General features: G+C 43.9%; 8 protein-coding genes across 12 annotated transcripts in view; 7 read left to right on the forward strand and 1 right to left on the reverse strand.

Moving 5' to 3' along the window:
* Positions 1–351: 351 nt before the first annotated feature.
* LOC129816784 (E3 ubiquitin-protein ligase RNF167-like) lies at positions 352–6141 on the forward strand. Its single transcript, XM_055871676.1, has 10 exons — positions 352–460; positions 1583–1742; positions 1897–1977; positions 2065–2208; positions 2359–2446; positions 2667–2757; positions 3191–3296; positions 3939–4032; positions 4254–4334; positions 4433–6141. The coding sequence occupies exons 2-10, from the start codon at positions 1644–1646 to the stop codon at positions 4858–4860; spliced, it is 1212 nt and encodes a 403-aa protein (XP_055727651.1). The 5' UTR covers positions 352–460; positions 1583–1643; the 3' UTR covers positions 4861–6141.
* Positions 6142–12398: 6257 nt separating this feature from the next.
* On the forward strand, positions 12399–24369 carry LOC129816793 (serrate RNA effector molecule homolog). 3 transcript variants are annotated; one of them, XM_055871697.1, is made up of 20 exons: positions 12399–12506; positions 14106–14247; positions 14383–14527; positions 14604–14750; positions 17600–17800; positions 19340–19509; positions 19698–19882; positions 20000–20140; positions 20376–20571; positions 20675–20835; positions 21015–21076; positions 21215–21293; positions 21432–21626; positions 21713–21883; positions 22049–22202; positions 22294–22487; positions 22641–22797; positions 23039–23125; positions 23860–23973; positions 24114–24369. In XM_055871697.1, the coding sequence occupies exons 1-19, from the start codon at positions 12414–12416 to the stop codon at positions 23964–23966; spliced, it is 2787 nt and encodes a 928-aa protein (XP_055727672.1). In that variant the 5' UTR covers positions 12399–12413; the 3' UTR covers positions 23967–23973; positions 24114–24369. The 3 variants fall into 3 exon arrangements, with proteins under 3 accessions (XP_055727672.1, XP_055727664.1, XP_055727681.1); XM_055871689.1 differs by having other exon boundaries at positions 23860–23962; XM_055871706.1 differs by having other exon boundaries at positions 12417–12506; positions 14123–14247; positions 23860–23962.
* A 17-nt stretch (positions 24370–24386) lies between these two features.
* LOC129816807 (asialoglycoprotein receptor 1-like) lies at positions 24387–27442 on the reverse strand. Of its 2 annotated transcripts, XM_055871719.1 has the most exons (7): positions 27323–27432; positions 27058–27177; positions 26263–26358; positions 25536–25631; positions 25132–25271; positions 24809–24918; positions 24393–24710 (listed from the first exon to the last, which is right to left on the reverse strand). In XM_055871719.1, the coding sequence occupies exons 1-7, from the start codon at positions 27357–27359 to the stop codon at positions 24557–24559; spliced, it is 753 nt and encodes a 250-aa protein (XP_055727694.1). In that variant the 5' UTR covers positions 27360–27432; the 3' UTR covers positions 24393–24556. The 2 variants fall into 2 exon arrangements, with proteins under 2 accessions (XP_055727700.1, XP_055727694.1); XM_055871725.1 differs by lacking the exon at positions 25536–25631 and having other exon boundaries at positions 24387–24710; positions 27323–27442.
* Positions 27443–35455: 8013 nt separating this feature from the next.
* Positions 35456–38089, forward strand: znhit1 (zinc finger, HIT-type containing 1). Its single transcript, XM_055871748.1, has 5 exons — positions 35456–35516; positions 35879–36049; positions 36155–36234; positions 36354–36523; positions 36665–38089. The coding sequence occupies exons 1-5, from the start codon at positions 35495–35497 to the stop codon at positions 36684–36686; spliced, it is 465 nt and encodes a 154-aa protein (XP_055727723.1). The 5' UTR covers positions 35456–35494; the 3' UTR covers positions 36687–38089.
* A 10727-nt stretch (positions 38090–48816) lies between these two features.
* On the forward strand, positions 48817–77468 carry LOC129816821 (neuronal tyrosine-phosphorylated phosphoinositide-3-kinase adapter 1-like). The gene is made up of 7 exons (XM_055871739.1): positions 48817–48898; positions 69261–69508; positions 72280–72659; positions 72786–74501; positions 74699–74944; positions 75352–75458; positions 77031–77468. The coding sequence occupies exons 2-7, from the start codon at positions 69321–69323 to the stop codon at positions 77454–77456; spliced, it is 3063 nt and encodes a 1020-aa protein (XP_055727714.1). The 5' UTR covers positions 48817–48898; positions 69261–69320; the 3' UTR covers positions 77457–77468.
* Positions 77469–82131: 4663 nt separating this feature from the next.
* Positions 82132–92953, forward strand: LOC129816835 (sodium/potassium-transporting ATPase subunit beta-2-like). Its single transcript, XM_055871762.1, has 7 exons — positions 82132–82551; positions 86814–86942; positions 87152–87256; positions 87369–87574; positions 87860–87919; positions 88495–88590; positions 88811–92953. Exons 1-7 carry the CDS (start codon positions 82461–82463, stop codon positions 88976–88978), a joined length of 855 nt encoding a protein of 284 aa, XP_055727737.1. The 5' UTR covers positions 82132–82460; the 3' UTR covers positions 88979–92953.
* A 35469-nt stretch (positions 92954–128422) lies between these two features.
* LOC129816842 (acetylcholine receptor subunit gamma-like) lies at positions 128423–138183 on the forward strand. Of its 2 annotated transcripts, XM_055871781.1 has the most exons (11): positions 128423–129003; positions 129487–129620; positions 132371–132415; positions 132624–132733; positions 132930–133189; positions 133455–133655; positions 134117–134231; positions 134352–134466; positions 134687–134894; positions 136378–136511; positions 136765–138183. In XM_055871781.1, the coding sequence occupies exons 1-11, from the start codon at positions 128922–128924 to the stop codon at positions 136930–136932; spliced, it is 1572 nt and encodes a 523-aa protein (XP_055727756.1). In that variant the 5' UTR covers positions 128423–128921; the 3' UTR covers positions 136933–138183. The 2 variants fall into 2 exon arrangements, with proteins under 2 accessions (XP_055727756.1, XP_055727748.1); XM_055871773.1 differs by having other exon boundaries at positions 128917–129620.
* A 2232-nt stretch (positions 138184–140415) lies between these two features.
* Positions 140416–143326, forward strand: part of LOC129816856 (phospholipase D2-like) — a 31532-nt gene continuing 28621 nt past the window's right edge. The window contains exons 1-3 of the mRNA XM_055871793.1: positions 140416–140598; positions 142493–142646; positions 142810–142940. Of these exons, the coding sequence (XP_055727768.1) occupies positions 142505–142646; positions 142810–142940 (273 nt within the window). The 5' untranslated portion in view covers positions 140416–140598; positions 142493–142504. The remainder of the gene's footprint in view (positions 140599–142492; positions 142647–142809; positions 142941–143326) is intronic.

The following is a 143326-nucleotide window of genomic DNA, read 5'->3' on the forward strand; positions in this document are numbered from 1 at the left end:
AGTCCCCCTGCTGTCCGTCAATCAATGGAATACCTGGAATGTTTCAGTGCCAGGCGTATTTGTGGTTGGTGGACAGCGACTCAAGAATTGTTGTGGACATTCGCTCATTTATGGTTTATTCTCAGTCATTATAATACATGTGTATTTTTAGTTTAAGTGTATTTCTTTAAACATAGCCTACACAATACATTTCAACATACACAGTATCTGTGTAAATTTTAAAATACATGTTGGCATAAATAAAATGTAAAATTCTGTGAAAAACTTGTACTGCAATTTAGTGCAATTTTTGTTGTTGTTGATATTCCCAACATGTAGTATGTCTTTGCTGGGGACTCTTATTTTGAAAAAATAAAATCCGCGATCGTATCCTGCTGCTAGGAGAACGGTAATAACTTTACCGTCGTGGCTAAGAACTGTTCTTCGCGGTGAAGAATTGGACAAAACAAGACACTGACTGGTATAAGGATCACACCACTTTTCCCCAGATAGCTAGCTAGATAGATATGTTTACATTTCCATAATTGAGACTGTTCTGGTTATCAGTATTGAGGAGCAGCCTGACATAAAATACTGTAACTTTCAGATCGCTAGCTACAATCTTAGAACATTAGCTAACGTTAGTTATCCGTGCCGTGGTAAATCAAATTCGTCTTTGTTGTTATTAGCAGCACACCTAATGTTACCTAGCTAACGTCAGATTGTTCAGCCAAACTAGCTAGCTAACTGAGTTATTAAGGAAAATAATAGTTTTGTCCACCGGACCGAGTGTGTTATTTTTGTCCCCAAGCATTGATTCCAAATTGTTTAACGTGTTTTAGCTGTGTGTTAATTTAACGTTAGCTAGCTACGTATAAACTAACGTTAGTTAGCTACTGTAGTTATTACTGACGAGTAACGTTAGCTAGCTACTGTATTTGTGTTTTGTATACAGGCACCACCATATCTAAACGTTGATCATAGAAACTATTAACGTAATACTGTGAATTTTCTTACGTTTATTTGGACTGGTATTGGAATAATTTATTATAATGCAATTAATCCCTTACGAAAAAAGATTGCAGTTAGAGTGCAGTATAATTAAGCAATACGGCCTGAGGGGGTGTGGTATATGGCTAATATACCACGGCTAAGAGCTGTTCTTAGCCACGACGTAACGCGGAGTGCCTGGACACAGCCCTTAGCCGTGTTATATATGCCATATATCACAAACCCATGAGGTGCCTTATTGCTTTTATAAACTGGTTACTAACGTAATTAGAGCAGTAAAAGTGAATGTTTTGTCATACCCATGGTATACTGTCTGATATACTATGGCTGTCGGCCAATCAGCATTCAGGGCTCGAACCATCCAGTTTATAACTGCAGTTAGAGTGCAGTACAACTGCTGCAAAATAACAACTGCTCCAAAATAACATTTTTTTTACTGCAGTAATTTTGCAGTATAACAGCAGTACACTGCAATTACTGCATTCAAAATACCACAGTTGACTGCAGTTACTGCACATTTACTGCAGTTTCAAAAGTACAATATTTTTTTGTAAGGGATTACTATAATCGAGGGATTATTTTCACTCCTCAGGCTGAACTTCCCTGCTACCTTGCCGTACTCATCCCATTCTCCAGACAGACAGTGGGGCAGGATGCTGGGTCTGTGGTGCATGAGTGCCCAACTGGGCCTTCTCACTCTGGTGCTGTGCTGCACACTGGCTCCCTTACCTGCACATGCATACATCTATGCTGTGAGTCCTCATAATTGTAGAACTGTATGATCAAGTTTGTTGTGGATTTACAAGTGATCTTAGATGTTTGCCATTGCATTTGTCATAAAAAATGCAGTTTACAGTCCCTGTGCGCTGGCATTGATTTTAAAACTTGTGTCTCTCTGTCTGGTAGCATTACAGCAATATGACTAACATGTTGTTTGAGGACCTGTCTGCCTTGTTTGGATCATCACTACCCAAAGAGGGACTTATGGTGAGAGGAGGGGAGGGGATAACATGCCCTTTCATCCAATGGATAAATTGGCTAAAATACCTCATTTTCTTTCTCTTTGTCTTTAAGGGTGTGTTAGTAGAGTCCCATCCACTCAACGGCTGCACTCCGATAAAACCTCCACCACCACGGCCCACATCTAGTGATTTCAACACTACCACTACTAAGTACATAGTCCTCATCCAACGCTATGACTGCAATTTTGATATCAAGGTTAGTGTGTGTCGCTATGCTGTTGGGTTGCTTAGGACATATGGTGTTATTCAATTTGAATTCAACCTATTTATTGCAACATATTCAGTGTAAAACCGTGGTAAATGTACAATTATTATAGTGTGAATTATGATTTTGTATTTAATGCAGGTACTGCATGCACAGCAAGCGGGATTCAGTGCAGCCATCGTTCACAACATGTACTCAGAGACTCTACTCAACATGAACTACAGCAATGGTGAGGATCCTGAAATCGTCTTCAACTTCCCTAAGCTGCCTGTTTCCATTTCTTACAGAATCAATTCCGTTAGTTTACTTCCCCTTAACCAGGTTGACTGATTTGTGTTCTCACTTCTCAAAAACCCAAGTAGTCTTTAACCAGTATGATCCTCCCAGGAAGTAAATACTTTGGTAATGCTGAGTGGCAGTGTTCCCTTTTTGTTTGTTTGTGTGTGTAGAAACCATTGCAGAGGAGATTGAGATCCCCTCAGTATTCACCAGCTACTACGCCTCCCAAATTCTCAGGACCTTCATCATTCCTGAACAAGGGTGATTTCCATTGATGTTCTATTATTTTTGTCAAGTGCAACTTCCATGACAACCTGTTCATTAGTGACATCACAGAGGTTCTTTCTAGCGCTATTCACAATGTTAGATGGGGGTACGACTTAACAATCTGCTGATGAGTTATTGTTGCTAATGTAACCATTCAACATGGGTTTGTATTGGCTTTTTGGTAATGGTCTTGCACCGTAATGAAGATGGGACCTTTATTGATTAGAGTTGCACCGAAATTCTGTCATATTCTTCACAACATCTTTGCACTCATCATGATGTCAGCCCCGCTGAGTGTCGGGTCCTATGTGGACGTCATCACCATGTTAGAGATGGTATTGTCTGGCAGTGTTGTCCCTCTTAGTCATAGTCGCTTTTCTGAAAAATGCCCCCATACAAAGCTGATGGTGCTGTATTTGGTATGCAGGGCCTATGTGATCCTCAAGCCGGAATTTGCCTTTCCACTCTCGTATTATCTCATCCCCTTCACCGGAGTGGTGGGCATGATCGTCCTTGTGACGGTTGTCTTCCTGGTAAGTGCCATTGGGGAACAGCCTCATTTTGTAATGAATGTGGAATTCATTTCACAATTGAATAGTTATTGGTTTCATTGCTACTTCGTAAATCATTTCCACCCCAGATATTAAAAGCCTTATGACTGTCATCCTTAGGTGTTGGTGTGGTCACTGGCTATGTCTGAAATCTGTCTTGCCTACTACTTACTAAAACAGCATGCTGTGTACTAATCGTACTACAAACTATTTGGAATGTATTGTTTAGTTAAATCAAAATCAGTAAGCAACACATATCAACATACTAGGCTCATCAATACTGAGAGTGCTTCATCTAGTGTGCAATTACATTTATTCCCACCATTTGTTCATTTTGGTACAGGGTGTGACTAACTGATAATGTTGTCAAACATACGTGGCTCTTGAAAAGAATGCTTTTTGTCAATAGGGTGCAGCGAATTCTACTAGATGAAAAGCCAGGATGTTGAAAAGCCAAAATGTGTAATGACATCCTGGCTTTTAAAGCATACTCATTTTTATTTTACATTTCACATACTATAAAGCTTTATTTTAGCATCCCCAGATTGCCTGCTGTTTAGAACTTAAGTATGGGTATCTGGACACAGCCTCTGTCTCTTCATTCCCTGTCTTGTCTTGGTTTAGATTGTGCGCTGTGTGCAGTACAGGAAAAGGATGAGGAAAAATAGGCTGACCAGGGAACAACTAAAGAGGATCCCCATTCACAAGTTTACTAAAGGTAACTAGGGGGAGTGTCCCACCACATATTAAAATGAGAATCAGTCACCAGTATAACTGGTCAAACACATTCTGGAACAGCAGTACTCTATTTCTTCGCTAGAATGTTGAGAAACCCGAATAACAAAAATACCAATCTGATTGTCTGCTCCTGTTAGCATTACATTACAGTTAGCATTACAATGCATTTACACATACATGTGAATCTTATTATTTTTCTAGGTGATGAATATGATGTTTGTGCTATTTGTCTGGATGAGTATGAAGAGGGAGACAAACTGCGAGTTTTGCCTTGCTCACACGGTAATTATAATGTTTGTCCCTGTTTAACTCGCATATGTTTATCTCACAGTTCCAAGGTCATGGTTGCAGTAACTGTTTTTTTTCTGTCATCTCTTCAGCGTACCACAGCAAGTGTGTGGACCCCTGGCTTACAGGGACTAAGAAAACTTGCCCCGTGTGCAAACAACGTGTAACCCGGCCCAATCCGGAGTACTCTGAGTCCGAGTCTGAGAATGAGAGAGCACGTGGTGGAGACGAAGAGGGGGGGGAGGGCGAAGCTGACACCGAGCGCACCCCTCTCCTCCGCCCCTCCAACCCAGGCTTCCCCTCTGGCAATCCAGGGGCCTATTCTGCCACTATCACCACAGTAACCACAGCGCAGTGCCTAGCCTCTCCCACTCACTGCGACTCGCCCATCCTGGAGTATAAGGGCTACTACTCCCCTCAGGAGGTGTCAGACTCTGATACTGAGGAGGGAGGGGTAGACTCCCACCCCTCAGAGGATGACACTGCCCAGCTCATTGGTAGGGGCACAGTGGGTGTCTGAGAGCCTGGAGGTAGATGAGATGAAATTACTTTCTGCCAGCTGAAAAGGGTCAGTCTTGTCCCCCAGTGTGGTTTTATCACACGAAAAAGATTAACTGGTTTATGGAGCTTTGGCTATGAAGTTGTCTCAGTCATAGACTTTCTAGAACACTATTGTCACTCAATGTTGCTAGCTCTAAGATGGTAATATAAAGCCAAGATTCTGCTAGATTTTAGCAGTCCTTTTTAAACCTGTCTTAAACATGAGGCACACATTAAGTACAGTGAATCAGTTAAACATTTTGCTTTAAGTCTTAAGCCAGTGCACTCTAACCCCCCACCCCCCTCCTAAACTTTATATTTTCACAAAATTATGTGACTGCCAGGTAGTCTCAAACTTAAAAGGTAATTTCTATATTTTTCAACTTCATATTCTTAATCTCAAGCACCACCCCAACATCAACATATGTGAAAATAGTGCGTTTCTATGTTTTGTAGTAAAAAAAAAAAAAATCAATGACATCATCGGTGTTTATTGTGTGATTTTAACCAATTATGAGTAAGCATTGCCTACTAATTGTCTACTAATTGGTTGATGATGTCATTGGAAACGCTTATCTTCCTATATCTTTTTTACTACAAAACATAGAAACGTGCCATTTTCACATACTGCATGTTGATGTTGGGGTGGTGCCGGAGATTATAAATATAACGTTGAAACATTTCGACATTTCTCTTTAACTAGGTATTTGGTTGAAGAAATCCTGTCAATGCACTACTTGACAATTGACATACCCTAAATTATTATTTTCAATTAACATACCAGGAGATAACCCACCTGAGATGACTGTGTAAAATCAACGTAGCATGATTTTTTTTGGTAGTGATTGAATAGAGACACAACTCATTCACCAGAAAGGAAACTACAGTGCTGCTGTCTCACAAATAACATATCTTCCCCATGCTAGTAGTATACTGTAACCTGTATGCATCTCTGTAACTGGTTTCTTTAATGATATTGTCGGTAAGTGGGAGTATAATTTACTCTATGGTGAGTTTCATTCACTGTATTCTGGAGTTTTTTTTCTCTCTGATGGATCTGTTGGACAGTTCATTTGCCCTGGACCAGTAATCATGGCATGTCAAAGGAGAATATATATATTGTAAACTTCACTGTGATACGTTTTTATTGTCCAGCATCGTTTCTTTTAACTACTTTTACTCATTTTAAAAGGTCTGAATTTGTGCAGTGTAATTTTATTTCAACTTCTTCTATAAAAAAAAGCTTAATGATGTTGTAATATTTTTTGGGTTTTCTCTCTGTTTATTTTTGGTACAGCTGGTCCTGTGAAAAAAAAAAATATATATATATATATATATGTGTGTGTGTATATATATATATATATATATATATATATATATGTGTACCAGTCAAAAGTTTGGACACCTACTCATTCAAGGGTTTTTCTTTATTTTTACTTTTTTCTACATTGTAGAATAGTGGTGCAGACATAAACTATGAAATAACACATATGGAATCATGTAGTAACCAAGTGTTAAACAAATCTAAATATATTTGAGATTCTTCAAAGTTGCTACCCTTTGCCTTGATGATAGCTTTGAAACACTCTTGACAGTATCTCAACCAGCTTCACCTGGAATGCTTGTCCAACAGTCTTGAAGAAGTTCCCATATATGCTGAGCACTTGTTGGATACTTTTCCTTCACTCTCCTGTCCAACTCATCCCAAACAATCTCAATTGGGTTGAGGTCGGTTGATTGTGGAGGCCAGGTCATCTGATGCAGCATTCCATCACTCTCCTTGGTCAAATAGCCCTTACACAGTCTTGAGGTGTGTTGGGTCAATGTCCTGTTGAAAAACGAATGATAGTCCCAGTAAGAGCAAAACAGATGGAATGGTGTATCGCTGCAGAAGGCTGAGGTAGCCATGCTGGTTAAGTGTGCCTTGAATTCTAAAGAAATCATTGACAATGTCACCAGCAAAGCACCATCACACCACCTCCTCCATGCTTCACGGTGGGAACCACACATCTGTTCACCTACTCTGCGTCTCACAAAGACACGGCGATTAGAATCAAAAATCTCAAATTTGGACTCATCAGACAAAAGGACAGATTTCCACCGGACTAATGTCCTTTACTCTTGTTTCTTGGCCCAAGCAAGTCTCTTATTTTTATTGGTGTCCTTTAGTTGTTTCTTTGCAGCAATTTTATCATGAAGGCCTGATTCATGCAGTCTCCTATGAACAGTTGATGTTGAGATGTGTCTTTTGCTTGAACTCTGAAGCATTTATTTGGGCTGCACTTTCTGAGGCTGGTAACTAATGAACTAATTCTCTGCAGCAGAGGTAACTCTGGGTCTTGCATTCCTGTGGCGGTCCTCATGAGAGCCAGTTTCATTATAGCGCTTGATGGGTTTTGCGACTGCTCTTGAAGAAACTTGAAAAGTTCTTGAAATTTTCCGTATTGACTGACATTCATTCATGTCTTAAATTAATTATGGTCTGTCATTTCTCTTTGCTTATTTGAGCTGTTCTTGCCAAAATATGGACTTGGTCTTTTACCAAATATGGCTATATTCTGTATACCCAGCCTCACCTTGTCACAACAGAACTGACTGGCTCAAACGCATTAAGAAGGAAAGAAATTCTACAAATTAACTTTTAAGAAGGCACACCTGTTAATTAAAATGCATTCTAGGTGACTACCTCATGAAGCTGGTTGAGAGAAAGCCAAGAGTGCAAAGCTGTCATCAAGGTAAATATAAAATATATTTTGATTTGTTTAACACTTTTTTGGTTACTACATGATTCCATATGTGTTATTTCATAGTTTTGATGTCTTCACTACTATTCTACAATGTAGAAAATTGTAAAAAATAAAGAAAAACCCTTGAATGAGTAGGTGTTCTAAAACTTTGGACCGGTAGTGTGTGTGTGTGTATATATATATATATATATATATATATATATATATATATATATATACTAATATATATATATATATACTACTATATATATGTATATACCACTATATACAGTGTATATATATGTATGTATGTATGTCGTTACACTTATATGTATATATAATATGGTCTCTTTAAAATAGATTCCTTCTGCTTTCTGAAGAAGTTGAACAAACTCAGGAATAGGAACACATTCACTCCTTATGGAATTGACATATCAGAATTCTTGGTAAAACTCTCCTTACATCATCCTTTGTCTACCTGTAGAAGTATAGATTATTGTTCGGAGGATAGTGCGTATCTTAAGGGACTATTACCATGCATTGTATATAAAATTATAGGATCATATGCACATGCATCAAACTACACTCCCTGAAAGGAGCAGGAGAAGAGGGATACCAGTACTTAAAGTAGTTTACATATTTACGGGTTGTCTCCATCACAGCTATGAATCTATTGCTTTCTGTATGCCATTTATTGATTGTCTCTATACATTGCCTTCCTAGGAATACCAGAATACGCAACTATTTGTTGACAAAAATTACATTGTGAACTGTCCTCCCATATGACATGATGTATATATTTGAAATCACTTGTGTTGGATGAAGGTATTTTGTCAAAATGTACTTTTAAGCACATAATCATAACAATATTCACAGTAGTAATCATGGCTAAAAGCTTCTGTGGTGCTCATGCCAAGTATATGGACCAAGTTTGAAGTTATATTTAACTGTATGTCTTCTTCATTAATTTATTATGCCATTGTTGGTTAATCTTTGACTTCTGCTTTTCCATAACCACCTTCTTCACTTTGCTGAACATTTCTGGTGTCTTGTGACATTTGAAGTTGGTGCCATAAAACTAAATTTACACACACAATCTGTTTTAGGTCTTGAGTTTTTATCAGCAAAGAATCAACTGCCTATCGACATTACAGTTAGAAAACCATAGATACCCCTCTCCCTCCAGCAAACTACCATGAGTAGCAGGAAGGGTGTATTGACTGTCTGAGTTGGAAAGTGAAGAGTAACGGTCATATGATTCACAATGGTCTTTGAAATCAGAATAATAGTAGAAAAGTTCATTACCAACTAACTGCAGAACTAGTGACTCATACTGTACCATAAGCATGAATTTGCAGGTATTACCCACTAGTTTACCAGCCCTGCAGTTCCATTTCAGCCATGAATGGTTATGGGCAATGGATTGAAACAGTCACAATGCCTGAGTCGTTCATATACGGTGTCAAAAACTCATTAATTAATTTATAAGCATATGCCTCAGAGTACAGTCATTAGGCTAATTAACATCAGTGGTGGGAAAAGTACTCAATTATCATACTTGAGTAAAAGTTAAGATACCTTAATAGAAAATGACTCAAGTGAAAGTCACCCAGTAAAATACTACTTGAGTTAAAGTCTAAAAGTATTTGGTTTTAAATATACTTAAGTATCAAAGGTAAATGGAATTGCTATAATGTACTTAATTAAGTATAGAAAGTAAAAGTATAAACCATTTCAAATTCCTTATATTACACAAACCAGACGGAACAATTGTCTTTTTTTTATTGACGGATAGCCAGGGGCACACTGCAACAATTTAAGAATGTGTTTAGTGAGTCCGCCAGATCAGAGGCAGTAGGGATGACCAGGGATGTTCTCTTGATAAGTGTGTGAATTGGACCCTTTTCCTGTCAAAATGTAATGAGTACTTTTGGGTGTCAGGGAAAATGAACGGAGTAAATAATGTACTATTTTCTTTAGCAATGTAGTGAAGTAAAAGTTGGCAAAAATATAAAACAGTGACGTACAGTACAGATACCACAAAAAACGACTTAAGTAGTACTTTAAACCACTGATTAACATGGAGCATGGCTCAACAAGTCTGGCTACAATGTTCTCCCTGACTGTTTTTTTTCAATAAGGCTCCCCCCACACACTTTATTTTTTTTTACTTTGCATTTATAAAATACATTCAGTTAGTAAAAAAGGCGAAACACATCAGTTGTGTACTTGCCCTTTGCATTCGGAAAGTATGATATGGACAGTGTATACGGAAAGTATTCAGACCCCTTGACTTTTTCCACATTTTGTTACACCCTTATTCTGAAATGGATTCAATAGTTTTTTTTCTTCATCAATCTACACACAATACCATATAATGACAAAGCAAAAACAGGTTTTTAAAAATGTTTGCAAATGTACTTTGCTCCGTTCATCTTTCACTTGATCCTGACTAGTCTCCCAGTCCCTGAAAAACGTCCACAAAGCATGATGCTGCCACCACCATGCTTTACCGTAGAGATGGTGCCAGGTTTTCTCCAGACGTGATGCTTGGCATTCAGGCTAAAGAGTTAAATCTTGGTTTCATCAGACCAGAGAATCTTGTTTCTCATTGTATGAGAGTCTTTAGGTGCCTTTTGGCAAACTCGAAGCGGGCTGTCATGTGGCTTTTACTGAGGAATGGCTTCCGTCTGGCCACTCTACCTTATGTGGAGTGCTGCAGAGATGGTTGTCCTTCTGGAAGGTTCTCCCCTCTCCACAGAGGAACTCTGGTGCTCTGACAGAGTGACTATTGGGTTCTTGGTCACCTCCCTGACCAAGGCCCTTCTCCTCCGATTGCTCAGTTTAGCCGGGCAGCCAGCTCTAGCAAGAGTCTGGGTGGTTCCAAACTTCTTGCATTTAAGAATGATGGAGGCCCCTGTGTTCTTGGGGACCTTCAATGCTGCAGACATTTATTTGGTACCCTTCCCCAGGTCTGTGCTTCGACACAATCCTGTCTCGGAGCTCTACGGACAATTCCTTCGACCTCATGGCTTGGTTTTTGCTCTGACATGCACTGTCAACTGTGGGACCTTATATAGACAGGCGTGTGCCTTTCCAAATCATGTCCAATCAATTGAATTTACCACAGGTGGACTCCAATCCACCTGTGTATGGGCTAGTGGTAGTTGCGGAATGAGTATCAAACATGATTTCTATGTGTTTGATTCCATTCCATTTGCGCCGTTCCAGCCATTATTTTGAGCCGTCTTCCCTTCAACAGTCTCCACTGATGTGAGTAGTAGATCTGTGCCAGCATAGAGGGATAGGCCAACGAGTGGTATTTGCTTCAGTAAGGTTGGCTTCTTGGCATTCATAGCAATGGTTATCAACTGTACCACAGAAATGGAATGTAAATCACAGAAAGTAGAGAAGTTTTTGGGCATACGGGATTTGACTTCAGAAGAGTTACAGGGTGTGTTGAGTGGGGGTCCTCCCAGGCCTTTGGATGGTGCAAGAGCAGACATGGTCAAAGTAGTGGAATTTGTTAGTGGGTGTTTAATGAGTGTATGGTTTGTTGGAAGGGTTTTATTTTTTGTATTATTATTATTGCTTTTAAATGTTTTCCTTTTTCCTTTTCCCATTTAGTATCACAAATTATAATGGATTTATATTATAATCCAGTTGGAGGCGGTAATGTAACATATTGGATGCCAACCGTTGTTAAACTCAAAAGAAGAAACAGCTGCTTCACAAGGAGATGGGACTGCATTGAAGGGAGTTTAGTCCAATGGTAGCTATCCATGTGAATCCACAATAGCTACTCCCACCTCCAGTAGTAGATCTAGAAGATAGGGAGGGTGTTGATCCATCTGATTGGTTTAAGAGACGTCTGGATACTGTGTATCAGAATTTTGTGGCCATATACACAGATGGTTCAAAAGATCCAAGAACAGGACGTACTGGGTCAGCATTTGTAGTGCAGGAATGTGGGGTGAGAGTCAGGATACATATTACAGATCATCTGGCTGTATATACGGCGGAGATGATGGCCATACTGTTGGCATTGCAGTGGGTGGAGGAAGTTAAGCCAGAAAGAGTAGTTATTTGCTCTGATTCATGTGCAGTACTAAGGAGTCTCCAGTCCTTTATATCACGTAGCAGGCAAGACCTGCTTTATGAGGCGCTACAAACCCATGGCAGGAGTAAACAAATGGGTATACAGATAATATTTACATGGGTCCCAGCTCATGTGGGAGTGGAGGGGAACGAGGCAGTTGATGTACTGGCTAAACAAGCAGTAGTGGGGATGTTGATGTGGTAGTTTCAATGAGCAAGGCAGAGGCAAAAAGCATGATATGGACAGTGATGGTGGAGAACTGGCAGGAGCAGTGGAATAGAGATACTAAGGGCAGGCATGTATTTCAAGTACAGAGGAAAGTTGGGGAGAGGAGAGCAGCAGGAAGGAACAGAAGAGAGGAGGCTATATTTACAAGATTAATGGTGGGACACAGCCAGTTTAATAAGACCTTACATGTGATAGGAAAGCATCCAAGAGGAAAATGTGAGTATTGCCAGGAAACAGAGACAGTGGAGCATGTATTGATATTGATACAGTGTGGACATTATTGGAGGGAAAGAGAGAGGATGAGATCTATTATGAGGGAGAAGGGGATACAGGAAATTAATTTAAAGAGTATATTGAATGAACGTCATTAGATATATTCTCAAATATTTTGTTATCTTTTTTTAATAGCAACGGAGCCGGAAGGTGGGATTTAGTTTCTCCCTGCCTCTGCCCCACACTCCAGTACAGTAAGTGGCGGTAATGCACCATAACGTTGGATGCCAACCGCCGATAAATCCCACCGAAGAAGTAGAAGCTGTTTCGCCATTCACCTCAGGAAGAGAGACCCCACAGGTTTGCTAAAACAACGTGATTTTTAAAAATAGTTAATGTACCTCTATAAAGTTTAATATCATGCTGTCAAGGGATGTAGTTATACTAACGTTCATGTTACGTATAGGAAGTAACAGCATATTACGCTTTGTAGCACGTGAAATATAACGGTATTCGGCCTGGGCCTAGTAAAAGCACCAACCTTGCTTTGTTTGCGTCTGCCGCTTTTAGTACTATAGTAACGGCTAACGGTAGTTGGCTAGCTATCTTAGCTACAGCGTTGGGTAAGGTAGCTAACGTTAGCTTACTACTCTGAAAATGTAAACTAAGATACTAGTAAATAATTGTAAGTACCTAATTAAGCTACAACTGGCTACCATTGAAAAATAAGTATAATACCTAGCTAATTTCACTAAATCTACTTTGAAACTCCTATTAAAGCTAACTAACGCGGCTCAAACACTAATGTTAGCTAGAAACATAAACAGCTAGGTAGCTACACCATACTAAAGGGGGTTAGTATCTTTGTACCTACTTGAAATGTCATGCAAGATGTTGGTTAGCTACTATAATTTGTCATGTGATTCCTAGTAGCAGCACTAGCAGAGATCAATCAGCAGGCAAATGCTTTGCGACACATTAAAGGACAAAGTCATGTAGATGTTCATTTCAAATCAAATGTATTTATATAGTCCATATTACATCAGCTGATATCTCAAAGTGCTGTACAGAAACCCAGCCTAAAACCCCAAACAGCAAGCAATGCAGGTGTAGAAGCATGGTGGCCAGGAAAAACTCCCTAGAAAGGCCAAAACCTAGGAAGAAACCTAGAAAGGAACCAGGCTATGAGGGGTGGCCAGTCCTCTTCTGGCTGTGCCAGGTGGAGATTGTAACAGAACATGGCCAAGATGTTCAAATGTTCATAAATGACCAGCATGGACAAATAATAATAATCACAGTAGTTGTCGAGGGTGCAGCAAGTCAGCACCTCAGGAGTAAATGTCAGTTGGCTTTTCATAGCCGATCATTAAGAGTATCTCTACCGCGCCTGCTGTCTCTAGAGAGTTGAAAACAGCAGGTCTGGGACAGGTAGCACGTCCGGTGAACAGGTCAGGGTTCCATAGCCGCAGGCAGTACAGTTGAAACTGGAGCAGCAGCACGTACAGGTGGACTGGGGACAGCAAGGAGTCATCATGCCAGGTAGTCCTGAGGCATGGTCCTAGGGCTCAGGTCCTCCGAGAGAGAAAGAAAGAGAGAATTAGAGAGAGAATACTTAAATTCACACAGGACACTGGATAAGACAGGAGAAGTACTCCAGATATAACAAACTGACCCTAGCCCCCCGACACATAAACTACTGCAGCATAAATACTGGAGGCTGAGACAGGAGGGCTCAGGAGACACTGTGGCCCCATCCGATGATACCCCCGGACAGGGCCAAACAGGAAGGATATAACCCCAACCACTTTGCCAAAGCACAGCACCCACACCACACACCACATTTGATGATATTAACGTTACTAGTTAAGGGCGGCCCAGTGTAACTTGATATATTTAATTTGCTTGGTACCTACAAAGCTAACTACCATTTACCATTTGAACGTTTATGCTAATTTGTAGACTGACTTAAAATTTAGGGAGATGGCAGACAGTGATGATGAATATGATCGCAGAAGGAGAGACAAGTTCCGTCGTGAGAGGAGCGACAACTATGACCGCTCCCGAGAGAGAGAGGACAGGCGTAGGGATGACTGGAATGACAGGTGAGAAAGAGGGAATAGACAGTGTATTCCTTCACCCCCAACATGGGAAGTGACTCTATTCGAAATGAGAGAACATTTCCAATCCATTTCATGCATGGTATTTCACATGTATCTTTTTGCTTTTTCTGTTTACTGGCGCCCATCTGCCAGGGAGTGGGACAGGGGCAGGGAGCGTCGTAGCCGGGGGGAGTATCGGGACTACGAGAGGGGTCGAAGGGAGAGGTTCTCCCCACCCAGGCACGACATGAGTCCCCAACAAAAACGCATGAGGAGAGACTGGTGAGAATCAAATGGATCTACATCACTGTCTTCAAATCTAAAATGTTTGATCTAATCCTCCCTCTGTTTTGATCAGGGATGACCATGGCGGAGATCCCTACCATGGGGGGTATGACTTGGGCTATGGTGGTGGCGGAGGCCCCAGCTACGCTCCTCCACAGCCCTGGGGCCACCCTGACCTGCACCTCATGCAGCCTCACCATGGCATCCCCATCCAGGCAAGGTGAGGAGAGTAGACTGGGCACAACCAACCTGTTCATGCAGAGATGCCGTTTAGTCGTATGTGGAAAGCAGATAACCATCAAATGGCACCATGTCCCTGACTGGTGCTGTGATTGTTCCAGTGTTAATTTTGTCAACCACAACTGACAAAAAATATTTGTCTCTTGCCTATTTTTCCTGACGAAACTATGATAATGAGACAAGATGCCCTGTAAAATAAAATAAATATATATATATATATTATAACTATTACTTTTCATTTTAGTCGATGAAAATGTGACAAGAAGAGAATTTCATATGAGATTAATGGAAACTTAATTTGACATGAATCTCCTTTTCTGTTTGGTCCAATCCTAAACATGTATACATGCAGATTATTTAATTCAAACCTCTCATTGGCAGAATTTATATCTTTCAGTTGTGCAGTCTGATTGGGCTGGTCTGCCTGGCTCTCAAATCAGAGTTTATTTTTTGCATTTGCAGATGTTATTGCAGTTGCAGTGAAATGCTTGTGTTTCTAGCTCCAGCGGTGCAGTAATACCGAGCAATACATTTACAACAACAAAATAAAACACACATAATCCAGAAAAATTAAGAAATGTCAGAAGGAGCAACGTCAGAGACCGGAATATAAATGTATACATATAATGTACACTGAACAAATATGTAAATGCAACAATTTCAAGTATTTTACTGAGTGACAGTTCATATAAAGAAATCAGTCAATTGTAATAAATCAATTAGGCCCTAATCTATGGATTTCACGACTTGGAATACAGACATGCATCTGTTGGTCAAAGATTCCTTAAAAAAGGTAGGGTTGTGGATCAAAAAAAGTATCTGGTGTGACCACTTTTTGTCTCATGCAGCGCCACACATAGCCTTCACGTAGAGTTGATCCGGCTGTTGATTGTGGAATGTTGTCCCACTCCTCTTCATTGGCTGTGCGAAGTTGCTGGATATTGGCGGGAACTGGAACACGCTTTCGATCCAAAGAATCACATACATGCTCAGTGGGTGACATGTCTTGTAAGTATGCAGGACATGGAAGAACTGGGACATGTTCAGCTTCCAGAAATTATGTACAGATCCTTGCAACATGGGACCGTGCATCATCAATCTGAAACGAGGTGGTGGTGGCGGATGAATGGCACAACAATGGGCCTTCAGGATCCCATCACGGTATCTCTGTCCATTCAAATTGCCATTGATAAAATCCAATTGTGTTCGTTGTCCGTAGCTTATGCTTGCCCATACCATAACCCCACCGTCACCATGGGGCACTGTTCACAACGTCTACCATCTGCCCAGTACAGTTGAAACTGGGATTTATCTTTGAAAAGTACACTTCTCCAGTGTGCCAATGGCCATCAAAGGTGGCTTACAACGCCTAATTTCAGTCAGGTCAAGATCCTGGTGAGGACTATGAGAACGCAGATGAGCTTCCCTGAGACGGTTTCTGACAGTTTGTGCAGAAATTCTGCGGTTGTGCAAACCCACAGTTTCGTCAGCTGTCCGGGTGGCTGGTCTGATGATCCCGCAGGATGTGGAGGTCCTGGGCTGGCGTGGTTGCGCGTAGTCTGCGCTTGTGAGGCCGGTTGGATATACTGCCAAATTCTCTACTGACGTTGAAGGCGGAGTATGGTAAAGAAATTAACATTCAATTCTCTGCCAACAGTTCTGGTGGACAGTCTTGCAGTCACCATGTGAATTGCAGTCTCCCTCTCAACTTGAGACCTAATCTGTGGCATTGTGACACAACTGCACATTTTAGAGTGGCCTTCTATTGTCCCCAACACAAGGACCGCCTTTGTAATACTCATGTTGTTTAGCTTCTTGATATGCCACACCTGTCGGGTGGATGGATTATCTTGGCAAAGGAGAAATGCTCACTAACAGGGATGTAAACAAATTTGTGGCAAAAAAAATGAAAGCTTTTTGTGCGTATGGGGACATTTCTGGGATCTTTTATTTCAGCTCATGAAACATGGGACCAACACTTTACATGTTGCGTTTTATATTGTTGTGTGTATGAAGACAGCATATGACTAGAAAAGGTGTGTACAGCAGTAGTTATCTAGGATGAGCCATGACTAGAATATAGTATTCTCCCACACAGCTCCCTGGTGGTCACATCAGTCACTCCTCGATCTTTTGAACTGATGCGAAGCCAGGACACTTGATTTGTAACTAAGGTCAACTAGAAACCATGTTTACTCTCTCTTACTTCCATGTAGACTATCTTTGTTCTAAGATCATATCAGAAGTTCTATTTTCCCCATGTGCGCTGTTATTCATTCCTCTGCGTTACTGCTCCCGCGCTGCGGCCTGCAAATGCAAATTGAATATTAGGAGTATAGTAATACTTCTGCGTTTTTTGTAAAGCTGAAACTCCTTTTCAAGGAAACTACTGTTATTTACCCCCTTGAGGGTTATGATGGGGAGAAAATCTGAGCTGTATATTGTTTAACCTGGAGCCAAGGCTTTATAACCTATATGGTTAATTATGGTTGGCATTGGTTACAATCTGGCACCATCTCAATGTTTTCAGCTAAGGAATATGCGGGGATTGTATAGGCCTAGTTGGACAAGGCTATCTGAATGTGAACATGATGGAAGTTAGAGGTAGCCTATATATATATTCATTATTTAATATTGTGACCTGAAATGTCTGGCTAAAACTAGACTTAACGAAGGAAGATATGACTAAGACTAAAAGGTATTTTAAGACTAAATCAAAAATTGCAGGCAAAACTAACACTGGACTGTTCCACCAAATAGATTATCTTGCCCTTAGGTCAATGTTATTTCACTCTTTTTTTTTTTTTTACCCTGTCCTATGTTTTCTAGGCTAGGTAACATCCATGATATGGACCTGGGCCCACCTGGGCCCACCTTCATTCAAGTGATGAAGAGCTTTAAGGAGTTCCTGCTGTCCCTGGATGACTCTGTGGATGAGACTGAGGCAGTTAAGCGTTATAATGAGTACAAGATAGACTTCCGACGGCAGCAGATGCAGGACTTCTTCCTTGCTCACAAAGATGAAGAGTGGTACGTTTATCAGAGCCTTTGCTGAACTATTAGTATTAATAATCAGTGTGGTGTGAATTAGACTGGCTACACTGACGACCTCTATTTACAGAAATTGTCTCTGTCAAATAGATCTGATAGTTGAGATTGGAGCCTTTTGTTAATGGCTTGGTAAAGACAGTGTACTTTGTGGAAGATGTTAGACCTTTATTTGACCGGGTGCGATATCAAGACGTGTGAGAGTTGAGTGTAGTTGAAAAATGGTATGGACAAATTGGTGTATCTAAAGCATCCTGCACATACATCATCATTTTCAAAATCACTTTGATCTGTTATTGATAGTGTTAAGAAAACCTAGTTTTTGGGGTAGGCTTATTATGCATACCATGCCACTTTTAGATAAGAATGGTGGGTTATTGCAATGGTTGGGCACCATCATTCATGGTCAGTAAATAGCTTAGCTAATAAACAGGATATAAAGATTTAGCTCTGAAGTGAATCTGATTGGATTGTCAGTTGTCGCAGTTGTAAATAGAATACGATTGTCTCTGGTGCTTATCACCATTTTTTTCACCGGTGTGTCCAGGGATCATACAATGTCAATGCTCTTTTTTTTTGTTTTCTTAACTTAACCAAACCTTCTTCCCTCCCACTCCTCCCCCGTCCTTCACAACAAGGTTTTTGAAGACGAGACACTGGAACTCCTCACAGGAATCGTTGTTAGACAGCTAGGGCTTGCACTGCGCACAATGCAGTTGCTCTTAGATGTACAGTACCAGGGATCCTAGCTAGACAGGCAAATAAACCACTTTGCGCGCATGGAAATATTTTTATTTTCTTTAGTATGTGATGCTTTTTTCACCCATTTTTTTGTTTTTGTATTTGGATCAAAGCGAATCCCGAAAATGAAATTGTGTGCACACAAACACAGTAGGGGGGTGAAGTGGAGCGCATTTTTACAGAAGAGACCCCTCTCAGTATATATGTGTGTTGTTATACTGGGAGAAGAAAAGGTAAATTTAGTCCACACCATGGCAAATTTGCCCTTCTGAACTGTAAAATTCTGAACTGTTATGTTCTTTCTTTTTTTGTGTCCTTTCTGCCTTATTTTTGGTGAGTTAACCTAAAGCGTCCTGATATGTTTCACAAACAGCTATACCCACACACAAACATAACACCATGCAAACTTTGTGAAACATCTACAGTAGCACCTCAAACCCCAGAGAGCACCTAGCATTTTCAGGGCCAGTTTCTTCATATGGCAGTCACTTGATTAGGCCTAGCTAGTAGCATTTAATTGATGGACATGCTGTTTTCCTCCCTAATAAAACATTGCACGATTCAGGAAGGTTCAGAAAAACCAGGTGTCCTTAGTATTTATTTATGTAATGTTTGATTTACTGTTTGGGTATAGAACTGAAGTAGATAGGGCCCAGTTCAGTGCTGTAGGCCAGTTTATTTGGCCTGGCCATGCATACAAGTGCTTTCTTTAACATTCCTCCACTCCATCCCTGCCCGTCTCTCTCCTGTGCCTTTTTGGGGACATTGTTGTAAACGCAGGTTCCGATCCAAGTACCACCCGGATGAGGCGGGCCGGCGGAAGGCGGAGTCCCACAGTGCCCTGCAGAACCGGCTGAATGTCTACATGTTCCTAATGGAGAAAGGCTGGTTCGACACGGTCTCCCTGGACATAGAGAAGGCACAGGCTATCATGAAGGTCTTGGATGCAGGTAGAGTCGTGGGAGGGCTGAGGGAGGTGTCTCTAATGGCTTCATTCATCTCTCTGTAGGAGAGTATTTTGCTGTTAACCTTCGTTTTAATTAGTGTCAGGAGGAGTGAAGTGTTTGTATTTGTTGGTGAATATTAGTAACCTCAACATATTCTATATCCTAACCCAGTCCTTTCCTCTGTCCTTTAGCTGTGATAAAGATGGAGGGAGGGACAGATTATGACCTGCGCATCCTGGAGCTTCCGTCTGAGGAGGAAGAGGAAAGAGGGAGAGCTGACAGGGCGGCAGCTGGTGGTCCGGGAACTGAGCCCCCCAAAAAAGAGGAGCCTAAGGATGTGGACAATGACGGCAAACCCCCAGCTGACAAAGAGAAGGTATGCTGTCTCTTGTCGTAACCACTTTTTCTTTGCCCTGGCCTGCTTTACTCTTGCCCTTCAGAACAGGAATCCCTCTTGTCAGCTGGTCATTGATGTAAGCGAACTCTGCCACAGGGGGAGAATGATGCCTGCAGCATGGAGAAAGGTGCAAACGGTGGTGGTGAGGCAGCAGAAGGAGGGAGTGAGGGAGAAGAGAAAGAGGAGGAAGGAGAAAAAGAGATGAAAAGCAAAGAGGTTGTGCCTGAACCTAAGAAGGTTAGTGTCTAGCACCCATGTGTCTTATTCGCTCTTTCTGTCTTTAGAATGAATGTGGTGTGCTTAAAGGGGCTGAATCCTAACTTGAGATCTGTGTGAACATTTGTGAAGTCTTGTATTGATGACAATGAGAAATTTGTACAGCAGTTACACACAGATCTTAAGTTAGGATTTGGGCTTATTGACATAAATCTATTGACCCTTACCGCAACCTATTTTCCTTCCCGTGTGTTAGCTGAGTAAGAAGAGGAAGAGGAAGCACAGTGGAGACAGTGAAGATGATGCCAGTGCCTCTGAGAGTGACTCAGACTCGGACTCCAACTCCCATCATTCCTCTGATAAACCTGCCGAGAGGGAGGAGGGTGAGGAAAAGGAGGATGAGGGTGAGGAAGGGGAGGACAAGGATGAAGAGGAGGAAGAAGAGTGTGAAGGTGAGCGATGACAGGACCGAGGTGGGGTCACTTAAAAATATATTTGAATATTAAAATGTTTTAAGTCTCGTAATGCCTTCTCTGCACCCCACAAATTGTATAGCTGACAGAAAAAAAATCAAAGACGAGAAACCAAAGGAAAGGGAGAAGGAAGAGAAGAAACCCAAGGAGGACCAGCCCCCGAGACCCCGGCCTCTCCACAGGACCTGCTCTCTATTCATGAGGAGCATCGCCCCCACCATCTCCAAGGCAGAGATCATAGCTGTAAATTCATTCAATCTGACTGTACAATCATACTGAACACTTGAATGGACTGTCAGAATTACTCGGAATTCCTGTATGAAAAGTTACATTGATGCAAAGGACTCCGATACAGCTGTACCCACACACACAATGACCTTAGGCATCCTAGAGGAAGAACTAACCTATTGTTTCTGCCTCAGCTGTGTCGGAGATATCCTGGGTTCATGCGAGTGTGTTTGTCTGATCCCCAACCAGAGCGCAGGTTAGTTCCACTTCCATCTGACCATACCCACAGCCTGACCCCCTCTGCTGCTAATGGACTATAGTGGACTGTTAAAAATGGAACTTCTGTCATTCACCTCATGTTTGTATACCTTTAACCACCTCCATCCAATGTCAGGTTCTTCCGTCGCTGCTGGGTGACGTTTGAACGTAGTGTCAACATCAAGGAGACCTGCTGGAACCTCCAGAACATCAGAGTGAGTTTAACAACCTCTAATCAAGTCTACAAAATTAGGTAGTTCTGGAACCCGGTGATGAGCAAGATATTGCACTCGAGTCACACAGCTGCTTAGTGATTGGTCTGACCCTGTATGTCCCCTCTCTGCTGCATGTAGCTGCGTGACTGTGAGCTGGCTCCGGGGGTCAACAGAGACCTGGCCCGGAGGGTCCGCAACATCAATGGTATCACTCAGCACAAACAGGTGCTACGAAACGACATCAAGCTTTCAGCCAAACTCATCCACTCCCTGGACCACAGAGGCAGGCTGTGGAGCCACAAGTCCCGTGGAGAGGCAGTGTCTGCTGTGGAGGTACACACACACACAGAAAGCAATTGGGTGTCTTTGCAATACATATGAGTTTCTTGTATGTTTAATATTGTATTATGTGGTATCAGGTGGCGGCTCAGAACCCCATCCTGAAGAACATCACTGACTACCTGATAGAGGAGGTGAGCGCTGAGGAGGAGGAGCTTCTGGGCAGTGTGGGTGGAGCTGATGCAGAGGAGGGCACCAAGGAGGGCTACCCAGCCGAGATCACTGTGGAAAGGGACGACAAGCTGGTCAAGGTCCGTCCATCTGTCTTGGCTCACACTGATACACAGCCGCTTTACACGCTCTTTGTAGGCAGTGAACTGTGTGGGTTTTGTCTGACGCTAAAGTACATGTAGTCAAATTAAGAAGGGAAAAGTAAATTATCTAGTGGTGACTTGATTTCCTTAATCTCTTCCCAGGTGTTGGACCGTCTTCTCTTGTACCTGCGTGTTGTCCATTCCATCGACTACTACAACAACTGCGAGTACCCCAGCGAGGATGAGATGCCCAACCGTTGTGGCATGATCCATGTGCGGGGGCCCATCCCTCCCAATCGCATCGCACACGGGGAAGGTGAGTACCACACTACTGTATATTCAACTCTGGCTGGGCATCATACACTGACACATTATTGACTGACTGTCTCCCCCTGTCATGCACCCAGTGTTGGAGTGGCAGAAGACATTTGAGGAGAGGCTGAGCCCCCTGTTCAGTGTGAAGGAGAAGCTATCGGAGGAGGAGGCAGGAAAAATGGGCCGGAAGGACCCGGAGCAGGAGGTGGAGAAGTTTGTGTTGGCCAACACCCAGGAGCTGGGCAAGGACAAGTGGCTCTGCCCCCTCAGTGGCAAGAAGTTCAAGGTGCATCTGTAGTTGTGTGTCTGTGTTAGGGTGGAAGTAAAATGGTAAATATTGCATACCCAAAGAGCATTGAGCATGTACTGGTCTTTATCGCCTTGCCAAGGTGTGATGCAGATTAAAATGTGAATGAATTTGGTCCTTCTGCCTGGCCAGGGCTCAGAGTTTGTGCGCAAGCACATCCTGAACAAACACGGGGACAAGATTGAGGAGGTGAAAAGGGAGGTGGTGTTTTTCAACAACTTTCTCATGGATGCCAAGCGACCTTCCCTCCCAGAGATGAAGCCCCCTCCTCCGCTCGGCCCAGGACAAGGTGAGGGACACGTTGCACATACAAATAGAATCAGTAGACCTGACACGATTCCCTGTTCTCTCTGACAATCATATCTGTTCTACACCATCCAGTTTTATTTTAACGTTCTGTAACATTACATCTTCCTGAACAGGCCCCTAATGCTTCTAGAATAGTTTAGGTGTAGGTGATGCTGTATCATTGAATCCCTTTTGTCTATATTATTATTCCACTGACTTTGTCTCTCTCCATCTTTCTGTAGTTCTCTCTCAAGGCATGCCCTTCCCTCCCCAAGGCCTCATGGGCTTCGGGCCCGGTCAGCCTCGTCCTCCTGTCATGGGTTACGGAGGTGAGCCTCTACCTCCCCACCTGTTATATTACCAATCACATTGATTCATTAAGTCCCTTTTACACAATGGTGGAAAAAGTACCCAATTGTCATACTAGAGTAAAAGTATAGATACCTTTTAATAGAAAGTTACTCAAGTAAAAGTGGAGGTCACCCAGTAAAATACTACTTGAGTAAAAGTCTAAAAGTATTAGGTTTTAAACATAAGTATCAAAAGTAAAAGTATAAATCATTTCATATTCTTTATATTAAGCAAAGCAGACAGCACAATTTTCTTGTTTTTAAAATTTACGGATAGCCAGGGGCACACTCACACACACTGACATAATTTATGAAAGATACTTTTGTGTTTAGTAAGTCTGCCAGATCAGAGGCAGTAGGGATGACCAGGGATGTTCTCATGATAAGTGCTTGATTTGGACCATTTTCCTGTCCTGCTAAGGATTCAAAATATAACGACTACTTTTGGGTGTCAAGGAAAATCCTTGGAATAAAAAGTCATTATATTTCTTTAGGAATGTAGTGAAGGAAAAGTTGCCCGAAATATAAATAGTAAAGTACACACCCCAAAAAACTACTTTAGTACCTTAAAGTATTTTTACTTAAATATCTTACACCACTGTTTTTACATTGAACAAAATGTCAGGACAAGTGCTAAAGACAGTTTACAACTATGTAATTAATTTGGTTGCAGCTCTCAGGTGTTCTGACATGACACTACCTTTCTCTTCAAGGTGGACCTCCTTACCCACCAAACCAGTACGGAGGCGGCCGGGGTAACTATGACAACTTTCGTGGACAGGCTGGTGGCTACCCTGGTAAACCCCGCAACAACAGGTGAGACCTTGGTCAGTTATAGACAAACATACCACCACTAGCTTCTCCTTTTCTGCTAATGACTTATTTGCATTTAGAAACCTCTGTAAATTTTTCTCTGTCCATTTCTATACTGTTCCTCTCCGCTCTGCATCCTGGCTGTTTCCTTCAGAATGTCCCGGGGAGATCCACGCAACATCATTGAATACCGTGACCTCGATGCACCTGATGACATCGACTTCTTCTAGACTATTCATTTTATTATTTATTTTGTTTTTAATCATTGTGTAATTTCCCTGTCTCATCCCCTTATGTAAATTAATGATTCATAAGCATTTATTTTTTATGTCTGCAGAGCAAAGGCTCGGTGCAATTGGAACACACTTGAATTGTAAGAAATGTTCTCAATAAAAACTAATTTGACATTAGCACAATTTTTTCAAAAAAAAAATATTTTTTTATATGGGTGTATTAGATCAGGAATACAGCAAACCACATATTTGGCATGCAAAAATACACAAACGTGACAATCAAATAGAAAACAGGATTTGCTTAATTCAAGCCAATCCTGTTAAGGTTATTTTGAATCATAAAGCCTAGAAATGTTTAGCTTTATTAGTTGGGTGCTGGTCTGGCTTTGCAGATGAATGTATAGGCAACGGTGCAGTGGTTGTCATTGAGTTTCCCAGATGTGGTGATATGGGCACAGTCCTCTGTGCCCCCTGTAGAATGCCCTGTCCAGTTATCAGGTTGGCCTGGCATCCATTTACTGCAAACACACAGTGAAGATACAGTAATTGTACTATTCAAGCACCCGACATACAATGAGAAGGGAAATTGTCCGACTCATGACTTGATTGTACTTGCCTCTGGTCCATGATGTAAGGACTCCTGTTGACCCACTCCCACTCTCCAGTCCTCTCATCTGACAGGCCAAGCCAAAAGGTGCGACCAACACTCATTCTGTTTACAAAGACCTGTTACAGCGGGAATGAGTGTGTCAGGACAGGGTCTTCTAAAGCAATGTCTAACTGCATTTGATGAGCAGCAGAGGGCAGTGTAAAGCCCTGAGACCCGAATTAAGCCAGTTCTGTATCTTCAGCGTCCATACTGAACCACTTTGGAAATGAACTAAATGCAACGAACAAAGAAGTTCTAAGAACGGATATAGGTGTGTAACTGTGACGCACCCACTCTTCTTCGTCAGTTAGGATGAGCAGTGTGGCATCCATAGACCTACAGGAGTCTCGGGCTGTGTACCATGAAGCCCGGTAAGCCGAGAAGAAGTAGCAGCTGGAGTTGTGAAGATTCCAGCCATCAGGACAGCCCACTTTAACAGGGAGGAGAGATACGGATGTATACACTAACATTATATACAGTTCATTTGAAGAGTGTGACACATGAAGTTGACTATTATATAATACTGAGATTGAATAGGACTAATCTAGGGACCGGGGTTAAGAGCGTGTCAGAGATCAAATCATAGTCATGATGACCATATTTTAATCTAAATGTATCCCAAGCACTGCAGCTGAAAAGTCTGATACACTAATGTCCATTATAACCATTAATAAGAAATTTAATATGGACCAACCTTTCTTCGGTAGTTTTGATGAGTGAAAGGACACACGTTCTGTCATATTTAATACTGATCTCTTCAAATCAGATAACTTCAACTCCAGACTACCAACTGCAGAAAATAGACGTGATGATAACACAAACATTGTCATATTCTGTCTAGCCGATTAAACTCAACTCCACCATTTATGATGTAGTGTTAGTTGTACGGCGACTAGTGTGGGCCGACTTGAGGTCCGACGTTAAATACATATACGTTTTTATAAAAACTACTGATTTCAACACCTAAAGAATAGCCCGCAATTACACATATCTATGTAATAGCGTGCCATTATTTGGGCCCTGTCGTCAATAGTTTCGGGTAAAAACGTAATTTTATGTGACGTCGCGCTCCAGTCTACCCACAATAGGTCCGCTCAATTCCATCATAAATCGTTGTGTTTTGTCGGCTACCTTCTGTCCTGAACCATTGGATCGTAGCCATGGACTTGAACTGTTGTGTTGTTTCATGTTATACATTTGTGTTATATATTTTTTCTTCTCATTTCACTCATTCTCCTGTAGCTATTGTTTTTAACTGCATAACAAGTTATGCTGTCGGATTCATAGTGATGATGTGTTCTATATCGTTTAATATAATCTATTCTGAATCCTAAACACTGTAACTGACAAGTAGGCTGAAAAAAAGATACAACAATGTCCAAGATAACCAATAATCAATAAGGATTTGAATATGGACCAACCTTTCTCATGTAGTTTTGATAAGTGAAGGGACACAGATTCAGTCAGATTTGACACGGATCTCTCCAAATCAGATAACTTTCTGTCCACACTGCCAACTAAAGAAAATTCCCATGGTGGTAAACAGGTTAATAAAACAGGAAATGCTGATATAGATAGACTATATATGGGTAATAAAAGGAAAATTTGTAAGAGCTCATATCCGGATTTGGGATATGCGCTGTTGGCTGGTCGTCATTGAACTTGCGTAGGCTTAAACACTGGTATACACTGATTTATAAGGCCATATTGGGTAAAATGCCATTTTATCTCTGTTCTTTTTTAGTCAGGTCAGTAGATAAATATAAATTACGGTCCCATTCTCATTTACTTCTAACAGTACCAAAAATGAGAACAAGTCATGGTAGAAATTGTTTTAGTTACTTAGCTCCGTAGTCCTGGAATTCTCTCCTGAACATTTTAAAATGTTATGATCTAGTTTCGTTGGTGGAGTTTAAACACTTGATCGATGTATATTTCATATAAGAGTGTAATTGTCTTTAGGACAGCTGTTTTTAGTCATGGCTTTCGTGTTTTTTTAACGTAAAATGTTTTTGTTGTACTGTATGTGTGTTTATAGTTTTGTTTAATGTTGTGTTAGTGTATGTAAGTTGTTTTGTCTAAAACGTTGTCCCCCCTGCTGCTATTGGACCAGGTCTCTCTTGGAAAAGAGATGTTATCTCAGTGAGAAAAACCGGTATAAATAAAGGTAAAATAATATATCCTTTATTTTTTGAGGAATCATGTACAGTACTCACACCGACTGGGCATCAGGATGAGCAGAGACAAGGAGAGAGTGAGGGTAACACACAGTGCTGCACACATGTACCACTGGGACCGGCTAGCAGACAGCAGATGAACGTACCCATGAGAGGATTCTGGAAACACATACGATACATGAACTTTCATTTTGCCCTGGCCCATACATGGTGATGTTGTTGTTATATCTCCTGTCCCCTTTCTTGGCAATCCTGGAGTCACAAGGTTCCTATTCAATACATAGTATACAGTAAATTTCCATACCTGGTCTCCACCATGCTTTATCTTCATTTTCATCCATAGCGAATAGCTCTTGGAGCAATTATTTTGTGTATGTCATTGATTGCTGCAACTGTTAGAGATTGGTTCAATGTTTGAGTAGTCCTTATGTATTCTGTGAACTGGGGGGGGGGGGGGGGGGGGGGGGGGGGGTTTCAATTCCCTTATCATATTTCCTACGAAAATAATCGCTGACACAGGTCACTTGCACAGTATGTTAGAGTCAGCAGGGGGACATTATAGTCCTGTCCCACTGGGCACAGACGTCAGTTCAACGTCTAGTTTTGATTTACATTTGGTTGAGTTGTCAACCAACGTGAAATCAACCAAATTATTACTAAAGTGAAAGTCAATCAGTAAAATACTATTTGAGTACAAGTCAAAAGTATTTGGTTTTAAATGTAAAAAAGTATATGTAAAAGTATTAATCATTTCAAATTACTTATATTAGAAAATCCAAACGGCACAATTTTCATGTTTTTAAATTTTTATTTACGGATAGTCAAGGGCACACTCCAACACTCAGACATAATTTACAAATGAAGCATTTGTGTTTAGTGAGTCCGTCATATCAGAGGCAGTGACCAGGGATGTTCTCTTGATACGTGTGAATTGGACCATTTCCCTGTCCCGTTAAGCATTCAAAAAGTAATTTTGTGTGTCAGGGAAAATGCATGGAGTAAAAAGTACATTTGTTTTTTTTTATTTTGGAATGTAGTGGAATACAAGTAAAAGTAGTCAAAAATATAAATACTAAGGTACAGATACCACAAAATACTACTTACTGTAAGTACACCACAGGTTAAAAGTTGGGTGGAAAAAAGACAATGCCCTTATGAGGACTTTTTGCAAATCCAATCAGTTTTTCCACGTTGATAGTTTTTCTGGGTTGAAATTATATGGAAACAAAATTGATTCAACCAGTTTTTGCAGAGTGGGGTGTTTCCTGCCTTAATTTCTGTTGAATTTAAAGCTATTAGTTTCAATTCTGTTTTCTTACGATTAGAGACTTGTTTGGCAATGTCTTACTGAAACATTGCTATGCATGACAAAACAATCATATTTTTAGGAAGCAACATATGTTGACACAGCTACACAGAGCTCTTGTATGCTGCATCATAATATATTGTAAGTCAGATGGAACTTGGATTAGAAGCACTCTTGGGGATTTTTGTTGTTGTAATTAACCGACATACAGTAGCATTGCTCGTGTTTCTTGGCCCAAGCAAGTCTTTTCTTATTATTGGTGACCTTTAGTAGTGGTTTCTTTGCGGCAATTCGACCATGAAGGCTTGATTCACGCATTCTCCTCTGAACAGTTGATGATGAGATGTGTCTGTTACTTGAACTCTGTGAAGCATTTATTTGGGCTGCAATCTCAGGTGCAGTTAACTCTAATGAACTTATCCTCTGCAGCAAAGGTAACTCTGGGTCTTCCTTTCCTGTGGCGGTCCTCCTGAGAGCCAGTTTCATCATAGCACTTGATGGTTTTTGCGACTAAACATTTCCTGGATTGACTGACCTTCATGTCTTAAAGTTATGATGGACTGTCCTTTCTCTTTGCTTATTTGTGCTTTTCTTGCCATAATATGGGCTTGGTCTTTTAACAAATAGGGCTATCTTCTGTATACCACCCCTACCTTGTCACAACACAACTGATTGACTCAAACCCATTAAGAAGGAAGGGAATTCCACAAATGAACTTTTAACAAGACACACCTGTTAATTGAAATGCATTCCAGGTGACTACCTCATTAAGCTGGTTGAGAGAATGCCAAGCATGTACAAAGCTGTTATCAAGGCAAAGGGTGGATACTTTGAAGCATCTCAAATATAACATATATTTTGATTTGTTTAACACTTTTTTGCTATCTACATAATTCCATACAGTCAGGTACATCAATATTTGGACATTGACCAAGTTATTATTACTTTAACTGTCTACCCCAACATATTGGAGTTGCTGTGAGCTGAATGTGCAGACTTACATTTACAGATTTACATCCAAATCAGGTGAAGGGTGTAGGAATTACAGCGCTTTTATACACTGCTCAAAAAATAAAGGGAACACTTAAACAACACAATGTAACTCCAAGTCAATCACACTTCTGTGAAATCAAACTGTCCACTTAGGAAGCAACACTGATTGACAATAAATTTCACATGCTGTTGTGCAAATGGAATAGACAAAAGGTGGAAATTATAGGCAATTAGTAAGACACCCCCAAAAAAGGAATGGTTCTGCAGGTGGTGACCACAGACCACTTCTCAGTTCCTATGCTTCCTGGCTGATGTTTTGGTCACTTTTGAATGCTGGCGGTGCTTTCACTCTAGTGGTAGCATGAGACGGAGTCTACAACCCACACATGTGGCTCAGGTAGTGCAGGTCATCCAGGATGGCACATCAATGCGAGCTGTGGCAAAAAGGTTTGCTGTGTCTGTCAGCGTAGTGTCCAGAGCATGGAGGCGCTACCAGGAGACAGGCCAGTACATCAGGAGACGTGGAGGAGGCCGTAGGAGGGCAACAACCCAGCAGCAGGACCGCTTCCTCCGCCTTTGATGAAGGAGGTGCACTGCCAGAGCCCTGCAAAATGACCTCCAGCAGGCCACAAATGTGCATGTGTCTGCTCAAACGGTCAGAAACAGACTCCATGAGGGTGGTATGAGGGCCCGACGTCCACAGGTGGGGGTTTTGCTTACAGCCCAACACCGTGCAGGACGTTTGGCATTTGCCAGAGAACACCAAGATTGGCAAATTCGCCACTGGCGCCCTGTGCTCTTCACAGATGAAAGCAGGTTCACACTGAGCACATGAGCACATGTGACAGACGTGACAGAGTCTGGAGACGCCGTGGAGAACGTTCTGCTGCCTGCAACATCCTCCAGCATGACCGGTTTGGCGGTGGGTCAGTCATGGTGTGGGGTGGCATTTCTTTGTGGGGCCGCACAGCCCTCCATGTGCTCGCCAGAGGTAGCCTGACTACCATTAGGTACCGAGATGAGATCCTCAGACCCCTTGTGAGACCATATGCTGACACATGCACATTTGTGGCCTGCTGGAGGTCATTTTGCAGGGCTCTGGCAGTGCACCTCCTTGCACAAAGGCGGAGGTAGCGGTCCCGCTGCTGGGTTGTTGCCCTCCTACGGCCTCCTCCACGTCTCCTGATGTACTGGACTGTCTCCTGGTAGCGCCTCCATGCTCTGGACACTACGCTGACAGACACAGCAAACCTTTTTGCCACAGCTCGCATTGATGTGCCATCCTGGATGAACTGCACTACCTGAGCCACTTGTGTGGGTTGTAGACTCCGTCTCATGCTACCACTAGAGGGAAAGCACCGCCAGCATTCAAAAGTGACCAAAACATCAGCCAGGAAGCATAGGAACTGAGAAGTGATCTGTGGTCACCACCTGCAGAACCATTCCTTTTTTGGGGGTGTCTTACTAATTGCCTATAATTTCCACCTTTTGTCTATTCCATTTGCACAACAGCATGTGACATTTATTGTCAATCAGTGTTGCTTCCTAAGTGGACAGTTTGATTTCGCAGAAGTGTGATTGACTTGGAGTTACATTGTGTTGTTTAAGTGTTCCCTTTATTTTTTTGAGCAGTGTATGTGCCTCCCACCCCCCCAAAAGTAATTGGACAATTGGCCGCTCAGCTTTTCCATGACCAGGTGTGTGTTATTCCCTCATTAGTTCATTTACAAGTGTCACATATCAGTTTGCAAACAATGTAAAAAAAGATATAAAATCATTGAGTTAATAAAGCCGCATACCAACATAATCTCTTTTTTGCTTTTGTGAGTAAGGCAGCTCCAAAATGCAGGTGTTTCAGTCTAGCTCAGTGCTTTCTGTGGGGGTGGGGCAGCCAGTGGAAATACGGAGCGTAAGGTTTGGTAATGATCTCTATTTGCGCTGTGATTGGTTCAGTGTTCTGTTACTCATGAGGACACTACGTCACCGCCATATCTAAGGGTAGAGGTCGAAAAATGCTAGTCCCTTGGGTGCTGCCATAGAGTTACATTAGAAGTGCCCTCCAAGAAGGCTCAAGGTTATTGGCCACAGATAAAATGACGTCAAATCTACGGTAGCTCTGATTGGACTGATCATGTTAACATCATACTTTCAAAATCTTAGCTAGCAGTCATCATCATGAATCAAGTCGCAAATCCTTTTTAATCCTTGTCATATGAAGATAAATAATTAAGATAAATTATAGATAAAACGTATCGGTGCTCATCGGCCATTGGAAATAAACATTACACAACAAGTTGGAAATTGCAAGCTCAACAATGAGTGGATTGGAAGGAATCATTGGCTAACTGTAAGCATTGCAAAGCAATCACTAGCCTGCTATTCAATGGAGTGAGTGTGTGGTCCCAAATCTTTGTTTAAGGGTCTGTTTTCCAAGCTTAAAAACATTCATCATTGGCCATGCTGTCAATCCAGCATGATTTCTGCCTCGCTCAAAAGAACGGTTAACTCCGAACTGGGAAATCTGACTTCAGTGAGTTCAAGACAACTGGGAACTCGGGGAAAAAATTAGCTCGACTGGGAAAATATGTTTTGAATGGTCATCCAACTCGGAATTGTAAGTCGGGAACTCAGGCCTCTTACTAGAGCTACGACCTGAAGATCACTGAGGTTATCATGATTCGACTTTGTTTTTTTCAGAGTTCCCAGTTGTCTTGAAAGCACCATAAATCCAGATAATGCCAGACTTTGATGACAAGGTTTGATGAAAAATTTGCCCACGAAAGATCGCCGCGCCACCTTCCTGTTCAAGTGAGCACAGCACAACAAGGTGAGTCCAAAAATGTATTGTATGCTGCTGCATAAATGATGTAATATGCCAGGGAGATATGTATACTGTAGCTAAGAAAGTAATACTGAGTGTGTGTTGTGTTCTAAGCTGTTAGTAGCCCATGTGTCTCAACCTAATAATTTGGTCTATTTTCCACTCTTAATTTTGCCCACTGTTCTGGCTTGTTGGTGCACATGTAGCCTATAACCTGTTTTAAAGAAATGTAATCATTGAATATTGTAAGAGCTTTCATTGTCTGCTTATATGCCCCCTTTATTTATCCTACAGTTCTGACTTGGTGTACAGGGAGAACACTGTAAGAACGGCCCATGTTCTGAATTATGTCGCTGTGCATTTCAAAGTGCTGAACAAATAGTGATATTGACTACGTACGTCCTAGCTCGGTCATTAATGTCTTAATCGAAATTACGGATTGCCTCTTTCGCTTTTCGTCCGCTTATGCCATAGTTGTGTACATCTCAATTTTCAGTAGAAACCACGTTTGTTTAAGCAAGTCAGCCATATCAGTTAAGTTTCCTTAAAATGCAGTAAATGAGGCTGAAGGAACTGTTTCGCTGCCAGACAAGGCTCCGCTGATAGCCAGGTGTAGCAGTGGTAAGGTGTTGGGACTGCTGTTGGGACAGCTTTATTTAGGCCCTAACAGCTTGTGGGCACCGTTTGTCACCGTTATAGTGCAATTAATGTATTGTTTAGTGTTGTGTTGTGTAGGGGCTTTGCTAGTGTAACGGATGTGAAATGGCTAGCTAGTTAGCGGGTACGCGCTACTAGCGTTTCAATCAGTTACGTCACTTGCTCTGAAACCTACAAGTAGTGTTGCCCCTTGCTCTGCAAGGGCCGCGGCTTTTGTGGAGCGATGGGTAACGACGCTTCGTGGGTGTCAGTTGTTGATGTGTGCAGAGGGTCCCTGGTTCGCGCCCGCATCGGGGCGAGGGGACGGTTTAATGTTATACTGTTACACTGGCATGCATCCCACATTATAATTTGTTTGCCCCACCAAGATTTACATGCTAAAATCACTACTGGTAGCCATACACACCAACAACCGTAGTTTTATATAATAACATAAGAATGATATCTACGATGTATACAAGTCTATACGAAATGAAGCCGTACATTAAAAAAATTGCCAAACAACCAGTTACATGAGGGAAAACCAATGAATAAATCATTCTGGCACGGCGGCCATGGCCATAAAAGTTGTAGCTTAGCATTTTGAAGAGTTGCAGCCTCCTCAATGCTGTGTTGAACCTCATGAGAAGTTTCGGAGTCCATTCTCCTTCCTGGTAAAATGTACTTGTCAGGTCCATCACAAATGCCAGCTGGATAAGATGGGCTTTTTGTTAATGTAACATGCTCTGTGTTCACTGAATACGTTCTTCAGGGTGGAGAACGAATTATCTCACATTGCTGTAGATGCCCCAAAAATGTTATTCATGTTTCAGTGCCAACAGCACAGTCGGCATTGCTGACAAAGGCCCTCCTTATCGTTGAAGAACACTGAGTGGGATCCATGTGTTGTTGCTGTCTGTGGTTGCGATTTCACTTTTCAAGAATGTGGTGAGCCACAATGAACTCTGCTTCCACTGGTTCAGTTTTGGTTAGATTCAACAGATCGTCAGGTGCTAGTGGCTAGGGTAATGGAGGTGCAGGTGCTTGTTGTGATGTTCCCCTCGTGCTGCTGGTGCTAGGCCCTGGCTCTTCTCAATATTGTTGGTCAGGAGGTGGTATGGCGGATGGGTGTTTATTAAATTTGCTGCTAGGCTCCTTACACACACACTTCTGCTTTTTGTTCGTTATTATTTAATCCCAATGATATGTACTCTCTTAGCACCCCTGGCGTGTGTGTGTGTATGTGTGCACACACATGGGTGCCACCTTACTCATCAATATATGTTAACAAATGCTGTATTTTTTTATTCTGTACAGACTAATTACCATATTAAGTATGTAGTTTGCATAAAATAGTATAACATGTTGTATTCTAATTTCATAAATTGTTACAAACTCTCAGTTTTGAGTAAAACATGAAGATTTGTTAATAGTATGACCACCCTACCTTCAATTACTGGTCTTAAATGACTGTAATTATGTATTCTGTCATTTGTATGCCTAATTTGCATTATATAGCATTTTAATTTAAAAAATGTTACTTTATTTGAATCATCATAACAATATGACCACCCTATCCTGAGATATTGGACAGAACATGTTGTAACGTCCTGACCAGAGTTATTATGTGTTTTGCTTGTTTAGTGTTGGTCAGGACGTGAGCTGGGTGGGAATTCTATGTTGTGTGTCTAGTTTGTCTGTTTCTGTGTCCAGCCTAATATGGTTCTCAATCAGAGGCAGCTGTCAATCGTTGTCCCTGATTGAGAATCATATATAGGAGGCTTGTTTTGTGTTGGGATTTTGTGGGTGATTGTTTCCTGTCTTCTGTCTTTGTGTTCTGCACCAGATAGGACTGTTGTCGGTTTTCACATTTATTGTTTTGTTGTTTGTAGTGTTCACATATTCTTTATTAAATTATGTTGAACACTAGCCGCGCTGCGTTTTGGTCCTCTCCTTCATCCCAGGAAGAAAACCGTGACACATGTTGAGTAAAAAAATCCAAACAGGTGATTTGGTGCTATTATTGACTAGTTTTTAAAAATGTATTTTATTTGAACTTTATTTAACTAGGCAAGTCAGTTTAAGAACAAATTCTTATTTACAATGACGGCCTACCCCGGCCAAACCCTTAACCCGGACGACACTGGGCCAATTGGTGCCACCATATGGGACTCCCAAACACAGCCAGTTGTGATACAGCCTGAAATCGAACCAGGGTCTGTTGTGACGCCTCTAACACTGAGATGCAGTGCCTTAGACTGCTGTGCCACTCGGGAGCCGACTCGTGATTAACACTGACCTCTCCACAACCTTTTCCATTCATTTAAAAATAAGTTATCTCAGCAATGGTAACTCCAATCCTCATGAAATAGTGTTTTGTGTTACTGCAAAGCTTCCTTATAACTTGTAATATAAAGTATAACACCAGAACCAAAGTCTAATTTTGTTCCCTAACACCCTACCACATGCAGTAGGCTATGTAATGTAGGCCAATTTAGACTAGGCTAAATATTGAGTATTTATAATATTTAGACGACAGTAGATAGCTGTTAGGAAAATAGATAATGTTTACATAGAGATATCAGTAATTTTATATAAATAATATGCTTACTACAGTTGTTTTCAGTAATATGAGGTTTTATTACAATCGAAAACGCGTTATTATGGTCCAATAACAATAAAATGTCCCTCACGCCCACCGGTGAAATTATTATGCAGCGATGGTGGAGAAGAAAATAGCAGGTAATGTTTGGTGGTGTTTGTATTCTTAAACTGATTGATCTACTCTGCTGTTGGTGATCAATTAAAATGAAAAAATTACTCGCAGCATGTCAGTACGCTACACTAGTGAGATCCCATTAGCACACTCTCCAACTAGATATCACAATGAAAATAAACGGCATGTTGCTCATCCTCCTTGCGCATCTCAAGATCAGTAACGTTAGTAACGGTCCGGGGCAAATTCAAAAGCCACCATTGTAATTTACAATACTTTATATAGTTATTGTACAGTGTCCTCTTGATTGATTACAACAATTCATACTAAATACGTTATTTTTGTAAATTCATATTTTGTTTCCTATCACATCCTTTCTTTTTTACAGTGCGATCCCAGGACCCAGGCCAGCGGCGCGTTTTGGACTGCGCTACGCGCCAGCGACGCTTAACCAGACAGTTAGAGGCACTTGAAAAGGACAATTTCCAGGATGATCCTCATGCCAGCCTACCCCAGCTGGCCAAGAGGCTCCCTCAGTTTGATGACAGCAATGAGTCTGGTAAAGCAAACATAATCAGATCAGAGATATAATATTACTAATATTCCAAGACGTCTTGCAATGACTGCTCTGTCAATTCATGACTTACTCCACTCATATCTTCAGGCAAGAAGAGGAAGAAGACAAGAGGAGATCATTTCAAATTGAGATTTCGGAAGAACTTCCAGGCTGTACTGGAGGAAGAGGTGAGGTCCATAAGTCAGCCCCCTCTGCAGCTATGCTTTCCTCCCCTCACTTCAATCATCTGCTCCTTCTCTTTACAATCCTTCTCAGTTTCATTCCCTCTCCCACCTGCTCCCTGTAGGAACTAAGTGGGAATGAGGGACCTAACTACCTGACTGCTTGTGCCGAGCCCTCCAAACTGCCGCAGCGCCACTTCTGTGCCGTGTGTGGCTTCCCGTCTCCCTACACCTGCATTTCCTGTGGGGCACGCTACTGCTGTGTCCGCTGCCTGGGCACACATCATGAAACCAGGTAAAACCACTGGCACTGCAGAGGGCTCTTCTCTTTTGGTTTAGTGTTGTTAGTGCTATGATGGGTAGAACTTGTGAGAGTTTTTCCACTCTTAATTTAGCACCATTTTCCATGACTACTCTCTCCCTCCTTCTCTCACAGGTGTCTGAAGTGGACTGTGTGATGCTCTCAGCTGGTACGTGTGAATGGCTGCCTCATTTTATTGCTTGATCATCAACGGAAGGACAGGTTTCTTTTTTGTGCAGCATCAGAGTATCTGAATGAGCTGTATGACTCCCGTCCAGTGAGTCTGAATGAGTTGTTTGACTCCCAGTCAGTCTGAATGAGCAATATGACTCCCGCCCAGTCAGTCTGAATGAGCTATATGACTCCCGTCCGTCTGAAAGAGCTATATCACTCTCGTCCAGTCAGTCTGAATGAGCCATATGACACCCATCCAGTCAGTCTGAATGAGCTGTATGACTCCCTTCCGTAGGCTGAATTGGGACTGTGCTGTTGCTATCGCAACAGGCATGTGGTGATCTGATGGGAGCCCCTGCATGAGACAGCGATAACTCAGAAAGTGAATGGTGTTCGCTCCATAGTGTGCGTCTGCGCTTCAGCCTAGGCCTGAATTTGACAATCATATACTGAACAAAAATCAAAACGCAACATGCAATAATTTCAACCATTTTACTGAGTTAAAGTTCATAAAAGGAAATCAGTCAATTGAAATCAAGTAATTAGGCCCTAATCTATGGATTTTACATAACTGTGCAGGGCACAGCCATGGGTGGGCCTGGGAGGACGTAGGCCCATCGACTTGGGAGCCAGGCCCTGCCAATCAGAATGAGTTTTTCCTCACAAAAGGGCATTATTACAGACAGAAATACTCCTCAGTTTCATCAGCTGTCCGGGTGGCTGGTCTCAGATGATCCTGCAGTTGAAGAAGCCGGATGTGGAGGTCCTGGACTGGCGTGGTTACACGCGGTCTGCGGTTTTGAGGCCGGTTGGACATACTGCCAAATTCTCTAAAATTACATTGGAGGCGGCTTATAGTAGTGAAACTAACATTCCGTTCTCTGGCAACAGCTCTGGTGGACATTCCTGCAGTCAGCATGCCAATTGCATGCTCCCTCAAAACGTGTGGCATTGTGTTGTGTTTTATAGAGTGGCCTTTTATTGTCCCCAGCAAAAAGTGCACCTGTGTAGTGATCATGCTGTTTAATCAGCTTCTTGATATGCCACACCTGTCAGGTGGGTGGATTATCTTGGCAAAGGAGAAATGCTCACTAACAGGGATGTAAACAAATTTGTGCACAAAATTAGAGCAAAATATTATTCATGTGCGTATGGCAAGTTTCGGGGATATTTTATTTCAGCTCATGAAACATCAGACCAACACTCTACATGTTGCATTTATATTTTTGTTCAGTATAGATTCAAATCTGGATTTTATTAACAGGGCACCTTTGACGCCTCAGTGCGATTTTTGGATTTATCAACAACAACAAAAAATACCTTGTATGAGTGATATTTGTCCAAAAGCAAAAAAAGGACACTAATTATTAAAACCTTAAACCAGCACTTGGGCCATGAATATATTTTTTAATAGAAATACGATATATTTACAAACACTTTAGACGGGCTACTTGAGCAGTAGCCAAAAAAACAATTTCTGAACTTGTGGCTAAATCCTGTGGTCCACAAACCATATTTATTGAAATGGATATCAGCAGTAAGTCATACTTTCAATATATAAGTCATACTTTCAATATATTACTCTATTACAGATAGTCAGTACTCAGCAGCTCTACTGCGGAAGTTATTAAAAGAGTTATTATAAGTGAAAGTATGTTATGATCACAGATAACTGCTCAGATGCTGCAGGTGGCTACTAAGTCTGATGGATTGTACTCAACATGTAGGCACAATGTTTTCTTTTTACAAATCCTTAGTCACACAATCAATCTCTGTTTGTTAGGTAATGGAGAGTGCATCTTAAGAGTTATTCAGATTCATGGTTAAGTTATTGCTACATATAAAGCACATGCACTGTTCCCTTATAGTCATTCTTACAGTAAATACAGTCAAAAATGAATAGCCTAGCAGCTCAGATCCTGAGTTGGAATGCGTTCCTTTCATTCAAGTAGTCTCACTGTGGAGATTGGTAGGCTACAGTATCTGACGGATAGGGACAGAAAGGCATCATGACAAGGTACGTAATTCACATAGTCCTTGTGGGAGCAGTCTTAATGATTGGCCTATATGATCTGCAGCTCGTGGCTGTCTGAGAGTCCACACCTGGCCTTGTGTCCATCCAAGAGCTTGGCTAGGTCTTCCATGTAGAGGCCATGATAGAGGTCCACTTCCTCCTGAGTGGGGGAAGGCCATTTTGGCACTGGGATAGGACCACCCACTGGAGAGGAATACACAATGAAAAAATAAGTGAAGCAGAGTGAGATACTTAACACAATGTTGCTGTACATACTGTATACCATAGAGCACAGGTGTCAAACTCATTCCACGGAGGGCCTAGTGTCTGCGGGTTTTCGCTCCTCCCTTGTACTTGATTGATGAATTAACATCACTAATTAGTTAGGAACTCCCCACACCTGGTTGTCTAGGGCTTTATTGAAAGGAAAAACCAAAAACCTGCAGACACTAGGCCCTCCGTGGAATGAGTTTGACACCCCTGCCATAGAGAATGAGAGCATTTGTTCAAAGCTACACAAGCACTGCGTTCTACAATCAGATTACTCAAAGCGGTTTTCTAATATGTGAATTGTAAAAGTGTCTATCAACTTACTAAGTTACTTCTGAAGCCACTACTTCTGCACACAACTGTGTAACAGAAAAAAACAAACCTCAGTTACCGAAGGCGACTCTGTGGAAGAGATTGTGCATCATAAGACATTTTCAAAATTACAAACTGGTGACAGGGCAGTGGTAAGAAATCCAGAACCAGTGTTCACCCATGAACAGACACTGGGCAAAGCCCATGATCTTCTTAAAGAGTTGCTGTAACTTCCAGCCCACATTGCCATCTGTGAAAATCACCTTGCGGAAGATATTGTTCTTCCCCATATGAGTAGACGGGCATCACGTCAGCACAGAGGAACAACGAGAGAGATTAGAACTGACCCACTGAGTTATTATGGGTCTCTATCTAATAAATATACAAATAAGTAATTCTTAAACCCAGCCTAAAGCAGTAAGCCAGGCAGCTTGGTGGACCTAGGGATCAATTATGTAGCTATGTGATGTATGGTTGTATTATATTATAACTACAACATTGCTTTCTTGTAAATTTGTGGCCTCTCACTACAGGTCCATTCTTAAAATAGATAACTGACCCAAACTCCAGAGCCACCCAGACAAAGCCTTTCCTCTGCTTCATAACCACAGTGTTGACCCCAAGCAGACTCAGAAGAGACTCAGCAGCACCCCCTATCACAATCACTACCACATTGCCTTTCTCACTTTTAGCACCAACTGAGCAGAGGCAAAGAGAGATACAGATTGAGGAATAGAAGCTGGGACATTAATGTGTAGAAACAGTGTTCAATGATGTAAAAATAATAGAGGGGTGTTTAAAATGATTAAGACCAAAAATAATCCTGTCAGTTTAGAAAGTTTGTCATATTCACCATACATACACTATACATACAAAAGTATGTGGACAACCCTTCAAATTCGAGGATTCGGCTATTTCAGCCACACCCGTTTCTGATAGGTGTATAAAATTGAGCCCGCAGCCATGCAATCTCCATAGACAAACGTTGTCAGTAGAATGGCCCTGCTGAAGAGCTCAGTGACTTTCCGTCATAGGATGCCACCTTTCCAACAATTCAGTTCGTCAAATTTCTGCCCTGCTAGAGCTGTCCCGGTGAACTGTAAGTGCTATTTTTGTGAAGTGGAATCTTCTAGGAGCAACAACGGCTCAGCCGCGAAGTGGTCGACCACACAAGGTAATCTAGAGGCGAAAGAAACGCACACATATTTAGGCGAGGTGTTGGCTAGCGGAGTGGAACACTTTTTTTTTAAATAAAGGAGAGCCGCACACTCTAGGAGCTCAGATGCAAAAAAATAAAATATTTTAATGTCCAACGTTTCGACAGACAAGCTATTTTCATCATACCCTGATGAAGACAGCTTGTCTGTCGAAACATTGTAACATTTTTTATTTTTTATTTTTGCATCTGAGCACCTAGAGTGTGCGGCTCTCCTTTCTTTTTTTAAGTAGACCATACAAGGTCACAGAACGGGACTGACGAGTAAATATCGTCTGTCCTCAGTTGCAACACTCACTACCGAGATCCAAACTGCCTCTGGAAGCAACAAGCACAAGAACTGTTCATCAGGAGCTTCATGAAAGGGGTTTCCATGGCCATGCAGCCGCACACAAGCCTAAATTCACCATCTGCAATGCCAAGCGTCGGCTGGAGTGGTGTAAAGCTTGCTGCCATTGGACTTTGGAGCAATGGAAACGCGTTCTCTGCAGTGATGTATCACGTTTCACCATCTAGCAGTCCGACGGACACATCTGGGTTTGGCGTCTGCCAGGAGAACGCTACCTGTCCGAATGCATAGTCCCAACTGTAAAGTTTAGTGGAGGAGAAATAATGGTCTGGGGCTGTTTTTCATGGTTCGTGCTAGGCCCCTTAGTCCTAGTGAAGGGAAATCTTCATGCTACAGCATACAATGACATTGTAGACGATTCTGTGCTTCCAACTTTGTGGCAACAGTTTGGGGAAGGCCCTTTGCTGTTTCAGCATGGCAATGCCCCAGTGCACAAAGCAAGGTCCATACAGGAATGATTTGTCGAGATCGGCGTGGAAGAACTTGATTGGCCTGCACAGAGCCCTGACCTCAACCCCATCGAACACCTTTGGGATGAATTGGAACACCGACTGCGAGCCAGGCCTAATTGCCCAACATCAGTGCCCGACCACACTAATGCTCTTGTGGCTGAAGGAAAGCAAGTCCCTGCAGCAATGTTCCCACATCGAGTGGAAAGCCTTCCCAGAAGAGTAGAGGCTATTATAGCAGCAAAGGGGGTACAAACTTCATATTAATGCCAATGTTTTTAGAATTAAATGTTCGACGAGGAGGTTTCCACATACTTTTGGTCATGTAGTGTACCTTCATTGGGAAGTAGTCCCTAACATGCTTCGCTACTTTCCAGTTTCTCACAAATGCAGTTCTCCTCCCCCCTGGTGGTGATAGTGCAGTACTGTCACAGAATCAAATAAAGTTACACACAATCAGGTATGAGATTTTTTGTTTAGTGTTTACTTGAGAGTTAAAGATGCAGTCCTGGATCTTAATTAAGCACAGCAAATTCGTAACATATTGTACGATTGAATTTGTAACATACAAATTGCCATACGAAATGGCCGACGTAGTACATAATTGGATGATGTAGTACACAAAAAATGGGGACCCGTTTTGGCTTGCGAGCACCACTGTCAAAACAACTGGCTGAAATTATACAAAAGTTCTGGAGCATCACTTTAAAAGAGACCCTAAAAGAGATTAGTCTTACTTTATAAATGTACAACATTCAAGAATTCAGGGCAACATTCAGTATGACAGTACCTCTTTCAGGTGTGCGCCAGTCCTTCAGCTGCCATATGAAGCAGAGAGTAGACAGCGGGCACAGAGAGGTTAATGTTGTAAATTACTATTGTAGCTGGAAAAGGCAGATTTTTCATGGAATATTTACATAGGCGTACAGAAGCCCATTATTAGCAACCATCAGTGGCATGTTGTGTTATCTTATCCAAGTTTATAATTTAAAAGGCTAATTGATCATTAGAAAACCATTTTGCAATTATATTAGCACAGCTGAAAACTGTTGTTCTGATTAAAGAAGCAATAAAACCGGCCTTCATTAGACTAGTTGAGTATCTGAAGCATCAGCATTTGTGGGTTCGATTACAGGCTCAAAATGGCTAGAAACGAAGACCTTTCTTCTGAAACTCGTCAGTCTATTCTTGTTCTGAGAAATTAAGGCTATTCCATGCGAGAAATTGCCAAGAAACTGAAGATCCTGTACAACGCTGTGTACGGTAGTGTATGTAAGTGTTCAAAAACATATTCTATAGAGTTGGACTTAGGAAAACAGACTGTAGATCATAAACTGCACGTGTTTGAAATTAATATCAGCCACCTTCATAGGTTCCGTCGCTGGTCCTGTATTAGTAATCTGCTGTTCAAACAATAACAAAGCCGGTTGTGTACCACTCCCTTCACAGAACAGCGCAAACTGGCTCTAACCAGAATAGAAAGAGGAGTGGGAGGCCCCGGTGCACAACTGAGCAAGAGGATAAGTAGATTAGAGTGTCTAGTTTGATAAACAGACGCCTCACAAATTCTCAACTGGCAGCTTCATTAAATAGTACAGTCTCAACGTCAACAGTGAAGAGGCGACTCCGGGATGCTGGCCTTCTAGGCAGAGTTGCAAAGAAAAATACAAATCTCAGACTAGCCAAAAAAAAAAGAAAAGATTAAGATGGGCAAAAGAACACAGATACTGGACAGAGGAACTCTGCCTTGAAGGCCAGCATCCCGGAGTCGCCTCTTCACTGTTGACGTTGAGACTGGTGTTTTGCAGGTAATATTTAATGAAGCTGCCAGTTGAGGACTTGTGAGGAGTCTTTTTCTCAAACTAGACACTCGGAATTGTAGTTCACATGGAGCCAACCATGGTTAAATGTAACTGCTGGAAACCCTATGTACCGAGAACGGTTTTTGAGAGCTAGGTATGTGCTTGCACAATTGAAGTCGAAAAACAGGTTGAGTATGAGAATGATAAATTGTAGTTACATAAATAAAAGGAAAAGTGTGAGCATTCTTCATATTTACTTGGAATAGGACTAGGACTGTATACAGGCCTTCGTAAATGATCTAACTTTTATAATATGAGCACCACCATATTATTAGTTCTAGCCTACGGAATATCAATAAAAAGACCAGGGAAATGTTTTAGGTCTACCTGTCATAACACAATGTAAAATTGATTTTACACCAAACATTCTACTTGACAAACTAGAATACACTTGGCCAAGCTGGTTAAATTACATTTAATTGGAAAAGGATTTGGTTCTTGTTCATGGCCAGACTAGCACATTTGGGGCCGCAGGGCACCGACCTTCAGCTGGAGTGCTTGGCAAGTGTCATGTCACTCACAATGTTTAGAGTATGTTCCATTGTGAACGTGCATTGAAATCTGACATGAATGAGTGCATTCCAGATACACATATCATTATATTATATTGATGTGGTTCATGAGACGTCAGATGCTTATCCTGACATTGAAATGATCTGATGCATGTCAGCTACACAAATTCCATACATGCCCGATATGTCTTCTGACTTTCTAGACCGTGGGAGAATCCCTGTAGACCAGGGGTATTCAACCGGGGGTCCATGGAACCCTAGTACTACAGGGGGTCTGCGAAAATAGATATATATTCTTCCTTTAAGTGGAAAATATTTAGTTTTTATTAAAATATTTTGATGAATATTGCTAGCAAAAACAGAATAAATGCATTTGGAATTACATACCCATAGCAGAAAAGAGGAGGATATCTTATTTCTAATTATGTCAATTTTATTTTTCAACTCCTAAAATTTAGCAAATGACACTCGTTGGAGCCAATTACGCTCACTGGACTGTCTGACATAGGCTTTGAAAAAGCGCCCATGAATAAGCTACCAGTGCGGCAGGTGCCGCTGGCAAGCTTTCTTAACTAGGATATGCATTTTTGCCAACACATGGCTAACCTTTGTTTAACCAGCTAAACAGCTGCTCTTAGTGAAAATGTGTTTGGAGTTCCCTTTCTAGCTAATAGGCGATGTTAGAGTTTGTACTTCCTCTTCCAATTATAATGTGGAGGTCAAAAGTCAACTATCTACCAAATCTATTCCTTTTAAAATGGTTATTACTTCTCCTTGCCATTATCATTCACCTGATGTTAAAGACAAGATGTGAAGCACATTTCTTTTGCTAGGGTCTGGGTCGCCGGTTTGCCTGGGAGGGGGTCCCTGGGCAAGAAAAAGTTGAAGACACCTGCTGTAGGCCTACACTCTGTAGAGACAGAAGGGCCCTTTCGAAGGGATGTGTTGAGCACCACATCTGGCTTTCAGGGGCTGTGAAATATGAATAACAAGGTGTAGACCTATCACCAAATATGAATACATTTTAAAAGGGACTCGCTATATGCTACATTATCTTGGGCATGATTCTCATTAATTTGACTACTCATTATCCTCCATATACCTCTGGCGCATTTCTCAAATAGGCAACTGGTGCTCTACAGGTCTAGCGTCACCTGTTGCCCTTCAAAGAGAATAAAGCACTAAAAGTAGGCCTATAACTATTTTATCCATCTAGAAAGGGTATTACACATATACCCTCAGCTTTCTCATATTTCTTCCATCTCCCTGGTTTGGAGCTTAGCCATACACAGTACATAATGGATATGATTTCTCCAAGTGATATTTACATATAATCATAGAGAATCTATGGCTACATACAGACAATGAAAACACTTTAAAAAACTTATCAGGAGGAACCAGGTAAAGAACTACAATTTTCTCTGCTAAAGACTTGTTAGAAAACATGTAATGGACTGATGACTGCATGACTGGAATCTGTTGAGGCTGTTGAGATTTTTTAATTCTTACCATGCGTAAGCCGTAAAACAATACAGGTTTTTTTAATGCTCCACTACATGAGAGTGCCTTGATTACTTCTGGAAGTTTGTTTTGCACAAAGACTTTTCCGGCATTGTTCACTATCCAGCATCAACTTATTTTTGTTCCATTGGACCCCTGTGTTGTAACTGAAATAGTAGAAGCTGCAAGACATCTCTAGCCTGCGGGAATCCATTTTGTATTTGTATTTATTATGGATCCCCATTAGCTGCTCAGCATATATGGAAACTCCTTCAAGACTGTTGGACAAGCATTCCAGGTGAAGCTGGTTGAGATATTGTCAAGAATGTTTCAAAGCTATCATCAAGGCAAAGGATGGCTACTTTGAAGAATCTCAAATATATTTAGATTCGTTTAACACTTGGTTACTACATGTCCGGCAAAATTAAGGCAGTTATACAATTTTAAAAACATTACAATACAATAATTACAGAAGTCACAACACACCAAGTGTGTGCCCTCAGGCAGAGGGCATCGCAGAAATCTGTGTACGTGTGTGTATAGTGCATATGTTATCATGTGTGTGTGTATGCATATGTATTGTGCGTATGTTATCGTGTGTATGCATGTGTCTGTGCCTATGTTTGTGTTACTTCACAGTCCCCGCTGTTCCATAAAGTGTATTTTTACCTGCTTTTTAAATCTGATTCTACTGCTTGTATCAGTTACCTGATGTGGAATAGATTTCCATGTAGTCATGGCTCTATGTTGTACTGTGCACCTCCCATAGTCTGTTCTGGACTTGGGGACTGTGAAGAGACCTCTGGTGGCATGTCTTGTGGGGTATGCATGGGTGTCTGAGCTGTGTGCTAGTATTTGTACCTTCAGCATGTCAACACCTCTTACAAAAACAAGTAATGATGAAGTCAATCTCTCTTCCACTTTGAGTCATGAGAGCTTGACATGCATGTCATTAATGTTAGCTCTCTGTGTACGTTTATGGGCCAGCCCTGCTGCTCTGTTCTGAGCCAACTGCAATTTTCCCAAGTCCCTCTTTGTGGCACCTGACCACACTACTGAACAGTATTCTAGGTGCGACAAAACAAGGGCCCGTAGGACCTGCCTTGTTGATAGTGTTGTTAAGAAGGCAGAGCAACACTTTATTATGGACAGACTTCTCCCCATCTTAGCTAATGTTGTTTCAATACGTTTTGACCATGACAGTTTACAGTCCAGCGTTACTCCAAAGCAGTTTAGTCACCTCAACTTGCTTAATTTCCAAATTATTCAGTACGATATGTAGTTGAGGTATAGGGTTTAGTGAATGATTTGTCCCAAATACAATGCTTTTAGTTTTGGAAATATTTAGTACTAACTTATTCCTTGCTACCTATTTCAAAACCAACTGCAGCTCTTGTTAATTGTTGCAGTCATTTCAGTCACTGTAGTAGCTGACATGTATAGTGTTGAGTCATCTGCATACATAGACACACTGGCCTTACTAGTAAAGCTTGAAAAAAGCAAGTGTCCTAAACAGCTACCCTAGGGGAATTCCTGCTTCTACCTGGATTATGTTTGAGAAGCTTCCATTAAAGAACACCCTCTGTGTTCTGTTAGTAGTTCTTTATCCACATCATAACTGTGGGTGTAAAGCCATAACACATAAGTTTTTCCAGCAGCAGACTATGATCGATAACGTCAAAAGCTGCACTGAAGTCTAACAAGACAGCCCGCACAATACTTTTATCGTCATTGATGTGCCCTACCGGCTCACAAGCATTCAGCAAAATGGGCAGTTGCTAGTTCAGCTCAATAAAAACAAGTTATCACCTATTCAGTACCACGGCAACTGAACAGGACAGCGCTCAGGCCCACAAACATTCAGCACTATGGACAGTACCGCGACCAACGTGAAATAAGGTAGCCTAAACAGGAGACTGATAGTTGATTCAGCACCACATTCACTGAACAGCGCCTTGTCCTGACAGCTGATATAGCCAGAGAGAAGGAGGCGGAGCAAGAGTGTTTATTCTGCCCCAAATCTGTCCACGAAAATACGACCACGAAGTGAGAAATATCTGTATGGTCAATGAGAATGTTAAATTTCGTCAACAATTTTTTTTATTTCTAACATGCTACGTGAGGCTTATTTGATCAAAAATAAGTTTAGCAATGGTTAGGTTGTTATGAATGCACTTATATGAGTTGAAGCGCATGGCATTTCGACAACTTTGAAAAAAACTACTTTATATCGGAAATGTGCCTGTTATTCACACGCCTATCTGCCCTCTCATTGGCTAGAATGGCCCCACCTGATCTCGCCTCCTCCTGGTCACTCAACTATGTTGTCAATATAATAGATCATTTTTGACAGCCTATTGCAGGCAGAAGGCGAGCAGAAACATGAATGGATTAAAATAATACCACCACGACAGACAGCCTAGAACTTGTAGCATAGTAGGCAACTGTTATAAAGTGGTAATTGAATAGACATGATATCTGTTTTTTAAAAGGATCGTGGAATGTAAAACAGTTTTTGGACAGTTCCACCGCCAATAAAATCCCAATTTAACTCACTCTGCTCACTATTTAGTTTGCAGTTCTCAATATGAAAACAGACCTAAAGGGGCGCAATAGGAAGAACCCAATGAAGTGATAGGGTGAATAACGATGTTTAAAATAACTTCATAACATAACAGCCTATTCAGATAAATTGATGAATTGCTTAAGTCTTGAAGTGGTTGAATGTATCTCTGAATATTTTTTTTGACTCTGTCTGTTAGAGTTCAATGAGTTTGATGTAAATATGTGTCATGTCAACCGGTAAACACTGTGCTTTTTCCAAGCCGTGTGTGATTGTATGTGTGATTTAATATATTTTGTAGCCTCTGTCTGTCATTTTCTAAGGTAAAAAGATGTGCTGCTGTGAACCTCGGATATAATAAGCACACGCTGCCAGACTGCTTACGTCTGCAATGAGACCGCAGACGAAATTGTAAATACTACTCAACCTGTGTCGATAGAGAGAGGCGGGGAAAAGGGCAGAAATGTAGAAAACAAATGTATACTCAGTAAGGCGGTCAGATATGTCGACTCGACAATTTAAAAAACCAGAGCGTCACATCGGTTGAGCGAGACGCGCGTTATGGAATCTTCATAAACCTGCCTCGTTGCATCCGCTATTTGATCAACCAATGGCCTCCTCTGGAGAACAATTATTAATATTAATATAAATGCAAATATCTGGTAGCGCACCGCTTGAACCGACATTTCTGTGTTTATTTGTGCAGTTGTTAATTTTTTTAATTTAAGCCATCCATGTTTTATCGGATGGTTCAGATAACGCGCAAAATTTAGGAGTGTTCCATTATTTTATTTGTGAATGGTTTTTTTGGGGGGAGAATAGCATTTTGTAACGTCGCAATGAACTGCACCATGGATTTCAATCAGAATTCTTAAAGGGTAGCCCATAGTGCCAATTTAATCGGTGAACAAATAGAAACGCTGTGCATGTAAACAAGAGCCAGCAATCTTCTAAGATCCGCCCATTTCTATATTCTATCTTTCAGTATTTCTCGACACATCTGGAAAAAGTGTATTTTTTTACCGTTCTTCCACGAAGACGGCAATGTCATCATCAACATCCCGGCGTGGTTTTGTTGTTGTCTGATTTTACTACTGGATATCGGCACTTACCCCTGCGCCAAGCCATACCTCCGTTTTTTTTACAAGGTAATGCCTTTCCATTTATTTCCCTTAACATGTTATAGGAACAGCAAATGTTGCCTCTTATTTGAATAACCAAGCGCCATCGATGAAATCATATTCCATTGATATGCAATTGCATGTGATATACCCTACGGTTTATTAATTGCATGTGAAGTCAATGTTTATAGGAGCGAGAGGTGTAAGTGTTTTTCCACAACAATTTACGCACTTTCTGCTGTAGCACAAGTAGCCTAGTCTAGTAGAGGCCATATCGTGTGTTTGTAGGCGATGCAATTTTCCACAAAAACTCTAGTCAGCATGTCTGCTTTATTTGCGACAGAACTATAAAGATAACGTAGCCCAGGTCTTAAATTCAGTAGTGGCTAGCGCTCGTAAATATTTCACACGAAAACAAGAAGTCGATCAGCTGACTTGTGATGATGGAGCCCATGCATGGCATCGTTTTAATCATATGAGCGGACCACTGTGTCAGAAAACCACTCGTCAGACGTTGTCGTCACGTAAAACATACCGATAGTTTCATTGGAATTCATAATAATTACATGGTTGATTTTGTTTATGTGGATAAATATTCGGGTGTAGACATTACGCACGCCTGTGCGCGTTGTCAGGTAAACTGGTTTGCCATTTGGGCTGTTGGGTTGGGGATGTGCTCGTCTGGCTGGGATGATCATTTGTTTTGAGGAGTTCGTGAAGATATTTTATATAATTGCTTTACCTAATATAATTTAATCTCAAATAAATGTAATGCCAACGTGAGAATGCATATGCTACATGCCATATCCACGGTCGTTAAATTGGACAAACAGAGAGGTGGAGGCGTGCCGGGTTGTGTGTGTAAGATTTTAGTGCTGGATACTGGCTCAAACGTGACACCCGCTCACTCACACAGACATACATTTTAGGCAGATTTTTTGACGTTGTTGAGACTGACAAATAAGCACCAAACGTAGACCTACTCAATTACAGGAGGGGGGTTGGTGGGGTGGGTGATTTCAAGGCTTTTTGTGTGACTGTGACTGCAGACATGTGTCCCCACCCTTGCAGAGCAATGTGGAGCATTTCTACACACACACATTCTATGCAAATAATTATAAGCTTTTCATAAATACTAATCATAATTACATTTTATTTGGATGGGCTTAATGAGGAGTTTTAGTTAAGAAGCTCAACTCCACATGCGCAATGGTGTCTACACACATCTGTAAGCTAACATCATTTATTTGACTGAATCCAATTCCCAACCTGGTCTCAGAGCATTTCATATTATTCTTTGTGTAAATCCGAGATACTCCATTTAGTAAATGTTACATTTCGTATGGTATATATTAATTTGTGCATGTCCATCATCCATTTCGTATGATGAATTACAATTCGTATGATATTTTACGAATTTGCAAAATGTACAATATGTTATGAATTTACTTAATATACAATATGTTACGAATTTTCTAAATGTATGATATGTTTACGAATTCCAAATTGTTGTGGCTAATGTTAGCAAGGTGGCTAATACTAATGTTAGCTAGCTGACTAACGTTAGCTTGGCTAGGGGTTAGGGTTATAGGTTAAGGTTAGGAGTTAGGTTAAAGGTTAAGGTTATGGTTAAGGGAAGGGTTAGCTTAAATGGTTAAGGTTAGGGTTAGGAGAAGGGCTAGCTAACATGCTAAGTAGTTGCAAAGTAGCTAAAAATAATTAAGTAGTTGAAAAGTTGATAAAATGCTCAAGTTGTCCGTGATGAGATTCGAACACGCAACCTTTGGGTTGCTAGACATTTGTGTTATTATTATTCATTTTTGCCTTAAGTAGCCTTCTGTCTTATGCACCATACCAAATGTTACATATCATACTCATTTGAGTGTGTCCCAGATTGACATTTACTATGTTACATCTAGTCTATGAGACCAGGCTGCAATTCCATATCCTGTCAAAAGTTCTCAGGTTCAGGAGTGTATGTGTGTAATATGTGTCCATTGAATATCTGGTTAGTTGAATTTACTGCAACTTCCAGTGCAATACATGAATTGACTGGCATCTAGATGGCACCGCTCCTTACTCGCTTCTATGTTTGTTTTATGATTTGCTTTTATAGTGAAAGCTTACTTACATAGTGGTATTATACTATAGATGTACGTGTATATGTTGGGGTTGGATCATATTTCTGTTTGAAAATCAATCTACATATAGAGATTTCTGTGTGTATTTGCATCTCTGTTAGTGTCGGTGTGTCTATGAGAGAGTGCTTTAGGTACCAAGGTATCCTACAATATTGTCTAAAACAGAAGTTAAAAGCTTCAAGCATCATCATCCTCATCCAATATCCCTGAACTCCTCCAAAGTTCAGTGATTATAGCAGACAGAGAATCTCAACTCCTAGTGGTGGTGGACAAGAACACAGCGCCAAAGTCTTTCTCCTACTACAAAGGTGGCCAATGCAGTAGTAACGTACAAATTCCCACCAAACCCTTTCTCCCTGAAGGTCACACAATTCAGTGTTTTCATTGCTAATGCTATCTTCCATCTGAGAAAGGACAGTTGGAGCCAATGAACCCAATGAACCCTCTATGTTTTGAGCAGCTTCTCACTGAGGAAGCATGAATGAAAAACACACACGTTTCAGCAGCATTGTTGGAAACCTCACATAATTCTGGTATCCTTTATTTCAAGATATCAATGAGTAGGATGCAAACAGCAACACCGGCGTGGATAGGTGTGTAAGTGGGGATGATGACTGAAGGAGGGAAACGAGGGTCCACTGCAATGAACAAGAGAGGGAAAGAGAGAAAGGCAAACACACTATCTAACCATTTCCCTTTGATGAGGGCTAGTCGTTCCAGACAAAGACGTGGTGGGATTCCAGAGATGACGAGTGATTGAAAGATGGAGGGATACTCAAATGAGCCCGACAGACAGGGGGCAAGAAAAGGCTTACAGAGGGCGAGAGAGAGAGAGACGGAGAGAGACAGAGAGGGAGACGGAGGGAGGAACTGGCGAGTGTCAGACAGACATGGCAGATGCTCATGTTTAAAGCTCCTTTCTCCACTAGAATTCTGGCATTGCCGGGCTCCTGATCTGGCTGATCTGCGATGAATCTTTTACTGCAGCTTTCCTGGAATCCCAAAATTGTATTTGACCGGACCAGAATGTGAGCAGTATGATTATATACAGTATGATTCGGAGCCCTGTTTGTGGGGAGGGAAGGAGGGAGGGAGGGAGGGAGGGAGCGAGCGAGCGAGCGAGAGAGAGAGAGAGAGAGAGAGAGAGAGTCTCTGAGTGTGGGTTAAGGAACCAGAGCAGGTGCAGTAATATTAGACTGCAGAGTGACTGTGGAGTCCAGCTGTGGTCCTCTCTAAAGCTGGGGATGGATGGGAGCTGGCGTGTGGTGCTGGGTGCTCACAGGATGAAGACCTATCCCAGATTTGGTAGTAGATTAGGGCAATCTCCACAGTACCATGCATATGAACGTGACAAGACTGACAGCTTCTCTGAGCCAGGCAAATTCATGTATCAGGATCATTATAATGGATATATCCAAATAAATGGCAAGAGAAACGAAGGTAAAACAAACTAAATTGCTGTCATTTCAGCTGCTTGATCCGTGTTAGATTTAGTTGGTTAGATAGCAAAGGAGAAGTAGCTAGCCTGCATAACTACATGGCAATTATTTGTTTACGCAGAAACTCCTCAAAGTGTGTAAAGTTCTGGAAGTCTAGATCAATCATAATAACTACCATTATACAACCAATAAACACGACAGAGATGAGTGTTTCAATAAGAGACTGTGCTGTGTGTGTGTCTCTCCGAACAGCCCTCTCATCTCCACATAGTACTCAGCTTGTGTTGATGAGCTCCTCTCTATCTGATCGAAACCCAGACATGAATTTACTAAAAACTCAAAAAGGGGAAAAGGTTCATCGAGGATTTATACTATAGTAAACAAGAGAGGGAGGGAGACAGAGAAGTAGAGAGTTGGATTTAGAATACGATCCCTGCTCATCAACAGAGGCGGTTGAAAGGAACAGAGGAGGACAGCGATAGGGAAAAACAGATAAGCGACGTAAATGGTTCAAATAAGTGGTTTAACGGAACATGAATCATACACAACAGTGAGGGAGGGAAACAGCAGAGCAGCAGAGCTCCCTCCAGTAGCATCCCTCTCTCCTCTCTTCTGCTGGCTGGCCCAGAAACAGCAGAGGTAAACATTTCAGACAGGCTGCTCCATGCTGCTCGCTCCACTTCAGGGGCCTCATTTATCAAAGTGCGTGGGCAGAGAAAAGACTCTAAAACATGCGTGTGCCAGTTTTCCCGCAAAGGTTGTTATCAATTTTGAACTTGTCCGGAAAGTGAGCATATCTCTGCGCAAAATCTCAGACCATGCTTACACACAACTTCTAGTGGTTGATCAACTGTATTGCAAGCAAATATTGTTCTTTTGAGGGAAATGGAGGTGTTTGATGCATGGGAATTATAATAATGGTAGGCTAAAGAAAACCTTGAAATGTATAGGCCTAATGATAAAACTGATGCATTTGGCGTTGGCAAGGAGATCGCATAGCAGCATGTCTGTTATCCCTAATTTGTTTATTTTACTTGTATTATATAGGCCTACATCTTAATAATATTGCAGGACATGTCTCTCCTTTTCTGACATGACTGATTTATTCCTGCTACACAACAAATATTAGTCTACCATTTATCCATTGCTCATTACTCGAAAGTAAATAGACCGGTAGCCTATTTAAATGTGATAGTATGGGTAGGATACAGTATTGCTGTCACACCCTGACCATAGTAAGCTGTTTTTTCCCTGTGTTGGTTGGGGCGTGATAGTGACTTGGGTGGGTCATCTAGGTGATATTGTATTTCTATGGTGGCCTGAAATATTTTCCCAATCAGAGGCAGCTGTTTATCATTGTCTCTGATTGGGGATCATATTTAGGTAGCCATTTCCTCATTAGTGTTTGTGGGATCTTGTCTATGTTTAGTTGCCTGTCAGGTACATGGAGCAGTCGGCGGAGCCGAGGAGTGAACCAGAGCCAGTCTGGGAGAAGAAGGAGAATTCGGAGGAGAGAGAAATGGGGGAGTTGGTGGAGGACGCACGGATTTGGAATAAAGGAACGTGTTGTCAGTTTGGTGCCACCTGAGTCAGCTCCACGTACTCGTCCTGAAACGTGTGTTAAAGTTCCGTAACAATTGATGCCGGCTATACACACCAGGTCTCCAGTGTACCTTCACAACCCAGTGCGTCCTGTGTCAACTCCTCGCACTCTCACTCTAGTGCGCTTTCCCAGTCAGGTGTGTCCTGTTCCTGCTCCTCGCACTCTCCCTCAAGTGCGTGTCCCCAGTCAGGTCCGTCGTGTTCCTCTTCCCCGCACTCTCCCTGAGGTGCGTGTCATCAGCCCGGTGCCACCTGTACCGGTCCAACGCATCAGGTCTCCAGTGCGCCTCCACAGTCCAGTACGTCCTGTGCCTCTTCCCCACACTCTCCCTGAGGTGCGTGTTATCAGCCCGGTGCCACTAGTGCCGGCACCACGCATCAGGCCTCCAGTGCGTCTCCACAGTCCGGAGCCTCCGGTTGTCGGGCCACGGTCCGGAACCTCCTGAGACGGGCCACGGTCCGGAACCTCCTGAGACGGGCCACGGTCCGGAACCTCCTGAGACGGGCCACGGTCCGGAACCTCCTGAGACGGGCCACGGTCCGGAACCTCCTGAGACGGGCCACGGTCCGGAACCTCCTGAGACGGTCTACGGTCCGGAACCTCCTGAGACGGTCTGCGGTCCGGAACCTCCTGAGACGGTCTGCGGTTCCGGAGCCTCCAGCGACGGTATGCGGTCCGGAACCTTCAGCAGGGGTTCTCAGTCCAGAGCCTCCTGCGACGATCCACGGTCCGGGGCCCCTGGCGACAATCCCCGGTCCGGTGCCTCTGGTGACGACCCACGGTCCGGAGCTTCCGGGCAACGATCCCCGCACCAGAGCCGCCATGGAGGAAGACGTATCTGCGAGCGGAGTGGGTACTTCGTCCCGCACCGGAGCCGCCCCCGACGCCCTGTGTCATCCATCATAGATGCCCACCCGGACCCTCCACTATTGAGTCAGGTGTTGCAGTCGGAGTCCGCACCTTTGGAGAGGGGGGGGGGGGTTACTGTCATGCCCTGACCATAGTAAGCTGTTCTTTCTCTGTGTTGGTTGGGGCGTGATAGTGACTTGGGTGGGTCATCTAGGTGATATTGTATTTCTATGGTGGCCTGATATGGTTCCCAATCAGAGGCAGCTGTTTATCATTGTCTCTGATTGGGAATCATATTTAGGTAGCCATTTCCTCATTTGTGTTTGTGAGATCTTGTCTATATTTAGTTGCCTGTCAGCGCTAGTTGTATAGCTTCATGTTTCGTTCGTTGATTTTGTTGTTTTTGTTCGTTGTTCATTTAATAAAAGGAAAATGTACGCCTACCACGCTGCACCTTGGTCTCATTCCGACGACTGCCGTGACAATTGCTGTGCGATTGGAGTGCACAACATATCCTATTTAAAGTAGCTGTCCAGTGTTTCCAGATTTCTATAAAATATAATCACAATATGAGTCAAATAGTTTTGCTTAAAAAATATGGTAATAAACTCTTAAATGTAACTAAATGTAATCGAAAATGTAATTACATAATACCCAAAAGTAATGATTTATTATGAGAGGGCCATAAACAATAACTAGTAATGCTGCATACTCCAAGAAAGGTTCAAATCTCACCTTTCTGGTAAAAATAGTTATACATTTCTGAGGTGTAGTCACTTTTGAGAACACAAGCTCAAGTACACAGTACAAATATGATAAAATATGAAATATTTTATATTATGTATTTCCTATTGAACAAAACTGGTTGAATAAGACTTGGAATGACTTATATTTGTTCTAAAGGTAGTATAATCAATTAACAAAACAACTAACTATAAGATTTCACCTTCCTTATAACTGTAAAATACATATTTGTGTATTTAGGGTTAGAGAAAATGTGCGTATTTTCTTAAGGTCTCTTGATCACAACGTCTGCCCCAGTCGCTGTGATCGTCAAATAGAGCTCTAGCTTGGCTTCATCCATGAAAAGCACACTTCTCCAGCGTGCCAGTGGCCATTGAAGGTGAGCATTTGGCAACTGAAGTTGGTTACAATGCCGAACTGCAGTCAGGTCAAGACCCTGATGAGGATGATGAGCACGCAGATGAGCTTCCCTGAGATGGTTTCTGACAGTTTGTACAGAAATTCTTCAGTTGTGCAAACCCACAGTTTCATCAGCTGTACGATTGGCTGGTCTCAGACCATCCCGCAGGTGAAGAAGCCAGATGTGGAGGTCCTGGGCTGGTGTCATTACACATGGTCTGCTGTTATGAGGCCGGTTGGACGTACTGCCAAATTCTCTAAAACGATGTTTAAGGCGGCTTATGGTAGAGAAATGAACATAACATTCTCTGGCAACAGATCTGGTGGAGATTCCTGCAGTCAGCAAGCCAATTGCACGCTCCCTCAAAACTTTAGACGTCTGTGGCATTGTGTGACAAAACTGCACATTTTTGAGTGGCCTTTTATTGTTCTCAGCACATGGTGCACCTGTGTAATGATCATGCTGTTTAATCAGCAGGGGGATGGCTCTATCTTCTCCTTATACCATGCTAATTGTCATGGATCTCATCTGGGTTTGCTATACAGTATGTAAATATATTCCACTCAGTAATAGACCCCAACTACAGTATTTGTTGTCACTCTTAGACACTGTTGTCTTCTCAGACTAAATATGCGTCAGCAATTTGGGGAGATGTTAGACTACCATTATAATGTTAAAGGGGTTGGTGCACTCTATCTCTCTCGACCGCACCTGCCATCTCAATCTCTGAATGCTATGAAAAGCCAACTGACATTTACTCCTGAGGTGCTGACCTGTTGCACCCTCTATAACCACTGTGATTATTATTTGACCCTGCTGGTCATCTATGAACGTTTGAACATCTTGAAGAACAATCTAGCCTTAATGTCCTTGTACTCCTATAATATCCCCCGGCACAGTCAGAAGAAGACTGGCCACCCCTCAGAGCCTGTTTCCTCTCTAGGTGTCTTCCTAGGTTCCTGCCTTTCTATGGAGTTTTTCCTAGCCACCGTGCTTCTACACCTGCATTGCTTGCTCTTTGGAGTTTTAGGCTGGGTTTCTGCACAGCACTTTGTGACATCTGCTGACGTAAAAAGGGCTTTATAAATACATTTGATCGATTGATGATTGTATTCATACAGTCCTGGTTCATTGCTTCATAATGCTACTAAATATCTTCAATGATATCAGAGGCATTGTAGGTTTGCCTAAAAACAAATGTGCATATTTTATTGCCATGCAATTTTGTTTGCAGATAAAACAAACCAATGCTCTGCATTATACAATAGAGGAGTTCAGAGCAACAAGGAGGGGGCAGGGCAATGTTGCAGGTTCATTTACATAAAATAGGAAAGGAGCGTCAGATCCTGTTTAGAAAAGGATGCTGGCTTAGTGTTCTGGAGTGTGTGCGTCTTTAAGCTTCTGCCCCCTCCTCCCTGAGGAACTGCATTTTTCCCATTGTCATTACTGCTACCCTCCTCTCTCTCTCTCTCTCTCTCTCTCTCTCACGCACACACAAACACACCTTCCCTCTTTCTACACACACATGCCCTCTCTATTCCTCAGCTACCCAGAGGGGAGGGATGAACTCAGCAGCACAGACAGCACATGACAGTAGACAGACATAGCCAGCCAAGATGATCCCCAGAGATTTAGAAGTGGGAGGGATATCAGTGTGTGTGTGTGTGTGTGTGTGTGTGTGTTTTTGTTTGCATGATGTGTGCTGTTTTGTTTGTTTGTTTATTTGTGTGCGTGCATGTGAGTGAGTGATTGAGTTTGTGTGTGTGTGTCTGTCTGTCTGTCTGTCTGTCTGTCTGTCTGTCTGTCTGTCTGTCTGTCTATGACATGATGGTGGCTACCAAATTTCCCATGGCAACGCGGGACACCAGCAGCAGGTCATGCTGGCCTTGCCGTTTAGAGTGTGTGTAAATTCAGGCTCACAGAGCCAGCCGAGGCAGAGTGTGTCTGTGTCTGTCCCTCGAGGGCAGGCTGTCCTGTTGGATGAGAGACTCAGCAGCAGCCCAATGGTATCACTGAGGAGTGTGGTGTGCTGCTGTGCCGCTCCTCTCATCATGGCGTGTATGCTGCACATACTGTACCACACATGCTGAGCTTCCAGTGCCGGCATATCTTCCTCTCTCTTTTCCTCTCTCTCTTCTCTCTCTCTCCTCTCCCTCCCCCCTCCCTCCCTCTTTCTCTCTCTCTCTCTCTCTCTCTCTCTCTCTCTCTCTCTCTCACACACAAACAACAAACACACACACACACACGCACACACAGAGCAGAGAAAAGCAAAGCTAAGGTATTGTCTGGGACTCCTTGCTGAGGGTGTTTGTCTGAGACAATAGAGGTGGATGTGTGTGTTTGGAGCTCTGGGGGGCCTCTCCTTCATTAAATATTTTCTTGAGCACAAGGTGTGTATGTGTGTGTGTGAATGCACACGTGCTTGTACGTGTTTGTGTGTTCACGTGTGTGTTGTTAGCCAGTGAATGTTCATGTACTGAGTGCACTGAGTCACGTTGGTTACTGAAGATTCCAACCAGAGATGATGAAGCCAAGGGCAGGTTACTGAAAATTCCAACCAGAGATGATGAAGCCAAGGGCAGGTTACTGAAGATTCCAACCAGAGATGATGAAGCCAAGGGCAGGTTACTGAAGATTCCAACCAGAGATGATGAAGCCAAGGGCAGGTTACTGCAGGAGGGGGGGGGGGGGGGGGGTGGAGGTCACTGAGTGCCTTCGTATGTTGACTGCACCATAGAGAGAGAGAGAGAGAGTTGAGAGAGAGAGTAAATGCACAATTAGTTTACTGTAATTTTCCTATGCTTGCAAAAATATAAAATAATTGTAAGGCAATATACAAAAAAAGTAATACAAATTTACTATGCATGCAAGTGTACACACACACACACACACACACACACACACACACACACACACACACACACACACACACACACACACACACACACACACACACACACACACACACACACACACACACACACACACACACACACACACACACACACAAACACATAAACATATATATACATGTAAAATATACAGTACAAGTCAAAGTTTGGACACGGCTATTCATGGGTTTTTCTTTATTTTTACTATTTCCTACATTGTAGAATAATAGTGAAGACATCAAAACTATGAAGTAACACATGGAATCATGTAGTAACCAAAAATGTAACCAAAAACAAATCAAAATATATTTTATATTTGAGATTCTTCAAAGTAGCCACCCTTTGCCTTGATGACAGCTTTGCACACTCTTGGCATTCTCTCAACCAGCTTCATGAGAAATGCTTTTCCAACAGTCTTGAAGGAGTTCCCACATATGCTGAGCACTTGTTGACTGCTTTTCCTTCAGTCTGCTGTCCAACTCATCCCAATCCATCTCAAATGGGGCTCCCAAATGGCGCAACGGTCTAAGGCACTGCATCTCAGTCCTAGACGCATCACTACAGACACCCTGGTTCAAATCTAGGCTGTATCACAACCAGCTGGGATTGGGCGGTGCACAGTTGGCCCAGCGTCGTCCTGATTTGGCCGGTGTAGGCCGTCATTGTAAATAAGAATTTCTTCTTAACTGACTTGCCTAGTTAAATAAAGGTAAACATTTTTTGTGGAGGCCAGGTCATCTGATGCAGCACTCCATCACTCTCCTTCTTGGTCAAATAGCCCTTACACAGCCTGGTGGATGTGTTTTGGATCATTGTCCTGTTGAAAAACAAATGATAGTCCCACTAAGCAAAAACCAGATGGGATGGCGTATCGCTACAGAATGCTGTGGTAGCCACGCTGGTTAAGTGTGTTGAATTCTAAATAAATCCCCAGCAAAGCACCCCCCACACCATCACACATCCATGCTTCATGATGGGACCCACACATGGAGATTATCCGTTTATCTACTGTGCGCTTTACAAAGACACAGTGGTTGGAACCAAAAATCTCACATTTGGACTCATCAGAACTAAGGACAGATTTCAACCGCTCTAATGTCCATTGCTTGTGTTTCTTGGCCCAAGCAAGTCTCTTCTTATTATTGGTGTTCTTTAGTAGTGGTTTCTTTGCAGCAATTCTACCATGAAGGCCTGATTCACGCAGTCTCCTCTGAACAGTTGATGTTGAGATGTGTCTGTTACGTGAACTCTGTGAAGCATTTATTTCGGCTGAACATTCTGAGGCTGATAAATCTAATGAACTTATCCTCTGCAGCAGAGGTAACTCCGGGTCTTCCTTTCCTGTGGTGGTCCTCATGAGAGCCAGTTTCATCATAACACTTGATGTTTTTTTGCGACTGCAATTGAAGAAACTTTCAAAGTTCTTGATATTTTCCGCATTGATTGACCTTCATGTCTTAAAGTAATGATGGACTGTTGTTTCTCTTTGTTTATTTGAGCTGTTCTTGCCATAATATGGACTTGGTCTTTTACCAAATAGGGCTATCTTCTGTATACCACCCCTACCTTGTCACAACACAACTGATTGGCTCAAACACACACCTTAACAAGGCACACCTGATAATTGAAATGTATTCCAGGTGACTACCTCATGAAACTGGTTGAGAGAATGCGAAGAGTGTGCAAGGCTGTCATCAAGGCAAAGGGTGGCTACTTTGAAGAATCTCAAATATAAAATATATTTTGATTTGTTTAACACTTTTTTGGTTACTACATTATTCAATATGTGTTTTTTCATAGTTTTGATGTCTTCACTATTATTCTACAATGTAGAAAATAATATAAAAGACCAAACTTTTGACTGGTACTGTATATGTAGCATATTAATGTGTTAATACTCATCACACAAATGAAAGTTAGCCATATTATCATCCTCCATTAGTTGTTGTCAATCAGTTATGTGTGCTAGTGGAACAGAAAGCCAGTGGTACGGCCGGGTGAGAGGAGGAAGGAGGACGTTTATTTGGAGTATATTTTTTGTTCCAACTCCATGAAAGATTCATTGGTCACTCAGTTTGAACAATGCAGAGGAAGAGGAGCAGCCAATGCAGGGCGGAAGAGGGAATATACCAAACAAGGAGGGTGTACTACATGTGTGCAGTGTGTTTATCTGTATGTGGGAATGCGCATACACGTGTGTTTGCGTGTGTATATGTGTTCACTGTTAACATTTTAAAATATGAGACACCAAACCCGTTCACAGGAATGGTTAACTCTCGAGGTTCCACTAGTCTGTACCGATCTAGATAAATCCACCTTCAGTTTAGTGCCCCCCAGTTTTGGATAGAGGACAAATCTACATTTTGACTCTCTGGTGCCTCTAGAACAGTTTAGGACTTTAATGTTAAATTAATTTAATGAGAATTGCAGCGATTTGGATTGAATGTAAATAATTGTACTTGTGGTGTTTGAAACTGTAGTGTTGATTCTGTAATTTGGTGAAGATTTGTAATTGTTGTACTGCTGTCCTCGGGGCACCATTGTAAATGAGACCCTGATCTCAATGGGTTCCACTGAATAAATACAAATGCCTGTCACATGCATTCATTTTTCTTTTGGAGAAACCCAATACCACTCTATTTCCCAAGTGTTGTATGATTGAATGCTTTTTTCTGGGTCTTTGAATTCATTTGTTTTCATGTAAGCAGCCCAGTGGTTGGCAGTAATTCCATGTAGTATCCCAGTAGGGTTCCTCTCTGACCATGCATTACATCACAGTGACTCAACAACACACTGTATTCTCTTGCCTTGTTCTGTCATAAGAAAGGTACATTATCTATTCTATAGCCAAACAACAACAACAAAAACAACAACAACCATATACACCAAATACAGCATGGTAACCATGGTTGCTCCCAATCTAATTTCATAGTAGGCCTTTATGGATTTCCATAATACATGTTTGTGTAATTTGGCTGGTAGCCTGAGAGCTGACTGTCTATTATCTGGAGAATATATAAGAATGGCACTCTCTGCACAGCATATGGTATCTATTTGTTACAGATATACCATGACAATTAAGACACGATGTAGGTGTACACAGAAATACTAATTAAGCAGGGTAAAATTGGATCCGTAGCATGTTAACTTTCCCATTCAGATAATAATGAACGACAGCGCTAACATCCCCCTTTGTGAATATTTAGTAGATGGAGAGAGACACATGCAGACAGTGTTGCTAGGAGACCACACACTCAGTGACTGGCGTGAGAGACTGGCTGGTTTCACAGGCAGCCCTCCCCCAATTCTTACAGTCCAGCTTCTTCTCCCTTTTCACTGTTTGTCTATCGTCTCCTCTTTTCTCCCTTTTTTCCATATACGTATCCCCTCTCTCCCTTCCTCCATTTCGAAATCTATCTATCTATCTCTCTCCGTCCCCCTCCCCCCTCTCTTTCTCGATCTTATCCTCCCTCTCCCTCCTTCCTTCCCAGTCCTTCTCTCCCAGACTGATTGGCTGCAGCATGTCGGGCTGCCATGGTGTACAGTCGGGCTTGTTAGAGTGTGGTGAGGGTGACAGTAGGGATGCGTGCGGCGCGGGGTCAAGCCATGATAGCACACAGTGCGGTGCTGTACAGTGTGGCGGTGTGGTGGAGCCCCGTAACAGGCCAGCACTGTGGCGTGACAGACAGCAGCCCCATGGCCCAATAGAGCAGACGGCCTGACAGCCAGGTGCTCTCTCTGCCACCACTGGGAGGCAGGGTAGGAAAGGAGGGAGGGGAGGAGTGGCAGGGGAAGACAGGGAGGGATGAGGGAGGGAGAGAGAGAGAGAGGCAGGGCGAGAGGGAGGGAACGAGGGGAGAAGGGGGAGACAGGGATGGGGAGATAGGAAGGAGGGAGACAGGAGGAGTTTATGTAGGGCTCATTGTCTCGGGAGCTCCGTCTCCCACAAACAACCCAGATGGCAGCGAATGCAAAGCGTGGATTCAGAAGTCATCCAAGGTTGAGTTTAAATAGGAGATGTAGAAACAGCCACAGACACAGTCCTTTGACACCACAGATCCTCAATATACTGTAAGCCTGTAAGGTTAGCCAGTCCCTTTTTACAACCAGAGATGTTTCTCACAGTAATTATTGTTTGGTTAGTTCAAACTGTGGGTATATCTCATTTTCATATTTTTTCCACATAATTTAGTGTATCAGTTCTCTACCTTTTAATCAGTGAGCATTTGAGGTTATAGTTCGAAGGGTTTTGTGTGTGTCCTTGTGTCAGTGTGTGTGTCCTTGTGTCAGTGTGTGTGTCTGTGTGTCAGTGTGTGTGTCTGTGTGTCAGTGTGTGTGTCCGTGTGTCAGTGTGTGTGTCCTTGTGTCAGTGTGTGTGTCCTTGTGTCAGTGCAGTGTGTGTGTCTATGTGTCAGTGTGTATGTCCATGTGTCAATGTGTGTGTCCATGTGTCAGTGTGTGTGTCCTTGTGTCAGTGCAGTGTGTGTGTCCATGTTTCAGTGTGTGTGTCCATGTGTCAGTGTGTGTTTTGTTTGCTCATGTGCCTGAATGGCTAAATTATCTGCAGCCTTCCATGCAGATCCAGTTATGTGAATCACGCCTCCATCTGCCTCCATCTGCCTCCTAGCTCTAATGAGGTGGATTTGAATGACTTCTGACCCTCTAAATGCCTCTTAAACTGATTTTAAAATCCCCAAATTGCTGCTTTAATGTGTCAGTGTGTGGGCTTTGGTTGCATATATACATTGTGGGCTGCATACACAATATAGCCTATATAGTGTGTGTGTGTGTGTGTGTGTGTGTGTGTGTGTGTGTGTGTGTGTGTGTGTGTGTGTGTGTGTGTGTGTGTGTGTGTGTGAGAGAGAGAGCACGTGCGCACAAGTGAGTGTCCGCGCATGTGTGCATGCATGTGTGCGCGTGCCGTGTGCTTATACTGTAGCACGTGTAAGAGCTGAATAAGAGTGCATGTGAGTGCTGCTTTTGCCTCCACGTTCATTTAGGCTCTGATAAGAACATGCATGCATGGTGTGTATGGTGTGCTGCTGTATGGTGGAGTAGTGAACCTGATGAACCATCTCCCATGAGGTGTCCTAATCCTCAGCAGCCTGGGTACTTGCACACTTCTCAACAGCTGTAATGCGACAATTGCAGGGCTGCCTGCTCAGCCACCAAATCCTGGAAGCCCAACTCAGTGGCCCTGTTAACAGAAGGCCGACCTACACTTTCTCAGCTCACTAACCTAATTAACACTGAGTCACACAGCACGCCACACCATACTACGCCACACCACGGAGGGTAGCCAGGCCACAGCATGCATCAGGGCATTGTGGGTAGGGAGGCCAGGGCTCTGGACAACAAGAATAACGGGAGCTACGATGACACACAGGGCCATCTCAGAACCATAATGGGATGACACCGCTCTCTGTATGATCTCTCAAATAAAATCTAGTTGTTTCAACTTATTATTATTCAGTAACTGGTTCCACAGCCTTTTTTTTGTTTACTCAACTTTTCATTCAAATGTTACCTAAACTTAAAATTTGTAGTTGGTCCAAACTTATCACGGCTCAGGAGACGACCCTGATGCAGACAGTTCGAAGTAACAAAGGTTTATTACAAAAACAGGGGGCAGGCAAACAACAGGTCAAGGGCAGGTAGAGGTCAGTAATCTAGATCAGAGTCCAAAAGGTACAGAACGGCAGGCTCAGGGTCAGGGCAGGCAGAAGTCAGTAATCCAGAGCAGAGTCCATAAGGTACAGAACGACAGGCTCAGGGTCAGGGCAGGCAGAGGTCAGTAATCCAGAGCAGAGTCCAAAAGGTACAGAACGGCAGGCTCAGGGTCAGGGCAGGCAGAGGTCAGTAATCCAGAGCAGAGTCCAAAAGGTACAGAACGGCAGGCTCAGGGTCAGGGCAGGCAGAGGTCAGTAATCCAGAGCAGAGTCCAAAAGGTACAGAACGGCAGGCTCAGGGTCAGGGCAGGCAGAGGTCAGTAATCCAGAGCAGAGTCCAAAAGGTACAGAACGACAGGCTCAGGGTCAGGGCAGGCAGAGGTCAGTAATCCAGAGCAGAGTCCAAAAGGTACAGAACGGCAGGCTCAGGGTCAGGGCAGGCAGAGGTCAGTAATCCAGAGCAGAGTCCAAAAGGTACAGAACGGCAGGCTCAGGGTCAGGGCAGGCAGAGGTCAGTAATCCAGAGCAGAGTCCAAAAGGTACAGAACGGCAGGCTCAAGGTCAGGGCAGGCAGAGGTCAGTAATCCAGAGCAGAGTACAAAAGGTACAGAACGGCAGGCTCAGGGTCAGGGCAGGCAGAGGTCAGTAATCCAGAGCAGAGTCCAAAAGGTACAGAACGGCAGGCTCAGGGTCAGGGCAGGCAGAGGTCAGTAATCCAGAGCAGAGTCCAAAAGGTACAGAACAGCAGGCTCAGGGTCAGGGCAGGCAGAGGTCAGTAATCCAGAGCAGAGTCCATAAGGTACAGAACCGCAGGCTCAGGGTCAGGGCAGGCAGAGGTCAGTAATCCAGAGCAGAGTACAAAAGGTACAGAACGGCAGGCTCAGGGTCAGGGCAGGCAGAGGTCAGTAATCCAGAGCAGAGTCCAAAAGGTACAGAACGGCAGGCTCAGGGTCAGGGCAGGCAGAGGTCAGTAATCCAGAGCAGAGTCCAAAAGGTACAGAACAGCAGGCTCAGGGTCAGGGCAGGCAGAGGTCAGTAATCCAGAGCAGAGTCCATAAGGTACAGAACCGCAGGCTCAGGGTCAGGGCAGGCAGAGGTCAGTAATCCAGAGCAGAGTCCAAAAGGTACAGAACGGAAGGCTCAGGGTCAGGGCAGGCAGAGGTCAGTAATACAGAGTAGAGTCTGAAAGGTACAGAACGGCAGGCAGGCTCAGGGTCAGGGCAGGCAGAGGTCAGTAATCCAGAGTAGAGTCTGAAAGGTACAGAATGGCAGGCAGGCTCAGGGTCAGGGCAGGCAGAGGTCAGTAATACAAAGTAGAGTCTGAAAGGTACAGAACGGCAGGCAGGCTCAGGGTCAGGGCAGGCAGAGGTCAGTAATACAGAGTAGAGTCTGAAAGGTACAGAATGGCAGGCAGGCTCAGGGTCAGGGCAGGCAGAGGTCAGTAATACAGAGTAGAGTCTGAAAGGTACAGATCGGCAGGCTCAGGGTCAGGGCAGGCAGAGGTCAGTAATCCAGAGCAGAGTCCGAAAGGTACAGATCGGCAGGCTCAGGGTCAGGGCAGCTCCAACTTGAGAAAACATAAGCCAAAATTTTCAGTCAACTTAAAATGATTTGTTTGCGCAACTTATCTCATATGTTCATTCAACTAGAAATGATTATTTCGGCATCTTAACTAAAAAAGTATGTGCAACTGGTTCCACACACAAACAGTGCTTTTAACATACACTGTTTTCAACATAGATATTTTGACATGCATAATTACATTGTGCACGTTCATTTTTACAGTAGTTATTATTCAACATGCAATCTACCCGGGATTTGAACTCACAACCTTGTGGTTCACGGCATTCCGATCTTCTATTAATCTGACTATTCTCTAATTCTTACAGTCCAGCTTCTTCTCCTTTTTCACTGTTTACCTTTTTCTCCATTTACTTATCCCCTCTCCCTTTCTCTCTATCAATCTGTCCCCACTTCGTTTTTGGTCTATTCATGTTTATCTCTATCCTGCTCTCTTTATCGGCTTCCCTCATCTTTCCCAATACCTCCTCTCCTCTCTCCCTCGATCTCCTGCCTGAGCTGTCTTCCTCCCTCCCTACCCTTTCCCTCCCCTTTCTCTCTCCCTGTCTTTCTATGCATCTCTATCCATCCTACTCTTGAGGACTGTTTATCTCTCTCCCTCTCTCCCATGCCCACTCCTCCCTTTCTCACTCTCTATATCTCTTGCTATCTGTGTCAATTATCAGTTAATGTGACTATTCTCTCCTAATTGATTTGATTTACTTATTTCAGCATTTATGGTTTTCTGTATTAGTTGTGTGATGTTGGTGGGCATATTACTTTGTTTTAACTTGACTCCTTAATCACTATAATAAATCCAATTGTTTTACTTTAGAGTACTTTTAACAAAGCTGAGATTTACTTTGGAGTGCAAGGTGTAAAAGTACGTTTGGAATCAGTCATTGACACAGACATGGTGGCGTAGCAGGAAGACTGATATGCCATGAACCAAGAGTTTGTGAGTTTAAATCCCAGGTGGTGACATGTTGAATAATAATTACTGTATAATGAACATACACAATGTAGTCATGCATGTCAAATATGTAAGTTGAAAGTGTTATATGTCGAAAGCAGTGCATGAATAGCTAGTTACACAGCCTCTTTTAGTAAAGATGCCCAAATAATAATTTCTATTTGAATCAACATATGAGACAAGTTGAGCAAACATATCATTTTAAGTTGACTGAATTTTCTCAATATTTTTTTTTTTTACAGTGCATACTGTATATATGGCTCTACAATCTTCCATTTACTGTAATCGGATTGAGGTTGAGATTTATATTGGTTATAAGACATTAACTTGGCTATCCCAACCTGTAAAAATATGTAAAGTCCAACATAAACAACAAAGTACAGAGACAGACGTACAATAAATTACCTATAATCTAATGGAGTAAATGTTGTTTAATTCCCTGTGCCGTTGGAGAAGGGTTGATACAGTTATGTGTGGGTGGATTCCTTGAGTGCTATATTAAATGTGTACTAGTAGACCATTATTGATTTTGTCCACATTGGATGTTGGCATACTTTTGATCCAGTGTTTGTGAACCAATAGCAAGGAAAGAGTGTACCGTGCAGTATAAGTAAAACCACCAAAAGCCCCTGAACTCTCCCACCAACAGCTGTGCTTTTCTTAGCCAATCGCAACACTGTGCTTGCATACTCCAATGCACACAACACTGTTGGGCATTCAAATATCTGCCTCACAACAAGCCTTACTCCTCATGTTATGTGCACGAAGCCTTGTGTGCGCTACATATGACCAACCACATTACTGCCTGGGTAGCAGACAGCTTTAGTCAGGCGACCCCAAGGCCCCCAGCCAGAGAGCAACACAGCAGTTGAGTTACCATGCTTACTCAGATAGTCATAATTGGATAATGAACATATACTGTAAATAGTGTTTTCATGTGATCCACTGTAGGTTGGGCATTGGTGTAAACAACACAGTGGCTGAGTAAACATACAGTACCTGTGCCTTACTGTCTGGCTTCCTGGGTGCCTGGCCCAATGCACAGTTTGTTTTAGCCTGGAGGACAGGATATCCACCATGACACAAGGAGTCTTTTTAGCAATGTTTCCTGCATTGTAGCGTCCGTTTGTCTGGATACTTTCCCATGTTTTGGTCAGATATTTTGTCAGACATAGTTTATAATGCTGCGTCTCATCTCTGTTTTAACTTTCCCTCCTGATCATAACTCCTACCCTGAATCCCTCCTGGTCTGTTTACCTGTATGGAAGAGAAAGACCCCAACCTGGTCTCGGAGTATTTCATATTATTCTATATGTAAATCTGAGACACTTCATTTAGTATGATATGTGACGTTTCGTAATATATGTATTAATTTGTGGATGACATTTCGTATGACATGTTACGAATTACAACTCATATTATATGTTATAGATTTGCAAAATGTGCAATATGTTAAGAATTTGCAAAATGTACTATATGTTCCAAATTTGCAAAAGTATGCTATATTACGAATACTAGCTAGTTGGCTATGTGGCTAACGTTAGCTAGCTGGCTAACGTTAGCTAGGCTAGGGTTAGGGTTAAGAGTTAGGTTAAAGGGTTAAGGTTAGGGTTAGATAAAAGGGTTAAGGTTAGGGTTAAGGTTAGGTGAAGGGTTAGCTAACATGCTAAGTAGTTGCAAAGTACCTAAAAAGTCGTAAGTAGTTGAAAAGTTGCAAAAATGCTAAAGTTGTCTATGATGAGATTCGAACTCATAACTGTTGTGGTTGCTAGACGTTCGCGTTATACGCCTACCCATCCACCACGACCAACCATCCTACTTTAATTTTAAGTAGCCATCTGTCTAATGTAACCATACCAAATGTAACATATCATACTAATTTGAGTGTCCCGGATTTACATTTACTATGTTACGTCTAGTCTATGAGACAAGGCTGAGGAGCCAGGTACTATAATCGTGCTGTGACTGCTACTGCCCTACATACAGCATGTCGACATGAGAGCTGTGTAACTGTGTAGGGGAGCTGTGTAAAAGGAGAACTGGAAGTGACTGTCATGTCAGCTCAACGTGTAGTAGATGACTATTAACAATGCCACTGTCTCCATCTCCTCTGTGTCTAGGTGATTGAAGTGTGGCCTGCAGTGACATCCATCCCCTTCTCCCTATTGGTCTTCTATACCATGAGCTCTGGCTCTGCCCAGGATGTGGCAGTGGAGCATTTCTTGCGTGACATAGAGAGGCGGGGAAAGCGGCTACATTGTGCTGTGATCGGTTGCGAGGAGCAACGTCCCCGTGGCGACATGAACCTGCTGTATCGTAAGAGCCGGCTGGACTGGAGGCACAAGGACCAGGAAGGCAATAAGAAGAGGTGAGGAGGGGTGAACTGATCTCAACTCACAGCAGCATGCTGCACTGGAGTGATGGAATGCGATTATTCAGTTGAGTTGTAAATCTCTGAGCTGAAGTAGAAGAGTTTTATCGTTCATATTTTATGTGTAACCATGTCGAAAGGAAGTAGAGAAACAAGAGAAGAGAGGAACAGAAGATCAGAAGGGAGGAGCTTTATTGCCTTCATTATAGGGACAATGTGGCCCATTGGTGCCTATGTAGATTATGGCAAGCGTACACACACTTACACACCCGTAGGCACACACACACACACACACACACACACACACACACACACACACACACACACACACACACACACACACACACACACACACACACACACACACACACACACACACACACACACACACACACACACACACACACACACACAGAGCTCTGCTCTTGGCTTTTCTTCACGTAATGCAATGAGACAGAAAACAGTTGCATCTCTGTTCTCCATGATGAACAGGCTCAGTGCTGTTTTCGCTGCCTGCACTAGCTTCCCCCCCTCTCAATAGGAAGGTGTACAATGACATTGTCTCCCTGCTGGTTCACTGCTTCATAAGGGATGATGGCAGAGTTAAGGCACATCAGTAGGATAAGACTACTCATTGTGACCTATAAACAAGGCATGCATTTAGATGTGTGTAGTTTGTTACGTTTTATCGCTCTTGCTTCCTCTACCTCAAACAAACATGGCAACCTGCACTCAGGGATCATTCACAGGCAATAACCTCCTAAATGAGGCCTTTGATTGCATGCTCGGAAGCAAAACATCTCTTCCTCCTCTCCTCACACACGAAGAGACCCAGTTTACCGCTCTCTCTCTCTCTCTCTCTCTCTCTCTCTCTCTCTCTCTCTCTCTCTCTCTCTCTCTCTCTCTCTCTCTCTCGCTCTCTCGCTCTCTCGCTCTCTCTCTCTCTCTCTCTCTCTCTCTCTCGCTCTCTCGCTCTCTCGCTCTCTCGCTCTCTCGCTCTCTCGCTCTCGCTCTCGCTCTCTCTCTCTCTTTCTAATACACACACACACACACACCAGACACACACATATGTGTGCACCCACGCACTCAGTTCCCACTCTTTCCCAGCAGGGAAACAGAAGGTGGTCGTAGCCTACAGCGCCATTCCTCCGGTCCTGCTAGGAACGTCCGATCTGACCCATTCGTCCCCTTGTTCCTTCCTCACCATGGCTACCTCTCCCCTCCTTTCCTCTCGGAAGGGTCTTGGAATCGGAGAGACAGGTCGAAATGGTGATGATCCATAGTTGACACACTAAGTAGAGGCTTTTTATATACTGTGCTATACAGCCAATATATCCCTTCTAGGCGGTTATAGTGAAGAACGGTTTCATTTCAGGTCTTTTCATGGTAATTGCTGTGCACAGTGTTTTTCTACTGACTTCAGCCACTGTTGTTATGGCTGAGTCACCTCTATAAAGGTTCATTTACAGAGCTATACCGTATATTCTATTTGTAATAACTACAGATTTGGACCATGTCAGCTGCAACTCCCCGTCCCATTTAATTGTCCGTTAAGGTACACTGTTGTATGGATTCTGCTCAAATGTAATCAATCATTAGCTTGATTGGTGAGATATTGATTTTGGTTTCTCCTATTAGGAAACCAAAGATGTTCGGAATCTGTGGCATTCCTGCATGATGGTAGTTTGGATGAGGTCATGATGACCTTCAAAAGATCTTCAGGGATTATCCATTTGAAGTTTTTGGCTTTAAAAAGCAATTAAGAATTTAGTTGTCTGTTTAATCAAAGGAACAGTACAGTAGTTCATACATTAAATTCCGATGTATTTACTTTTCATCAAGTAAACTCCAGTTGAGATTTTTATGCTGCACTGCCACACCTTTCCTTAGGCACTAAACGCCCCTCACACATTATATGTTTTAAGGGTGCTTTTTCCTTTGTGCGCTTGTTTGTAGTATGTTTAGTACTTTGGCAAGCAATACCATGTGCATTTTATCAGGTTTCGAAACAAACCACTAAACAAATAAACAGGCAAACCAGTTGCCATGGAAACAGATACAATACTTGGCAGAGGTCATGGTGAGTGTAGTAAAGGGACAATGAAATAAAACAGATAAAGAATTAGTTAGAGAAACCCAGTAACTCGGTGACGTACACACAGGAGGATTATAGTCAGAAAGGAGCAGCTAGATTTGGGAGGGCTGGGTTTTAGGGGAAGCAATTTCCTAATTAAATGTGTTTGTGATCTAAGGGAGCAGATGTGGAGGGATAGAAATGGAAGGATAGAAGAGTTCTGAAGAGGGAGGGCCCCCCCCCCCCCATGCAGATACCGGCATGTACAGCTGCTGCACTGCCTCGCCCAATCTCTCATCACTCACTCTCTAACGGGAAACTACGCTCCCCGTGCCATCCATGCATGAGGAGCAGTGTGTGTGTGTGTGTGTGTGTGTGTGTGTGTGTGTGTGTGTGTGTGTGTGTGTGTGTGTGTGTGTGTGTGTGTGTGTGTGTGTGTGTGTGTGTGTGTGTGTGTGTGTGTGTGTGTGTGTGCGTGTGTTAGTGAGAGAGAGAGGCAGAGGAGTAGAGGGAGCCGTAGGACTGCAGATTTAATTGAATGTAAGCTATGTAGAGACCATTTTTTAACAGAAAAAGAAAAAAGGAGAGAGGCAGAAAAGGGGAAGGCAACACAATGGGAAAATAAATGAACGTCCTTCAATAAGACGTGATTAACTGCTGAATGAGGGAATGTTGTTCTTAATGTGTTGTTCAGCTCCAGCCAGAAGGACCCCTCCTCAGCCACGGTGGGCAAGGTCCGTGACTTGGCATCCTTCCGGCGCCACTTCCGCATGGGCTTCATGACCATGCCTGCCTCCCAGGACTTGTCCCCTCACTCCTGTGCCTCCGCCATGGCTCCCCGCTCCCAGTCCTGCCACGCCGTGGGCGCTGGAGACACAGGTCTGGAGAATGGGGAAGATTACTCTGACACCCAGTCACAGCACGGCGGGCGCTGCCCCCCTGCTAAACCCAAACGCCATCCCAGCACCCGTCTCAGCTCCTCCTCGGACCCCAGAGCACCTCACGCCCCACCGGACGCCCCTCCGCCACCCCCGCCCACTCACCCGCAGGCCAAACACTCAGAGAAGAAGAACGGTAGGCTATGGAAACAGTAATGAGGGCAGTGAAGTGGGGAAATGTGAAAATGTGCGTTAATATTATTTTCCCTGTTGTAATTATTGAATTATCTCTCATTCATTGCTCTCTCCCTTTCCCCTGCAGCCATGAAGAAGTCTGACTCAGGGGACATGTCCAAAAAGGTGCCGCCTTTGAAGCCCAAACGAAGCCCCAGTACTCAGCTCTCGTTTGAGCCCCCAACTCCCTGTGTGCCCCCTCTTGCCACGCCCATCCAGGGGGGTGAGGGTCAGCCTCAGGGGGGCGATGAGCCCGTCTACATAGAGATGGTGGGCCAAGTGTTCACCAGGGAGAGCCAGACTGCCACCCCTCACCCTGTCACGCCCGTAGCCACCACGCCTGATTCAGACTCAGACCAGAGCGAGGCCATCTATGAGGAGATGAAGTACCCACTGCCAGAGGACAGAGAGGGACACAAACGCCTCCCTCTCAAACACGAGAGACTCAAATCCTCCAAACACCACCACTCCTCCTCTGGCACGTCCGCCCATCTACCTCGCCCCTCGTCCTCCCCCTCCTGCTCCAAACCTAAAGCCACAGTGTCCATCTCCCACTCCTCGCCCCTCCCCTCCTCCACCTCCTCCACCCCTGTCCCCCAGCCCCTCTCCTCCAGCCCGCACCCCCCACGAGCCCCTACGCCCTACCTTCTCCAGGGGAACAAATCAGAGACAGAGTCCACCAGTAAGATCCCAGCCCCCTTCCCCAACCTGCTGCAGCACCGACCCCCGCTGCTCGCCTTCCCCCAGCCTGCTGCTGCCTCCAGTGGGGTCGGGGTCCAACACAAGGCTGCTTCTGCCAAACTGGGGACCATCAGCATTCAGACCTCCTCCAGTATGACAGCTCCGTCTAGCGCCTCCTCCTCCTCCATCACCACCTCCTCTAACCTCCCTGTTCCCCTGTCAGGCTCTAAGGAGTCTAAGGACAGAGACAGAGACAGCCAACTCGGCCCTGCACCAGGGCTAAGGGCCAGGAGCCACTCCACACCCCTGCCCCCTTCCTCTAAGTCCACCTCCCCCTATTCCCACCACCACCACCATCCCCACCCTCACCACCGCCCCTCACACTACCACCACTACCGCAAACCAGAAAGAGGAGACTCGCCCAACCCCAACACCAACAACAAGAATGGCTCGGAGACCTTCTCCAAGTCCATTGCCCAGACCCAGACCCAGGGCTCGGGCAAGGAGGGCAAGTCTGTGAGCTTCTGCTTGAAGTTAGACAAAGCAGAGAGGGACAGGGACAGAGAGAGGGATAAGGACAGAGAGAGGGACAGAGATGGTCACAGGGATAGTCACAGAGACAGAGACAGGGACAGTGACAGAGAGCGACACAGGGAGAGAGACAGAGAAGCAGGGTTCCACTTTACCTCCTCTCAGGCTGAGAACACCACCAACAACCTTTCATCCCAGACCAGTGCCAGTTCAGCCACAACCTCGTCCTCCTCCTCTTCCTCCCACTCTCGCCCTCACTCTCGCTCCCAACTCCACCGCTACCACACCCCCCACGGCCTACCCGCCTACAAGCCCCCCTCCTCAGACAGCCCCCTGCTCTGGACCTACCCCTCGGTGGGCTTCCGGAGACCCCCGGCGTACGACAGCCTGCGAGGAGGGTCTCATCTGCCCTCCTTACACCTCCAGGGTCACGCTGATGTGGCCTCCAAAAGCAGCACGGTGCCTGGGCCCGTCCAGGGGAAGGCTGGGTTCATGCCCTGGGACAACAGTGGCTTTGGAGATGATGGATCTTACTTGCCCATGCAGAGGAAACTGTCCTTCAGCCAAGGCAGCAGAGAGACAGAGAGAGAGAGTAAGTTAACATGTGCTGGACGGCATCATGGGTTTGAATTGAGTATTGAAATGTATCAGAAGTTCCTCAGATCTCTGGGGAAGGGATAATCAGACTATTAGACTGTAGCTAAGTGACATCTGTCACTACACTATACTTTGTCAATAGACGATTATTCCATGTTTACTCAACAATTCCCTCTGACATTCCCCTCTCAGAGGATGAAGGGCGGGCGTGGAATGGCAGTGCCGATGCCCTCCTGAGGATAGACAAGGAGGACCTGGGCCCTGGACGTCGAGGAGGAGGAGGCCACTCTGGGATCCCAGTACGCTTCACTGGAGGGAGGGGGCTGGGCCACAGTGAGTCCCTGGCCGGGATGGAGGGGGGGTCCTTGGGGTTCCGAGCCCTGCCTAGAGGGGGTCTCCCCCTCCCCTGCCAAACCTTTCCAGCCTGCCGCAATGGAGGTAAGCACTAAGACACCCAGCACAGACTCCTTCACCCAGAATATTTTCAAGGAAAGGGGTATGTCTAGGATTTCACTAGCACACAAAAATCGCTTTAGAAAAGAGCCGACATCAGCAGATTTATCTGAAGATCCTATTACGTGCATTTCTTAAATCCACAGTCACATCATCATGGTGTTATGGGTTAAGATCATCAGTGGCAGCATATGTAGTACCAGAGCTCTATATACACACACACAGTTAGGCACATCATACCTCCCCCCACATGTATGCATAGTTGCACATAGATACATGAAATAATGCAATCCATTTTATACGCACAGCCATTCTCCCTGACAACATGAACAGCACAGTTGATTTGTGGTTATAGACAGCTATATGAACAGTGCTGGTTCTTTCTGTTCCAGAACTGGGTCGATTGAGCCGCTCATCATCCACCTCTGGGGTGAGACAGGTGGGTGGAAGCGACGTTCAGCGGCAGAGCAGCCTGCCCCATCGAGAGGTACTGAATCAGGTGAATAATACCTATTATTATAATGACGATGATTATTATAATGACGATGAGCTTTGGTATTACTGTGATTACTGTCATTTGTACAAGTAGTAGTATTGGAATTATTCTGAAGAATATGGCCATTCTTATTATTCCCTGTGCTGATAGCAACAACCCTCCTCCTGAGCTATTTATAGTGTGGAGATATGTTCAGTGAGCAGAATAAGGTTGCGCCTTAAAGAATAAGTCCAGGGGAGAGCGATGCTCTAATTGACGTATGCAGAGATGCGTGGATGTAAGAAGTATGCTTCTCTACAGTGTTTTGGGGCAGTGAGACACTGTCCAATAGCGTTGCATTTTGCCCAGTCACTTGGCTGCATCTCAAATGCTGACGCAGTTCGAGTGTGCTGTGCTGTGCTGCAGAGACTGTTCGCGTGTGCTGCGTAACCCTCCCTTGCACGCCACGGGAGCTACAGGCTCGAATATGGTGTCACACTGCCGCCTGGTGGCAGATTTGGGTGCAACACGTTCTTATGGCTGTTGTGGTTGCTGGGCTTGGTCTTCAGTGCTACAACAGAGATGCAGTGTTTACAGCAGGGATGGGCAACTTTGATGGTGTTGGAGGCCACAAAAAAATCTGAACTCATCATGAGCCGCAGTGGCTCACGGGTCTACATACCCACATCCATGCCCACATATGCAGTCTACTGATTTGTGCAATCAGTCCATTTGTGCAGTTAAACTACTTGACTCTCTTAACTAAATGCTTTATACCATTAGCCAAGGCCATCCCTAGCGTTTTGGGGCCCCTAGAAGATATTTGGTTGGGGGCAAAACCACCTTGAGGGCAAAACATTTTACTAGCCCCGTCGTGACGTCGGAGAGAAAACATTTTATTTGTAATTCTACACATTTTGCCATGGGGCGGAGACAATATATGTACATTTTCTAACACATTTCATGCAATTGTACTCATTTTGACATAATTTATGCCATCTTAATATGATATCTGAGTGAGAGTGACTAACAAAATCAATGGGGCACATGCCCTGCGTGCCAGATTGGTATTTGGCCATGATTACTACAAGTTTAGATAGCTGGCTAGACTTAACCTTTTACTGCAGTGGGCTTAATCAGGGTCACACAGTCTTTCTTGGTAGTCTTAAACAAATCTACTTTGAAACAAAAGTATACACCTCACACACATTGTTATGGGCTTAAAAAAATACATGTCAGATATAGAGTGTAAAGTATAACATTATGAGTTTGCATCCCAATATTACTCTTTATATACATCACAGAAGACTGAAATATAACAAAACCGTTTGACATAGAAACACCAGATTTTCAGTGTTTTTTAATTTTTATTAACATTCCACCCATGATGCCACTAGAGGGAGATTTGGTTAATTGACCTCACCAATCAAAACAATTGTTAGCTGACATGGCTAATTGAGTGATTGTCAGTGACTGACATAACATGTAACAAACTGTGACAAACTGTATTCATGCATACCCCACATAAGATTTTAGGTAAAAAAATATTTCTTTAACTCCTCTCCTTCCACCCTCCCTGCCTCTCTCTCTGTCCAGTTGCATGGGCTGTCCCAATCCTCCCAAACACCCTGCAGTCCTATCCTGTCCAGACAGCAGCAGCAGCTCCAGCTCCACCAGCAGCAGCTGCAGTTACAGCAACAGCTCCAGCAGCTGCAGCAGCAGCACCACCTCCAGCTGCAGTTCCAACACCTGGCCCAGCTGGCCCAGGGACACCCTCCCACCACCGGGGGCGCTGCCACGTCCGCAGCCCAAACCCAGAGGGATGGCAAGCTGCTGGAGGTCATTGAGAGGAAGCGCTGCCTATGCAAAGAGATCAAGGCCCACCGCCGCCCAGAAAATAACCTATGTAAGCAGGACAGCATGCCCATCCTGCCCAGCTGGAGACGGACCCCTGAGCCCCGGAAGACGGGCACGCCCCCCTGTCAGAGGCCCCAGGCCGTGGTGTGGGACACAGCCATCTGAGGGGGGGGGGGGGGGGGGGTTTGTTGGGGCAGCGGAGGTACAGTAGAAAAACAGGGGCAAGTAAATAAGTACTATTGTGGTGAGAATCAAGAAGTTTACACGTGGAGAGAGATTGTGACAATCCCTCTCTACAAAGGGAAAGAGGATGAGGACTATTTCCTTTCTTAGGAGTGACAGTGTGATTACCGCTGACCTCCACAGAAGAGTGAGAATATACATGAGAGTAAGATGAGAGTTTTGTGCTCTCACACAGTAAAATAAACTTTATTTGGAGCTGATACAAGGTCTACAAGGTTAATGAGATGTTTTGAAGTGTGTGGGCCAGAGAGATAATGAACTGAAACATAAATCGTTATTTTGCCAAGAGTGATCAACTCTACTTTGTAGAGATATAAAAAGATTGGGAAGATTCAGTTGAGGGATATACCAATCCAATTTGAAACCAAGAAGAGACATACATACAATCTTTCAGTACAGTGTGATTTCTTACACTTTAGTTTTACAAGCCCTTGTACAAGCCCTTCCTTGACTCTTTATTAATTTCTTAAACGCCAGTCAACTCAGACTTTGTTGAGGAAAAAAAAGGGGAGAATTTAACCTATAAGAGCAATGCTGGTTTAACTAATTAGGCCTAATTTCCCCTAACTTAACTGCAGCTTACATTAATTTTTTCTCCCACCACTGTCACAAATGGCTATTGTTAGGGAGAGTTTGAATGAGACTTCAGGTTGATCCTCAGCAAGACACATCTTATACAAACTTATGTTGAAGCACACAGACACTTTACACACACACACTTTACACACACACACACACACACACACACACACACACACACACACACACACACACACACACACACACACACACACACAATACACACACACACACACACACACACACACACACACACACACACACACACACACACACACACACACACACACACACACACACACACACACACACACACACACACTTACAGTTGAAGTCGGAAGTTTACATACACTTAGGTTGGAATCAATTAAAACTTGTTTTTCAACCACTCTTTCAACCACCCAACTTATTGTGGGAAGCTTGTGGAAGGCTACCTGAAACGTTTGACCCAAATTAAACAATTTAAAGGCAATGCTACCAAATATTAATTGAGTGTATGTAAACTTCTGACCCACTGGGAATGTGATGAAAGAAATAAAAGCTGAAATAAATCATTCTCTCTACTATTATTCTGACATTTCACATTCTTAAAATAAAGTAGTGATCCTAACTGACCTAAGACAGGGAATTTTTACTCGGATTAAATGTCAGGAATTGTAAAAAACAGAGTTGAAATGTATTTGGCCAAGGTGTATGTAAACTTCCGACTTCAACTGTATAATCTCTAGCCTTTGATAAAAATTAGAAAGGATTCTTATTATTAAAGAAACATTGAAACATGTTGAATGCATATGAGATGGTTTGGTTTGCCTTGTGGTCTGGGTATCAGTAGATTGTTATTGTGGAGATGAAGTGGATGAAAATACTACCTAACTGTTTGCATTTTTGTAATGTAAATATACAGACTTTCTCAGCATTCCTGCAATTTTACAGCAATATGTTCCCAATGTGGGCGTAACATTAATATTAAAACATGTCAGCCGGCCAAAACATATCTCGGACATGAACTCAAAGTCATAGTTAACATGTCATATCATGCATGTCATTGAACAGACATAAAGTACTGTATAAAACCATATCAATGAATCGACTACAAGTTATCGTGTGGAGATGGTCATGTGAGATTGTCCGATTTTCACATAGATCTTGAAGATGCCATTATATCACTACATACACCATGAAAAGTCCTGCTGAAATGTTACGTTGTGGTTGTGTAAAAAAGATGAATGTGTTGCTGGGGAATTTTTTTCAAAAAGTTAATATAATGGCAGATGGCACATACTGTACACTCAAACATAGTAGGCATGCTGAGGGTTTAATATTTTGTTATTAATAACAAAAGTAGTGCACTGGGCCTTTACTAGACTTGTATTAGTCAACTGAAAGCTGTCTATAGCGCGGGCTAAAGAATCTGCACTCAAATCATACTGTACACTCAATTGAAATACAAACGGATAATTGTACAAAAAAACCATCACTGGTCGAAAAAAACACCACCGGTCATGCGGACTCACAGAAACTTATTGATGAGTGTCCCATCCCACAAAACAATATTTTCAACACAGATAGTAGGAGATGCTGCAGTTGATAAGGTAGTGCAACATCATCACACACACACACCTCAAATAGAATGCTGGAAGAACCTGCCCAAAAACACAGAAAACCCCTATATAATATGTAAATAGATATGTACAGCTGTATTAATAATGTAGCAATTATTTCCACTTTCATACTTGTAATCAATAAATATAATGTAGCATATAATGTATAAATGTATTTGGTCATATATTTTGTTTTTTACTTTTTTTAATTGGGTACTTTATCTGTTGCAACTGGTCCACACAGACGTTACTGTACGGTTTTACCAATACATGACAAGCCCTCAAGACAAAGGCAGTCTCACAATTGTTGTATCATATTTGTGCAAGATTCCCTTTAAGCAGTACATACAGTTGTTGTATTTATGCCCTTTTCTACATACATTGAATTTATGTACAGGTTTGAACAACTCAGTTTGACCATTGTTTGGACATTTTCTGAAATACTTTGCTGCTATCTCAAACTACTACTAGCTACTGTTGTTGTTTATTGAATTATAATGGCATTTGTGACCATATCTAACATTACTACTCTTGTGCTTATTGTTACATACTTTTAATTGATTTACTGAAAACCATGTGAGATGAAGTTTGTACTGTAAAGAGTCAGTCTCTCTGTACTTGTATTCTGGCACTTGAATGTCTCCTGGTTGAAGTTGTTGTTTCACTGGTTAGCACCAACCTGTACAGTTCCAGGGCCACCCCATGACATCGCACCAATGTTACCAAGATACTGCTTCACTTTCTGCTACTCAACGTTTTTATCACCCATTTGACTATAATTTCAACTTAACAAACAGAGATGAGGACCATGTTGAGGGAGAGAGGGGAAGTGCAATGCATTCCTTACATTGAAAACATGTTAGAGTTTGGATTCTATCCCAAACCCATTGATAAGTGTGCCCAATTGTATTTCAGATACACCAAGTAGTCATCTTTTTAAACATTTATTACAACAATTGATAACTTAGGCATCATTTACAAACTAGTTTACAGAAGCTGTCAGCTTTGCGTGTCGCCTAAAACAGTGGCCATTATATGAGTGCCATACTATATTGATATGGTAAGATACGGTGTAACTTGGAAATCACTGTAGTGCTATATTCACATTGATATTGTCATTAAATCAGTTTTATATAATGACCAGGATTTTTGCATGTCTTTATGTTTCATTTCATGACAAACAGAAGCGTACAAATATGATCTATTTGCTTTATCTCTTCACATCTCGTATGTATCATGTTCAATATCATTGGTAAGATAAGTAGTGGTTAATGTAGAACATTGTCTCTGGTTAAAACCATTGCAGACAGACAGAATGCACTCTAACATGATTCTGCTGCAAGGCTATGAACCCAGTGACACCACCCAGACACAGACGTGTTGTAATGTCTTAGATCTCCAAGTGAGGGCACCATTCACATCCACTGTACCAGTTACTATTCTCTCTCTGAGATTCATGTACCTATCAATTCAGTATATGTACACACACACACACACACACACACACACACACACACACACACACACACACACACACACACACACACACACACACACACACACACACACACACACACACACACACACACACACACACACACACAGATGTAAATGAATGCCGGTGGCAGAGCAGGCCACATTCTATGGCACCAGAAGTGTTGCAGAGTAATCCATTAGCCTTTAGATTTGACCTCTGCACTGCTATGAGACTGACTGGCAGACCAGACGCCCCTGCCACACAATGCATTAATTTAGCTAAGGCAACTCCCTCGAAAATAAGCAGTGAGCTACATTCCCTATATCATAGACATCAGTTGCCAGTTGCGTGCAAATAAGCATCATATTGATATTGTGTGAGGCAGCACCATATGGTCCTCCCTCCTCCTCCTCCTTCCCTCATGACAGCCGGGTTTAGAGGACTGCATGGGAATTAACCGCAACATAATGAATAAATCCTCAGAGGAGTCTGCATTATTCAACAGTGTGGGCTTCAGGGAGGGGATGTTGAGGGGGAGACATTTTGTTTAGATGGATGTTACTATATGAGCTATGTTCAAGAGCCTAATCTATGAGCAGCACCACTGTTTTCACACACATGCACGAGCTGCATGAGGAATCCCAAGACCTTATATCATTTGCTGGAATGCTTTTCACTCAAATCCTTGCTCTGCCATTAAGCGAGCAACACAGGTTGTAGAGTGCATATGATTGGTTAGAGAGGCAAGCTGGTTGGCTGCTGGTGTTCTCTGGTGAGAGGGGAGGAGGATGATTGTAGCTTTCTCCTCCGAGGGGTTGGAGTGATGGGTAGGGGAGGGGGTGATGCTTGAGGGGTAAGTGAGGGTGAGCGAGACAGAGGCTGGTAGAGAGAGAGAGAGTGAGAGAGAGAGAGAGAGAGAGAGAGAGAGAGAGAGAGAGAGAGAGAGAGAACGCTTTACCGCAGTATCACTACATTTCTGCATCACTCATCAAAACTCTGCGGCATGCTAACTAGATCTGGGGGGAGGGCTTTGTGCTGAGTGTAGTGTCAACACCACCGTCGTTTAGTATAGATTGACTGTAATTAGATACAGTAGCACGGAGCAGCCAGATTGTTCATCCTTTTCTTTCAAACAGCTCGTCCATTTGTGCGCTCGCTAACGACTTTCTGCAGCCTATCTGAGTAAAATATTTCACATCTCACCAAAACGCCTATTACATTAGGTTATAACACCCGGTAACAGTCCGTGGATTAAACTAATTTAGCAAAATGGCAAAGGATGCTGAGAAGAGCACTTGGAAGGACTTCATATGGAACTCCAGGACCCGAGAATTTTGTGGCAGGACAGGGAGCAGCTGGGGTGAGTCTTCTACCTAGTAATGGTCGCCTGCAGCAATGCAGCACAGATGGCCCCTCTACATCTAACACAGGGATGGGCAACTCCAGTCCTCGGGGACCGGAGTGGTGTCACACTTTTTCTCCATCCTCTAGCAAACACAGCTGATGAAACGAATTGTATTCTGAACTGAATATGATTCGTTTTTATTGGAGTCAGGTGTGTTAGCTGGGGCTGGGGCAAAAGTGTGACACCAATCAGGCCCCGGAGGAATGGAGTTGCCCATCCCTGCTCGAACATAATAGCAGGTCCGCAGCATCTTCTAGTTGGCTGCAGGCTTCACTTTGATGTCATGAGCACCCTTTTTTTGTGCTGCTTGAATACTTAGGAATGTGTAAAGAGTAAAATAATGTGACCCGGCAGAAATGTAAAATGTGTGTAGCATTCAATGCGCAATTTGAAACCGCTGCCTCACCCGAGCGATTGCTTAATGAGATTGGTCGCTTTCCAGTGCAAGGCGGTGCTGAAATTCAAATGCGGCATTATGTGTGGATTGCCCTTGTGGGAGCGGGCAAAATGTTACCTGCGTTATTATTTTTCATTTATTAATTTATGCCACTGAGTTTTCCTGCGCAATGCGTCTGGACATAAGGGTGGAGGCAGTGCCAATATTTTTTATGAAATGAATATGCCAGTGCACACCATTTAAATACTATTCTCTGTTGTAGCCTACTTGTTAAAGGCTACAGTAGGCCTCTTTAGATTTAATGGTCTTTACTTAAGCTGTCTTCTGGCGCAGAGCACCCCTTCCTGAGATGTGAGGGGCAGTTGTTGCTTAAATAGCTTCAGAATTTATTAGCCTGACCTGTTATTAAGTTACTTGAATAGGCTTTACCAAACGCAAATGTAGTGGGTTTGCGGTATTCACTTCAACTATAGGCTATTTGCAATCAACGTTACAATGTACGTTTTGTTTCAATGAAGAATCAAATGTATAAGATTAAAGTTGTATCGTCTGCTTAGTGTCAAGATCAGCACAATAATCTGCACTGACAAGATCTGAAATAAAATAGGTAATGTAGTCTAGCATCCGAGATTTTAAGCCATGACCACAACGTTACACTCTTTCAACGCCCTTAATAGCCTGCAACTATTTCAAATCGCTCTTTTCTAATGACATTGAGGCGTTTTAATCTTGGTAAAGCTGAGGGCCACATTCTATTTGTATCACCTCCACCCCCCAGCCCTCTCCTCTCTTAGTGTGAGTAAATCTGTGCAGGATTTAATCCTAATCTAATGACTTCATTGGCTGGCCAGCGGAGTATCAATTGTAGTTGTCAAATAAAACTGTATCAATTTCAGAACATTCCCTTTAATTGATTGTACATCTAATCAGAATGGTTTCGGATGTAATCTGTCTTTAATGTAAATGCAATGATTTGAGATGTCACACACGCACACACACATACTCACATACACCTTGCATTTCGCATTTCCACAAGAAACCGTGCACTTGCTACGATATTCATGAATGGAGAGAAATGTAAGTCATAGGTCTACTGAGTGGTGTGTTCACTGACTGTAGTTTCCTTTGCAGTAATTCTCCCAGAATGCACTCCTTCATCCAGCTCAGTGTGTCCCATATGCTTTGAGGACTGGTGGCCTGGTTAAGCTGCACTCTCTAAGGCTTGTTAATTAGGCTATTTCTGTAGTGAGCCAAAACGTTTATAGCCTATACATGGTCCCTGAACTTAGTACATCCTTATTACCTGTCTGCGCCTAAGTGATCCATGTATCCAGGTGCTAGTCTACATGTATCTGTCTTTTAATCAGCTCTGACCTCCTCCACAGCCCACAGAACAAAGATGGAGACTTATAGACGAACCACACCAATCTTATGCACACAGTACTCTAGCTAGTGTAATGGCCACTTTTTTCACTAATAGTGCACACTGCTTAGATAAGATGGGGTAGAAAACCAGCCCAATCATGGAAATGCAAGTGTGTGTGTGTGTGTGTGTGTGTGTGTGTGTGTGTGTGTGTGTGTGTGTGTGTGTGTGTGTGTGTGTGTGTGTGTGTGTGTGTGTGTGTGTGTGTGTGTGTGTGTGTGTGTGTGTTTCACAATTATGGAAATAGTTCTTAGATCCATCTGCAATTTCAAAAGTACATGAATATTAAAACAGCCATATCACATGCATATTCTTTTGTCCTTACCACATTTTCCATTCAAAGCCTCTTGTTTCATAACCCAGCTTCAAAACAGTGTCCACCGCGTTTGAACACTAATCAAACAAACAAAAAGAAAAGAGACACCTTTTAAAAGGCATCCATGTTGCCATTGTAGGAGGGAAAGCACAGGATGCTACCGGCCTATTCAGCCTCGCCATTTTGTTCTTTGCTTTCAACTCTCCTGGTGATGGGGGGATGAAAAGAGAGGCGGAGGAAGAGTGAAAGAGGGCACGGTGTACATCATTGGTCGGGGCATGGTGATGAGAGATCAGGCAGGACAGCCAGTGAACTGGACACCCTCCTGGTGTGGTCAGGGGGTAGGTGATCCTCTCTACACTCCTCTTGATCCTCTCTCTGGGTTTGCACACAACACCCAGTCTGTCTCCCCACAGGGATGGGTGGTATCTGTGGTCACCATGACGCCCCATAATGTTAGATCAGATAAATAATGTCAGGTTCCCCTCCCTGATGGTAGTCCCTCTCGGCATTGGTTGTACCAGAGACAGGGCTAGACCCAGGGCCTGTACAGCAGGGTTTGTCCTTCCAACACACTATGTAACACAGCTCCCGCTCCATCCCTATCTCTCTTCACCACATCTCACCCCACCCCACAGGATGCTGCTCTGCTCTCCTCTCCGCTTACAATCCTCTCTATAAGGTTACATATCTACGTAGATCCCCTCACCCTGGGGACTGGCAGACAGACACACTTACACATTCACTCTCACTCACCAAGAAGCTCCAGTGTTCGTAACTTTATCCCGTGGAGGAGCTTCCCCTTGCTATTTGGTTATGGATCCCTGTAAGCCTGGCTGCGCTGTGAGGCCCACGGCTCCACACAGCTCTAGGCCTGCTGACAGAGGGAGCCCTCATGCTGTTCTTTGACAGGGCCCAGGTGTGGAGCTCCACATTGGGGGCCATCTAGCAGAGACACAGCAGGCCTACACCCCAGGACTGGTCTCAGATGACAATGCTGAGATGGCAGATGGAAGGGAAGGAGGGCTACTGATAGGCTCAGTCAACTCACCTTTTTTATTCATTATATTTTACACTAATTGTATATCTCACATCCTGTATGACCATATAGTATTTAGCAGCTGTGGTGATTTTATCTTATCAACCCTACAGAATGGTTCAATAGCCACCCGTTCCCTTTGGGCCCAATGCTGATATGTTACAGTGTTGGTTTGGTCTCCGTACGGTTTGTGTTAGTGGAATACTGTACATGGCAGCTAATCCCCTGACCCCCTGCCCTAATCTCCAGGGGTCTTCTCTCCTCCTCCCCTTTCTACTTCTGTCACCACTCCTCCCTCCCTCTCTTTTACCCTCCCCCTCGTCGCAGCTCTCTCCCCCATTGTTAGTGTTACTTAATAATTAATTAGGACAAAGACCAGACATTCAATCCAGGATTAATCAGCCTTGTTTAAGACTGGGGGAAGGGCGTGTGTCTTTATGTGCAGGTTGTGTGTTGTCGGCAGTGTGAGTTCAGACATTTATGGAGAAGTGTGCATGTCCAATTAATGTTTCCATAAATAGATAGATATTCAATATCCATTAATTGAAACATTTTTTTGTAGTGTATGTTTGAGAGAGAGAGAGAGAGAGAGAGAGAGAGAGAGAGAGATACTATAGAAGGAAGTAAAGGCTTCTGGTTTGAAGTAAAGAGGATTACTCCGTACCTCCTGTGTCTTTTCATATATTTGATCGTCGGCACGGTATAGTGTGATAAATATAGAGAGAGTGGTATAGTTTGATAAATGCAGAGAAAGTGTCCAAACAATGACTTGGATCATAGACAACATAACACCTACTCTACATGACATTTTAACTTCTCAGCATTTCCGGCTTTGTTATAACACAGATAATACAGGCAAATAATAAATGGCACCCTATTCCGTATAAGTGGGGAATATGGAATGGCCATCATCTGAAATAGCCCCACTGTTTAGGTAATAGAGTGCCATTTTGGGCATAGCCATATTTTGTTGAATGTTCCATTTCCTTTAAACTTGTGGGATGTTAATACTGTATCTGTTTGCTGGTTGTCTCCCTCCCAGGCCTCATCCTGCTCTTCTACCTAGTGTTCTACATCTTCCTAGCAGGCATGTTCTGCCTCACCATGTACGTCATGCTGCAGACCTTGGATGACTACAAACCCACATGGCAGGACAGGCTTGGCACACCAGGTAGGATGAACTAATACACCAACACACCAATACCACATTCTAAGAGGTTTTGATACACTAAAACCTCAGAATTCAAGCTAACATTTTGGCAAGTCTCTTTACAACTGCTACTGTATAGTCAGTAACAGCCCGGACAATCACACATAGTATAGTACACATGTGATGTTGGCTAAAAGCCCTCCCCATCTTCTCTCTTCTCTGTTCTGCAGGCATGATGATCAGACCCAGGGGAAAGGCGATGGAAATCTCCTACAACACCACCAACACTGAGACCTGGGACATGTACATCAAGACACTGGACAACTTCCTCTCCCGTGAGTCTGTATATCTGGCCGCTTGTCTCTGCCTCTCTGTGTGTCTGTCTCACGTAATTACATTTCTATTGTGTTAAACAACAGGATAAAAATGTATTTCTCTCCCATCCAGCCTACAACAACTCTCTGCAGGCTGAGAAGAATGAAGAGTGCACATCGGACCAGTACTTTATTCAGGCAGACAGTGGTGATGTGAAGAACAACCCCAAGCGCTCCTGCCGGTTCAACCGCACCCTTCTAGAGAAATGTTCTGGCCTTGATGACCATACCTATGGATACCAGGCTGGCAAACCATGCATCATCATCAAGCTGAACCGGGTATGGGAGAAGCAGAGAGCAGAGAAGGGCTGGGGAGGGAAGAACTTGGCATGTTGCTAGGTGACGTAAGGGAGAGGGGGGTGGAGCAGTCATGTGAATGGTTGGGAGCCTGGAAGAGATCATACCAATTAAGTACAAACAATGTTGGCCATTTTTGAAATTGTTATATCGACAATCACAACAATGATCAGTTGACTGGATCCGCTTTAAGGAGGGATGAAGTGGGGATGGTGGTGGAACTCCCAGGTTAACGCATGTCTGTCTGTTGGTCTGTCTGTATTCTAGGTCATTGGGATGTTGCCAGGAAAGGATGGCCAGGCTCCATTTGTCACCTGTGGAGCGAAGGTGAGCCTCTCTCTCTTTCAGTTCTCTCTCTCTCGCTCTCTCTCTCGCTCTCTCTCAGAATGAACCCATCGTGTCTCTTGTTCTCATCTATGTCCCCCATTACCATCCTTCATGTCTTTCTTTGCTCGTCTGTGTTGCATGACACAATGTCATTTCCTCATTTCAAACCCTGTGTATGTTGTTGTTCTCATCTTTTCTGTTACCGTCCATTTTGTCCTTGCACTCTCAGAGGTACAAAGTTGGCAAAGATGAATGGGTAAGGGTGCCACTGTAGTAATCTTAGTGACAGATAGAGAAGTAGATATGTGATGTATAGTTGCTAGTGCTACACTAGCACCCTCGTTATTTTATATTCCAAGATATAGAGGTTCAACAGCTTTATTGCATAGCACATACAGGTAGACACAATGGCTAAAGTAAATGTAAATAAATAGTATACTCTAAGTGTCATGGTGTCCTTTCAAAGTTCATCCAGTCCTTCAGATTGGGCAATCTTTCCCTGCTCGCTCACACACTTCCGACAGAACATGCTCTAACATGCTCTAACTAATGGCCTTGATCCTCTGCCCCTGCAGAAAGAAGACTCTGATAAGATTGGACAGGTGGAGTACTACCCTGAAAATGGCACCTTCAACCTCATGTACTACCCTTACTATGGCAAGAAAGCTCAGGTGAGAATCCCCCAATACCAACCTGGCAACACTCACAAATCATCACTTATAAACCTTTGTTTTATGGTTAGATTAACTCATCTTTTGTTTCAATGTCATTTCTAACGTTATTACGCATTATTTTGCCTGTGCTTTCAACATGTCATAGATCAAATGTTGCTGAAAAAGAATGCTTAAAAGCTTATGTAACAATATCTTAAAAATGGATAACTACTCCCAGGTGAACTACTCCCAGCCGCTGGTTGCCATCAAGTTTCTCAACATAACCCTCAATGAAGACATCAACATCGAGTGCAGGATCATCTCCAACAACATTCCTCCTGGGAGTGTAAGAGACAAGTTTGCGGGGAAAGTGTCTTTCAAACTGAGGATCAACACTAAAGGCTAGATGTACATTCTCTTTCTCTCACTAACATGTCCACCCACCTCTACATTCTGTACACAGGTACACACACACATACAGGGACAGATTACAGAATTAACACCCTCCGTTTGTCGAATAGAAAATGTTTACAACTTCAATTTACCCTACATGTCGGGCATTGTATGTCCAGTGGAGTGATGATGTCAGAATGGTGGAGTTAAACGGGTGGTAATTCTGTCTCTGTTTCTGTGTGTGAGCTTTGATTCTTTTCTGTAAATTAGTTTGAGGTGAAGTCTATTGATACTGCATGACTAACTAGGGGATATAGTGGACATAAACATGTATGATTTGAAAGTTTGCAAGGAGAAGCAACGCCTCTTACCAGTTTACTGTTGCTCCTTCATCTCTGCCTCCCTATAGAGTGCCCCTCTATATACAAATATACACAAAATACAATACAAACTGTGTATATCTATTTATATATCATAACCTTATATCAGTATGTCTATTTTGTTGCGCTTAAAAATAATCCAACAGCTAAAACATATGATGAAAAAAAATATTTTTGTGGATGAATGAAGAGATGGAGACATTTTGCATGTGTGTATTGTCTTTAGTGCCCTAAGAAGGCGGGAGGCCTCATGTCTCAGCTCTCTGCTCTGCTATGTGGGAATTATAAACGAGGCTATATTAAACTGCTGGCCACCAGGAGGGACCACGCTGCACTCTGCAGTGATCATCCAATTTAACCCATAAGAAGATAGCATCTCCAACATGGGGAGTTACAGAGGTCAAGACCATTGAGTGTGTGTATGTGTGTGCGTGTGTATGTTTGTATGTGTGTGAGTATGTACTATACATTTGTTTGTATGACCAAATTCCATTTGCAAGACAGAATGCATTCTCTAGGTCGGGAAGATGCATATGCAATGTGCAATATTAATTAAGAATGACACATCATGCACATTCTACACATTAAACAGGACTCTTTTGTCATAAACACTTGAATTGCAGATGGTCATAAATCGGATTAGGCTTCCATAACATGAATATACACTACATTGTCCTTACATGGTTTATGTTCACATCTGTGTTCCAACAGCTCAAGGCTTAGGGCTAGTTTGTTTGTTCATAGTTTTTTGCATGTGCATCGCATCTATTGATATGTTCCTATACATATAAGAAAGAGATGCTGTTCTTCTATTTTGTATTGATTTGCACTGGTTTGTGTTTTTCTTGTGAAGACGAGATGCTTATGGTTCTGTGGAGAAGGAAAAATAGAGAGTTTGTTTTGTTTCTACGTTTGTTTAAATTTATATTCAAACATGTTGTACCAATTTAATCAGTTGTACATGACTTGTTATTGCTGTAATAGTGCATCTCAGTTTAAAGCTGTCTCCAACATCTGATTACATGGGCCAGAATGTCTGTAAGGCTGGTTTGGTGATAACGGTAATCTGTTTGATTTATTTTTATTTTGGTAGGATTCTCTACCATTACATTGCTTTAAAAAGGGAGCAACAGACCAACCAACCTTGTAGTTGGAGGGTGTACTATAACTAAAAGCACCTACAGTTGAGCATGTGCAAGAGCGTTTATGAACTTGCTCTAGAATGATGGTCAATGTGCTGGCGCACCGATGCCCTGGATGTGCTGCTGACTTGGGGCTGGATTCAATCCGTAACGCTAAACTTCGGCATACAGATTGAATCCAGCCCTTGATTCAGTACACATAATGAGAAAAAACAGTTGAGGAATCTATAGATCTGAGCAAGTGCTGCTGAACACTGGCTGTGACATTGTGGCAATGTGACTCTGATCCTTCTTCAACGTCATAGCGACACTTTTAGAACCCTAGCATCTGTTCACTCAGCTTAACGCTTGACTTTTAGGACCTTTCTTCGATCAGTCAGTATAAGGTGTATATCAATCAATTTTCCTTCATTTTGGTTAAAGTTGCACCTCAGTAATATCATCATCATGAAGACTTGACAGTATAATAATAATCAGTATATAAATAATCTGTTTTGTTTGATAGCTGTATAATACACGTTGAGGGTTGACTGAACAAAGTCAATTGACTCCATGCTAAACATCCATGTTGCGTGTGGCCTACCAATAGTCCTTGTTTTTGACATTGTGAGACAATGGAGTGAACAGTGCTACTTCCTCGTTAGCATTCCTGCTCCACTCAGTCTGTTTCGCATGCTGAGATTTCACTGTAATCTCTTAATCTGGTCAGATAATCTAGAGCAGGTACTTTATCCTCTCTTTGTAGTTCCTCCTTCTTGTGTCAACCCCCCTCTTCTCTCTTTTGTCCACACACACACACACACACACACACACACACACACACACACACACACACACACACACACACACACACACACACACACACACACACACACACACACACACACACACACACACACACACACACACACACACACACACACGGAGAGAATCCTTCACCCTTTCTGTTAAAAGATGTCAGGTGAGGAATGACTACGGTATGTGCTTGGTTCCACAGTTACTTTAAGGTCTATATTATTATTATCATGGTTTTATCCATGTGACCCATGTATTGCCATGTTGTATCACAAGATGTTTTGTCCCATGAGCCCATTCCATTCACAATTCAATCTACAAGTAAATGTGTATCCATGGTGTGTGTAGCCACACAAATACATATATGTGGATATATTCCAGTTGTAAAATTAATGCTTTTCTTTTCTGCCTACAAAAAAGTTGTCCTGCCACATTCCCTCCAACCAAAGATATTCATGATCATTTTACCATTATGAAATAATCGTGCTGCAACTACAGACCACATATCTCTAAGAGAAAGGGTTTAATTTATGAAGGAAGTCCTATTCTTATATAATGCTACGCACAGAAGGAGCAGGTTTCACTAAATAACAACAGTGCCTCCTGGTGGGTGGACAGATGTGTTGTTCCCCAATATCGCCGAATGTTATTTAATGTTATCTCCATATATCCGTTTTTATATGATAATTTGGAGATGTCTTCAAAAAGCAATATATGTATTTCCTGTGTTGCTGATGATGTTTTTATTCTTGGAATGGCTGTAACAAATTTATAGTAACATTAATCATCAAGAGAGTGAGGAAGAAGACAGAAAGAACATGTAAATATTATGTTCACAAATAGATATACAGTTATATGTCTGCCAATGCACATCTTCAAGATTGAACAATAGAAACACTTAACAGTTTTGTTTTCAAAAGAGATAAAGTATTTTTATTGTTATTTTGTTGTAAAGAGGAGATTATGTGTTAGCTTTGGATTGTAATAAAACAGGGGTGCTACCTGGTAGGTGTTTGACCTGTAAACTCTTGACTCTGGTTGAACACATACCAAGTATGGTTGAATGTAGAACATGTTTCTTTTTGGTTACCTTCTTTCTCTATTTTGTTTTCAACCTTGCAGTATTGGATGTTTGCAATGATGAGCGCTCCACTCTTTCTCAGTCATTGTCTACTGGTTACTCTTTCAGATGAACAGTGCATGTCTTTATATGGGCCACAGTATGATGAGATGGAGGGCATCATCTTGGTTTGATCAGTTACACTGATTCAATAGAAAGCTGCATATTTACAACTGCAATGGATTTATCCTCAAACAGCACAATACTCGCCTGTGACCACTGCATGTGGCAAACTAGTGTGAACTACCTATTTGTTTCAAACTCACTTCTGAAGCAGCAAGACACAGCTTTTCACGAAGGTCCACCCTGAAAAGAACAGCAAACGTATCCCTGATTTAAGACTATCGTGTATCAGACAGATAATTCAAAATGATCTAAGGCAGAAATCCTTTGAAACACATTAGGACAGTCTCACCCAAAAATGAAAATGGCTGATAATTCTATTCTCTTTGGATCTTTTTTTGCTGTTATTGTATTTATATATATTTTTTGCTCATGTTCGTTGTAAAAAATGACAGAGAAATCAATAAACGTGATTGAAAGAAACACAACCGGACTGTCTGTTTCGTTCCCTTTCATCATTTTATATAATTTTATTATCTCAGTTCAGTGTGTCTGTCTATCCTCATCCCTCCTTCAGTCACACAGTCAGTCAGTCAGTCAGTCAGACATAGAATACCCAGGATAATATAACACTGGCATAAAAATAAGCTCTATTCTAAGACTTGACAGAGTAAAAGCAGACATCTCCCACATTACATTTTTTTTACAGTTTACTATAAAATACTACAGTACTTACTATAGAATTCTGTAGTAAAGTGTTGTATACTGTAGAATAATACACACTGTAGTATCTCTCGATAATGTGTAGTACTTACTATAGAATGGTGTAGAATACTGTAGAATACTACAGTAAATACTACAGTAAAGTCTGTAAAACCCTACAGTCCGCAAAAACACAACACTTTTTTAACTATAGTAAATACTACAGTATTTAACTAGCATACAGTGGCTTGCGAAAGTATTCACCCCCTTGACATTTTTTGTCACGCCCTGACCTTAGAGAGCTTTTTATGTCTCCATTTTGGTTTGGTCAGGGTGTGATTTGGGTGGGCATTCTATGTTCTATTTTCTATGTTTTTGTATTTTTTTGTTTTGGCCAGGTATGGTTCTCAATCAGGGACAGCTGTCTATCGTTGTCTCTGATTGGGAATCATACTTAGGCAGCTTTTTTCCCTTTTGTGTTTGTGGGAAGTTGTCTTTGTGTGGGGTACTATAGCCGTTTTAAGCTTCACGGTCGTTTTGTATTGTTTATTGTTTTTGTTGGCGACATTATCCAAATAAAAAGTAATGTACACTTACCACGCTGCGCTTTGGTCTTCCTTCAACGACGGCCGTGACATTTTTACTATTTTGTTGCCTTACAACCTGGAATAAATATATATTTTTGGGGGGTTTGTATCATTTGATTTACACAACATGCCTACCACTTTGAAGAGAAGAGAGACAGAGAAGACAAAAAAACTGAACAGGGCAATACTTTGTAGAGCCACCTTTTGCAGCAATTACAGCTACAAGTCTCTTGGGTATGTCTCTATATGCTTGGCACATCAAGCCACTGGGATTTTTGAAATTTCTTCAAGGCAAAACTGCTCCAGCTCCTTCAAGTTGGATGGGTTCCACTGGTGTACAGCAATCTTAAGTCATACCACAGATTCTCAATTGGATTGAGGTCTGGGCTTTGACTAGGCCATTCCAAGACATGTAAATGTTTCCCCTTAAACCACTCGAGTGTGGCTTTAGCAGTATGATTATGGTCAGTGTCCTACTGGAAGGTGAACCTCCATCCCAGTCTCAAATCTCTGGAAGACTGAAACAGGTTTCCCTCAAGAATGTCCCTGTTTTTATCGCCATCCACCATTCCATCTATTCTGACCAGTTTCCCAGTCCCTGCCGATGAAAAACATCCCCACAGCATGATGCTTCCACCACCATGCTTCACCGTGGGGATGGTGTTCTCAGGGGGATGAGAGGTGTTGGGTTTGCGCCAGACATAGCATTTTCCTTGATGGCCAAAAAGCTCAATTTTAGTCTCATCTGACCAGAGTACCTTCTTCCATATGTTTGGGGAATCTCCCACATGCCTTTTGGCAAACACCAAACATGTTTGCTTATTTTTTTCTTTAAGCATTGGCTTTTTTTCTGGCCTCTCTTCCATAATGCCCAGCTCTGTGGAGTGTATGGCTTAAAGTGGTCCTATGGACAGATACTCCCATCTCTGCTGTGGAGCTTTGCAGCTCATTCAGGGTTGTCTTTGGTTTCTTTGTTGCCTCTCTGAATAATGCCCTCCTTGCCTGGTCCGTGTGTTTTGGAGGGCGGCCCTCGCTTGGCAGGTTTGTTGTTGTGCCATATTCTTTCAATTTTTTAAATAATGGATTTAATGGTGCTCCGTGCCACTTTCTTGGTGGTGCCCCTTGCTTAGTGGTGTTGCAGACTCTGGGGCCTTTCAGAACATGTGTATATATACTGAGATCATGTGACCGATCATGCGACACTTAGATTGCACACAGGTTGTCACGATCGTGTGGTGGATTGACGGACCAAAATGCAGCTCTTGGAAAATAAGCCATCTTCTTTATTAAACAAAAACACGAAGATGAACACGACACAAAAACACTTTAACAAAACTATACAAAACAACAAAACGACCGTGAAGCTACAAACGTTGTGCATAGACAGACAGGCTACTAACGTTCTGACATAGACAAACGTAAACTCACGAACAGGAACGGACATCGAAACATACGAACAGCCAAACAGCTCCAAAAGTGAATACATCGAACATAAATGAAGACATCACAGGAGACAATCACCCACAAACAAACAGTGAAAATGCCCTACCTAAATATGACTCTTGATTAGAGGAAAATGCAAACCACCTGCCTCTAATCAAGAGCCATACCAGGCAAACCGAAACCAACATAGAAACAGATAACATAGACTGCCCACCCAAAACACATGCCCTGACCATAAACACATAAAAAACAACATAAAACAGGTCAGGACTGTTACAGTACCCCCCCCTCAAGATGCGCACGCCGGGCGCACAAGCACAAAGTCCAGGGGAGGGTCCGGGTGGGCAGTTGACCACGGTGGTGGTTCCGGCTCAGGACGCTGTCCCCATACCACCATAGTCACTCCCCTCTTCTGTCTACCCCCTCTAATGACCACCCTAACACTACCCTCCCCTAAATAAACAGCTAGCACCGGGACAAGGGGCAGCACCGGGACAAGGGGTAGCACCGGGACAAGGGGCAGCACTAGAACAAGGGGCAGCACCTGGATAAGGACCATCACCGGAATAAGGGGCAGCACCGGGACAAGGGGCAGCACCGGGACAAGGGGCAGCACCGGGACAAGGGGCAGCACCGGGACAAGGGGCAGCACCGGGACAAGGGGCAGCACCGGGACAAGGGGCAGCACCGGGACAAGGGGCAGCACCGGGACAAGGGGCAGCACCGGGACAAGGGGCAGCACCGGGACAAGGGGCAGCACCGGGACAAGGGGCAGCACCGGGACAAGGGGCAACACCGGGACAAGGGGCAGATCCCAGCTGAAGGACTCTGGCAGGTCCTGTTTGGACGGCTCTGGCAGGTCCATGCAGGCTGACGGCTCTCGACGCTCATGGCAGACTGACGGCTCTCTACGCTCATGGCAGGCTGACGGCTCTCGACGCTCATGGCAGGCTGACGGCTCTCGACGCTCATGGCAGGCTGACGGCTCTCGACGCTCATGGCAGGCTGACGGCTCTCGACGCTCATGGCGCTCTGACGGCTCTGGCTGCTCATGGCTCTCTGACGGCTCTGGCTGCTCATGGCTCACTGACGGCTCTGGCTGCTCATGGCTCACTGACGGCTCTGGCTGCTCATGGCTCTTTGACGGCTCTGGCTGCTCATGGCTCTCTGACGGCTCTGGCTGCTCATGGCTCTCTGACGGCTCTGGCTGCTCATGGCTCGCTGGCGGCTCTGGCAGATCCTGTCTGGTTGGCGGCTCTGGCAGATCCTGTCTGGTTGGCGGCTCTGGCAGATCCTGTCTGGTTGGCGGCTCTGGCAGATCCTGTCTGGTTGGCGGCTCTGGCAGATCCTGTCTGGTTGGCGGCTCTGGCAGATCCTGTCTGGCTGACGGCTCTAGCGGCTCCTGTCTGGCTGACGGCTCTAGCGGCTCCTGTCTGGCGGATGGCTCTGTAGGCTCATGGCAGACGGGCGGCTTTGCAGGCTCATGGCAGACGGGCGGCTTTGCAGGCTCATGGCAGACGGATGGCTCAGACGGCGCTGGGGAGACGGATGGCTCAGATGGCGCTGGAGAGACGGATGGCTCAGATGGCGCTGGGGAGACGGATGGCTCAGATGGCGCTGGGGAGACGGATGGCTCAGATGGCGCTGGGGAGACGGATGGCTCAGATGGCGCTGGGGAGACAGATGGCTCTGGCCGGATACGGCGCACTGTAGACCTGGTGCGTGGTGCCGGAACTGGAGGCACCGGGCTAATGATAAGCACCTTCCTACTAGTGCGTGGAGCAGGGACAGGGCACACTGAACTCTCAAAGCGTACTCTATACCTGGTGCGTGGTACCGGCACTGGTGGCACCTGGCTGAGGGCACGCACCTCAGGACTAGTACGGGGAGAAGTGACAGTGTGTACAGGACTTAGGAGACGCACAGGTGGCTTCGTGCGTGGGGCCGGAACTGGAGGCACTGAACTGGATACACGCACTATAGGGAGAGTGCGTGGAGGAGGAACAGGGCTCTGGAAATGCACTGGTAGCCTAGTGCGTAGTGTAGGCACTGTAGGTACTAGGCTGGGGCGGGGAGGTGGCGCCGGAAATACCGGACCGTGCAGGCATACTGGCTCTCTTGAGCATTGAGCCTGCCCAACCTTACCTGGTTGAATGCTCCCGGTCGCCCGCCCAGTACGGGGAGGTGGAATAACCCGCACCGGGCTGTGTAGGCGAACCGGGGAAACCCTGCGTAAGGCAGGTGCCATGTATGCCGGCCCGAGGAGACGCACTGGAGACCAGACGCGTTGAGCCGGCCTCATGACACCTGGCTCAATGCCCAATCTAGCCCTACCAGTGCGGGGAGGTGGAATAACCCGCACTGGGCTATGCACACGTACAGGAGACACCGTGCGCTCTACTGCGTAACACGGTGTCTGCCCGTACTCCCGCTCTCCACGGTTAGCCTGGGAAGTGGGCGCAGGTCTCCTACCTGCCCTTAGCCCACTACCCTTTATCCCCCCCCCAAGAAATTTTTGGGAGTTACTCACGGGCTTTTCGGGCTTCCGTGCAAAACGAGTCCCCTCATAATTCCGGTTACGAGCTTGATTCTCCGGCTTCCATCCACGTCTCCTAGCTGCCTCCTCATACCAGCGCTCCTGGGCTGTGGCTGCCTCACTCTTCTCACGAGAGCAGCGATATTCTCCAGTTTGCGCCCAGGGTCCTCTACCAGACAGGATCTCCTCCCAAGTCCAGAAGTCCTTGTTGCTCCGTCGATTTCTCCCATACCGCTTGGTCTCTGTATTTTGTTGGGTGATTCTGTAATAGCTGTCGCTCTCCTCATCCTCGGATGAGGTGAGGAGAGAAGGATCTTCGGACCAAAATGCGGAGTCAGGGAAATAAGCCATTTTTATTACAAATACGACGTAGACTAAACAAAACAAAACACTTTCAAAACTTACAAAATAACAAAACGACGTTGACGCAACCTGAACATAAACTTACATAGACAAACGTAAACTCACGAACAGGAACGGACATCGAAACATACGAACAGCCAAACAGCTCCAAAAGTGAATACATCGAACATAAATGAAGACATCACAGGAGACAATCACCCACAAACAAACAGTGAAAATGCCCTACCTAAATATGACTCTTGATTAGAGGAAAATGCAAACCACCTGCCTCTAATCAAGAGCCATACCAGGCAAACCGAAACCAACATAGAAACAGATAACATAGACTGCCCACCCAAAACACATGCCCTGACCATAAACACATAAAAAACAACATAAAACAGGTCAGGACTGTTACACAGGTGGACTTTATTTAACTAATTATGTTACTTCTGAAGGTAATTGGTTGCACCAGATCTTATTTAGGGGCTTCATAGCAAAGGTGGTGAATGCATATGCACGCACCACTTTTCCATTTTTTATTTTGTAGAATATTTTTAATTTTTAATTTCACTTCACCAATTTGGACTATTTGGTGTATGTCCATTACATTAAATCCAAATAAAAATTATTTAAATTACAGTTTGTAATGCAACAAAATAGGAAAAACGTTAAGGGGGATGAATACTTTTGCAAGGCACTGTATACCCTGCCCATTCCTCTTACCCAATTTGCAATATGTGACACCCAGAAGTGAGAAACCTGCATGCCAAGTATAGACCATATTGTGTTCCCTACAGGTTATAGAAAAAAGCAGAAGCTCTGTACTATCCATTTATACCCCAGACCCCAGTATTTCTCTAGTAGGTTTCCTGAAGGAGGAAGCCTCCACTTCTATGAAAAAGATAATAAAACAAACCACTATAGTAAATACTACAGTAAAGTCTGCAAAATCTCTACAGTAATTTCCACAGTCCGCAAAAACACTACAGTAAATACTACAGCATAGTACAGTCCTAAAAAACACAACAGTAAATACAATAGTATACAACAATCTGCAAAAACACTATGTTTGTCACGTTCCTGACCTGTTTTCTGTTGTTTTGTATGTGTGTGATGGTCAGGGCGTGAGTTTTGGGTGGGCAGTCTATGTTTTCTGTTTCTATGTTGGTTTTGGGTTGCCTGGTATGGCTCTTAATTAGAGGCAGGTGTTTTGCGTTTTCCTCTAATTGAGAGTCATATTAAGGTAGGGTGTTCTCACTGTTTGTTTGTGGGTGATTGTTGTCCGTGTCTGTGTCTGCGCACCACACGGGACTGTAGCGTTTGTTCGTTCATTTGTTATAGTCTGTACCTGTTCCTACGTGCTTCGTGTTTTATGTAAGTACTCTCGTTCAGGTCTGTCTATTTCGTTTTGTTGTTTTGTAAATTTATCAAGTGTTCTTCGTGTGTTTAGTTTCGTCTGGTTAATAAAGTATTATTATGTATTCACAACCCGCTGCATGTTGGTCGAATCACTACTCCTCCTCTTCGTATGAAGAGGAGGAGGAACACCGTTACAGAATCACCCACCAAACCCAGATCAAGCAGCTGGTTAACGGACAGCAACGACAGCAGCAGTGGGTCAAGGAGGATTGGACATGGGAAGAGATCCTAGACGGAGAAGGACCCTGGGCAGAACCAGAGGAGTGTCGCCGCCCCAAAGCGGAGCTGGAGGCAGCGAAAGCGGAGAGGCGGCGATATGAGGATGCAGCACGGAAACAAGGCTGGAAGCCCGTGAGTCAAACCCAAAAATTTATTGGGGGGGGGCTCTCGGGGAATATAGTTGGGTCAGTCAGGGGACTTGAGCCAACTCCTCCTGCTTTACATAAGGAGCCGGTGAGGGCGGAGTTGGAGGTGAGTAACGCAGAGACTGTAAAGGGGCTAATGGAGAAATTGAAGGAGAAAGATATGAGGGATGTACTGGTTTGGTGCATGAGGCACGGCATCCGTCCGAATGAACGTATTGGTGAGTTGATGTCACCGGGTACCGCTCTCCATACTCGTCCTGAGGTGCGTGCTAGCCGTCTGGTTAAGACAGTGCCTACACCACGCACCAAGCCTCCTGTGCGTCTTCAGAGCCCGGGTTCTCCTCCACGCACTCTCCCTGGGGTGCGTGTCTCCAGCCTAGTACCACCAGTGCTGGCACCACGCACCAAGCCTTATGTGCGTCTCCAGAGCCCTGTATGCACTGTTCCTTCTCCCCGCACTCGCCCTGAGGTGCCTCGCCCCAGCCCAGTACCACCAGTTCCGGCACCACGCACTAAGCCATCTGTGCGTCTCCAGAGCCCTGTACGCACTGTTCCTTCTCCCCGCACTCGCCCTGAGGTGCGTGCCCTCAGCCCGGTACCTCCAGTTCCGGTACCACGCACCAGGCCTATAGTGCGCTTCGAGAGGTCAGTGTGCCCTGTCCCTGCTCCCCGCACCAGCCTTGAAGTGCGTGCCGTCATCCCGGTACCCCCAGTTCCGGCACCACGCACCAGGCCTACTGTGCGCCTCAGCAGGGCAGAGTCGGCCGTCTGCCCAACGCCTTCTGCACTGCCTGTCTGCCCAGCGCCGTCTGAGTCATCTGTCTGCCCAGCGCCGTCTGAGCCATCTGTCTGTCCAGCGCCGTCTGAGCCATCTGTCTGCCCAGCGCCGTCTGAGCCATCTGTCTGCCCAGCGCCGTCTGAGCCATCTGTCTGCCCAGCGCCGTCTGAGCCATCTGTCTGCCCAGCGCCGTCTGAGCCATCCGTCTGCCCAGCGCCGTCTGAGCCATCCGTCTGCCCAGCGCCGTCTGAGCCATCTGTCTGCCCAGCGCCGTCTGAGACATCTGTCTGCCCAGAGCCTTCTGAGCCATCTGTCTGCCACGAGCCATTAGAGCCGCCCGTCTGTCCCGAGCCATTAGAGCCGTCCGTCAGTCAGGAGCCGCTAGAGCCGTCCGTCAGTCAGGAGCCGCCAGAGCCGCCAGCCAGTCAGGAGCCGCCAGAGCCGCCAGCCAGTCAGGAGCTGCCAGAGCCGCCAGCCAGTCAGGAGCTGCCAGAGCCGCCAGCCAGTCAGGAGCTGCCAGAGCCGCCAGCCAGTCAGGAGCTGCCAAAGCCGCCAGCCAGTCAGGAGCTGCCAGAGCCGCCAGCCAGTCAGGAGCTGCCAGAGCCGCCAGCCAGTCAGGAGCTGCCCTACAGTCAGGAGCTGCCCTACAGTCAGGAGCTGCCCTACAGTCATGAGCTGCCCTACAGTCATGAGCTGCCCTACAGTCATGAGCTGCCACTCAGTCCGGAGCTGCCATCCAGTCCGGAGCTGCCACCCAGCCCGGACCTGCCAGAGTCCCTCAGCCCGGACCTGCCAGAGTCCCTCAGCCCGGACCTGCCAGAGTCCCTCAGCCCGGACCTGCCAGAGTCCCTCAGCCCGGACCTGCCAGAGTCCCTCAGCCCGGACCTGCCAGAGTCCCTCAGCCAGGACCTGCCAGAGTCCCTCAGCCAGGACCTGCCAGAGTCCCTCAGCCAGGACCTGCCAGAGTCCCTCAGCCAGGACCTGCCAGAGTCCCTCAGCCAGGACCTGCCAGAGTCCCTCAGCCAGGACCTGCCGCCCCTTATCCCGGTGCTGCCCCTTATCCCGGTGCTGCCCCTTCATTTAGGTGGTTTTAGTTGGAGGGGGGTCATTGGGGTGGGGATACAGAAGCGGGGAGTGACTATGGTGGTGTGGGGACAGCGTCCGGAGCCTGAGCCACCACCGTGGTCAGATGCCCACCCAGACCCTCCCCTGGACTTTGTGCTGGTGCGCCCGGCGTTCGCACCTTGAGGGGGGGGGGTTCTGTCACGTTCCTGACCTGTTTTCTGTTGTTTTGTATGTGTGTGATGGTCAGGGCGTGAGTTTTGGGTGGGCAGTCTATGTTTTCTGTTTCTATGTTGGTTTTGGGTTGCCTGGTATGGCTCTTAATTAGAGGCAGGTGTTTTGCGTTTTCCTCTAATTGAGAGTCATATTAAGGTAGGGTGTTCTCATTGTTTGTTTGTGGGTGATTGTCGTCCGTGTCTGTGTCTGCGCACCACACGGGACTGTAGCGTTTGTTCGTTCGTTTGTTATAGTCTGTACCTGTTCCTACGTGCTTCGTGTTTTATGTAAGTACTCTCGTTCAGGTCTGTCTATTTCGTTTTGTAAATTTATCAAGTGTTCTTCGTGTGTTTAGTTTCGTCTGGTTAATAAAGTATTATTATGTATTCACAACCCGCTGCATGTTGGTCGAATCACTACTCCTCCTCTTCGTATGAAGAGGAGGAGGAACACCGTTACAATGTTAATTATTATAGTATATACAAAAGTTTTCTTTTACTAACTGTTAATACTTCAGTAAACTACCGTATACTACATTAAATACTACAGCAAAGTCTGCAAAATAGTGTTTATACCATGTATGTTATAGTATTTGTTAATGTGGGCTGTAACAGAATCATTCACAAGTCGATTCTCAAATATTTCAACACTGAGTTCTGTAAAGTCAACAGCAATCTAACAAAACTATTTGATGATCCAAACTGATTTTGTATAAAGACGAAGCTACCCAATACTGAGGCTCTGGGGAAACTAGGTTGAAAATGTAAATTATATTTTCAACCTAGTCGGGAAAGGGGAAGTAAGGTACCAGGGGAGTCAAGAGGTAGCATCAGGCAGATGGATGTAATCTAATGTAATCTCATTCACCATGATAATCCCTATGCAGCTCCTCCAACACTCATGTATCCTATTCTCTGCTCTCCTCTGGCAGATGATGGCCACTTACCTAGCCTGACATCAGGACAAGGCATCTAGCCAAGTACACAGAGCATAAATTCCTGCCATCCAGGACCTCTATACCAGGCGGTGTCAGAGGAAGGCCCTAAAAATGGCCAAAAACTCAAGCCACCCTAGTCATAGACTGTTCTCTCTGCTACCGCACGGCAAGCGGTACCGGAGCGCCAACTCTAAGTCCAAAAGGCTTTTGAACAGCTTCTACCCACATGCCATAAGACTGCTGAACAGCTAATCAAATGGCTACCCGGACTATTTGCATTGACACCCATCCCCACCTTTTTTTATACTGCTGCTACTCGCTGTTTATGATCTATTATCTATGCGTATTCACTTTACCCCTACCTACATGTACATATTACCTCAATTACCTTGTTTAACCGGTGCCCCCGCACATTGACTTGGTACCGACCCCCTGTATATAGCCTGATTGTTGTTATTTTATTGTTGCTCTTTTATTTTTTACTTTAGTTTATTTTGTAAATATTTTTTTCTGAACTCTTATTTTTCTTAACTGCATTGTTAGTTAAGGGCTTGTAAGTAAGCATTTCACTGTAAGGTCTACACACCTGTTGTATTCGGCGCATGTGACAAATAACATTTCATTTAAATACCTTTCATGGGAGACATTGGCTTGTACTGTACATCAACTAAATTACAATGTATAATTTGAACCTCGAAACAATTGAACTAAAACCCCTACATTTTAGTACTTTCTTCATAGAAGGTGCAAGATAAGTAAATGTGTTAGAATCTGAATGTCAGACTTGGACTCATCAGTGCTTCATGATGTTAAAATGTCATTGTGGTTCTGACTTGTCTACCCTGCTCTGACCACTTTACAAGTTTATAACAGAACTTGACACCCAGTCTTTGACCTTCACCTCAACTCTCACCACCCTGTACATTCTCTCTCTCTCTGTCTCTCTTTCTATCTCTCTCGCTCAATCTCTCTACCTCACTTCCTCCTCTGCGCAATGCCCTTTGGCTCTCTCCTTGCCTCTCTCTTCCGTTCATACTTTCTGGGAATGAGATCCAGTGGAGGACGACAGGGAGAGAGAGCAAGGATTACATAGCATTAGAGGTATTTGTGGGTTTAAAATAGTGTGATCAAGTGTAACGCAGGTGGCTGATATACTGAGCATGCAACAGCTCTCTCTCTCACACACACACACAAACACAGACACAGACACACACACACAGACTCACAGACATACAGTGATTTATGTTGACTCTCCATGAACAACCTAAAGCAATATTTCTGTCTCCATTATCAATCTCAAGAGCATTTTTTATTTTTTCTAACCGTCACAGTACAGTCAGACACTTGATGGTTATTAATAGTTTTTTAAATTACAGTTAATTCCCTCAAATATATTCTGAGGTCAAAAAGTCATTGCAGCTTACATTCAAAAATCTCTTCAATGGTGGTATTATGCCATTCACAGCATGTGTCCAAGTGAGTGGTGAGTGCTTGTGATGTAGAAGGGGGATTATGTCATAAATGCTAATTTAAATGACTTTGTCACTCACTTCAAGGTTGAGTGAGAGTGATGTGCTTCTGTAGTATAGCACTATGAACTCTAGTGGAGATAATCCAGTACTGCAACAGGAGATCAAAAAGTAATTGTCATATTTGAGTTAAAGAAAAGATACCTTAATAGAAAATGACTCATGTAAAAGTTAAAGTGAACCAGTACTTTTACTACTTGAGTAAAAGTATTGGGCTTTAAATATACTTAAGCATTAAAAGTAAAATAATAAAGTCAAAGTATAAATAATTTCAAATTCCTTATATTAAACAAACCCAAAGGCATGTTTTTTTTTCACGGACAGCCAGGGGCACACTCCAACACTAAACAATAATTTACAAACAAAGCATTTGTGTTTAGTGAGTCTGGCAGATCAGAGGCAGTAGAGATGATTGGAGATGTTCTCTTGGTAAGTGTGTGAATTGGACCATTTTCATGTCCCGCGAAGCATTCAAAATGTAACGAGAACTTTTGGGTGTCAGGGAAAATGTATGGAGTAAAAAGTACATTATTTTCTTAAGCGATGTAGTAAAGTAAAGTAAAAGTAGTCAAACATATAAATAGTGGAGTACACTACAGATACCCCCAAAACTACTTAAGTAGTACTTTAAAGTACTTTTACCTAAGTACATTACACCACTGCATATCATTGTGTGATTGCTTCATTTGTTCAAGTCAGAGATTCATTTAGATAATGTAAACATATCAAAAATGTTATTTGTACAGTGTAAAATGTGTAGGGCTGCTTAAACCATGACAACAACAGTAGCAAAGATCCTAGTGAATCACTGCATTGTAAATGTGGTTTTGATTACCATGAATAATGTCCATCTGATGTGTACTGCAGCCCTAGAAAATATTTACAAATGACATAATGACAGTGTGGGGCATGGATAAAGTCCTTTGCCTTGGGATTGGCCTTTGAGTCAACGACGGCAATGCCGAATTACGCATAAACATATCAGTCACTCACAACAATCACTGACCTATGAAATGAAATTGGCAGCATCATCCTAATTTACAACAATACCTAATAAATTAGACTTCTTTTTCAACCAGACATAATTCATATGTTCTCCGGTCTTCCAACAGTATAAAAAGTCCATTACATGATCTCACACAAACAGTGACATGACAATGACTGTTGTCAGTTGAACAACGAAGATGAAGTTTAGATTCAGTTGATTGCTTTCACCTGTACATTGGTCATATGGCCACCGTGGTCATATGGCCCTTAATAAAATTTAGTTAACTCTGTTGGGAGCACTCACTCATGACCACTTGAGCAGCTCATTGTTCTTGCTAGTGAACTTTAGCCTGATAGTAGGTGTGTTGATAGTACAGCATATGAAACAAGGCACCAGGGGATAGACTGTAAGACCTAGTTTCCAACTATTGTGCTGACCCGAGCTGTGCTGGTTCTAGTTTATTTTCACATGGTCCATTCCAGTATGATTCCAACCTCTGTGGCGGATGTGTAACCAGGCCAGCGCAGTACAGCTCAGCTTGGCTTGGTACAGTTCAGCTTGGCTTGGTACACTCAGTAGTGTGAAAAGAGTATTACTGTAATATCCAGATGTGGCTGGTCTCTCAGGAACAGAACCCCCCCCCCCCCCCCCTTCTCCTATGGCAGGTCCAGCATGTCATGCTCCTCCAGAGCCCCCTGAGTTCTGTCATACACCTCTCCGATGGCCCGGACCACACTGTTCAGCCCCATTCTGGTGGCCATCTCCTGGTTCATCACACACACCAGGCTGTCGATGGAATCCCCGCTCAGGCATGGCGATGAAGGCTATATCTGCTTTCTTGCGTACGAAGCAGGAGTGGTGGTGGCCCAGGGTGTGCTGATAGGCTTCACGCCAGAGCTCAGAGGGGGGCCACAGCAGAGCCCGGTGCAGCCGGAGCAGAGTATGACACACCCGGCTGCTGCTTGCCTTCCGCAGGGCCAGGACATGGAGGGGGGGGGGGGGGGAGAAAAAGAGTAAAATATTAACTTGAGGAAATTTGGTTATCCATATTCAGTCCATTCATATAAAATCAGCTGTACAAGTAAGTTTAGAATTGTTTTAATTGTATTTGACCATACTTCTCTCTCTTCTCTCTCTCTCTCGTTGATTTACCCTGTTCATCTAACTTTAACATGTATGACACAAATCCCATTGGTAATCCAAATATCTGTAAAGAGAAAGAAGACTGCTAAGAGTAAGATACAATGTTTTCAAAGATGAGGAAAAAATGTTTTTACTCCCCACTGGGCACACCACGTCATTTCAACGTTGAAATGAGCGCAATATTTGGTTGAGATGTTGATCAATGAGATTTCAAACGTTATTCACCCACTCAAAAAGACAGCCAGAAGTATGTTGAATTTTCAATATTGCTAACACTATGCTTTCATCCATCTAATAGCACAACCAAATTCTAATGGAAAAACAATGTCTGATTTTTGGTTTAGTTGTCATCTAAATGTGTTATCACTGCACTTTCAACCATTTGAAAGCACAACAATGTTCAAATGGTAATACAATATCTGATATTTGTATGTATACAACAACTGCAGTGGGCTAAATCAAGGTCACACAGAGTGTTTCTTGGTAGTCTTAAACAAATCTACTTTGAAACAAAAGTATACACCTCACACACATTGTTATGGGCTTAAAAAAAGAAGACACCTGTACCATGTCAGATATAGAGTTGAAATGTATAAAATGTTGAGTTTGCATCCCAATTTTACACTTTATACACATCACAAAATACTGAAATATAACAAAACCATATCTTTGGCGTTTATAAAATAATTATGTTTATTAATTAGGAAATTAGGAAAAATATGAACAACATTCCACCCATTTGACTGCAGGCAAGGGCTACTGTGTTATCACTGTGCTTCATCTAATAGCGGAACCAAATGGCCTGGATTGCAGTTGAGATTACATTAAAAGTACATGGTGCAAGTGATCAATGCTGTTCAAGATTCTGTGCAGATTATTACAGCAATTGTGAAGATCTCCACAGACCTGCGACCTGTGCATGCTATCTTGAACATGCATGCTGTCTATGAATACATTAGAATTTATAGTTACTCTAGACTAACTCAAAATGTGGCCATGGATGTGGTACTCATTTTAAGGTTGAATACTGTTACATTAGTTTGTAAGATAGACTTAACCTCAGACTATTTACTGTATTACAAAGGTAATGAACAGTGTTCAGTTGACAACCCAACCAAATAACAACATTCCAATATCTAATGACTGCGTATACTCTTAGAAAAAAAGCTGCTATCTAGAACCTTTAAAAGGTTCTTTGGCTGTGCCAATAGGAGAACCCTTTGAATAACCCTTTTTGGTTGCAGGTAGAACACTTTTGATTCCAAGTAGGACCCTTTAGGGTTCCATGTAGAACCCTTTCTACAGAGGGTTCTACATGGGACCTTAAAGGGTTTTTAGCTGGAACCAAAAAAAGTTCAACCTGGAACCAATAAGGGTTCTCCTATGGGGACAGCCAAAAAAAGTTACAACATTTTTACTGTTAGAAGCGCGTGCACAAATAGGCAATCCAGTGAAAAAAAAGGAGCCCGCCGGAATGTCACGATATAATTAGCACTCTGGTTATTACACAATAATTACAATGAATCATGTCATTTCTAAATTGATACCTGTTCATTTCTGAACTGTAAAACAAAGTGCAACCAAAACATCTAATCCTTCAGAATAGTGACGAACCCTCACTCTGTTAGACAGACAGACATGATTTATAATCACAACGTTACTAGTTTATGTCCTTCTTCCTGACCATTCTACCAAGCTGTCACACACTTTCATGACCTCAGGCACAATGTGTACTTGATGGGGGGCAATAAAGGCTTATTAGATCACTCATATGTTCCGTCTCATATCATGAGACTGACATCTGTGATAGTGGGAGACGCATGACAATAGGCCAGCCACCCTACTGATCTAAATAAGATTCAAGAGCAAACTGATAATTACAAACTTGTGTATAGCACACATCCTTGCATCATGAACTGAAGTTAACTGCTTGGAAATGGAATATTTCTTGTGCTTCACACCTATCTCCTTCTCTATTCTAATACCTTTGTTAAGTGTATGTTTTCCTCACTGCAACTAAAGTTACGGTGCTGGATGACGTTAGAATAGAGGCAAAGCTTGCCCTGATTATTGTGTAGAGTAGCAAGATGTGGGGTTGTCTGGTGTTAACCCAGCCTAACCAGCAACCTAACCACCACAGGAGGAAATCCAAACTTCTAGAGATTCCTGGGTTAGCAGGTGTCACGGATCCCTCTGGAACTTTCATTACGGACACCTGTCCGCTATTCTCACTGATTAGTACTTGTGTAAGCGTGCCCTTATGTTTCCATTCGGCTGTCGATTATTGTTACAATGTCCGTTAGTGCGGGGTGAGTACCTGTGCTGTGTGTTTTGACTTTCGTGCCCTTGAGGATTGCACAGATAATAATCATTGTGCGCCAGTGTTATTTATTCGAGGTACTCCTCGCTCTTTTCTTTGGGTTTCAACCCTGTGTTTTTGTTACGTGTTTGTTTGGTCTTCGTCTCCGTGCCTTTACACGGTGCGCCGTAATTTATGGCTTAATTTAAAAAACTATTATGCATTCCTGCGTCTGTCTCCCGAATCTCTTCATACCAACGTGACAGCAAGCACCATGTAATATTATTATATACATTGCAAACAAGTGAGGCATGTGTAAATCAATAAAGCTACATTACATAGGCTGGATAACACATGGAATGTTTACTATACCGAACACATGCTCAGTGTTGGCTTGAGACAAATACGTTACTTTTGGCTTTCGTGCCCTTTTTGCTTTTGTGCCTTTTGGCTTTGGTGCCCTTCTCACATGGCGCTGAGCAAGAGCATTAGAACCCTGGTGGCCACAGCTGCCTTGCCCTTTACTCCCATGCTCACACACGGCTGGGTGTGAGTCAGCCTGGCCCTCTCTCTCACCCCTCTCTCCCGGAATATGCTACTACGCCTGCCAGCCTCTATCTATCCATACCGCTGCCTCTTCCTCGTGTGAGTGAGTTCTTTGATCTCCCCACTCAGATTCTGTTTCTGTCTCTCTATTGGCCCCTTTACCTCTGACCCCCACTGTCTTCCTAAATTTGTCACCCTAACTTCTCCTTTTTCTCTGTTTCAAAAACCATCCTGGACCTGCTCTCTTTCTCTATGCTCTGTCCTTCTCCTTTCCTGGCTCCCTCTTTATTTAAGAAACTGTTGGTCTCTCTGTGTCAGTCTTCAGCTTTGTTGATCAATGGAAGGGTCCAGAAATAATCTGAGTCAGTCAGCCGCTAGCTGATTAAGCAAGTGTGGTCTGTCCCACCAAAGCAATACCCATTCTCCACACCAGCTAACACAACCAAGACTTTTCTCTAATCACCCCCCTGTAAAAACACAGTCCTACATTCAGGCTTCCCAAATGTCTAACAGCATGTTTAAATATCAGAGGGGAGGTAGTGTAAGAGAACAAATTGACCACAGAAGTCACAGTTCAGTAAATAAAGGACAGGTTATGCTCTATGTAAATACGTTTATTCTGCCCTTGAGTTGCGTTCCCATGCAAAACTAGACAGATAGCTAACAACTAAGTCTTCAATAAAACTCCCAAGGCGTGACTTTTCTTGAATGAATATTGAAAACGTTTATGTTGTAAAACTGCAAAATACAGAAAAGAATATACTTTAGTATTCAATTCAGACCGACATACTGTAGCTGTACATTATACATTTGAAGTTGCATGAATACAAAGCACGTGCTAAGGTACCATGCATCTGGCATGATGCCAAACCATATAGCTAATTGTTACTCATATGGTAATTGACTAACTCCTTTCATTACTCTAATAATGTACAACCATCTATGTAGAATAACAAAGCATATTACACTAGAATCGGTAACAAAACTACAGTATTGTATATTTTACAATTCGTTTGCATGACGCACGAGCAAAGCAATACAGCTAACGGCATACATGAAAAGCATTGCAATTTGTGTGAGTAAATGCAACCAACCAACATTGATATTGTAGCGACCCGCACAGACAGCTGTGTGTTATGTGTTAGGCTAGTAGGTGGTTGTGTTCGCGGGGTCCGACATGTCAGTCAACCTGCTATCTGCCAATCACGGGAATGCCTGGAATGTTCTGATGCCGGGCATCCTGGTGGTTGGCGGAGTGGCGTGGAGGGGGGTTGGGCAGGGGGATGGAGCATTGGAAGTTAAGACCAGGTTTTGCCTTTGTTCTCTCTCTTAAGTCTGGGCTTCACAAGAGAAGGTCACGATTGGCTTGTGGGCTATCTTTCATTTATTTGGCGTGGGCTACGGCCAAACAGTAGCCTGTGTAAAGTTGGTTTAATAAACCGTCCATTCGTAAACTCAATCCTCTGTCTGGACAGTTGTTCTTTTATGATCTAGTCAGGTCATTACATTGGTGTCAGAAGTAAAAACGTTGATAAAAGTTAGCCAGCTAGCTAGCTGACTTCTGTGGCTAGCTACCGTAGGTGAGAACGGGGGTTGAAAATGCTTCGAGGGAATCCGAAAGTGAAGGTGGAGGTAGGGGACGATTATGGCCAAGGAGATACGTGTGAATGGACGTCGGAGGTTTTGGCTGAGGAGATCGCCAGGGCGTCGGAGCGCAGAGGCCGCTTGAGGGAGGACGCTAGAGTGATGGCGGCTGAAGCGGGCATGAGCGCCTCGTCGACTGTGTTTCGCGCGGATTCTGGTGGGCGGGCCGAAGTGGTGACGTCGACGCGGCGGGACGAGGAATCTGGGGCTCAGGATGTAAACAAACATGGCGGCGCCCAGTTCCCGGCTGCGTCCGTATCTGTTAAGACCCCGAAGTATTCCGGTAAGGCGGATTGGGAAGCTTTTCATGCTCAGTTTGAACTGTTAGCTCATTTTAGGGGGTGGTCGGATGAAGAAAGGGCACTGCAGTTGGCTTTATGCCTCACGGATGAAGCTCTGTCCTGTTTGATATTGATTAGCCCCGAGGACAGACATGATTATGGCGCTTTAGTGGGAGCACTGAGGAGGCGCTATGGACAGTGTGTACAGCCCGGGCTACTGCGCTCCGAACTGAGTAATAGACGCAGGCAGCCAGGAGAGCCTCTACGGGTGTTAGCTAATGACATTGAGAGCCTCTCTCGGCGGGCATATGCTCACATGCCCCCCTCCGTGCAGAGCGAGCTAGCACGGGACCAGTTCATACAGGCGCTCTCTCCTACGGAACTGCGCATACAGACCCAGCTGGCTCATCCTGAGTCATTGCAGATAGCCTTGGAGATGGCTTTGGAGAGGGAGCTGGTGTGGGCTGGGACTTCAGCTGGGGCTTTGGTGGGGGTGCAGGGAGACACACCCTCTGTGCGAGCTGGGGGGCAGAGCAGCCCGGAGCCGGAAAAGCCTGCATGGGTGGCTGAAATGACAGAACTCATTCGTGCTGTGTCGCTACAGGCGGCACAAAACACACACCCTGGTCCCAGGGTCTGCTGGGGTTGTGGCCAGCCAGGCCATCTGCGCCGAAATTGCCCCATGTCCCCCAGAGCTCAGGGAAACGGCTCGGGGTCCGCATAGACCGGGTAGTGCGGACCCCTGGCTTTCTATCCCAACCACCATCATCTTCAGGAGGAGCCCACCGGCACAGACGGGGAAGCAAGGCTCCACTTCCCCCAGAAGCAGACGAGAGCAAGCGGATGGAGCCTGTTGTTGTGGTGGGCCGGACCTGTGTTGGGGACTTTTGTCATGTCCCTGTCACTGTGGAGGGTGTGCCCTGCTCCGCCCTGGTGGACACTGGGTCCACAGTAACCCTGGTGAGGCCAGATATTGTGCCAGGTTGGACTCAGTGTGAGCCTACAACTGTGCAGCTCCGCACAGTCACAGGTGAGCTGGCACCCATGAAAGGGAAGGGAATAATGACTCTGACAGTAGGGGGCAGGACTGTGCGTCATCCTGTGTGGGTGGCGGCTGTGCAGGACCCTTGTATCCTGGGGTTGGACTTTCTTAGGAGCACAGGCTGCCAGTTAGACCTAAATAGGGGCACACTGAGCTTCCAGGGAGGGCCGGAAGTCACCATGGCCCCCCCTAATGTCACATTCACTCAACCCAACAAACCCTTTACTCCAACAGTTAAAGCAGCAGAGACTCATGGCTGCCCCCCCTCCCCCACAGCTGTGTGTGACTTTTCCCCAGCCCCCTTGTCACCTACTGCGGTGTGTTACATTCCCCCAGCTACCTCCATGACACAGCCCTCTGTGAGCCCAGGCCGCGCCCCCCCAGCCCAGCTACCCCAGATGGGAGAGGAGAGGACACTGTCTGCAGTGAGGGAGATATGGGGGAGGAACTGTGTTGGTCTTGACCCCGAGCAGCAGGAACGGTTGTGGCAGTTGCTGTTTGAATTCAGAGACAGCTTTGCGCTGAGTGAGGAAGAGGTGGGTCAGACTCATCTGGTGCAGCATGAGATCGACACAGGTGATGCTCGGCCCATCAAGATGCGTCCCCGCCGTATCCCGCTGGCACGCCAGGAGGCGGCAGACAAGGCTGTGTTGGAGATGCAGCGGGCAGACTTCATTGAGCCCTCAGACAGCCCCTGGGCGGCGCCAGTTGTCATGGTTCCGAAGAAGGGGGGCAAGCTGAGGTTCTGTGCGGACTACAGGCGGCTGAATGAGGTAACCAGGAAGGACTCATACCCCATACCACGTATCGATGAGTCGCTGGACCTGGTTAGGGGGTCCTCCTGGTTCTCCTCACTAGACCTCCGCAGTGGCTACTGGCAGGTGCCCCTCTCCCCAGAGGCCAGAGCCAAAACTGCATTCTCCACTAACAGAGGACACTGGCAGTTCAAGGTCCTGTGCTTTGGCCTGTGCAACGCTCCAGCTACTTTTGAGCGTTTGATGGACAGGGTGCTGGATGGCATCCCCAGACAGCAGTGTCTGGTATACCTCGATGACATCCTGGCCCATGGCAGCTCCTTCCAGTCAGCCCTGGGGGCGCTACGGCGTGTGCTGGAGAGGGTGGCTGCCGCAGGTCTGAAGCTCCACCCCGAGAAGTGCCACTTCATGAGGAGAGAGGTGTCCTTCTTGGGCCACCGAGTGGGGAAGGAGGGGATCAGCACCATGGAGGACAAGGTAGGGGCTGTCAGAGACTGGCCCACCCCCACCGACCAGCGTCAGCTGAAGAGCTTCCTGGGCCTGGCCTCGTACTACAGGAGGTTTGTACGGGGCTTCTCAAGCGTTGCTGCTCCACTGAACCGCCTGCTGCCGAAGGACAAAGCTTTCACTTGGACAGTGGAGTGTGAGGAGGCGTTCAACACCCTCAAACGTGCACTGATCGAGGCCCCCGTGCTCGCCCCCCCTGACCTCACCTTGCCCTTTATCCTGGACACAGACGCGAGCAATGTGGGCATGGGTGGGGTGCTGGCCCAGGTGGGGCCAGTGGGGGAGAGAGTGGTGGCGTACTTCAGCAAAACATTTGACAAACATGAGCGCCGCTACTGTGTCACCCGGCGGGAGCTCTTGGCTGTTGTGGCTTCCGTCAAACACTTCAAGTACTACCTGGGTGGTCTGCCCTTTACTGTAAGGACTGACCACTCTGCTCTCCAGTGGCTCATGTCTTTCAGAGAGCCAGAGGGCCAGGTGGCACGCTGGTTGGAGGAGCTTCAGCCGTATGACTTCACGGTGGTGCACAGGGCAGGGGCACGCCACTCCAACGCCGACGCCATGTCCCGTCGGCCCTGTACTGCAGACGGCTGCCGCCACTGTGAACGGAGAGAGGGACGGGAGAGAGAGCTGTGTGCAGAGGGGGTCTGTGCCACAGTGTGTCGGGCGAGCGGGCCTGTCTGCTGTGAGCTGCAGACTGTCGACATGGCTGAATGGCGGCAGCAGCAGGGACGGGACACAGACCTACAGCCAGTGCTACAGTGGGTAGAGGCGCAGGTGAGGCCACCATGGGAAGAGGTGACAGCGCTCTCACTCGCGACCAAAGGGTTGTGGTCAAAGTTTGAGAGACTGCGGCTGGCTGATGGCGTGCTACAGCGGGCATGGAAGGAGTCAGCTACGGGAGAGGAGAGGTGGCAGGTGGTGGTCCCAAAAGCATTGCGGGAGGCTGTGCTCCAGAGTACTCATGGCGGGGTGGGGACTGGACACTTTGGGGTCACAAAAACACTGCGCCGTCTCCGTCAGGGCTTCTACTGGGGGCAGCACAAGAGGGATGTGGAGGACTTTTGTCGCCGCTGTGACAACTGCACAGCGAGAAAGGGCCCCCCAGGCCGCTCTCATGCTCAGCTCCAACAGTTCCCAGTGGGGGCTCCCATGGAGAGGGTGGGAGTGGATGTAGTTGGGCCGTTCCCCACCACAGACAGTGGAAACCGCTGGGTGCTCACGGCCATGGACTATTTCACAAAATGGCCCGAGGCCTATGCTCTGCCTGACCAGGAGGCAGAGACCATCGTCGACGCCCTGACAGCGGGGATGTTCAGCAGGTTTGGAGCTGCAGAGTCCATCCACAGCGACCAGGGCAGAAACTTTGAGTCTCGTGTGTTCGCCACCATGTGTGAGAGGCTGGGTATGCACAAGACCCGCACTACTCCTCTCCATCCTCAAAGTGATGGCCTTGTAGAGCGCTTCAATAAAACGCTTGGACAGCAGCTGGCCATCGTCTCTTCCAAACACCAGCGTGACTGGGACAAGCACCTGCCTATGGTCCTCATGGCATGCCGCTCCGCTGTCCAAGACTCCACCTCCTGCACGCCTGCCCTCCTCATGCTGGGGAGAGAGATCCGCACCCCTGCGGAGATGGCATTTGGTCGGCCCCTGGATAGCCCTCATGTTCCCCCGGGGCCGGAGTATGCCCGGAGACTCCAGGACCGCCTGGAGACAGCCCACACCTTCGCCAGAGAGCAGCTGGTGAATGCAGGTGTGAGGCAGAAGAGGAACTATGACGTGCACACCCGGGGAAGGCACTTTGTGGCTGGGGAGCTGGTCTGGGTCTACAGCCCGCTAAGGAAAAAAGGCAGATGCCCCAAGTTGGACAGTCACTGGGTGGGACCCTGCAGTGTCCTGGAGAGGGTAGGGGAGGTTGTTTACCGGGTGCAGCTTCCTCCCAGGGGGAGAAAGGTGGCACTGCACCGGGACAGGTTAGCCCCATACAGAGGGGCCTCTTCTCCCCAAACCCCAGGAATCCCCACAATTCCCCTCTCTGGCAATGCCATTCTCCAGGCACCCACCCCCAGGTGCCGCAGACAAGGCTCCAGACAGCCCACTCCCCCTGTCTCCCCCCCTGTGTCACCGCGTGGTTCCCCAGAGCCACGGACTGTATTACCCGTTCCCGCTTCCTTGTCCCCCATATCCCTGCCTTCATCCCCTGGTTCCCAGAGGGGCACTCTACGACCATCACGGCCACGCAGGCAAAGGAGACCTCCGGGTCGCTTCAGAGACTTTGTTTGTTCCCTCGGGGACGAGGGACTTTGTGGTGGGGGGGCTGTGTAGCGACCCGCACAGACAGCTGTGTGTTATGTGTTAGGCTAGTAGGTGGTTGTGTTCGCGGGGTCCGACATGTCAGTCAACCTGCTATCTGCCAATCACGGGAATGCCTGGAATGTTCTGATGCCGGGCATCCTGGTGGTTGGCGGAGTGGCGTGGAGGGGGGTTGGGCAGGGGGATGGAGCATTGGAAGTTAAGACCAGGTTTTGCCTTTGTTCTCTCTCTTAAGTCTGGGCTTCACAAGAGAAGGTCACGATTGGCTTGTGGGCTATCTTTCATTTATTTGGCGTGGGCTACGGCCAAACAGTAGCCAGTAGCCTGTGTAAAGTGTCAATCCTCTGTCTGGACAGTTGTTCTTTTATGATCTAGTCAGGTCATTACAATATGTAAACAACTCTATCAATAACAAGATTATCATCACTAGCTAAATGCTTGAATCGAACTTACAAACAAATATTTTCCAAGGCTGAAGCGTGACAAGAAATAGCTACACTGAAAGACCTGCACTGTAGCGTTGTTTTTAGCTGCTTCTATGCATGTAGAACGAATTCTCTACTTCCTGTTTGCGTACATTCTAAGTACCAGAAAGCTCCACTAGGGGGCAAATAACACCATGGAACACAATGAAAATCCATCTTAACCATTGTAATAAAATAATCTGTTAACAGGATGGCAGCACACTCCCCGCCTGGTATAATGAAATTGTGCCACTATGAAATAAAACATATCAAGAAACAAATAATGTCCTTTCTATTTGTATCTTTTGTCTCTAGGATGCTTCAGAAAGAAGAACAACAATCTCTGAGATTGGTCTCAGAAACACCTTAGCAGCTCCTTGCTTGACAATTTTTAGTTCTACTTTCCTAACCTTTTTGTCAGTACTGGGAAAGGTTTTGACCACAAGCCCGACTGGCCAGTCATTTCTGTGTGCCTGACTGTCTTTCAATAAGACAACGTCTCCCACTTTTACATTTGGCTTTTCTGCTGTCCATTTTCTGCGTCTCTGCAGCGTTGTCAGGTACTCCTGTCTCCACCTTTTCCAAAAGGTGTCAGCGAGACACTGGACTTGCTTCCACTGTTTTCCATGAAGGTCGTTCATGCTGAAGTATCCAGAAGGGGCTGAGGTAGCGCTGGTCTTTTGTGTCAGTAACATTGAGGGTGTGAGAATGGCAGGCATGTCAGGGTCGGTTGACACTGACACTAGGGGTCTCGCATTGATTATTGGAGCCACGAACCCAAGGGGGTCATAAAGACTATTCACTGTGGACAGGATGCCTCTCCGCGTAAAAGGCTTCTCATTGTGGGACACCTGGAATGAGAAGCTGTCTGTTTCCAGGTTCCAGGAAAGTCCTAGACTCCGTTGAAAGGGGAGAGGATCCACTCCGAGGTCCAGGTCTTTTAAGTATTTTGCACGGTCCTCCATAGGGAAGGCTTCCATAACTGTTTTGCTATTGGATGCAATCTTGTGTAGTTTCATGTTGGACTCTGCCAACATTGCTTGTGTTTTTCTTGGAATGTTGATAGCTTCTTCTGTAGTAGCTACTGATGTCAGCCCATCATCGACGTAGAAGTTCCTTACTACATATTGCTTGGGTTCTGATCCGTGTTCCTTCTCACCCTGTAGCGCTGCTCGTCTCATGCAGTAGATGGCTACAGCTGGTGAAGGGCTGTTCCCAAATACATGGACTTTCATCCTGTACTCAGTTATGTTTCTATCTGGATTGTTGTCTTCATACCAGAGAAACCTTAAGTAATCTCTGTGATCCTCACGTACACCAAAACAGTAAAACATGTGTTGCACATCTGCTGTTAGTGCAATGCAATCCTTGCGGAAGCGCATTAGGACACCCAAGAGTGTGTTGTTTAAGTCTGGACCACTGAGCAGAACATCGTTAAGTGACACGCCTTGACACTTAGCACTGGAGTCAAATACTACTCTTATTTGATCAGGCTTTTGTGGATGGTAAACACCAAATATGGGTAGATACCAACACTCTTTGTCTCCCTCTAGTGGCGGTGAAGTTTCAGCTTGGTCATTATCCAGCATCTTTTGCATGAAGTCAATAAAATGACGCTTCATGTCAGGCTTTTTGTCTAAAGTCCTGCGAAGCGATGTGAGACGGTTTATGGCCTGCTCCCTGTTATTAGGAAGGCGACGTCGAGTAGGGCGAAAGGGTAGTGGAGCCACCCAGTTGTTTCCATCATCCTGGAAAACCTGTTTGTCCATAATGTCCAAAAAGGCTTTGTCCTCCACTGATGGTGCTGGTTTATCATCATCTTGTGTTTTGTCGAACACGGAACATCCCAGGCTGTCTGTGTTCACAGTTGTGCTCGGATCTCTCGAGTGCACTGTAGAGGGAGAGATGTGTTTCTGAGCTACGCTGTTGTAGTTCTCTTTTACCTGGATGATGTCAGGGCAAGGGCTCAGATAGGATGTGCGACCATTTTGAAGTATGTTTGTCCTGAACACGTTAACATTGGCTGGTCGGTGAGCCGTTCCCAGACAGACCTCACCCACGATGACCCACCCGAGGTCGAGTCGCTGTGCATAAGGAGTGTCGTGGGGCCCATTGATTTGCTCTCGTACCTTGTGTACCCTTAAGATGTCTCGTCCTAAGAGCAGGAGGATGGGAGCGTCTGGGTCCACAGCTGGAATTTTGTCCATAACTGGTTGCAGATGGGGATGATGATACGCAATGTCGGGGGAGGGAATCTCCGTCCTATCGTCTGGCATCATATCACACTATCAGAGTAGGGAGAGATAGCTGCATGTGTCCGTCTATAGACTCCACCATGAAGTTGACGGCTCTCCTGCCTGAAGTCTCTGTTACCCCAGAACAGGTCTTCATGGTGTATGGAGCAGAGTTGTCATTGATGTTGAAGAGATTGAAAAACTCTGTCTTGGCCAGAGATTTGTTACTCTGTTCATCAAGCACTACATACATTTTGACAGCTTTCTCTCTTTTCCCAACCGGATAAGCTTTAACTAGGCATATTTTTGAACATGATCTTGGATTAACTGCCTCACCACAGATCTCCGTACACTTTGAGGTGACAGATAGAAGAGCATCGTCACCTTGCTCCCCGCCATGCTCTTTCTCTGCTGTAGCAGTGTCTGTATTTGAAGGGGCTGGGCCTGGATGCAGAGCAGCAAGATGTCTGTCGCTGTCGCACTCAGAGCACTTGATTGACACCTTACAGTCTTTAGCTCTGTGCTGAGTTGACCCACAACATCGGAAACAAATTCCATTCTCTTTGAGATATGATTTGCGCTCATCTAGAGTTTTGTATCTAAACCCACGACACTTTTTAAGAGGATGAGGTTTGTTATGTATCGGGCAGTGATGGTCAGGGTTTTCAATCTTTGTCTTACTGGGTTTGGTTTGGTGGTCTGAGGGCTCAGATGACACATCGGTTTTGTATACAGTCACAGGTGTCTTGCTGCTGTACCTGGCAGGTTTCTCACTTTTCATAGACACCTGGTTAGTTGAGGTGTAGAGGGTGAAACTGGGGTCGTTTCTAGTTTTCGCCTGGTTCCTGATGAATCTCGAGAAGAACGAGAATGGTGGGAATGCTATCCGATAGTCCTCCTTGTATTTGGATCCCTGTTCAATCCATTTTTCTTGTAAACTGAATGGAAGTTTCTCTACTATAGGGTTTACCCCCCGAGATGTGTCCAGATAAGCGAGGCCTGGAAGGTACCCTTCTACTTTAGCACACTCCAGTTCGAGAAGAATGTCACCTAGTTCTCTTAGTTTGTGATTGTCTTTGTTAGCCAATTTTGGAAAATCATCAATTTTCTTCAACAGTGCATTCTCGATCACTTCAGGTGTACCATAGCACTCTTCTAGTCGTTGCCAGACCATGTTAAGCCCTGCTGTTGCGTTGAAAATATGTACAGATCTAATTCTGTTTGCTTGCTCAGACGACTCTGCCCCTAGCCACTTGGTAATTAGATCTAACTCTTCCCTGGCTGATAAATTCAAGTCTCTGATCGCATTGAGAAAGGATGCTTTCCATGCCCAATAATTTTCAGGGCGATCATCAAACTTCAGGAGTCCGGAACTCACCATCTCACGGCGTAGGAGGTACTTGATGAGGTCTGGTGCCACTTGTGACTCAGGGACGCTTTGTGTGTGTGACTGGAAGTGGGCTTGTTTCCCATTTACACCATGCTGCTGTTCATTTCTTTTGAACGGAGAGTCTCTGCTCATGTTCTGTTGTTTGCTACTTTCTGGATTATGGTATGTAGCTGGGTCAACACTAAGCTCTTGTTTCTCCACTTCAAATGGAAGTTCAGCAAAGTAGGGCCTAGCATGTTGTTGCACATACTCACAGGTACGCTGGACTGGACTTAAGGGCTGTGTCCCTGTGTCTAGCTCTTTGTGAAGTTCTCTGCGTTCTGATCCTACAGCTTCTTCAAAGGCTGCAGCTTCAGCCAATGCAGCAGCAGCTGTTCTCTCAAATTGGAGAACATATAAACTTGCCTCGAGGTCAGCTTTTTGCTTCATCACAGAAGCTTCCTTCTCAGCATAGGAGACTTGTGCACGAGCTGCGTCTGCCTTGGCGCGTGCTTTGATGGCTGCAGAACTCGCCGTTGAGGATCTGCTTGACTGTTTTGATGACCTTGATCTTGTAGATTGAGACTTGGTCCCAATGTGCTGAAGAGGCTCCTCCATCTCTCTCTGTCGAACTCTTGGCTCTGGTTGTTGTACCGTAGACTGTTGGTCTTCCATAGGAACAGAGGCTTTGTTGGCTGATGAATGTAGAAACAAACCACCGTGTGTGGTTATGCTTGAGCCCGCCGTGATGATGTTTTTTTACTATTCTGCCCTTGAGTTACGTTCCCATGCAAAACTAGACAGATAGCTAACAACTAAGTCTTCAATAAAACTCCCAAGGCGTGACTTTTCTTGAATGAATATATTGAAAACGGTTATGTTGTAAAACTGCAAAATACAGAAAAGAATATACTTTAGTATTCAATTCAGACCGACATACTGTAGCTGTACATTATACATTTGAAGTTGCATGAATACAAAGCACGTGCTAAGGTACCATGCATCTGGCATGATGCCAAACCATATAGCTAATTGTTACTCATATGGTAATTGACTAACTCCTTTCATTACTCTAATAATGTACAACCATCTATGTAGAATAACAAAGCATATTACACTAGAATCGGTAACAAAACTACAGTATTGTATATTTTACAATTCGTTTGCATGACGCACGAGCAAAGCAATACAGCTAACGGCATACATGAAAAGCATTGCAATTTGTGTGAGTAAATGCAACCAACCAACATTGATATGTAAACAACTCTATCAATAACAAGATTATCATCACTAGCTAAATGCTTGAATCGAACTTACAAACAAATATTTTCCAAGGCTGAAGCGTGACAAGAAATAGCTACACTGAAAGACCTGCACTGTAGCGTTGTTTTTAGCTGCTTCTATGCATGTAGAACGAATTCTCTACTTCCTGTTTGCGTACATTCTAAGTACCAGAAAGCTCCACTAGGGGGCAAATAACACCATGGAACACAATGAAAATCCATCTTAACCATTGTAATAAAATAATCTGTTAACAGGATGGCAGCACAACGTTGTTTGTTGTTCCTGTCTGTTGCTTGTTTATCATCCAATGTGGACTCTATACTCTGACAATGTTATCATGCCCTCTATACTATTAAAATTCCACTATTGATCCAATGGCAGGTCAACACAGTCCACACACTCATCGTGCACTACCGAGTCCCATGGTCATCTACATACTACTGAACTCAATGTTTTGGGGATTTCCAAATATATGCGCCAAGACCAATCAATTGCAGATAAAAGAAAGCAGCGGGGTCACTTAGATGTTTTTTGCTGTCATGGTGATGTTAACCATGTTAAAACCCACACACAACAAAGGTTTGTCATAGGATATTTTCCTGCAATTGATTAAATTGCATAATTTGCCAATGAGTTTGCCAAATGAGCTTGTCAATCAATAACTCCATAAAGTCTGCCCTTTTATTGATTTTATTCAATCAATCCCTATCCCAGTCTGCTGTCCCCACATGCTTCAAGATGGCCACCATTGTTCCTGTTCCCAAGAAAGCAAAGGTAACTGAACTAAATGACTATCACCCCGTAGCACTCACTTCTGTCATAATGTAGTGCTTTAAGAGACTAGTCAAGGATCAAATCCCCTCCACCCTACCTGACACCCTAGACCTACTTCAGTTCGCATACCGCCCCAACAGGTCCACAGACGATGCAATCGCCATCACACCGCACACTGTCCTATCCCATCTGGACAAGAGGAATACCTATAGTAAGAATGTTGTTTATTGACTACAGCTCAGCATTCAACACCACAGTACCCTCCAAACTCATCATTAAGCTTGTGTAACGCCCGTCGTTAGGTGGAAGAGAGGAGGACCAAATCGCAGCGTGGTACGTTTCCATATTTATTGGAACACTTATAAACACGAACAAAACAATAAACAGAATGAAACCAACGACACTAAAGACCTGAACATGTGAACCTAGTGAAAACAAAGAACGCAATGAACAGGAACAATCACCCACAAACAAACAGTGAACACAGCCTACCTAAATATGGTTCCCAATCACAGACAACGTAAAACACCTGCCTCTGATTGAGAACCATATCAGGCCAATCAGACACACCTAAACCAATGAGACACAAAACATAGAATATACCCACCCAGCTCACGTCCTGACCAACTAAACAAAGACTAAACAAAGGAAATAAGGTCAGGAACGTGACAGCTTGAGACCCTGGGTCTCGACCCTGCCCTGTGCAACTGGGTCCTGGACTTCCTGAATGGCTGCCCCCAGGTGGTGAAGGTAGGAAATAACATCTCCACTCCCCTGATCCTCAATACTGGGGCCCCACAAGGGTGCGTTCTCAGCACCCTCCTGTACTCCCTGTTCACCCACGACTACGTGGCCATGCACGTCTCCAACTCAATCATCAAGTTTGCAGACGACACAACAGTGGTAGGCTTGATTACCAACAACGACGAGACAGCCTACAGGGAGGAGGTGAGGGCCCTCGGAGTGTGGTGTCAGGAAAATAACCTCTCACTCAATGTCAGCAAAACAAAAGAGATGATCGTGGACTTCAGGAAACAGCAAAGGGAGCACCCCCCTATCCACATCGAAGGGACAGCAGTGGAGAAGGTGGAAAATTTTAAGTTCCTCTGTGTTCATATCACCAACAAACTGAAATGGTACACGCACACAGACAGTGTGGTGAAGAAGGCGCAACAGCGCATCTTCAACCTCAGGAGGCTGAAAGAATGTGGCTTGTCACCAAAAACACTGACAAACTTTTACAGGTGCACAATTGAGAGCATCCTGTCAGGCTGTATCACCGCCTGGTACGGCAACTGCACCGCCCACAACCGCAAGGCTCTCCAGAGGGGGGTGCAGTCTGCACAACGCATCATTGCTGTTTAACAATCCAATGGCCTTGAGATAGAAGCTGTTTTTCAATCTCTCTGTCCCAGCTTTGATGCACCTGTACTGACCTCGCCCACTGGATGGAAATGGGGTGAACAGGCAGTGGCTCGGTTGGTTATTGCAGTTGCCGTACCAGGCGGTGATACAGCCCGACAGGATGCTCTCGATTGTGCATCTGTAAAAGTGTGTGAGTGTTTTTGGTGACAAGCCAAATTCCTATGTGACTAAAATTATAAATGCTGTGATTGGCTGTAGACCTACAGTATTTGGACGTACGCTGACGTCAGATATATCCTGACAAAACCTGATGACATATCCTGTAGATAGTAGGCCCCATCTTAGATGTATGGGTTGATAAACTACTGGGGTATAGGGGAAATAGTGTAAGTGTTCCTCCATTATCACCATTACTGATTGACTTTGGATATTATCAGTGGCTGTGCTGCTGTTGGGCTGGAGGAGGGGCAGAGACATAAGCTGTGTTCGAATACCTGCTAGCCGAATACCTGCTAGCCTGCTAGCCGTGGCCCGCTAGCTGTCTAGAGCATATCGGACAGTTAGCTGAATGGGTCCATCGGCCAATTTCTTGGGCCACTACCTATTTTGCCAATTGGCCTGGACCCCTTTTACTCCACGGAACCCTACTAATCCATCACGACTGGTCTGCTGACGTAACCGCACGAGGAGGCTATAACAGACTTCTTCTGTCGCGACGTCCCTCTAAGGCCATTCTGCTAGCTTGCTAGGCCCGGCCCGCTAGCTGTCTGAATTGCCGTGTCTCTAGCCAGCCTAACTACTCACTGGACCCCTATGATCACTCGGCTACGCATGCCTCTCCCTAATGTCAATATGCCTTGTCCATTGCTGTTCTGGTTAGTGATTATTGTCTTATTTCACTTTAGAGCCTCTAGCCCTACTCAATATGCCTTACCTAACCCTTTAGTTCCACCTCCCATACATGCGGTGACATCACCTGGTTTAAATTATGTTTCTAGAGACAACATCTCTCTCATCGTCACTCACTGCCTAGGTTTACCTCCACTGTATTCACATCCTACCATACATTTGTCTGTACATTATGACTTGAATCTATTCTACCGTGCCCAGAAACCTGCTCCTTTTACTCTCTGTTCCGAACGTACTAGACGACCAGTTCTTATAGCCTTTAGCCGTACCCTTATCATACTCCTCCTCTGTTCCTCTGGTGATGTAGAGGTTAATCCAGGCCCTGCAGTGCCTAGCTCCACTCCTATTCCCCAGGTGCTCTCATTTGTTGACTTCTGTAACCGTAAAAGCCTTGGTTTCATGCATGTTAAGCCTCCTCCCTAAGTTTGTTTTATTCACTGCTTTAGCACAATCACTGCTTTAGGAAGACCACCAAAAACCCTGAAATTTCCATCCCTAACTATAACATTTTCCGACAAGATAGAACTGCCAAAGGGGGTGAAGTTGCAATCTACTGCAGAGATAGCCTGCAGAGTTCTGTCTTACCATCCAGGTCAGTACCCAAACAATTTGAGCTTCTACTTTTAAAAATCCACCTTTCCAAAAACAAGTCTCTCACCGTTGCCACTTGCTATAGATCACCCTCTGCACCTAGCTGTGCCCTGGACACCATATGTGAATTGATTGCCCCCCATCTATCTTCAGAGCTCATGCTGCTAGGTGACCTAAACTGGGACATGCTTAACACCCTGGCCATCCTACAATCTAAGCCCGATGCCCTCAATCTCACACAAATGATCAATGAACCTACCAGGTACAACCCCAAATCCGTAAACACGGGCAGCCTCATAGATATCATCCTAACCAACTTGCCCTCCAAATACACATCTGCTGTCTTCAACCAAGATCTCAGCGATCACTGCCTCATTGCCTGCATCCGTAATGGGTCTGCGGTCGAACGACCACCCCTCATCACTGTCAAACGCTCCCTAAAACACTTCAGCGAGCAGGCCTTTCTAATCGACCCTACCCGGGTATCCTGGAAGGATATTGAACTCATCTCGTCAGTAGAGGATGCCTGGTTATTCTTTAAAAGTGCCTTCCTCACCATCTTAAATAAGCATGCCCCATTCAAAAAATGACCCCTACCCCGGTCAACAGCACTGCACAACCCACAGCAACTCGCCCAAGCCTCCCCCATTTCTCCTTCACCCAAATCCAGATAGCTGATGTTCTGAAAGACCTGCAAAATCTGGACCCCTACAAATCAACCGGGCTAGACAATCTGGACCCTCTCTTTCTAAAATGATCTGCCGAAATTGTTGCAACCCCTATTACTAACCTGTTTAACCTCTCTTTCGTATCGTCTGAGATTCCCAAAGATTGGAAAGCTGCCGCGGTCATCCCCCTCTTCAAAGGATGAGACACTCTAGACCCAAACTGTTACAGACCTATATCTATCCTACCCTGCCTTTCCAAGGTCTTCGAAAGCCAAATTAACAAACAGATCACCGACAATTTCGAATCCCACCGTACCTTCTCCGCTATGCAATCTGGTTTCAGAGCTGGTCATGGGTGCACCTCAACCACGCTCAAGGTCCTAAATGATATCATAACCGCCATCGATAAGAGACAATACTATGCAGCCGTATTCATCGACTTGGCCAAGGCTTTCGACTCTGTCAATCACCACATTCTTATCGGCAGACTCAACAGCCTTGGTTTCTCAAATGACTGCATGGCCTGGTTCACCAACTACTTCTCTGATAGAGTCCGTGTGTCAAATCGGAGGGCCTGTTGTCCGTACCTCTGGCAGTCTCTATGGGGGTGCCACACGGTTCAATTCTCGGGCCGACTCTCTTCTCTGTATACATCAATGATGTCGCTGTTGCTGCTGGTGATTATTTGATCTACCTCTACGCAGACGACACCATTCTGTATACATCTCAAATCAAATCAAGGTTTATTTGTCACATGCGCCGAAATACAACAGGTGTAGACCTTACAGTGAAATGCTTACTTACAGGCTCTAACCAATAGTGCAAAAAAGGCGTTAGGTGAACAATAGGAAAGTAAAGAAATAAAACAACAGTAAAAAGACAGGCTATATACAGTAGTGAAGCTATAAAAGTAGCAAGGTTACATACAGACACCGGTTAGTCAGGCTGATTGAGGTAGTATGTACATGTAGATATGGTTAAAGTGACTATGCATATATGATGAACGGAGAGTAGCCGTAGCGTAAAAGAGGGGTTGGCGGGTGGTGGGTGGAGGGTGGAGGGACACAATGCAGATAGACCAGTTAGCCAAAGTGAGGGAGCACTGGTTGGTCGGCCCAATTGAGGTAGTATGAATAGTTAAACTGAATATGCATATATGATAAACAGAGAGTAGCAATAGCGTAAAAGGGGGGGTTGGGGGGGACTGGGGGGGGGGGGGCACACAATGCAAATAGTCCAGGTAGCCATTTGATTACCTGTTCAAGAGTCTTATGGCTTGGGGGTAAAAACTGTTGTAAAGCCTTTTTGTCCTAGACTTGGCACTCCGGTACCGCTTGCCATGAGGTAGTAGAGAGAACAGTCTATGACTGGGGTGGATAGGGGTAGCTAACATGCCCGGTACATTACTGCTGTAATGATATGCAATGCAGTTTGTAAGGATAGCGTAGCTAACACATTGTCAGCCAACATAACATGTAACCTAACTTATTTGAAAAGTCATTACTTTATTACATTGCTGAACATTTTCTTAACATCTGTCATAATTAGTTAAAGCAACAAATTTGTATGCACTCTCGTCGGACTTCAGCTGCATATTTTCCACCATTCTCTTCAAATCTGAAAACGTTGTGAAGCCATGCCAATTTCCTGAAACATTGCATTATGGACCCTAAAAGCACAGAAAGAGTGTCCATTGCTTCTATACTTCAAACTTCAGTACAACATCTGGGAACCTTTGGCATACTAACTATATCCATATTGTGACTAATAAGCATACTACATGTAACTTTACGTCGTCCCCTCGCCCCGACACAGGCGCGAACCAGGGACCCTCTGCACACATTAACAACGGTCGCCCACGAAGCATCGTTACCCATCGCTCCACAAAGGCCGCGGTCCTTGCAGAGCGATGGCCAGCCCTACTTAATGTCTCAGAGCAAGTGACGTAACTGATTGAAATGCTACTAGCGCGCACCCGCTAACTAGCTAGCCATTTCACATCCGCTACATACATACTAAATTTACGTTAGTGCGGTTAGTATGAGTATTCGAACACAGCTATAGACTAATCACACTAATGTGCACAGGAGAGAATGGGGATGCATAATTGTGCATTTGTTGGTGGAGAGAAAAGTGAAAGCAAGGGCTTTCATTGGGGAAGGATGTGGGGAAGGAGGGGTGGGTCATGTGAAGAATTTAGCCGACTACTTAGCCGAAGACGCCAATTGGAATAAGTCTTAAGTGTTGATGTGTGTGTGTGTGTGTGTGTGTGTGTGCGTGCGTGCGTGCGTGTATGAGCGCACGCGAGAGAGAGATGGGGTGTGTGAGAGAGGGTGTGGGGTCAATCAAAGTATAAATATAATTTAATTATAATAATATTTTTTTGACGTCGTTATCAAATACCAACGACAATTGTATGCTGATATGCTGATGATTGGATTCTTATCTCTCCACGGCATTTTGCGCACATAGTCACTGCAGCGCCTGCTCTGCTGCCACTGGTTGGTGTTTGGTCACTCAACGAAATGTAACAGGCGCATCCGGCGTCTCCAATCTGAGCACACACACACACACACACACACACACACACACACACACACACTGGTATATAATTCATGTTCACGGGACCCCGTCCTATCTGTCGTCTATAACCAGCCGTCATCGTGACAAAATCCTCCCACCCCACCCCACCCCACCCCACCCCAATCCCCCAGAGATTGTTCCCGTTTCACCGGAGCCCCGCAGTGCAAACTGCAAGGAGCACAGCATAGACATTATTTATTTATACCCTCCCCGGGTAGAGAGTGGGGGCAGTGCAATGGAACGGCTTCCAAACTGGATCCCCGTCACCTGTTCACTTTGCTCACCAGTAGCGTCGACACACACACACACACACACACACACACGCACACACACACACGCGCGTTTTCGAAGTGGTCAGCTGTGGTCTAGGCATATTGGGCCTATAGATGCAATATTTGTAAAACAGAGATAGGCTACTTTGTAAATGGACACTATCCCATTCCATCCTAAATTCAGAACGTTGTGGGCTATTACTAGTTTGAAACCCGCTGACATATCAAGCAGAAAAGGTCCTCTTCATAATCGGAGTGTTGTCATAACTACCCCATAGAATAATGATAATGATTATTATTATGAACGACCCGAGTGTGACTTTAAGACCGAGTTTAGCGCTTCCCGGTTGGTGTGTAACCCGAGCCAAGGGTAGCGACAGCTGGAGAAGCGAGACGAGGGGCAGCGGGATAAGGGAGACGACGAGCCATTCGGAAATAACCTCTCGCTTTCTCTTTCTTTGAATTTGTACTTCACTCAAATCTGGAACTGTGCGTAAAGAGCAATGAACTTTGCGATGGCAACGCACTCATTTTGGACGTGTTTGATTGCAACTGCAGGTATACTCTGGGGTGTGACAATACCAGGTAAGTGCGTATATTGATTGTTTTTTCTCATGGCCAGGATCAAGGCTCTTGGCAATGGCACCTCTCGGTGTTTTGACTATTAATCTCCGTCTCCATGCCAAATGTGTCTGCGACTGTTGTTTTGGTGTTTCTATGGGCTTGTTATTATTGTTCCTGTGAGGCAGATGTCATGTTCATGTTTTTATAGGCGCTGTGAAAACTTTCACAAACATTGTTACAACTTTTGGTGTTAGGGTTGACATACCTAAATGTCAAACATGTCAATTGAAAAGGGTTCAATGGGTGATTTTAGCAAAGCAATCGGTCACTGATCATTTAAGGTCATTTGGCATTTTAAGTGTTATGGGTCGTTTGAAATGGTAAGTGTTATGTGTTGTAGTCCCTATGGGTTTTACTCCACCCATATCTCATCATATATTGCCATGGCAATCTGCTGTGTCCTCTTGCTCTTTCTCTCTCTCTCTTTCTCCCTGCCTTGTGCAGTGAGTTGTAATGAGGAGTCTAAGCTGATTGGGGACCTGTTCAGAGGCTACAACAAGAACATCCGTCCAGCGGCGCACCCCACTGACAAGGTGGAGGTGCAGGTCAAGCTGATCCTCACCAACCTCATCTCCTTGGTGAGAGACAAACCAAACCTGATGCAGTATAACGCCAACAACACATAGTACACACACACACATTACACACATTATGCATATCAATAAGAATTTCATTGTACCAAGCATTTCATTGTCCTGTTTACCTTGTGTATCCTGTGCATCAGAGGAGGCTGGTACGAGGAGCTATAGGAGGGGCACATTGTAAAGGCTAGAATGGAATACATGGAACACATCAAACATATGGAAAGCACATGTTTGACTCTGTTCCATTTATTCCATTCCAGCCGTTACGATGAGCCTGTCCTCTTATAGCTCCTTCCACCAGCCTCCTCTGCTGTGCATATGCAAATAAACTTGACTTTACTTACTGCTGCAACATAACAATGCCATATAACAACATACAACACATTCCAAACATATTACACACACATATTATACACACACATATTACACACCTGCTGCAACCCAACAACATTCCATACACATTACCAAACAGTCCTGTGCTTCAACCATTCGGGGTGCACTTAGAGCTGTGGTGGTCACGAAATTTAATCAGCCAGTGATTGTCAAGCAAATAACTGTCGGTCTCACGGTAATTGACCGTTAATTAACAAAAACACATTTATCATCTCCTGGCTTCCACACACAGACCGTTGGAATGTCTACATTTTTAAAAAGTCGAATAAATCCATGAAATATAGCCTACACCTTCGCAATAAATCATTTTATTTTTTATTTTAGACAGGTCTAAAGAAGCATGATATGAAGAAAATGTAGTCTATTTCAGAAGAACAGAATAGCATACTCTGAGTTGTCCTTATGTTAGGTCCTGATCTGGCTATTCCATTAGGCTGTGGGCTACACTAGTTCATTTAGCAGACAAGATTTGCCTAGAATTCCGTGGCATTATTTTACATTATTTTATAGTATGAAGAATACAATTGAACAAACCTGAATAAAATAGAAAGGATATTTTCTCCAAACTATGTGAGGGAGTGTACTCATGCTGTTATTCTGTGTTGAGCAGTTAACAAAGAAATAGGTTCTCCTATATGCTTAATTTAGAGTTATTAATGTAACTTTAGTTGTTCTACAAACGTTGGGGTATATGTTTTGATTTTTAATACACTGTAAGGCTGCATGATGTGACTCTAATGATATTTTGAAAAGGTCTTAGTCCTGTATTGACGCTTTGCCTGTTTGATGGTTCATCGGAGGGATTTCTTATACGCTTTCGGGTTAGAGTCCCACTCCTTGAAAGAGGCAGATCTACCCTTTAGCTCAGTGTGGATGTTGCCTCTAATCCATGGCTTCTGGTTGGGGTATGTACGTACAGTCACTGTGGGGACAACGTCATCAATGCACTTATTGATGAAGCCAGTGACTGATGTGGTGTACTCCTCAATGCTATCTGAAAAAATCGCGGGACATATTCCAGTCTGTGCTAGCAAAACAGTTCTATAGCTTAGCATCTGCTTCATCTGACCACTTTTTTACTGACCGAGTCACTGGTGCTTCCTGTTTTAATTTTTGCTTGTAAGCAGGAATCAGGAGGATAGAATTATGGTCAGATTTGCCAAATGGAGGGCGAGGAAAAGCTTTGTACGCGTCTCTGTATGTGGAGTAAAAGTGGTCTAAAGTTTTTTCCCCTATGGTTGCACATTTAACATGCTGATATAAATTAGGTAAAATGGGTTTTAAGTTTCCCTGCATTAAAGTCCCCGGACACTTTAATGCCAGCTGTATGTTATTCATGTCGTCGTTCAGCCACGACTTGGTGAAACATAAGATATTACAGTTTTTAATGTCCTGTTGGTAGGATATCTGTGCTTTTAGTTCGGCCAATTTATTTTCCAGTAATTGTACATTGGCCAGTAGTATGGATGGCAAGGGCAGGTTAGCCACTCATCGGCGGATCCTCACAAGGCACCCCGATCTCTTTCCGCGATATCTTTTCAGTCTCTTTCTCCTGCGAATGACGGGGATGAGGGCCTGTTCGGGTGTCTGGAGTAAATCCCTATCATCTGATTAATTAAAGAGAAATTCTTCGTACAGTTCAAGGTGAGTAATCGCTGTTCTGATTTCCAGAATCTATTTTCGGTCATAACAGACGGTAGCAGCAGCATTATGTACAAAATAAATGACAAAAAATGCGGAAAACTAACAGAAAAGCACGGTTGGTTAAGAGCCCATGAAACGGCAGCCATCCTCCCCGGCGCCATCTGTAGTTGGAAAGTTGAGAAATAAATATGGTAGGCCTAGCCTATAGAAAGCTGATGGCATCCTTTTTATTAGTGGTCATCACTGTGTTTTCTCCCGCAATTGCATAGCCTATATAAATGTTGCGCAACATGAGCTCATGGGAAGTGTTTGATTAGATTTTCGAATACATTTGAATGGATGTCAAAAGTGATTAGAGTGACAATATAGTGCTGAGTACCAGGCAGTTAGCAAGTTTGGTAGGCTACTAATGACCAGCAGCTGCATCATAGCTTGGAGAAGCCTAATTACCCTGACTAAACGGTAATGTGGAATTTGACTTGTGACCGCTGGTATGGTGGCAACAGTGTGGCCGCAACAGCCCTAGGTGCACTACAGTATTATCACATATCAAACTGCCCAGCATAATTCCATAGAGCTGCCACAGTTACCAACTACCCTTTCACAATCTCACTGCACCTCCACATGTATTCCTGTAAGGTTATGTAGGCTACCCAAATAAAATAGACAATGTCTGCATCAGACCATCGTAATCTCCTCTGTTACAGAACGAAAAGGAAGAGACTCTCACGACTAATGTCTGGATTGAGATTGTGAGTGTTTCTCTCATTGTTAACCACATTTATTTTGATATTGTATCTTCTCAATTAGTTTATCATGTGTTTCCTGCATACGTCTGTGACTAGATTATTTCATTTTTTTTTCTCCTACTTTTACCTGATTTCTAGCTGTGTGTCTTTTATTTCCCTCTGATCCTCTCACGCTCTCTACTCTGCCTACACCCTCTGCTCCCTCTCACAGCAATGGAATGATATTCGCCTGGCCTGGAACACCTCTGAGTATTTTGGCATCGAGGTTATCCGTGTGCCTTACAACACAGTGTGGCTTCCTGACATTGTCCTTGAGAACAAGTGAGTCAGTAGAGGAGGGCTTTCAACGTCTTTTTACTTTGGCTTTTTTCCTCATTCTGATTTCCGCCCTTCTGTGGCACTGCTATGTTTTGACCAATAGACTCTTGAACTCTTTTCATCGCCCTCTCTACCCTTTCTTTCCACCTCCTCTCTTCCCCTCCTCTGTTCCCTCTCCTCTCTCCCTCCTCCTCTGCAGCATTGATGGCAAGTTTGACGTGGCCTACTATGCCAATGTGTTAATCTACTCCAGTGGCTACATGTACTGGCTGCCTCCAGCTATCTACCGCAGCACATGTGCCATAGAAATCACCTACTTCCCCTTTGACTACCAGAACTGCACTTTAGTCTTTAGGTCCCAGACATACAGTGCAAATGAGTTGGAAATCATGCTGGCTGTTGACACGGAGACTGAACAGCCCATTGAGTGGGTGGACATTGATCCTGAGGCCTTCACTGGTATACACACACTAATGTTGCAATGTTTTGTTTTTATGGATTTTAAAAATTATATTTCAAAACCTACTACCCCCCTCGATAGTTTTCCACTACTACTCTGGTCCTGTATGTGTGACCAAAATACAGTATATGAAACTTTGTAGTTCCTCAAAATCAATCTGTAGGCCTACACCTATCTGCAAACAAATGACACAACCAGTCAACTGGTCCAATCCTAATGAAATGGTTTCTACTCATCCCAGTGTCTTTGTTTCCAACCTGTTAGAGAATGGTGAGTGGGCCATAAAGCACCGGCCAGCCAGGAAGCTGATCAACTCACGCTACACTCCTGATGACCTGGAGTACCAGGAGATCTCCTTCAACCTGGTCATCCAGAGGAAACCTCTGTTCTACATCATCAACATCATTCTGCCCTGCTCACTTATCTCCTCCCTGGTCGTACTGGCCTACTTCTTACCTGCACAGGGTCAGTGGTATAAGAGTGTAACTTAGAGTTAGTGAAACGGGAAGATGATGCAGTATGCCATCACCAACTGAAGTTAGCAGTTGTCCGCTAGTGTTACTAGTGTTGCTAGTGTTGCTAGTGTTGCTAGTGTTGCTTTGTATATTGACTATTATTTCAAATTGTTTATATTTAAGAAATGCTCCAACATAGATTTAATGGTTTTGAGTTTCAAACTAGAGAATGCACTGTATGCTGTTGGACTTTAGTTGGACTCGGTTAGCCTGTGCAATAGAATGTCAATAGATTTCTGCATCCCAACTAAAGCACTTGGAAGCATTTGGAAACACTTGAACAATCTCATGTTATGTCTGGAATTGCTAGAGTACAATATAATATGCCTGTTGTCATCTATGAGGATGATGATTGGAAAAGCACTGCACTCCCTTCTGTACCCCTCTGACTCTCCATTGTCCCCTTCACAGCTGGGGGACAGAAGTTGACTGTGTCCATCTCTGTCCTGCTGGCTCAGACTGTCTTCCTCTTTCTTATTGCTCAGAAGGTCCCTGAGACATCTCTCAATGTCCCTCTCATTGGCAAGTGAGTAAGAATTTCTCCAGTCTCTTGCTTACTGCCTTCCTCCATATACAGTATTTCTGTAACTCCATAAGAGAGCCCAATCCCCTCTCCATCCACATCTGTCTGTTCTTCTCTTCCCAGGTACCTGATCTTTGTCATGTCTGTGACAACGCTCATCGCCACCAACCAAATCGTGGTGCTCAACATCTCCCTCCGCAGTCCCAATACCCACACCATGTCTCACACTATCAAACACGTATGTATACAGTAACTGTGTAATATCATGGTAATTCGAAATCAAAACCAAAATCAAGGCACCTGTAACATTAGCCCAAACAAACATAGAATGGACAAAGTAAATGTCATCTGTATTAAGAAACAATACGATATGATAAAATGCTACTTTATCAGAATGAATATTCAACTTTTTTCTTGCCAAACTAATACCTATTCCACCTTTCCTCTCCTCTGTTCAGGTCTTCCTGGAGCTTGTCCCTCGATTCCTGGGTATGGACCCTCTGGTGGATGATGGAGAGGCAGAGGCGGAGGTGAATGGAGTGAGGGAGCGACGGCGTAGCTCTTTCGGCCTGATGCAGAGAGCGGAGGAGTATGTGCTAAAACAACCACGCAGCGAGATGATGTTTGACAAGCAGAGAGAGAGGCATGGCCTCACACGATCCTTTGGTAAGATGAAGGAAAGAGATACTGGTAGGGAGCGAAGGGTAGCACATGGGGGAATGTTTATTTGAGGCGACAGTACAGAATGTTACCTTTTATTTTAGGGTATTTTCATACATACTTTATCTATTTTACCATTTAGAAATGAACACATTTTATGTATCTAGTCACCCCATCTGAAGGTGTCATAACTATTTGGAGAAATGCACTTATAGTGTATTAATTGAAGTAGTAAAAAGTTTAGTATTTGGTCCCATATTCCTAGCATGCAATGACTACATCAAGCATGTGACTCTACAAACTTTTGCATGTATTTGCAGTTTATTTTGTTTTGGATTAGGTTGAATTGTGAATAATGATGAGTGAGTAGGTTACAGAAGCATAAATATCATACCCCCCCGAAAATGCTAACCTCCCCTGTTATTGGTAATGGTGAGAGGTTAGCATGTTTTGTTGTAGCCTCTGTTATTGGTAATGGTGAGAGGTTAGCATGTTTTGTTGGAGCCTCTGTTATTGGTAATGGTGAGAGGTTAGCATGTTTTGGTGGTATCTTTGTGCATCTGTAAATTTCATTAATGATTATCTGTAATCAAGGTAAGACCCACATTATTCTAAAAGTGTTTAGAAACATATTATATTCTTATTTACAATAAAAGTGACTCCACAATAACACAATACATTATATACCATTAATTTCTATTGGGCACAAGATAATCCTAAACAGAAACTTAAAAAATTGCAAATGCATCCAACAAGTTTGTAGAGTCACAAGCTTGATGTAGTCATCGTGTGCTAGGAATATGAAAACAAATACTAAACTTGGGGGATTAAATACGGGGGACTAAATACGTAAACTGCTTTCATTTCTAAACGGTAAAACAGATATGTATGAAAATACCCTCAAATAAAAGGTAACATTCTGTACTATCGCCTCATATTAAACATTTGATCTCAAATCCAAAATTCTGGAGTATAGAACTAAATTAAACGTTTTAGCCTCACTGTCCAAATAAATACGGAGTGTAATGTATGTGCATTATCCAGCAAGCCACTTTTCTGAATAGATGTCTGGCTCAATTTGAATTGGTTTTATAAAGCATTTTGCTTGTATTTGGTATTATAAATAAGTATCACAATCAATGGGAAAAGGAGCGGGGATAAAGATTAGCACTGTGGTCCATCATCAGTGTACCTTTAGGTAACTATGTGTCTCTGCTACACTAGTGGATGGTATTGATGTGTCTCTGCTACACTAGTGGATGGTATTGATGTGTCTCTGCTACCCTCTAGTGGATGGTATTGATGTGTCTCTGCTACACTAGTGGATGGTATTGATGTGTCTCTGCTACCCTCTAGTGGATGGTATTGATGTGTCTCTGCTACCCTCTAGTGGATGGCATTGATGTGTCTCTGCTACCCTCTGGATGGTATTGATGTGTCTCTGCTACCCTCTAGTGGATGGTATTGATGTGTCTCTGCTACCCTCTAGTGGATGGTATTGATGTGAGCACCACAGCCAGCCTGTACAAGAGCCTCGCCCAAGCTGCTCCTGAGATCAAGGAATGTGTGGATGCTTGCAACTTTATCACTGAGAGCACAAAGCAAGCAAATGACATTGGATCAGTAAGTATTGCTTTTACCCTGGGGATCAGGGGTAAATTTAATCTGAATTCAGCCAGTTCAAGGCCGTATTCACAAAGAGTGCTGATCCAGATTTATTTGTGATAAAATAAATAATTATGATTAAAAGGCCTACTCTGAGACACTTTGTGAATACTGGCCCATGATGAGCTGAGAGAGAAATCCTGATAGAACATTGTGGGTTATTATGTCCCCACTTCTACACCCTTCTGACTCACTGTTAACTGTCCCATAGGAAATGGAAAGCTGGGTATTGATTGGGAAGATGATTGACAAGGTTTGTTTCTGGGTGGCCATGGCTCTCTTCTCCATCGGAACGGTTGCCATCTTCCTCACGGGACATTTCAACTCCGTCCCAGATTTTCCATTCCCTGGGGAAAACAAACGATACCTCCCCAGTTAGGAGGGCAAGGCAAGCCCCCCCACCCCCACCCTTAACCTGGTCACAGGTTATAGGACACATCCTCATTGTCTTCATATCATTGAGAGCTAAGATTTATTCACTTCTTACTCTTACTTACTTATTTGTTTGTCTTTTTAGCAGTAGATGACTGAAAATGGTATCGTCTTGATATGACGTCATTCTTTTTGATAAATATTTCATACTGTGTTTTGAGTTTTAGCTTAACCATTTCTTGTTATGTGTGATTTACATGTGTGCATTTTATTTTTTATAAGGCCTGTGACATGAAAATGCCAAAAACCTCAAACAGTTTGTAGAAAAGCAGTTGTGAAATTAATTCAACAAGTCTGCTGTGGGCTTTTGTGGGCTTTGTTATGTTAGAACAAAATGAAGAAGTTAGATCTCTGTTTTTGCCTTCAACCTTATTCATACCTTAGTCTTTACACACCACCTTAGGAGGACGCTGCAGATCCCCTATACCCTGCAGAATTCTTGTCTTTCTTGTATCTCACTGTATGGTACACTGAGTACACAAAACACCTGCTCTTTCCATGACATAGACTGACCAGGTGAATCCAGGTGAAAGCTATCATCCCTTATTGATGTCACTTGTTAATCCACTTCAATCAGTGTAGATGAAGGGGATGAGACAGGTTAAATAAGTATTTTTAAGCCTTGAGACAATTGAGACACGGATTGTGTATGTGTACCAATCAGAAGGTGAATTTAAAAAAAAAAATGTAAGTGACTTTGAATAGAGTATGGTAATAGGTGTCAGGCACACTGGTTTGTGTCAAGAACTGCAACGCTGCTGGGTTTTTCATGCTCAATGGTTTCCCATGTGTATCAAGAAATCAAGAATGGTCCACCACCCAAAGGACATCCAGACAACTAGACAGAACTGTGGCAACCATTGGAGTCAACATGGGCCAGGATCCCTGTGGAACGCTTTTGACACCTTGTAGAGTCCATGCCCCGACGAATTGAGGTGGTTCTGAGTGCAAAAAGGGGGGTGTTCAACTCAATATTAGGAAAGTGTTCCTAATGTTTGGTATACTCATTGTACATGTGACACAGGTTTTTACTGATGGATACAATGCCATGTAAGAAGACCGTATACTGTAAGAATATTTGATTTAACTAGTTACTTTCATTTACACACAATACATTTTCATGGTTAAGTGAATTGTTCTGTTTAATTTCTAAGAATGACACAATGACACAGAAACTTAATTAAAAGTTAGAAACTGAGGCCTTGCCTTCCTTTCTGTCCAATTTGTGCCTCATTTTTAAAATGTTATGTAGATATATAATTTATTTTTTGTATACAATTACAATCCTACACATTTAAAACCCCTGTGCTGCTGATGTTAGCATACACAAATCAAATCTATGCAATCATCATGAACAACAATGCATATAATAATTTGTGTATTTTGACATTTATTTTGAACCTTTATTTAACTGAGCATTCGAATAGGCAAGTCAGTTAAGAACAAATTCTTATATACAATGACGGCCTACACAGTCCAAACCCGGACAATGCTGGGCCAATTGTGTGCCACTTTATGGGACTCCCAATCACGGCCGGTTGTGATACAGCCTGGTTTTACATTATGGACATTGAATATGTTGAGTTTTAGTATTAAGAGGATGTGTTGGATGGTACATAGAGTCAGTACAAACTTTTGAGATTCAAACCATTACTTGAAAGTACCGTGTTGTACTTGTTTAAGACAACAACAAAAATATTGTATAATGAGTGTTATTAGTATTTTATGTTATTAATATTGTAATAATTAAATCTAATAAATGTGTTATCGAAAGACTTTTGGGATCATTGTAGAGAGGGTGCACATACAATATGTGGCTATTCAATCTTGAAATGGCAGTTTGAGGTAGTCTTCAACATTGTCTGATATTTAAAAACCAAGGTAGGTCCAGACCACCTCCAAAACACTGCTTGCCTGAGTCCAAGTCTTGATTAGAATAATATGGGAATCCAAGCACAACCCAGCTTTCCCAGGGATTAAATGGAGCAGTAGCATGGCATCCTACCATGCAACACAACAGTTTGAAGGTAGTTTTAATATTAAAGGCAAAGTAAATATTTCTTCAACCCCTGACCTTACCAACAGCTTACATGCAAGTAAGGCTGTATTGATTCATTTTGTCTACTACTGTCAAGTACTGTAATGTTTAAATGTTCTGTTTAACTAGAGTATTATTAAAACCTTTGGGAATGAAGTTGAAGGTGTTCTTAAGGCATATTAATGTGATACAGTTTCTGATCAGTGAGTGTAGTGTGTACGGTGAACGTACACATAGGTTCTAGCCTATAGGGGTAAGCTCTACAAGTCTGAGACATTTCACACCACTATAATTATGAAACTTTTGAGTGACATAAGAATAGGCTACTCACCTTTAAGATCATGTTTTGATGTTTCTTTGGGCAATAAATAATGTGCTTTAAACAAAAGCTTTTTTATCTTCATATTATTTAGATATGAATTTGCTTTTCTATTTACAATATTAAAACAATGTAACCTGAGATAAAAAAAAATATTTTCAGGTTGAACACATTTTATTTACTACTTCCACTGAGTGTACAGGGTGTGCTCAGTTTGACTGACCTTGAATGACTGACCATCATGTGAGAACTATGGCTGGACAATGTCTGCTGGTTCACCCTAATTTGCAGTCTCCACCCAAAGAGTTTATGTTAAAAGTAGTTGTTACTTCAAAATCTTAAAGGCCTAGTTCAGTCAAAAACATGATTTCCCTGTGTTTTATATATATTTCCACACTATGAGGTTGGAATAATACTGAGAAAAAAAATATGATAATGCACTTTTAGTGTAGGAGCTATTTGAAAAGAGCTGTTTTGGTGGGGTGGAGTTTTTGCCTGCCTGGTGTCCACACCAGGCGGTAAATTTGCTAATAGACCAATAAGAAAGAGAGTTCCAAATTCCACACCTCTCTGCCAATAACAGCTAGTTTTCAGTTTTCCCCTCCCCACTCCCAGATAGTCCTAGAAAAATAATTGCTTGGTAAATTGCTCTTTGCTAAGAAGTTATATATATATATATATTTAACCATTTTAATAGAAAACAATAAACAATTTGATATTGAGATAAGAATGGCTGCATTGGACCTTTAATAGAATAATCGCAATTCAGGCTAATGTTGTGTGCTGACAACCACCGACAACCTGGCTACAACAGGAGCGCTGCTGTCTCCTATGCCAGCCACAATGCAACATTTTCTATGATCATGGATAGGTCATGTGTAAGGGAAATGTATACATTGTTGATACAGTAATGAATTTGTTTATGCGGACAACTTTTCGCGCGCTATTGTATCATATTGAAACTCCTTTATGACTAATTATGCTACAGTAGTATCTAGTCTCGGTGAATGATTTCATGAATAATACATACATACCATGCAGCCGGAAGAAACATTTACGCGTACATCATTTAGAGTGAGTACGGTATCGGGCGTGTCTCCCTCTTCTCTTTTACTTAAAAAAACTACTGTTTAGTGTACTAGGTCGGAGGAACTACAATGAAAAACGATAGAAGTTAATTGATTTTTTGATTCAACAATACGGAATTATTTGGAATTTGACCATCATCTTTCAGATGTTTTCTGTGTGACGCTTTAGTAAGTAGCATACGCCTCTGCCAAATTACCCGATCTAACTTTTTAAAGGGAACTACCGTGATTTAGAAATTGTTTTAAACAACACGTAAATAGGCCTGTTAAAAAGGGCCTATGCGACATTTCAACGGGACCCTTCATTATTGTCTCACATTGCCAAATCTGCTCCTACGCTCGCATGCCAAGATTTTAGTTTTTTCCCTGGAGTGTTTTGGAACTCTGTAACTACAATGGTGAAACTGGGATGAGTGGAGGCTATGACAAAAACTTTCCATAGGCTATAAAGGTGCTATGAAGAATTATGGCTTAAGCAGGGAAATCTTCTAGCTAGTCAGTCATTTTAATGACAAACTAGCTAGAATATAGAACCTTTTTAGAAAGTGTTCATTATGGTGTAATAAATTAAGCAAATATCTGGCTGATCATAGATTTTGGTTCCATGGGAGTACTGGTTGTTTTACATTAATTATGGAGCCACCAGTTGTGTGAAACGTACTCAATTGTCATACTTGAGTAAAAGTTAAGATACCTTAATAGAAAATGACTCAAGTGAAAGTCACCCAGTAAAATACTACTTGAGTAAAAGTCTAAAAGTAGTCCTATCTGGTTTTAAATGTACTTAAGTACAGTGCCAACAATTGTCATACTTGAGTAAAATTAAGAGTAAATGCTATAGATCAAACTCCTTATGTTAAGCAAACCAGACAGCAACATTTTGTTTTTATTTATTTATGGACTCCAACACTCAGACAATTTACAAATGCAGTATTTGTGTTTAGTGAGTCTGCCAGATCAGAGGCAGTAGGGATGACAATGTGTTATATTGATAGGTGTGTGTGAATTGCTGTTCTGCCTGAGCATTCGAATTGTAACTAGTACTTTTGGCTGTCTGGGAAAATATATGGGGGTAAAAAGTACATATTTTCTTTAGAAATGATACTCTGCATAGTAAGAGACTTGTAGGAGATGGTGATGCACATTCTGCCAATGCTTTCTCTCTCTCTCTTTCTTTCTCTCTCTCTCTCTCTGGATTGTGTTCCACCTGGAACCTGGTTGCCCTAGAAACAAATCTTGTCAGCCAATCGGATCCCTCAACCCACATGCATTTGCACACACCCTTCTTCTCTCTCATTGTGTCCCAGGCTTCTTATGTATCACACTGTCGATGATAAACCAGGTAAACACCACCAACACATGATTGTGGTGATTGCTCTCTGTATTTGCTGTTTAAAGCTGTTATCTCTTATTTTTTTCCTCTTCAGCTCCTCAGTACCCACCCATATGTCATTGTGCACACATGATATTTAGCTGTTGACACTAGTCCCTCTATACCTGCTTGCTGCTGTGGTGTTATCGGTGTGAACTGTCTGGCTTACTGCGGTGTCTGAGGCACTTGAGAGGTCCCAGGATTATATTTAGACACACTTGAAGCCCCAGTTTCTCCTAGTTCATAGATCAATCTCCCCATTATTTATTACTTAGCTGTGTTATGTATCCTTTACGGTACTGTACTTCCTACATAATGTGTCTGAAAAATTGTTCTCTGCCTCATTGGCACAGGCCTGAAATTAGTCTAAATGACTCTGTCATAGTGTTGTATAGTCCCGCTATTGGCCTGTAGTGGGACTCCAGCTAGATTTGAGAGTTTCTCAGTTATTTAACCATGTTTGCATTCCCCTCTCTCATAGAGAAAAACAATACTCCAACTAATCTTGCAAACAGTGTAGCCTCTGAAGAAATATTTTGGCAGTAGCAGTCCTAACTTAGTCAAACTTCAACAACACTTATGTTGAGACACCTGTGCTTTTAACTTTTTGGACACCATGGCTAGATGTCTTGAAGATTATGATGATGGACTGTGATTCATATTTAGTGCTTATTTTCTGTGTGATAAAAGGGATAGACCACCATGGCCAGTCCAGCACCAGCATGCTGCAAAACCCCTTCCAGTCCAGAGGGGGGAGCGGCGGAGACCCAAAAGACAAAGCGCTTCATCACGGACAACTATGAGCTAAGCAAGGAAGAGCTAGATGGTCTCATGAAGGAAGGAGGTGAGGAAACACAGATATAAGTTGTTGATATAGCTTATACATTTTTTTTATTCCCTCCATCCAAATACCTTTACATCACATCAGACTGATGAGAGACTCCAGTTGTGGTGTTTTATTAATCTGTGATGATGGATCCCCCCCCCCCCCCCCCCCCCCCCCACAGAAGAAGAGCGTCCCTTCCTGGTGGTCCATCATCTGTTGGATGTAAAAGAGGCAGGTGTGCCGGTATTATTGCCTGGGACCCAGGTCATCTGCAGAGTGGACAGCACTGAGAGATACACCACACGCTCCAAGGTGTGTGTGTGTGTGTGTGTGTGTGTGTGTGTGTGTGTGTGTGTGTGTGTGTGTGTGTGTGTGTGTGTGTGTGTGTGTGTGTGTGAGAGAGAACTGTAAATGTGTATATACAGTTGAAGTTGGACGTTTACATACACCTTAGCCAAATACACTGCTCAAAAAAATAAAGGGAACACTTAAACAACAATTAGTATAGCTCGCATTGATGTGCCATCCTGGATGAACTGCACTACCTGAGCCACTTGTGTGGGTTGTAGACTCCGTCTCATGCTACCACTAGAGTGAGAGCACCGCAAGCATTCAAAAGTGACCAAAACATCAGCCAGGAAGCATAGGAACTGAGAAGTGGTCTGTGATCACCACCTGCAGAATCACTCCTTTTTTGG

Source organism: Salvelinus fontinalis, chromosome 2 (assembly GCF_029448725.1).
Source record: "Salvelinus fontinalis isolate EN_2023a chromosome 2, ASM2944872v1, whole genome shotgun sequence".
Taxonomy (NCBI): Eukaryota; Metazoa; Chordata; class Actinopteri; order Salmoniformes; family Salmonidae; genus Salvelinus; species Salvelinus fontinalis.

Coding starts and splice junctions, on each gene's coding strand:
- LOC129816784 (XM_055871676.1), top strand. CDS start 1,644: ATGCTGGGTCTGTGGTGCATGAGTGCCCAACTGGGCCTTCTCACTCTG. Junction 2,758..3,190: donor TTCATCATTCCTGAACAAGG/GTGATTTCCATT, acceptor TTTGGTATGCAG/GGCCTATGTGATCCTCAAGC. Junction 3,297..3,938: donor TTGTGACGGTTGTCTTCCTG/GTAAGTGCCATT, acceptor GTCTTGGTTTAG/ATTGTGCGCTGTGTGCAGTA.
- LOC129816793 (XM_055871689.1), top strand. CDS start 12,414: ATGCACCATAACGTTGGATGCCAACCGCCGATAAATCCCACCGAAGAA. Junction 20,836..21,014: donor CCAAGGCAGAGATCATAGCT/GTAAATTCATTC, acceptor TTTCTGCCTCAG/CTGTGTCGGAGATATCCTGG. Junction 23,963..24,113: donor GGTAAACCCCGCAACAACAG/GTGAGACCTTGG, acceptor TGTTTCCTTCAG/AATGTCCCGGGGAGATCCAC.
- LOC129816807 (XM_055871719.1), bottom strand. CDS start 27,359: ATGGATGAAAATGAAGATAAAGCATGGTGGAGACCAG. Junction 26,359..27,057: donor CATCCTGATGCCCAGTCGGT/GTGAGTACTGTA, acceptor AATTTTCTTTAG/TTGGCAGTGTGGACAGAAAG. Junction 25,632..26,262: donor ATCAAAACTACATGAGAAAG/GTTGGTCCATAT, acceptor TATTTTCTGCAG/TTGGTAGTCTGGAGTTGAAG.
- znhit1 (XM_055871748.1), top strand. CDS start 35,495: ATGGTGGAGAAGAAAATAGCAG. Junction 36,050..36,154: donor TGATGACAGCAATGAGTCTG/GTAAAGCAAACA, acceptor TCATATCTTCAG/GCAAGAAGAGGAAGAAGACA. Junction 36,235..36,353: donor AGGCTGTACTGGAGGAAGAG/GTGAGGTCCATA, acceptor TGCTCCCTGTAG/GAACTAAGTGGGAATGAGGG.
- LOC129816821 (XM_055871739.1), top strand. CDS start 69,321: ATGAGCTCTGGCTCTGCCCAGGATGTGGCAGTGGAGCATTTCTTGCGT. Junction 69,509..72,279: donor CAGGAAGGCAATAAGAAGAG/GTGAGGAGGGGT, acceptor TGTGTTGTTCAG/CTCCAGCCAGAAGGACCCCT. Junction 74,502..74,698: donor CAGAGAGACAGAGAGAGAGA/GTAAGTTAACAT, acceptor TTCCCCTCTCAG/AGGATGAAGGGCGGGCGTGG.
- LOC129816835 (XM_055871762.1), top strand. CDS start 82,461: ATGGCAAAGGATGCTGAGAAGAGCACTTGGAAGGACTTCATATGGAAC. Junction 86,943..87,151: donor GGACAGGCTTGGCACACCAG/GTAGGATGAACT, acceptor TCTGTTCTGCAG/GCATGATGATCAGACCCAGG. Junction 87,920..88,494: donor TTGTCACCTGTGGAGCGAAG/GTGAGCCTCTCT, acceptor CTGCCCCTGCAG/AAAGAAGACTCTGATAAGAT.
- LOC129816842 (XM_055871773.1), top strand. CDS start 129,360: ATGGTAAGTGTTATGTGTTGTAGTCCCTATGGGTTTTACTCCACCCAT. Junction 129,621..132,370: donor TCACCAACCTCATCTCCTTG/GTGAGAGACAAA, acceptor CCTCTGTTACAG/AACGAAAAGGAAGAGACTCT. Junction 134,232..134,351: donor AATGTCCCTCTCATTGGCAA/GTGAGTAAGAAT, acceptor TTCTCTTCCCAG/GTACCTGATCTTTGTCATGT.